Source organism: Bradysia coprophila, assembly GCF_014529535.1.
Source record: "Bradysia coprophila strain Holo2 chromosome X unlocalized genomic scaffold, BU_Bcop_v1 contig_128, whole genome shotgun sequence".
NCBI classification, from domain to species: Eukaryota; Metazoa; Arthropoda; class Insecta; order Diptera; family Sciaridae; genus Bradysia; species Bradysia coprophila.
In genome coordinates, this window is record NW_023503295.1 from 2,107,516 (window position 1) to 2,251,694 (window position 144,179).

A 144,179-nucleotide genomic window follows, 5' to 3' on the forward strand; every position below is an offset into this window, starting at 1 on the left:
AAACGTTTATACAGAGGATTCTAAGACGACTCGAGCTCTGGCTTTGGAGTTTCTCTAGCGAACTCACGCTAGACATATCAAAACCACTGGACAACTATGCACTATCACACAAGCTGAAATCTGTGCAATCACTGAAGCATGCAAGAATATGACCTCTCTTGATGTCAAAGATAAAGATCATTAACATATGTTCAGACAGTCAAGCTTCACTCAAAGCTTTAAACTCCACTGCTTTAAATCAAAACTTATATAGAATGCATGCAGTCACTGCAATGCCTTTCCAACAATAACAAAGTCAACCTTCACTGGGTCCCGGGCACAGTAACATTGAGGGTAATGAAAGAGCGATAGTTTAGCACGTCTAGGCAGCGAAACCACTTTTGTGGCCCATCACCACTTAGGACTGACTACATGACGCAAAGAGCACTATCAGAAAGTTCTACAAGAAAAACATAAAGAACAATGGGAAAACCTCACAACTCGTTAAACATAGCAGAACCATAATCGATGGACCAAACTTAAAAATACAAATTTCTTGCTAAATAAATCACGAGAAGACCTAAGGCTTAATCATCGCGTGCAATACCGGTCATTGTAAAAGAACAAACATCTGCACATAATGGGACTCACAGAATCGGAATTTTGCAGAGAGATGTGGCGAAGAGAAGAAAACTCCATTACATGTCATTATGGATTGTCCAGCTACACGAACACAAGGATTGCAGAAGAAGAATCCACGGGTGTACCACTTTACCATAAAAATTGTCGTAAAATACCATCGATTTTAGGCAATTGCCGAAGACAATTAAAAGCTACTATACAGAATTGAAAGACGAATCCAACGAGCTAATCATCATTAAAAATCGGAGACCGCTTGTTCCCCAATCACTGAGATTTGGCGATAACACTCTTAAACTGGTGTGGAAATATTGGACATTTCAATCTAGTTATCGATATGGAAGTCCGTCGTATTTCAATTCTCCGTGGCACAAAAAAAAATGGGTAAAAAATAATATGGAAACCGCTCCGACCTCCAAAAGACTGTTACATAGTCGACTTTTCTTTTATTAAACAAATAAAGGCTTAGCGAAACAAAAATAATTTAAAGTCTTTATTAAAATTTTGTTGTGCTCTCTACTTCCTCCGAACTGGCTCGTCGACATCATATCGGTAGCCGATGCACCGAATAAATATAATTATCACGGCCCAGAATGCCAGTGCCCTCAGCGTCACCTGAACAATTTAAAAAAAAAATCCAAATTTTGTAACAATGCGCAAACAGAGACTGTATCGGCATGTCTTACCCAACCACGGATATTGATTCGGACAGTCTTTGCACGTTTCCATAATACCTCGTGTCGTAACGTTTGAGGTTTGAGTTTTGAAAGGGCAATGCGCATTTATTCAGAAGGTTACACGGTTTGCTGTACGTTGTTTGGCTTCTTTTCACAGTCCCATGCATCATATTTGGCATTGATAACTTCAGGGCTTTGGGTCGGTAATCCCATGTCAGTCTTGAGTTGTGGTGATCATCCATACGTCCGGTCTGTTGTTATAATTTAATGAAAGAGAAACGAGGAATGAGAAAATATTTCACAAAAATTTCCCGCAGACAATTAATGCCAGACGGTGTGGTCGTTCTCTAATTCTGCTTGTAATCCGGTATCGAAAGCCAATGAACAATAATTCGATTCAAAAACTGTTCAACATAACCCATCTACAACTCATCATCTTAAATCCTTAATATTAATTCCGAAAGTGCTTCAGTCTGACCGCAAAAGCAATCATATCGAATCGTGATAACAATAATTGCAAATGCACTTCAATATCTCTCTCTTTTAAATTTATAGATTTTCAAATTTCAGCCGACACGTGTTTCAGTGTTTTCAACAAAAATCTACCATTTGGGAACTATGAACGTTTTAAGTGCGAGCTATGTCAGCCGTAACTCGGTTCGTTTAAAAGACAAAGTTATAGAGTTTTAGATTATGGTCGACTTGTTGACGAAAATTTTTAGACCCGTACGAAGTACTGGGGTCTTATAGGTTTACGCATACGTTTGTAACACGTCGAATTGGACTCCCTGAGTAAGGGGAAACCTATTGTGGTTGTCTAGAGATGCCAAATCCGCGAAAAAAAAGTCCGTCTGTACGTCTGTCCGTCTGTCTGTCTGTCTGTCTGTCCGTCTGTCCGTCTGTCCGTCTGTCTGTCTGTCTGTCTGTCTGTCTGTCCGTCTGTCCGTCTGTCTGTCTGCACGATAACTTGAGTAAAACGCATCCGATTTTGAAAATTCTTTTTTTTCCCGTTTGGTAATGTCAAAAGACAGGCTAAGTTCGAAGATGAGTGATTTTGGATCGACCCCTCCCGAGCTGTGGCCCAATAAGTGCTTTACGGTTTTTCGAAGATATCTCCGGACATTTAAACGTTAAACTTGTAAGTGATACGTCAAATAAAAGGTATTTACAATACCGATCGACAAAAAAAAAGTTTATGGAAATCGGATGACCGACTCGTGAGTTAGACCCCTTGGTGTGAAACAGGCACAGGGCGGCAAGCAGTTTTTGCTTGTAGGTCGGCCACATTTGAACATATTTCGTCTGTTTTAGCTTTATTAGATAGGTATTGACCGTACCAATCAGGGAAAAAAAATTTATGAAATTATGTTCTCCGGAGCGTGAGCTAGGTCTCTTGGAGTGAGCTCTTATCTGGCTACTCGGAAGTACAGTGAACGTGGAGTATTTTGACAATATGTCGAGTAAATTTTGACCGAATTTCATGAATTTTTTTTTGTTTGAAAGGTATTCGCGAATGTAAAGCGTCGGTAAAATTTCCGGTCTCTTAACAAAATGGCTGCCGGTGGCCATATTGGATTTTATTAAAAGTGATATAAAGTGGGAAAAATGATGCTTAGAGAGTTTCTGTTAACATGGAAATAATTTGTTATGTGTGTGGGGTGCTTCAGGCATTCCATATATGGACATCTATATATACCTATATACAGCTATATTGAGCTATATACAGGCATATAGAGCTAAATAATAGGATATTTATCTGTGAAATGTTTATTTATAGTGAAATATAGTTAAATATAGCGGTATATAGCTGTTTAAATAGGAATTTATGAAATTTGTCTTCGTACGGGGCTGTCTATATTGCCTCCGGCAATTTAGTTGTATATGATAACAAGGCAAAGAGTGGATAATGTAAGTGATTTAAAAGGAAGAATAGTTTTTCAGCAGAGACGAAAATGAAGTAAGAGAAATGAAGAGTTTCACATTAAAGGCTTTTGATACGAATAGGTGTTTCGTACGGGTCGGCGTTAGCTATGTTTTTGTTATAATTTTCTTTCTAAAATTTTTCTGGTAAGATTTTTGTTGATAAAACTTTCGCGTGTTTTCCTCATCAGCTGCCATTTGTGACGCATATCTTTTTGCGTGTCGAATCTGTAAGCGTCACCTACACCGATATCAGTTCTTTTGTAAGTGGATAACAGGACTTGCGTCACACCTCCACTGTAAGTGGTTTTGGGCGATATCAAATAAGCTAAACATAATAATCCCATGACTTTCGTGACAAAACTATTCTTTAGGCTCTAAGGATTAATTAGAACGTTAATTTGCGTACTTTAACTTGTAATTATTTTCCAAAACTCCTAAAATATGTAACCGGTCAGTTACACGGTCAGCTACTAGATCATTTACCTTACTTAAAGTATTTGAGTAAAATACCTTATTTGTCAGTGAAACAAATGATCGAAATAACTTAACATAACCAGAGAGATGCTAATATGACGGCTGGGACGCCGTTTCGACGGATAGAGGGAATTTGTCTATCATTTCGGAAAAAAATTGGACCGTATGCGACCAGTTGTCAAATTGAAAAGACATAACCACAGATTTTTTTTAATACTTCCAGCATCACCAATTTTAATGAAATAAATTGCTAACATGATCCTTGTGGGATCAGAATGAATGTAAGTCCATTTATTTATAAATCAGATTCAGTATTCGTACACAATTTCCGAATTGAAAAAAGCAATTTTGGAGACCAATTTTTGAACGCGTATATCTCAGATAATATGAAAGTACCTTGCAAATAAAACCCTTTACGTTAATTTTGACACCGATGCAAACGTATTTCCATATTCTGCTTCTCGAATCATTGTGGTCAAAAATTAATTATTTTGTAAACAACCGACCAATTTTGGAAAAAGTCAGCCATTTTTGACATTTCATCCGTTATATGAAAAAGGCTGACAAATTCCCTTTATCCGTCGAAACGGCGTCCCAGCCGTTATCTTAGCATCACTCTGAACATAACATAACGAGCCGAAGACAAAAAATCCAAAAAAATAAAATAGTTATTTATCTACCACGGTAGGTATGAAGGTATTTTTTCGCACTAGATGTCGATGTTTTTCGCAATTTCGGGCCATAATCACCTTTCCAATGCAAAACATGTCCTACATTTTGTTCCAAAATTCTTGTGTATACAGAAATTCATTTGAACGATCAAGAAGATTATTATACACATTGATATGTGATGTAAAGAGACGCGTTGAATGAAATCGAGTAGTCAATGCTTAGTATATACGCTTCAACAATACGTTAGGTATAATTGTGTGACTCTATAGCCGAATGGCTATAGTCGCTGCTTTGTGTTCAAAAACCTTTTGGTGTCGGGGGTTCGATTTCTGGTCAATGCAAGATTTTGATTTATAAAAATTTAGCCTTCGTTGAAGGTAATAGGTTCTTTAGCGTGCGAAAAAAAGTTGATATCGCACTGCGTGCGAAAAAAAGTTAATATCGCACTGTGTCCAGAAATACAGTGAAATAAATACCTTCAAAACGACATTAAATGGATGCATGGAAAGGTGATGGTTATGGACCGGAATTGCGAAAAATAACTTAGAAGTGCACTTTACCGTGCATAAGCATGAAAAACGTGACAAAATTGGGCAATAACCTGAATTAGAACTTGTTTCCTAATAATTGCCTTCCGTCTGCAAGTTTATTTAATTGTAAATGTTAGTAATAAGCATCGATAACGGGAACAATGAATTTAAACAATAATTCGGCAAACAGGCAATATTATATTTCCACATGCGTTGCCAGTGCAATACCTATTTAATGCATATGTATCATGTATCGCCCAAAACCACTTACAGTGGAGGTGTGACGCAAGTCCTGTTATCCACTTACAAAAGAACTGATATCGGTGTAGGTGACGCTTACAGGTTCGACACGCAAAAAGGTATGCGTCACAAATGGCAGCTGATGAGGAAAGTACGCGAAAGTTTTATCAACAAAAATTTACCAGAAAAATTTTAGGAAGAAAATTATAACAAAAAAAATTGCGTCAAAAAGTGGCAGAGCATACCCTGAAAATTTCAGCCAAATCCACCGGTAAATTAAAAAGTTTCGCCGTAACAAAGTAACAAAGTAACAAAGGTTGGTAACGAACGAAAGAAATTACTAAAAAAAATATCGAAATACATTGAACTCTGTACCACGAGTCGAGCAGTAACCCGTCAGTCCGCAAGTCTACAAATGCATGCTAAGATAGTCGAGACAAGCTTTTCCAAATCCCGCAGCCGAGTTAATTCTCCTCACACTGACAGGCAACGAATTGTAATCAGAAACTGTTCTGACGAAAAACGATCGATTATATTGTACAGTGAGGTGCCTTGGTACCAAAAAAACATTACTACGTGACGAGCTTCCGCGAGTCAGCTTATCAAATAAATACGGCGGATTTTCTGATTTGACAATGCTATGTAATGCAGAGCAGCGCCGGTGTCTGATGTAAGTCATCAGAGAGCAACCAAAAATCTAATTTACATAATCTCGAGTACTGTCATAGCGTCTTAACCCATACACAAAGCGAACACAGGCAGAGAAAGCTCTTTCGAGTGACTTAACGTCAGTAGCGCTAAGGTTGGTAGAGTAAACACACTCGCCATACGTGAAAGCCGGCACGATGAGGGTCTTGACCAACATCAGGCGCATTTTCGTTGAGAAAAGGTGACCATTAGGCCAAAGGCTACGAAGCCTCGAGAACACGTTAGCGCATACCACTTTCACCTGACTCTTGAAAGAAAGTTTCTTATCCATGAGGAGGCCGAGATTCAAGACTTCATCCATATACGGTATTACGATACCATCAAGAAGGATACGCGGAAACAATTGGGTCTTCAGTACCGCATCACTCAACTCAGAAAAAACAATTGCCTGAGACTTCTTCGCGTTCAACGAAAGGCGATTCACACGTGCCCAGCGACTCACTGCATGCAGATCTTGGTTCAGCCTGAAAACAGACTCATTCAGACGACTCCTTTCAAACGAATAGAACAATTGAACGTCATCAGCAAACACGTGGTGTGCAACCGCGCTCAAGCACGCTGGAAGATCATTGATATATAGCGAAAAAAGAAGTGGGCCCAGGACCGAGCCCTGCGGTATACCAGACCTGTTATGCAACGGCTCTGACACGAAACCACCAATGCTGACACACTGGTGTCGATCAGCGAGGTAGCTTCTAATGAGACTTACAGCTGAAGTCTCAAAGCCGAACCCAGCAGACAACTTAGAAAGGAGCCTAGAGTGATCAAGAGAGTCAAAAGCTTTGGAGAAATCGAGCAGCACCATAATCGTGAGACGTTTCCTCTCAAATGATTTTCTGATCTCGTCGGAGACATGAAGTAACGCAGTACTCGTACTATGTTTCTCCCTGAAGCCAGACTGATATTTGTCAAGTAAATCATTTGAGTTGAGGTACGCAACCACCTGCTCCTTCGCTAGAATCTCAAACACTTTCGATAGGCAAGGGAGAACACAAATCGGCCTAAAGTCATTTAATCCCCGAGATCTGCTCTTCTTATGAACCGGTAGCACCTTTGATAGCTTCCAGACACGAGGTACAGCAGATGACGTGAAAACGTAGTTAACGATGTGCGTCAGCGGAGGCAAGACAAATGGCAAGATCATTTTAACAAACATCAAAGGGACTCCGTCAAGTCCAACCGAATTCGACTTAATTGAGTTAGCAATTTCCAAGTTTTGAAATTTAATATCTTGGCCAAATCTTAACCTTATGAGGCGTGTGATAGCTCGTTGAACTCGTATGGACGCACAGATTATGAATAAAATACTTTGGGGGTAGTAGGAGCAAAGGGGGAAAAGTCAAAAAGTTCGTGTATATATGTTCCTCAGTCCTGCGGAAAAAAAATTTTGTCAAATTTTTCAGTGTGAACGGACTTGCGTCACGGCCCTTCACTAACGTAGAGCCATGATGATAACAGTTAAGATTGGTAACCAGTAACGTAATATCGCATGTGGATGAATAGATCGTGCGGTCATTTACTCCTGTTATTACTGTATTTTCCACGAAAAAATTGCACTTTCGTATCTAAGCTGGATCCCTATTTTCAATCATGTGAGATGAATATCCCTGGAAAATGAGGTAATTTTGTTCGAAATTTCCTCTCTAGGTATAATTACTCTTTGGGTAGATTCGTCACCTTTGAAAATGAATCAATGTCACCACTTGCGAAATGACGAGCAATATCATGATTCCAGTTGGTGCAAAGTAGCTCAATCGATAACATGAATTGGATTTAAATTATCGGCTATTATAATTCCACTGCTGTAATAATTTTTCGACGCCCCATAAATTCATTTTAGTGTGATATTTGTATTGAAATAATTACGTTAGCGAAAATATGGAAAATATTTTTTAATTGAATAAAATGCCGACCATATTCTCGCGCGATTTAATCAGTCAATTGAATGATGTTGATTTTAAATTTTTTTCAAAGGGTATAGGGGATTTGTAGTGTCGGGTACATGTTTAATTGCATTCAATTTAGCACAGGTAAATTTTTTGTTTGTGTAAATATTAACGCGTGCGAGCGTTGCAGTCTTGCAGAACTTTGGACAACTTGTTCGACAGCTATGGAGAAAGTATATCGTTTAGGAAGGTGGACCAAGAAAAAATCATTCAACTGACGGAAAAAACTCTTCGGGCAAACGTTGCCGTTGCAGTCGAAGCGTGATGTACGAGACCAGTTGAAAGAGACTTTGCTGGCAACACTTTGGAACATTTAATTAAGTTTATCTCAGTGCTGCCAGCCAGTTGCCTTTCAAATGACTCGTCTTTATCTCTCCTTTGAAATTCGAGCTAAGTTACAAGATTGTTTCTTTTCGCAATTCCGGTCCATAATCATCACCTTTCCATGCATCCATTTAATGTCGTTTTGAAGGTATTTATTTCACTGTATTTTTGGACACAGTGCGATATTAACCTGGTAGATAAATAACGATTAAACGCCTGTATTTTGTATACAAATTTTCGATAATGCATTATGAACGATAAGACCGGTGTATCACTTTCAGTAAGTTGTAGAAATGTCCATTTAAATGAACTTATTTCCTTCATTTCTTACACCAACGTCATGTTAGGGGTTAAATTGTAACATAACAAATCACATTGATAACACTACATATATGTAGTATTGAACTGTACACATGCATGTAACATGCATGTATAAATGTTCGTGCGAATAATGTGTAATTCTATGCTCAACGTAAATGCTACATTATTGCACTGTGTGCATACATTACTCGAATATAATATTTTGGTATGTAGTGTAATATCGTAGCATAGCCAATACGTTACTGAAGTGAAGACATTGACGAAATCCTGAATAATTGTTCTCGCTTTTGTGAAAATTTTGTAAACCATAAACTTTTGTAAATCGTTCAACACCACTCCCATTTCTAGGCAATTTGTCTCGTTCTCGTACTGAAAACAGTGAGTTGCATTTTATTTATGGCACTCGTCGTTTTTAACCCCGTACGAAGTACGAAGGGGCTTATAGGATTACGATGCCGTGTGTAATTGATGGAATTCGAAGCAGACGGTAAGGGCAAAGTGTTTGCCTATGTTCATAGATGACGTTTTTGGGCCGTCAAAAAAACAAAAATTGGGTCCTCGGACTAAGGCCGCTACTAGGGCTCTATGCGTATTTTACATACAACTCGAGTAAATTTCATCCGTTTTTCGTAATTTTTGTTTCATTTGAAAGATAATCGAACACCGAATAGAATGTTGTTGAAAAAAAAAATTGGGTCCTTGGACTAAGGCCGCTACTAGGGCCCTATGTGTATTTTACATAGAACTCGAGTAAATTTCATTCGTTTTTCGTTATTTTTGTTTCATTTGGAAGGTAATCAAAGGCCGAATAGAATGTTGTTGCAAAAAAAATTAAATTTGGGTCCTTGGACTAAGGCCACTACTAGGGCCCTATGTGTAATTTACATAGAACTCGAGTAAATTTCATTCGTTTTTCGTTATTTTTGTTTCATTTGGAAGGTAATCAAAGGCCGAATAGAATGTTGTTGAAAAAAAAAAAATTAAATTTGGGTCCTTGGACTAAGGCCACTACTAGGGCCCTATGTGTATTTTACATAGAACTCGAGTAAATTTCATTCGTTTTTCGTTATTTTTGTTTCATTTGGAAGGTAATCAAAGGCCGAATAGAATGTTGTTGAAAAAAAAAAAAAATTGGGTCCTTGGACTAAGGCCACTACTAGGGCCCTATGTGTATTTTACATAGAACTCGAGTAAATTTCATTCGTTTTTCGTTATTTTTGTTTCATTTGGAAGGTAATCAAAGGCCGAATAGAATGTTGTTGAAAAAAAAAATTAAATTTGGGTCCTTGGACTAAGGCCACTACTAGGGCCCTATGTGTATTTTACATATAACTCGAGTAAATTTCATCCGTTTTTCGTAATTTTTGTTTGATTTGGAAGGTAATCAAAGGCCGAATAGAATGTAGTTGAAAAAAAAAATTAAATTTGGATCCTTGGACTGAGGCCGATACTAGGCCCTATGTGTATTTATACTCAATAAATTAAAATTTTAGGGCTATTTGAAATTTTTGTTTTATTTGAAAGGAACGTCGTACGGGGCTTCGTAATTGCGCTATGCGCAATTTCTAAGATGTACACATTCCATAATAATTTTACTTTAACTACTTTAACCGGCGCATAGGCTTACGGTCAAAGTAGGGTGACAGACGCACTAGGGTCACGTACGCAATAGATATACGGGTCTTTGTACGGGGCTCAGTCGCAGCAAACGCTCCGACTGTTCTGATGGCTCGTTTTTTTCGGAGTAACTAGTTTCATTTAGTTGAGTTTTGAAACTGATCGTCACTATAAGACAATCCATATTATATATACCGTAAATCAACTTGGCAGCACCGTATAAAGCCCACACACACACACACACACCTTATTATCTCTCTAATTACAGTTTTCAGCAATAAATTTTGATGAAGTTGCCACGTTTGAAGTCATAATAAGCTAATTTCGAAAAGTTTTCTACAGAAATAGTTTCGAGGTTGGATGGATGGATATGGTTTGAGTGTGTAGCTACAACACTGTAACATTTCCCTAGGCATTTATTTATTTTGATACTTCAGCTTTAATCCACAAACTACATCAATTGTCGGAAAGTGTGCGGCATTCATTATACATAAATATTTTAATAATAGGCAAATTTCCAGTGTAGCTGTCCAAGCAAGCGTTTCGTTCACAAAATATCGTTCACTCAAAATTAAGCTTGGTATGGTAATTCGTGCGGTTTTTATAAATCATACAATGTAGTCCGTAAATAATTTAATTCTTTAGCTATAATATTATACTGGTGGCATACGTGGCAGATGATAGGGAAATTATTTTTTTTTTATTCTCGCCGCAACGGTTGTGGCGGCGCTGATTCTGATTTTACGGGATGCTTCAACCGAACGATTAAAATGCAATAGAACTTTTTTTTTATGTGTGTGTGTGTGTGTGTGGTGCGATAATTCGTTGTTCTTTTTGCTCCACTCAAATGTGCTGAGAAAATACAACCGATTATGGAAGACATTCAATTTGAATTGAATTTTTGGCACCTGGACGATTGTACGGTTGCAGATATTTTCACATCATTACTGGGAAACTGGGCCTGAACATCAATTCAGATAGGTGTGAGCTTTTCTTCGTTTCTGGTTTTAATAGTATTTTATTGCTACGTGTACATGTTGTATATAACAAGTGAGCGAAGCGAACGCGTGTGTATATTTCAGACACATCATGAACAGATTAAGGTTGCAATAACTCCCCAAGTGTCTAAATAAACATGTGGACAGAGGTGAATAATCTACTATTAACAAATCGAAGAAGAAGGTTCGTCTGGCATTCGAATAACAGAGAAACATGAATTGAAAAACTTTGGCCGTTTTGTATCATTTATCCTTGCACTTCGAAAACAAATTCTGGGCTTCAACTTATTCTCGTTACGGAATTCAATTCTATGCCTCTAGCAATATATCGGAATTTAATCCAGCTCAATCTCCACTATTTAAATTATACGTTTCGTCACATTCCACATTCCACACCACAAAAATCATTCTTATGCCGCTCCCCAAAATTTAAAAAGCGGATCCATGTCTCTACAGCACCTCCGTCGAAAATCAAACGAAAATCAAAGAGTCAGGTTTTTAGTTAGCGGGTCTAGCCTTTGAAACAATAGGTATATGCTGCAAGGAAACCAAATCATTCATAGACATCTTATGCAACAGACTATCTTTAGCCCTGCCCCAACAAGCAAATGCTGGTACACTATAGTTCCTATAGAAACTCATCCAATGAACGAAAAAAATTGCGTAAATGTACAGTTATCAAAAAATCACATGAAAAATAAGTTATGTTGGGAAACGGTCAAAGTGTCATACGACTCTTTAATGACATATTAGAGAACTGACAGTGCAGGGGACAATATAAACATTTTGTGACCTGACCTGTCAATTCGTTTTCTATTGATTAGTTTAAAAATATTTATTTGTTTACGGATCTTCGTAGGATCAAGCACAGTTTCCATTATATACCGAAACGTACGTGAATGGTCGTAGGATCGTCGTAGGATCAAGCACAGTTTCCATTATATACAGAAACGTACGTGAATGGTCGTAGGATCGTCGTAGGATCAAGTACAGTTTCCATTATATACCGAAACGTACGTGAATGGTCGTAGGATCGTCGTAGGATCAAGCACAGTTTCCATTATATACAGAAACGTATGTGAATGGTCGTAGGATATTCGTAGGATCAAGTACAGTTTCCATTATAGACCGAAACGTACGTGAATGGTCGTAGGATCTTCGTAGGATCAAGCATAGATTCCATTATATACCGAAACGTATGTGAATGGTCGTAGGATCTTCGTAGGATCAAGCACAGTTTCCATTATAGACCGAAACGTACGTGAATGGTCGTAGGATCTTCGTAGGATCAAGCATAGTTTCCATTATATACCCAAACGTACGTGAATGGTCGTAGGATCTTCGTAAGATCAAGCACAGTTTCCATTATAGACCGAAACGTGCGATCAGATCGTTACTGTCGGGATATACCCTTAAATGGACTAAATGGATTAAATGGAATCTTATTTTGTATCTCGTTCGCTCACTTGGATTTTTCTTGGCCGTACATTTTTCGAACAGGCTTCTGATGAAAAGATATCATTAAAAATGAAATACGAGACACCAAAATGTAGGCTACAGTTTTAGCTAAGCATCAATGCCTCTTAAAGTTTTAGTTTTTTTTGCTATTATTTTCAAAATTGTAAAGGAGAGTGAAACCTTCATATCGGAATTAATAATTTTGAGCAAAAATTTTGTTTGTTTTTCATGAGAAAGGCATTAAGTCAATAATTATCCCCAAAGTTTTCCGACACACTCTTAAAACTCAACAGAACTAGCTAACTTTAAGAGAAATTTCCGACAAAATTTTAAACTATTCGTTTACATTATAATATGCTTAACATGTTGTTAACCCATCATAATATGGAAGAGCAAACGAAGTGTAAACTTCCATTCATCGATGATTCCGAAGAAATCATTTTTACGGTGAAGAAGAGTGAAGAAAATTTCGTAATAAAGTTTTATAATTCATTGAGAATGCAAGCCCCAAGACCAGTTACTAACATGGGACCTTTCAGCAGGAGTGTTTGCCCTAAATTTATATTCATATCAAGGCACAAGAACATTTTTTCAATTTGTAAAGAATTTTCTATCTTGAAACGGGGAAAAAATATTCTTTCTTTCACTTAGATACTTTTCTCATGTTTGTTTGCATACCAAACAGAATAATTCAATTTTTGTAAATGCACCTGCCAGCGCCATAAAATAACCAAAGGAATTTTCATAATCCCCGTCCAAAATGTAAATGAAAAAAAAAAACTTTTATCATTTTGCGCCCGTGAATGAACATATACTCGGATCCATAATTAGCATATAAAACGAACTCGTATTACATTACATTATAGGTATTGGCGAGGGCTAACATAAAACACAATCACCAAAAACATATTGTCTGTTAGTGGGTTTCGGGTAAACATTGGAACTACACTTTGCACAGCGTAGTTTTATGTAATACAACCGTATATGTAGTTTGTAAAGCTTCACATTACCATAGGTACCGTACCATAGGTTCGTCTCTGACTAGATATGTAAATTTATACTTTACATCTGGCAATAAATGAATATTTGATATGCTTTTGCTTTTACCGAATATATCACATGAATGTTTCCGTAATAAAAGATTCAATTCCCAACACCTGTAAACTATAATTAAACTCAGTTTACAATTATGTGGTGGAATAAAACAAGACACAACCACCAACATAGCAAGACATCTTCTCTAAGAAAGTGGGAAGAAGCATCCGCACTTTGGTTGGAAAATTCAAAATATTCTTACGACTTAGACACGTTTTCACAGTGTGATACGATTAAATTTTGTTGAGACAATAAAAACCGAAACCCGTTTAAGATAGTAACAATTTTTGAGTTGACAATTTTTGTGCTGGCACAAATTATTTGGGCTACAGTGAACGACATCTCAAATGTCTCACTGTCATTTTTTTCAGAGAATGTCATTGTGAATTTCCAATGACACAATAAAATTCTCAGAAAAATTTGACAGTGAGACATTTGAAATGTCGTTCACTGTATCACAAAATTTTTAGACCCGTACGAAGTACTGGGGTCTTATGCGTTTACGCATACGTCCGTAACACGTCGAATTGGACTCCCTGAGTAAGGGGAAACCTATTGTGGTTGTCTAGAGATGCCAAATCAGTGAAAAAAATGTCCGTCTGTCCGTCTGCACGATAACTTGAGTAAAACGCATCTGATTTTGAAAATTCTTTTTTTTTCCCGTTTGGTAATGTGAAAAGACAGGCTAAGTTCGAAGATGAGTGATTTTGGATCGACCCTTCCCGAGCTGTGGCCCAATAAGTGCTTTACGGTTTTTCGAAGATATCTCCGGACATTCAAACGTTACACTTGTAAGTGATACGTCAAATGAAAGGTATTTACAATACCGATCGACAAAAAAAAAGTTTATGGAAATTGGATGACCGACTCGTGAGTTAGACCCCTTGGTGTGAAGCGGGCACAGGGCGGCAAGCAGTTTTTGCTTGTAGGTCGGCCACATTTGAACATATTTCGTCATATTTAGCTTTATTAGATAGGTATTGACCGTACCAATCAGGAGTTTTTGAAATTATGTTCTCCGGAGCGTGAGCTAGGTCTCTTGGAGTGAGCTCTTATCTGGCTACTCGGCCGTACAGTGAACGTGGTGTATTTTGTCAATATCTCTAATAAATTTTGACCGAATTTCATGAATTTTTTTTTGTTTGAAAGGTATTAACGAATGTAAAGCGTCGGTAAAATTTGCGGTCTCCTAACAAAATGGCTGCCGGTGGCCATATTGGATTTTAATAAAAGTGATATATATTGGGAAAAATGGTACTTAGAGTGTTTCATATTAGCATATTCATCTGTGAAATGTTTATTTATAGGAAAATATAGGTAAATATAGCGGTATATAGCTGTTTAAATGGGAATTTATGAAAGTTGACTTCGTACGGGGCTGTCTATATTGCCTCCGGCAATTTATTTGTATATGCTAACAAGGCAAAGAGTGGATAATGTAAGTGATTTTAAAGGGCGAATAGCTTTTCAGTAGAGAATGAAGTAAAAGAAATGAAGAGTTTCACAGTAAAGGCTTTTGATACGAATAGGTGTTTCGTACGGGTCGGCGTTAGCTATGTTTTAAATTTTGTTTAGTTTTTCATTGTAACACAAATATTTGTGCCAATACGAATATTTAGGCTGACACAATTTTTTTAGTTCTGTTCAGTTTCATCCAAGATCTCAACTGAATTTAAATTTACAGGACCAAATTATAGACGGCAACTGAATTCGCCCTTCAATAAATTGTACTAGGAAGGTGTTTGGTTTGCCTTAGAAAGATAAAAAATGGATGCTGGAATGCTGGATACATGAAACAAATAAACGAGCCATCAGAACAGTCGGAGCGCTTGCTGCGACTGAGCCCCGTACAAACCCGTATATCTATTGCGTACGTGACCCTAGTGCGTCTGTCACCCTACTTTGACCGTAAGCCTATTGCGCCGGTTAATGTAGTTAAAGTAAAATTATTATGTAATATGTACATCTTACAAATTGCGCATAGCGCAATTACGAAGCCCCGTACGACGTTCCTTTCAAATGAAACAAAAATTTCAAATCGCCCTAAAATTTTATTTTTTTGAAGGGCCTAGTATCGGCCTCAGTCCGAGGACCCAAATTTAATTTTTTTTTCAACTACATTCTATTTGGCCTTTGATTACCTCCCAAATGAAACAAAAATTACGAAAAACGGATGAAATTTGCTCGAGTTGTATGTAAAATACACATAGGGCCCTAGTAGTGGCCTTAGTCCAAGGACCCACATTTAATTTTTTTACAACAACATTCTATTCGGCCTTTGATTACCTTCCAAATGAAACAAAAATTACGAAAAACGAATGAAATTTGCTCGAGTTATATGTAAAATACACATAGGGCCCTAGTATCGGCCTCAGTCCGAGGACCCAAATTTAATTTTTTTTTCAACTACATTCTATTCGGCCTTTGATTACCTCCCAAATGAAACAAAAATTGCGAAAAACGGATGAAATTTGCTCGAGTTATATGTAAAATACACATAGGGCCCTAGTAGTGGCCTAAGTCCAAGGACCCAAATTTATTTTTTTTTCAACAACATTCTATTCGGCCTTTGATTACCTTCCAAATGAAACAAAAATTACGAAAAACGGATGAAATTTACTCGAGTTATATGTGAAATACACATAGGGCCCTAGTAGCGACCTTAGGCCAAGGACCCAAATTTAATTTTTTTTCAACAACATTCTATTCGGCATTCGATTACCTTCCAAATCAAACAAAAATTACGAAAAACGAATGAAATTTGCTCGAGTTATATGTAAAATACACATAAGGCCCTAGTATCGGCCTCAGTCCGAGGACCCAAATTTAATTTTTTTTTCAACTACATTCTATTCGGCCTTTGATTACCTCCCAAATGAAACAAAAATTACGAAAAACGGATGAAATTTGCTCGAGTTGTATGTAAAATACACATAGGGCCCTAGTAGTGGCCTTAGTCCAAGGACCCACATTTAATTTTTTTACAACAACATTCTATTCGGCCTTTGATTACCTTCCAAATGAAACAAAAATTACGAAAAACGAATGAAATTTGCTCGAGTTATATGTAAAATACACATAGGGCCCTAGTATCGGCCTCAGTCCGAGGACCCAAATTTAATTTTTTTTTCAACTACATTCTATTCGGCCTTTGATTACCTCCCAAATGAAACAAAAATTGCGAAAAACGGATGAAATTTGCTCGAGTTATATGTAAAATACACATAGGGCCCTAGTAGTGGCCTAAGTCCAAGGACCCAAATTTATTTTTTTTTCAACAACATTCTATTCGGCCTTTGATTACCTTCCAAATGAAACAAAAATTACGAAAAACGGATGAAATTTACTCGAGTTATATGTGAAATACACATAGGGCCCTAGTAGCGACCTTAGGCCAAGGACCCAAATTTAATTTTTTTTCAACAACATTCTATTCGGCATTCGATTACCTTCCAAATCAAACAAAAATTACGAAAAACGAATGAAATTTACTCGAGTTCTATGTAAAATACACATAGGGCCCTAGTAGCATTTCACTTCTAAGGCCCTAACTCACGGTCCACTCACCCGATTTAAAAAAAAAAAATCCTGGATTGGTATTGACAATACCTATCATTTGCCGTGTCATTTACATTTCCATCGTTTATTTTGCCATAAATATTACCAAAAGACCTTAAATCACTTAGGTGGCCCTAACTCACGAAGGGCCGACCCGAATATGCCCATCTTCGAACTTAGCCTCACTATTTCGACTATCTTTCAGGGAAAAAAAAATTTTTGAAATCGGATTTGATTTACTCAAGATATCGACGTGACAGACGGACAGACGGACAGACGGACAGACAAAATTTTTATTGCAGATTCGTCATCTATGAACATAGGCAAACACTTTGCCCTTACCGTCTGCTTCGAATTCCATCAATTACACACGGCATCGTAATCCTATAAGCCCCTTTGTACTTCGTACGGGGCTAAAAAGTTGAGAAAATAATTTCAGAAAAGGAGATAACATCAGAGATTATCATGATTATTTATGGTTCTAGTTCAGACTTAGCTGCTTCAGGCGACTTTCCTGTAAGTGACATTAAAGTCGTCGTATTATTCACAAATCAACTTTCAAATTGACTGAACACAGATTTTTCCGAACCCCCAGAAATAAGAACGTTACAGAACTCGAAATACATGCACAACTAGAATATTTTGTAAGAAAATGTTAGTCATGCTTGGATCGGAAGTCACGTTAAGCCGGTGGTTCAGACTGTACTTTTTATTGGCCGTAAAATGCTGTGAGTGAGGTCTCTAAACAAACAAATCAAATCATTAAAACAGACATATTTCATGAAACGATTCCTTTTTACTGTCTGCTCAAAAATACGATTTTCCTCAGCTACTTTACATTTCTAGAAACAACCTGTCAAATGCTAATCAACAGCAGAAAGTCCTATATTCGCATGATGTAGTCAGTGTACTCAAATTTACCGAATTTTATTGGAATCAGTTTTGTGTTAAACGAAATTATTGTTGAATAATTTTGATTGGCAATTCACAAAGGCATACAATGGTGCGTGGGAGTGACGATGTGTGGAATAACAAAAGATGCGTGTAGAAAAGGCTCGACTCGTTTCAGTCCCATCTCCATCGATAAATAAATGAAAATTTTAATTTGTACAGACGAAGCCAAGCCTTTTAAATTTTGTAATTAAGTTGTCACGGATTTCTTAGCATAAAATACAGAATTTAATGTTAATGATACGCGCAATGAAATTATAATTAAAAGCAAAATAACAGTTTTTCCAGCTCGTTCATTCATATTGATCCTTTCACATTTACGGCAATTCATTTCGCCAATCAAATAATCGAATATTTTACGCTCTTTGATCTAAGTGATGTTAACAGACTGATACGAAATCTCTTACTTCATACGATGGTGGTGGTATTAGAATTTATTGATAATTTTGTCTCATTTTAACGTGCATGGAAATAAAGGCATTCGCTGTGCAAATTCCTTTCATCGCAGCCAGTGTACGTGTTCCATTCTTAATACTTTAATATTTAAAATTAAATTAAATTTAAACTAGCGTGAAACTTACCGACGCATTTTTTTATCAAGAAGGCAAGAAGTTTTAAACTGCAGCGTCAGAATTTAACACTCTTTTGTCAAAGGTGAATTATGAAAGAAACTTGTCTGGTATAATAGTCGTCTTTTCAACTTCTTGGATAAAAGTAACACACAAAAAAAAAGAATTTGGGTTCTCTAGGTTCTCTAACTTCAGCCGCAGATTCTGTTGTCTTGTGCATATGCTGTAGTCGAAATTGTTGTATCATACAAACGTACTGAAATCATCGAAAATTGAATATACTTTCAACTAACGACTATTTCGTTGCAGTAAAAGATTATATGCAACTGAATGTGCGTGTTTTTCACTGTCTTTACCCCCATTAACATGAAGCAACTCGTTAAATCATGTATGAATTATTGAGGTTAGATCAAAGGTGCTGAAAAGCTTTGTGTAACCGGGAAAATAAATATTTGTTTACGTAACTAAGTATGGAATATTTGTTTGCATGCAACTGGGACGAAAATGAGGTTTTTTCGGACTTTCGTCTCTTTACCTGTAAAGTTTTATAAGTATCTCTGTGCACGGTTACGACCGGAGAATGTATCTAATGTGTAAAAGATGGTGGCGGGACATTTCGACACCGTCAATATCGTCAGGAACGATATTATCGTTTTTTTGGACGATACTATCATCTAAAAAACGATACTATCGTCTAAAAAACGATAATATCGTTTTTAGACGATAGTATCGTCCAAAAAAACGATAATATCGTTTTTTGGACGATAGTATCGTCTAAAAAACGATATTATCGTTTTTTAGACGATACTATCGTCCAAAAAAACGATATTATCGTCCAAAAATTTTTCCTCCAGGACGATAATATCGTCTAAATTGGAAAATTCTAAAATATTGTCTGGACGATAGTATCGTTTTCTGGACGATATTATCGTTCAGAAAACGATACTATCGTTTTCTGGACGATATTACCGTTCTAGAAAATCTAATGGATATTTTCGTTTTCTGTACGATAATATCGTCCAAAACGATAATATCGTCCTGGGCGATATTATCGTTTTCTTAAATGATAATATCGTCCAGCACGATACTATCGTTTAAAAAAACGATAATATCGCCCAGGACGATATTATCGTTTAGTTTTGGGTGGTAATATTGTCCAGGACTTAATTTTACTCAGAGGTGCAGCAAGAACCAAATTCTCTTCCAAAATATCAAAAAACAATTGTCAGAGGAAATCACCTACACATAAGTGTTTAAAAAAGGCGTTTAGTTCGTCCCGAAATAATTCATCTTTTTACGAAATGAATACCAACTTAGATTGTACATAAAAAGCGTTTTAACACGCCGAGCGATCCGGCCCATTGCCCCGGAGCGAAGCGGAGGGCCGCAATGCGAGCCGGGCGCCGGAACGGTGTCGGAACTTAGGAGTTAATTTTTTTTTCTCGCATCGTCTCATAATTAGTCTGTGTACTTTTTCTATTATAAAATTTAAATTTACGGAACCAAATGAACCAATTTTTAATATATATTTGCCGTCTATAAAAAGGTGTTTATCTACAAGATTTTGTGTTTCGTCTTCAACAACCATCCAGAACGATAATATCGCCCAGGACGAGAATTTATCGTCTAGAATTTTTATTTTAAATAAATTAAAAACGATATTATCGTCCTGGACGATATTATCGTCTCAAATTTAAAAAAATTAATAAATTAAAAACGATATTATCGTCCCAAAAATTATCGACCAGGACGATAATATCGTCCAAAATAACGATAAATCTGTTCAGAAAAAGAAAATAACGATAATATCGTCCAGCGGATATTTTCATCCAGGACGATATTATCGTCAAAAAACGATATTATCGTTTTTTAGACGATAGTATCATCAAAAAAACGATAGTATCGTCCAAAAAAACGATATTATCGTTTAAAAACGATATTATCGTTTTTTTAAACGATAATATCGTCAAGAATACGATAATATCGTCCTGAAAATATTTTAAAATTTATAATTTTAGACGATATTATCGTCCTGGATGAAATTTTTTTAGACGATATTATCGTTTTTTAGACGATACTATCGTTTTTTAGACGATACTATCGTTTTTTAGACGATACTATCGTTTTTTAGACGATACTATCGTCTAAAAAACGATAATATCGTTCCTGACGATATTGACCGTGTAGTTATGTCGCCTCACCGTAAAAGATACGTAAATGTAACTGTTAGGCGAGTGGCGAGGCAAATATTTTCTTGTTAGTTTTTTACGGATGGCAATGCAAATGCAAAGGAATCGTAATTTGTTACATGAGGTAACAATTTATTGATATAAGCAAACTCCCAAAAGTGTGTTTTCGAGCAACAAGCAAGTTGCTCAAAAATACTACCCCGTCGTGCAAAAGTTGACTGGTAATGGATAATTTTCGCAGGGGGCAAATTGCTATGTAATGGTCAACTTTCGCATGGGGCAGGTTCAGCAGCAGTGTTGATTAGTTTACGATACTTGTTTATAGATTATTGACTCAACATCACTTATCATTGGCGGAAAACGGAAAATTATTTGAAACAGTTATTAACCTCTGGGTTCCGGAAGGGAATGGAGTGAAAACCAGCCTGATGCCCAGTTGGTGCAGTTATTAGGTAAAGCATATCTACGCCAAATAGAGTCATACTTACTAAGCTTTCACTTGTAAGATCGGAGAAAATGATTTCATTGGTCGACACGTGAACACAATAGTTTTTTGTTCAACGAGGAAGAAAAGTTGGAAATTTCAAGTTAAGCACTACGTTTTTCGCAACAAAGGCTTCCGAAGCTTCAGCGGAATGGAGAAAATGACTATTTTCCCGCCTGTGTTGTGAAAAAGTATGTTATTTTCTGACGTGAAAGCCGCTCAGAAAAAATGCAATGGTCACGTACACAATAAAAACACATTTTCGAACACGTGTAATCAGCATCCCAACAAAAATCTCTTCGAGAAAAGTGTGACGCAGTCTTTGAAATGCAATTTCTAAAATGAATGATATCGCTAGTGTTGACGCTTTCAGCTTCGTTACGCAAAAATTAAATTTTACACCCAATTAGTTCAAACAAGCTGGCTTAGGTTTTCTCATCATCTGCCAAATAATTTTTACAAAAAAAAATTTTGACTGGAAACAACCAAAATTTTACCAAAAAAATCTGCGTCGCATGTGGCAGATAAATTTCCTTGCTGGTCTGTTACTGAACATCTGTCACATGCGACGCAGATTTTTTTGGTAAAATTTTGGTTGTTTCCAGTCAAAATTTTTTTTTGTAAAAATTATTTGGCAGATGATGAGAAAACCTAAGCCAGCTTGTTTGAACTAATTGGGTGTAAAATTTAATTTTTGCGTAACGAAGCTGAAAGCGTCAACACTAGCGATATCATTCATTTTAGAAATTGCATTTCAAAGACTGCGTCACACTTTTCTCGAAGAGATTTTTGTTGGGATATCAGTCGTTTTAGAAGTGTACTCAACACTGCTTTTTATAACAGTTTACAGTTTTAATTCAAAAATTTTACGAAAATCGAAAATTTGACGAAATTCTAAAATTTGACGAAATTTGACGAAGTTCGAAAATTCGACGAAATTTGAAAATTTGACGAAATTCGAAAATTTGACGAAATTCGAAAATTTGACGAAATTCGAAAATTTGACGAAATTGGGAAATTTAACGAAATTCGAAAATTTGACGAAAATCGAAAATTTGACGAAATTTGACGAAATTCGAAAATTTGACGAAATTCGAAAATTTGACGAAATTTGACGAAATTCGAAATTTGAAAATTTGACGAAGAGAGTAATTCTCTATCTGCCACCATTCAAGAAATATCTCTAAAACCCCAATTGACCCACCCATTTCCAACTTTCGACATTTTTCGCAAATGCCCTTCTGTTCTACTCGTAAAACTCTGAGACTTTGCCGAAGAAAGTAACTCTCTATCTGTCACCATTCAAGAAATACCTCTAAAAACATAATTGACCCACCCATTTCCAACTTTCGACATTTTTCACATATGCCCCTCTGTTCTACTCGTAAAACTCTGAGACTTTGCCGAAGAAAGTAATTCTCTATCTCTCATAACCCAAAAAATATTAGTCCTTTCATCCTACGCTCGAGTAGCTCAAAATTTGGTCACTCTAATCACTCTAGCTGAAACGAATCTGCCCCGATTTTTTAAATTATTTTTTTGTTCGAATCGTGTTACGAATACCTTTCATTTGATGGGTCGCACGCCTCTGTAGGTTTCAATACAGCTAAGTTACAGCCGAAAACGCGTTCCCGACCCTCGAAAACCACACTCAGAAACCACTTCGAGGCCAATAAAACAAAATTCTGGTTTTTCCTGGGGTAATGGCGTATCACATTTTCATTTTTATGCCCACCCTGAGGTTCCTGCAAAATTTCATGGAGATTGGCTGACTAGTTTCCGAGATCGACCGTCGATAGATAGACAGATAGACAGATTGATAGAAACATACAGAGTAAGTTGAAAGATTTTGATTGTTTGGAAAACGTTAATTTGGTGCATTTTCTATCAAAATGACCAACTTCAAAACGATGTATCTCCGGCAATTTTAAAGTTACATAGTCGAGTGATAGCTCGTTTTGCTCGTATTTGAAGCGTATTTTAATAAGATAGAATAGGATTTGTGGTGATACAGGCCAAAGGAAAGAAACTTAAATTCTCGCCTATATAATAGTTGCCGCGTCTCAAACAAATTTCTTCGTTCTTTTTTTGGAAGTTAGACTGCGTCAAGTCCTCCGCTATCGCTCCGGACATGATTAGCCAACTCTTCTCAGTTCCGTATAGTGCTTACAATGTCAATAGGACAATTTAATTTAGTGATTAATACACAGCACAAGGTTCAATTAACCAACATTTGTAGTAAACGAAACATCATTGCTCTTTTGGCGTGTCCTTCCCTCCAAGAACTGCTTTTTAATTTATTTGGAACAAGCGGCAATTTGTTCAAAAAAAAAGCCCAGGCGTCACAAACGAATAAATTATCACTCTTCAGGTGGATATACAGTTGGATAATTTCAAGTGATAGTTTGTGAATTAATTATAAAAGTTTGTCTTCTCGTGCTGGATGGAACTGTGATGGCGGAGCTCAAATTTTTCAATTGGTAGATATTTAAATATTAATTGACAAATCATAAGGCGAACAAAGCACTTAAAATTAGTAATTTACGATATATTCATGATCGTTTTATTACTCACGTTATTCAATTGTACATGTGTAACGTTATAGAGGACATCGTAATTGATTTGACGAGCGTACACACTTTAATGCTCGTGTCGCATATCGAAAATTCATCTAATGAAAGGTATCACAGCAGAAAGCCATTTCTGCGTGTTCTAAAACCAATTTTTGCGTTATATACTAGGGTGTAGCGTTTTGGCAAAAGAATTTTGTTTTTAAGGCTTGAGGGTAGAGTGGACCTGCTTAGGCAAAAAATCGTGCATCTTAGAAAATCGTTATAACGGCAGCTCAATGGTTCTGTGGTGAGCGGCCGTTATGTCACTTTTTTTCAATGATTTTTCATTCGTAAGCGAGAAGAGATATCAATCCACTTCCAAAGGATAAGTTATAGAGAAAAGTCCAATTTTTTTTGTGGAATTTATTTTTTGACTTTTGAATCCAAAATGGCGGAAAAATTTGGTCAAAGTCGATAAAAATATTTTTTTCTCAAAGGAAAATCTCTGAAACCGATAGAAAGACTGTAAATTCGCAAAAAATTTCTTCGTGAGGTTTATAGAGAATTAAAGAGCTACGTTTTCGTTTTTTATTTATTCAAATTGGGCAGCTCGGCCACAGAGACCGTAGCTTCAATTTGCTATACTTTAAAATAAAAAAAAAAATCGACTAACCGATGAAAATTGCAAAAAGTGCTCCCGACCATGACTTTTTTTTTAGAAATTTTTTGAAAAATAGAAATAAAAAAAGGGTTTTTCTCGTATAATTCCCTTGACTGAAAGTCATGGGTCTTACGGATGATAAACACCCTAAAATGTTTGTCACACAATGATCACTACTATGATTGAAAATGCATGAATGTATTGACCAAAAACCTTAAATACAGAAAATGTTTGTCAAACTTTGATGATTCGTTGATAACACGATAACTTGAGTAATTTTCAACGGATTTCCAAAAACTTTTTTTTTTAATCGACGGGGAATTGAATTAATGAGGTTAAGTTCGAAGATGGGCTATTACGGTCGGGTGTTCTTAGAGATATTCCCAAAAAAAAATTTTGTCTCGTCCCTTGATAACACGATAACTCGAGTAGTTTTCGACAGATTTCCAAAAACGTTTTTTTATTTGACGGGGAATTAAATTCCTCAGGTTAAGTTCGAAGATGGACTATAACAGACGGGTGATCTTAGAAATTTTCTCAAAAGAATTTTTGTCTGGTTTGTCTGGATTTGCGTATCTCGTGCTGCCTTTTTGATGGTATCTTTTCATCAGAATCCTTTTTTCAAAACACACGACATTTTATGTTGAAAGCTAACACATTCGTGGTCGTTATTGCGGTCGTACATACTTGAAAAATGAATCTGGTGGAAATATATCACCAAAAGACAGTCTTTAAAAATCACCCAAATGTATACTTTTCAGCAAATCTTCGGTGGCGGGACATTTCGACACCGTCAATATCGTCAGGAACGATATTATCGTTTTTTTGGACGATACTATCATCTAAAAAACGATACTATCGTCTAAAAAACGATAATATCGTTTTTTTGGACGATAGTATCGTCTAAAAAACGATAATATCGTTTTTTGGACGATAGTATCGTCTAAAAAACGATATTATCGTTTTTTAGACGATACTATCGTCCAAAAAAACGATATTATCGTCCAAAAAATTTTCATCCAGGACGATAATATCGTCTAAATTGGAAAATTCTAAAATATTGTCTGGACGATAGTATCGTTTTCTGGACGATATTATCGTTCAGAAAACGATACTATCGTTTTCTGGACGATATTACCGTTCTAGAAAATCTAATGGATATTTTCGTTTTCTGTACGATAATATCGTCCAAGACGATAATATCGTCCTGGGCGATATTATCGTTTTCTTAAATGATAATATCGTCCAGCACGATACTATCGTTTAAAAAAACGATAATATCGCCCAGGACGATATTATCGTTTAGTTTTGGGTGGTAATATTGTCCAGGACTTAATTTTACTCAGAGGTGCAGCAAGAACCGAATTCTCTTCCAAAATATCAAAAAACAATTGTCAGAGGAAATCACCTACACATCAGTGTTTAAGAAAGGCGTTTAGTTCGTCCCTAAATAATTCATCTTTTTACGTAATGAATACCAACTTTAATTGTACATAAAAAGCGTTTTAACACGCCGAGCGATCCGGCCCATTGCCCCGGAGCGAAGCGGAGGGCCGCAATGCGAGCCGGGCGCCGGAACGGTGTCGGAACTTAGGAGTTAATTTTTTTTTTCTCGCATCGTCTCATAATTAGTCTGTGTAATTTTTCTATTATAAAATTTAAATTTACGGAACCAAATGAACCAATTTTTAATATATATTTGCCGTCTATAAAAAGGTGTTTATCTACAAGATTTTGTGTTTCGTCTTCAACAACCATCCAGAACGATAATATCGCCCAGGACGATATTATCGTCTAGAATTTTTATTTTAAATAAATTAAAGACGATATTATCGTCCTGGACGATATTATCGTCTCAAATTTAAAAAAAATAATAAATTAAAAACGATATTATCGTTCTGGACGATACTATCGTCCAGAACGATATTATCGTCCCAAAAATTATCGCCCAGGACGATAATATCGTCCAAAATAACGATAAATTTGTTCAGAAAAAGAAAATAACGATAATATCGTCCAGCGGATATTTTCATCCAGGACGACGATATTATCGTCAAAAAAACCATATTATCGTTTTTTGAACGATAATATCGTTTTTTAGACGATAGTATCATCAAAAAAACGATAGTATCGTCCAAAAAAACGATAGTATCGTCCAAAAAAACGATATTATCGTTTAAAAACGATATTATCGTTTTTTTAAACGATAATATCGTCAAGAAAACGATAATATCGTCCTGAAAATATTTTAAAATTTATAATTTTAGACGATATTATCGTCCTGGATGAAATTTTTTTAGACGATATTATCGTTTTTTAGACGATAGTATCGTCTAAAAAACGATACTATCGTCCAAAAAACGATACTATCGTCTAAAAAACGATAATATCGTTCCTGACGATATTGACCGTGTAGTTATGTCGCCTCACCCAAATCTTCGATGCCTCTTAAGTACTGAAAATACGTATGAGCCAGTATATGGTCAAGTGCTGGAATTTCTCATATACGTGTTTTGTATCGAAAGTAGGGTACGCATACCCTGGTATACTTTTATGTACTTTTAGAGTGATTTTTTTTGCTCGGATTACAAAAATCTTCTAGTTTTCGCCACACTAGAAGGTCAGTGAATCTGCAACCCAGTGAAACACGTCGAGTCTGTATTGTAAATTGTCGATTGTAAATTCAATCGTCCAAAACAGATACACAAATAACTATTGCCAGAACGCTACACCCTAGTATATACCTACCTACCTATCTGTCGACGAATCGTTCATCATTAAATTTACAACCGTGTCATCAAATAACCATCATCCTCGAACATCATCCGCACATCATCCCGTTATATATGCAGCTGAATATTAATATTATGCATCCTAAATCGAAATAAAACCGAACGCGTAATATTAAATGTACTTTTGCATTCGTCTCCCAATATAATAATCAAAAATTTGTGTCATCTGAAAACTAACGTCTGCATATCTTTTCCATTCTCATGTGCTTCCCCAAAAATTATATTATACTCATTCGATACAAAACGCAAGCGCACACCGGCTCCTAAACATATCCACTGTGGAATGTTTTGATTTCTCGCGTTGGCTGGTCCATGGATGCAATTTTCTCAACACAGAATTTTAGAGAAATCCCAAATGTCTTCAGTTTACTTCGGACAAACGTGGTATTCGCATGTCTATTCACAGTCAGTCCTGGTGAAGTCCTTGACGAGAATAATACAAACCGTTCGTTTTGTGTACATTTGCGTTTTATGGGTGAAATGTTCGTAAATATAGTGTGAAACGTTCCAAGCGGTGTGTGGTTTATATTGTTAGCATTTTGACAAACAAAATACTCGAAACTTTGTTTTATTTTATTTTGTTTTTTTTTGTGTGTGTGCCGTTTGAAATTATATTTTATGTTTTAATTTGAGATGAACGTGATAAGAGGTGAAAAGTGTATTAAAGAATGTGAAACTGTAAATAAATAAGCAAGACTAATGCGTTCTAATGTGTGATTGTTATTCCGCGGACGTACTGACTTTGCTAGAGAGTATAAAAGGAGTATAATAAAACTTGGCGCGTGTATTTATAACGATTGAATCTAATACGATTTCCTCTTGTCGAGAGTGTTTCATACTAATTCTATTTTTTCCTATATAAAATGAAATAAGAAAAATTAGCAAACGGGTTCCGTGGATGTTATACATTATTATACCAACAGAGTGAAGATAAATTTTAAAGTTTAAGACAAACCGTTACTGTTTGTTTCCGCCACACTTAAGATGATAAAGTTGTTAAGAATTTGATAATAACGTAAATAACATCATTAAGCGGAAGTGGTAATTAATCAAATGTGCGATATTACGTTTTCATCATGATTTTATGAGACTTTATGGGATTATGGTGAATGCCGAAAAAAGATTGGTAATTATACTGAAATGTTGTTATAGCATACATCTTTCTCTCTTTCTCTATGTGGTTTCTTTTCTATACAAACAAAAATTTATGCTTTCGCTTATTATGTGGAACGTAAATTGGGTAATTTTCGGCCGAAATGAAAAGTATTTGCTTGGAGAACACTAATTTTGAACAACCACACTCCCCCGCCGTCCACTTCCACATCCGTTGGAACATTTTTTCAGTTTTTCGTATTGGATCGTATGGGGGAGTACCGGATTTTTCCAATTTTAAACGTTTAACGTGTAGCAGGAGTCATTACCAACCGAATGGTACCAAATTCGCCGAGTGCTGGTCCATAGTAGGGTAGGTCGTATTTTTTTTTTTTTTTAATTTTAAAAGGCCTGGCCCAGGCTGTACTCAGAACTGACCAAGGCAGGGCCTATTATTTGGGAATTAATTCCCAAAATTCCCAAATATTCTCAAATATTCTCAAATATTCCCAAATATTCCCAAATATTCCCAAATATTCACAAATATTCCCAAATATTCACAAATATTCCCAAATATTCCCAAATATTCCCAAAATTCCCAAATATTCCCAAATATTCCCAAATATTCACAAAAATTTAAGACCAGGTAGACGTAGACTTAATAAAATTTAAACGATTCAGTGGATATCATGCTTATAAAATTTGTGATACATAATAAAGTGTTTTAAGCCAGCGGCGTTGGAGGTACCCCAAAAAATGTATGTGTTACGGCACAGCCCTGCTACTAGCATGAACACTGAATTGACAAGTGTCAAATTTGGAGGCTTTAGTGATACGAGCTACCGCTTAGGATTATGTTTTAACTCATACAACAAAAACAAGTCATCTATCTGTATAACAGAAACGCAGTGCCTACTGTGATTTCATCGGCCTCATGGTTTGGGAATCAATATTGTTAATATTTTTGAATATTTGGGGATATTTGTGAATATTGGTGAATTTTGGGAATATTTGGGAATATTTGTGAATTTTGGGAATATTTGGGAATATTTGGGAATATTTGGGAATATTTGTGAATTTTGGGAATATTTGGGAATATTTGGGAATATTTGGGAATATTTGTGAATATTTGTGAATATTTGGGAATATTTGTGAATTTTGGGAATATTTGGGAATATTTGTGAATTTTGGGAATATTTGGGAATATTTGTGAATTTTGGGAATATTTGGGAATATTTGGGAATATTTGGGAATATTTGGGAATATTTGGGAATATTTGGGAATATTTGGGAATATTTGTGAATATTTGGGAATATTTGGGAACATTTGTGAATATTTTTGGAATATTTGTGAATTTTGGGAATATTTGGGAAGTAGACGAGGTGTAAAAGTTGTAACGATAGAAAATACCTGCTGTATTGCCACTGGTTTATTTCTAAGTCATTTGTGAACATCGAAAATAAACTTCTGATGGATGAAATTAAATGTCACTGGTATTTAAACACGATTTATAAAGCTTTATTGATAACAATACAAAATAGAAACCAAACATTTTGGGATAATATATTCAAAAGGAGTAATTATTTGGGAATTAATCCCCAAATATTCACAAAAATTCTCAAATATTCCCAAAATTCCCAAATATTCACAAATATTCCCAAATATTCCCAAAATTCCCAAATATTCCCAAATATTCCCAAAATTCACAAATATTCCCAAATATTCCCAAATATTCCCAAAATCGATTCCCAAATAATAGGCCCTGGACCAAGGAATCCGAAACAGCAAAAAAAATCATTTTTCCCTTGCCTCTAGGCTGATTTTTGATATTTGGGGTAGTAGCATGAAATTGCACACAATGTTGACAGATATCTCGGGCATTTGGGAACAGAAGACATTGCTGCTAACTGTAGTGAATAGCTGAGGAGTGCAGCTATGAAATACCATAAGAACGTTGTTTATCTTCGCCTTCACTCGGGCAGGGTAACTCTGTCAGTGTTCCCGACTAAGACTTTTTGACAAAAAATTTCAACTTTATTTGCAAATACAATTGACAAATCATGACATAATACAACGTGTGAGGTATGTGTGAACAGGTAATCTCATAGAGAATCCACTGCAGAGAAGTTTTTTGATAACAAGTTCAAAAAACTCACAGGAGCTTTGTTTTTGAAGCCCAAAGTTGGCAATTTTTTGTTAGAATTTAGAATGAAAAAGTAAAATAAACAAAAATCGACGAATTTATGTTTATTTGTTCAGAAAAGTGTTATTTAGGGTGAATAGGTATAAAACTATCAATTTCACCAGGTTAGAACCTTTTAATTTGCATTTTTTATCCATTTGACTTTAGAAGGTGAAGGCTCGCCTGAAAGTCTTATTCCAGAAAATGCGGGAAAATGTGGGTAACAAACGAAGTTCGCTATATGGGTTGGGTAATTCCAGCTAATTTGTGACTGTTCGAAATATTTTCACCAATTGAAATGAGATTTCAGCCAACTTTTTTTTCCTTGAAAGATGTTGACCAGACGCGTCGTTTAAGCCCCATATTAGGTCGGTGGCCAAAAATCTCGGGGAGATACCACCATAAAAATGTATGCTTGTTTTCAGCAAATTTTTGAAAATTCTAGTTTATTTCACGAAACCTGAGCCGATTTCACTAAACTTTTTTTTGCTGTAAGCTATTGACAAGACGCATAGTTTGACATCGATATCGAAATCAGTTTTTATTTGATGAAAATATTTGTATCTCCTGTAATGTCATAATATTCACAATTTGAGTGTCACTTTTAGAATCAAAATGGGCTAGATTTAAACACGTCATTCACAGAACGTACGTTTATTAACTGAAAATTTCGATAATTTCTCATTTGCGCACGGCTAACTTCGATAATTTCACATTTATTCACGGAAAACTTCGATAATTTCTCATTTATTCACTGAAAATTGACAAATTCTTGACAGTATACTAGATGTGTGTTTTATTTGTGGGGAATATGAATGAGTGAATGAGTCATGGCGTGTTTATGTTTCAGTTTGATTTTTGAAATTGGTTTTTATGGTGATTATGACATTACAGGAGATAAAGCATTGTTCCTAACACGGTAGTAAATGGGGGTTTTGCGCACACGATGTGTTGCCGAACTCGCTTCGCTCGTATCGGCAATCTCACATCTAGTGCGCAAAACAATCCCATTTACTACCTTATTATGAAAATAGCTATGAAAAGTCACAAACGTGTAACGCAACTAACCGCCGACTTTTGCGATCACACAAGTCACACTTCGCAGGCTAAAAATTCCAATTCTTGTTGGCATGAAAGCACTGTGTCTCCTGAGTATTAGAAAATTTATTGACTGATTTGTTACAGCAAAACATAGCCAACACAATTAACTTTATGACTCACAGACAACGAAATTTGTAACGCTACTAACCATGGAATTACCAATATAATCTTTGAAAATGTAGCCAATGGTATGAAAAACGTTAAATGTGGTAATCGTGTTCTCAACCAATTTGGATGGATATGTTTCTCATTCCCGAGGCTAAGTTCGAAGATGGGCTATAAGGGACCAAGGATCTGGAAGCTATCCCAGAAAATTTTACTAGAAAAACAGGATTTTACACCGTTAGGTATAGCCTTCATCGAAAAAGATTTCTTTTATTTTATTGGGTAGTGTGGATAAATCAAATAAGTATGATTTCGATAATGTGCATGAAACAAGTTGGAAGAATAGTTCCATCAGTCGATGCCCAGATTTTAACCGGTAAAATCTCTTGTTAATGTTCTTCTAATAACTTGTTAGTTGACTAACAATTTGACAGTTTACTATCAAATTTGACAGTTTACTATCGAATTTGACAGTCTGTTTTTTCACTATGATTGATAGAAAATGTATGAAATTTTATGAAAAACGGTAAATGTATCCATTATTCTTTGTAGGCAATAATATTGGTCGAGTAATTCTATATAGAATATTTTACAACTCGCACGAATGTGACGTTTGCGGATAGAGCGAAGCGAGGGCCGTAATTCATACGAGTTTCGATAATTTAATCACTATTTAAGGCTTTGTAAACGTAGTACATAACAGACAAACTGGTTCTTCCGTCTATTTTGTTTACCAAAGTGATCGTTTTACATTCGCATAAACTGGGCGACTGGGCGAAAAAAACTGTTATGATTCTGTATATACAGCTAATTGTTATTATCTGTTATCGATAACGACTGCAGGAACGAACGATAAGCTGTAAATAATGCTATCTTATGTAGAAGAAAAACATGTTCAAAAATTTGACGTACAAGATTTGAAATATCAAATTTAAGAAGAAAAAAAACTTAGATCTAATGAAGTAATAGATCCATAGCCTATTTTTGGAATTAAATTCTTTAAAATTCCATAAAATTCGTAAAAAATTGAAATTTTAAGGAATGTCGGCTATGAATAGATCCGACAGTGAAACTGCTGATATTCCACTGCCGTTTGTGAAACGTTGAAGAAAATTCAAATCAAGAACACGATTGATATTATTGTGCTGATTGCAGTCATTTGTACCATATATTATACACTTAATTACAGCACTACATTATATATGCAATTTAGAACACTGTAGATACGACAGGAATTTAAATTGGGCCAGCGGGTGTTATATTGAGGCATGCCAACAATATCGAGTCTAAAATCATGCGGTGTTGAACCTCGAAATATAATTTGACAGTGGAAGGAGTTAGGCTACCTATAGGTTTTATTAAGCATACGTAGTTAAATGAACGCGCAAGCACCGATTTTACCCGGCAGACTTGCAAGTATTTTAATCCACAAAAAGTCATTATTGATTTCGACCCACATTGAGCCACATTAAATGTGGTTACACAGTTGGAATGCGGGTTTATAAAGGTCCGAAAATAGCCTTAAAATGACTTGTCAGTTGAATCCAATTTGCTTCGAAGGTAATAATTGAAGTGGCCGGTGAATTATTGTGGATGTAGGTGTTTAGTTCGCTCGTTTATTTGAAGATTCGGTTTTAGTTTGATGGACGATTATTCAATTCTTATTAATTCCGAGAAAAAAGGAACGAAAACCAAAAGTTTAGATGTAATAAGACACAATCTCAAGAAAAACCATGAATCGGGAAAATAAAATTGTTCGACTTGATGATCTAGTAACATACTTAAGCGGAGAGTTGCAGGAAATAATCCATATATGTATAGCAGCTCAAACAGTGACACATTACAAAAACATGTCAGATAGGTCGATTCGTGAGAGATTATAGTTTGTATGAGAAAACGTCTCTAAGGCCTCTACATTCGACATAATTTTTGTGCTGTGTCGACGCTAGAGAGCTGTTGCGGTATGCGGCATATTTCCAAAATGTTATTAACGTTTCAAACTTCAGGATATTCTCTGAATCAGATCAAAAATTCCTTTAATTTGCTCAGTTCTATGTATGTCTGCAGGTATTTATATCACTTGACACGGTCACATTCAGAATATTTCACAGATATCTTCATCAGCAAACTTCCTCAAATAATTTTATTGTTGCAAAGCTCTTGACAAGACTTCTCCATATCCATTCATCCCCCAAACGAACCTATTTGTACTAATGGGGTCACTTTTAGGTGAGGTTTGAGAAAATGTTTCTCCATTTTCGGTGCTGCAAGAAAGAAATCCAATTTCTTTCATAAAATTTGCACAAAATAAGTAATGATTTTGATTGTTTTTGAATGCATGTCCCTGCAGTTAGCTTAGCATAACTTTTTAGACCCGTACGAAGTACTTGGGTCTTATAGGTTTACGCATACGTTTGTAACACGTCGAATTGGACTCCTTGAGTAAGGGCAAATTTTGACCGAATTTCATGATTTTTTTTTGTTTGAAAGGTTGTAACGAATGTAAAGCGTCGGTACTGATGAGGCGACTTAACTACACGGTCAATATCGTCAGGAACGATATTATCGTCCAAAAAAATTTCATCCAGGACGATAATATCGTCTAAAATTATAAATTTTAAAATATTTTCAGGACGATAATATCGTTTTTTTGGACGATACTATCGTTTTTTTGATGATACTATCGTCTAAAAAACGATATTATCGTTCAAAAGACGATTATATCGTTTTTTTGACGATAATATCGTCCGGATGAAAATATCCGCTGGACGATATTATCGTTATTTTCTTTTTCTGAACAAATTTATCGTTATTTTGGGCGATATTATCGTCCTGGTCGATAATTTTTGGGACGATAATATCGTTTTTAATTTATTAATTTTTTTAAATTTGAGACGATAATATCGTCCAGGACGACAATATCGTTTTTAATTTATTTAAAATAAAAATTCTAGACGATAATATCGTCCTGGGCGATATTATCGTTCTGGATGGTTGTTGAAGACGAAACACAAAATCTTGTAGATAAACACCTTTTTATAGACGTCAAATATATATTAAAAAGTTGGTATTCATTTCGTAAAAAGATGAATTATTTAGGGACGAACTAAACGCCTTTTTTAAACACTGATGTGTAGGTGATTTCCTCTGACAATTGTATTTCGATATTTTGGAAGAGAATTCGGTTCTTGCTGCACCTCTGAGTAAAATTGAGTTTTGGACAATATTACCACCCAAAACTAAACGATAATATCGTTCTGGGCGATATTATCGTTTTTTTAAACGATAGTATCGTCCTGGACGATATTATCGTTTAAGAAAACGATAATATCGCCCAGGACGATATTATCGTACCGAAAACGAAAATATCCATTAGATTTTCTAGAACGGTAATATCGTCCAGAAAACGATAATATCGTTTTTTGAACGATAATATCGACAAGAAAACGATACTATCGTCCAGACAATATTTTAGAATTTTTCAATTTAGACGATTTAGACGATTAGAAAAACGATACTATCGTCTAAAAAACGTTTTTTAGACGATAGTATCTTTTTTTAGACGATAGTATCGTTTTTTAGACGATAGTATCATCCAAAAAAACGATAATATCGTTCCTGACGATATTGACGGTGTGTAAATGTCCCGCCACCGTCGGTACTATTTCCGGTCTCCTAACAAAATGGCTGCCGGCGGCCATATTGGATTTTATTAAAAGTGATATATCTTGTTTCTGTTAACAGATAAGTAATTGGTTATGTGTGTGGGGTGTTTCAGGCATTACATATATAGACATCTATATATATCTATATTCACCTATATTGAGCTATATACATATATATATAGCTATATAATAGCATATATTATGTGTAATGTTTATTTATAGGAAAATATAGGTAAAAATAGCTGTTTCAATAGGAATTTATGAAAGTTGACTTTGTACGGGGCTGTCTATATTTTTTACATTTATTTTGGTACAACAACGTATATAGTTGTCACGAGTATATGTAAATAAATGGAAGAGCCCGTACGTAGCTTATTATGTTCCTCTTGTTTAATGTTTATTTTATGAAAGTTTTGGTAAAAATTTATGGCATATCAACAAATGATGTCGTATTTTATCCTGTTTTCAAGATAGAGACGAGATCTTGACAACGAAACAAAAAGTTTGTGTTATGTTGACCACTTGAAGCGGACACATGAGGAAACGAAAAATGTTTCACGAAGTTATGGAGGAAATTATTTCCTATTTATCTCCCTACCTATCTACGTGAAATATTTTCCACTTCCTCACATCGCAGCGTAGTCAATACAACACAAACTTTTTTTTTGTGACATAAATATATATATTGGACGGTTAATTGTAGGCATAGTCGCATGGCCAGCACATAATTTTACTTGCAACACGAAAACACATTTTTTTTTACATTTCCAACATATACGTCTCTAGAGTAGCACACCTTTACTCGCATGCACCCCACGGAAATGATTCATTACCTGATAAAATTTGCAGTAATTGTCATTTCCGCGGAGATTCGTGAGTGAAATTACCAAGGTAATAAGTTTAAAAAAAGTCCCCGCAGTGTCGTTATGTCAGTTATCCGTTTTTTTTACCTTTTTTTACCAACAATTCAGGTTCTCTCTTCTTTATTTTCTTTGTCTTTTTTTAGTGATTTGCTCATCTTCCAGTATTCTTCGATGAACTGAATCTTCGGTAAGTATCATCAACGACTTTAACTAGACTTACAGACAGGGCTGGATTAGCATTTACAGCGCCTTGCAAATTAATGATTTTTTTATGTTTTCAATAAAATGAAATGTTCTCGACATTTCCTAAGTACATTTTTCACTTGTTTAAAAAAAAGGACGAGCGAACCGAGCCAAAATTTTTAATTTTTCGTGCTTAGCAGAAAAAATCTAACAAGAATTTGTGTGAATGGACAGATCTTGAAGGAAGCTACAAAATTCCGGGTTAGAGCTTCCTGCTACTAACGTTCCCAGCCGCCCGGAGCCCTTAAAACATTTCGGTTCTTTTTTTTAGGATTTTCACTTGTTGCGGCGGCTGGGTGGGCCGAACATCGGCGTTTGTTGGTCAATAATATTCAGCTCATTGACCTTCATAAACGTGCACAATTTGATATTATTCACATTTCGCATGTAGGAGTAATTGATAAAAAACGATTTTCGCGACCAATTCGGAGAAAAATTTTCTAAGTGCCATGACAGCCCAACAAAAATTTTCGGGAAAAAAGTTGTTGCACGATATTGTCAGAATTGAACGACTATTCATTTGAGCCATAGCTCGATTGGATCGCAATCGGCTTGAATCCCGATTCCATATAAGCTGTTAGAAGTTTTGGCGAATTGACTCTTAAATCCAAACAGGCAAATATTTTAAGTGTCCATTCCACTCAACAAAAAGTACTCCGTGAGAGAGCCGTGAGAGAGCGCGCTGTCAAATAAACAAAGGAAAAATTGAAAAAATGCAATTTTGTCTCTCACACGGAGTACTTTTTTGGTAAGAGGAAACTAAGCATTGGTCGAAAATATCAGTTTAAATTAATAAATTTGCAGCTCAAAAATGTAATCAGTCATCATTACGCATATTGAATGGAAAATGATAACATTGTCAATGTATAGTACCCGCCAGTCATTTTTTTTTTCATTTTCTCAACGCCCATGCTTTAATCCGACCCTGCTCACAAAAATACTCACCACGTTTACAATATACTTCCGTCTTAACGTCAACCAGTTCATCGGCTTCCAAGGTTATCATATCAATTTTGAAACATTCGAAAGGTCACGACCATTTCGGGTGGAAAAGTTAACATTAAATTAACCCGTCGAATTTATTAAGCGAATCCGAGAGCAAATCTCCATTAAAATTTCATTCGAACGCGCTGTCACTGGTTAATAAATATTAAGCCCGACCAAGCTCACGTTTATACGGTGTATGATAATGATCCAACTTTGGTGGTGTATACGCATTTTGTTTCGCATATATAGAATTGCTAACCCTTTTTCCGTAATAATATTTCATAAATAAATGAGTTTAAGCCGGCCGAATAAGACACAACATTGTAACAACAATACTTGGGTGTATTTGAAGTTAGAAGTACGGAGTGCAGACATTTCAATGTGAAAAGAAATGAAAGGGAGAAAGAAAAAACCAACAACCAAAAATACTGTTAAAGCTCGGGTGATGATGCCGAAAAAAGAAAAACTTTTTTTTTTCTTCTTCTCTTGAACCTTGCAAATCTTCAAATAAAGTTATTAGCTACTCCCCACGTGTAAATAAAACATAGGTGTTTCTAAAATATTCCATTTTATTTTTCTACCTTTCATCGGATTTAAATTTTTCTTTCTTATTTATCAGAGTCGTTTTGTATAATAAAACATATAAGAGAAAAGAAAGTAAAAAGAAGAAAAAAAAAGCGAGCCATCAGACCAGTCGGAGCGTTTGCTGCGACTGAGCCCCGTACAAACCCGTATATCTATTGCGTACGTGACCCTAGTGCGTCTGTCACCCTACTTTGACCGTAAGCCTATTGCGCCGGTTAATGTAGTTAAAGTAAAATTATTATGAAATGTGTACATCTTAGAAATTGCGCATAGCGCAATTACAAAACCCCGTACGACGTTCCTTTCAAATGGAACAAAAATTTCAAATCGCCGTAAAAAATTTTTTTTTTTTTAGTATAAATACACAAAGGGCCCGACAAAGGGCCTAGTATCGGCCTCAGTCCGAGGACCCAAATTTAAAATTTTTTTCAACAACATTCTATTCGGCCTTTGATTACCTTCCAAATGAAACAAAAATTTCGAAAAACGAATGAAATTTACTCGAGTTCTATGTAAAATACACATAGGGCCCTAGTAGTGGCCTTAGTCCGAGGACCCAAATTTAATTTTTTTTTCAACAACATTCTATTCGGCTTTTGATTACCTTCCAAATGACACAAAAATTACGAAAAACGAATGAAATTTACTTGAGTTCTATGTAAAATACACATAGGGCCCTAGTAGCTTTTCACTTCTAAGGCCCTAACTCACGGTCCACTCACCCGATTTTAAAAAACTTTTTTTTCCTGGATTGGCATTGACAATCATTTGCCGTGTCATTTACATTTCCATCGTTTATTTTGCCATAAATATCACCAAAAGACCTTAAATCACTTAGGTGGCCCTAACTCACGAAGGGCCGACCCGAATATGCCCATCTTCGAACTTAGCCTCACTATTTCGACTATCTTTCAGGGAAAAAAAATTTTGAAATCGGATTTGATTTACTCAAGATATCGACGTGACGGACAGACGGACAGACGGACAGACAAAATTTTTATTGCAGATTCGTCATCTATGAACATAGGCAAACACTTTGCCCTTACCGTCTGCTTCGAATTCCATCAATTACACACGGCATCGTAATCCTATAAGCCCCTTTGTACTTCGTACGGGGCTAAAAACCGAAGAAACGGGGAACATTCTCTGGAAAAACGAGTATGAGAAGAAAACACAAGAAGAAAAAAGAAAAATTCTAAAGATTTTCTTTAAAAAAGGAACGCACACACAAAAAAAAATCTTGCTCACTTCTCAATGCTTTAATATGTATTATCCCATTTAAATCACCCCAACTCTGAAATAGATATCGTTTTTATGCGTGAAAAGTTCTTTGTATATTCCCCTGTTGACTACCCTTATATATGTGGAGAAAAGCAAAACCATAAAAATCGTTTATTATAGTTTGTATTTCTTTTGAATTTGCTATTCCTCATCTTCTTGTAAATTATCAAGGATGATTAATTCATCTTTTTCTTATTTTTTCATATCAGTCTTCATCATCTACTTCCCAGACATGCACAATATATCCATTCATACATTATATGTGTGTACGGGCATTGCCGCTCGTTCCATACAATGTTGTATGTTGTATCAATGTAACTCCAGCCATCCATATTATATTTTATATAGATATACAGTCGCTATAAATGTGTGGATAAAAGCTAATGTGTGTCTTGATGTTGTTTTTGAATATACACGTAACAATATTTGCCGTATATATTAGGTGTTTGTGTACGATGTGTACGATGTTCTGATAAACATGGATATAATAGATTTCATCGACTTTCAGCGACTAGACTGAAAATAAACAGATTTTCGTTTGGTTGTTTTTGAGAAATTCGTGCATTTAATATCTGGAATAAGTAGACAATACATATAGATATAAACTACGTGCCATGCCCATATAATCTCTATCTCTCTATAAATATATTTACACAAATAGCATATCAGTACAACAATCGCGAAAGACATTGTGTATGTCGTCGCGTGTAATATACTTTAACAAACTGCTTTTTGTTTACCATGATGAAAGTTTGGTGCAGTTGTAAATTGTCTGCGAAATCAAACAATTATCAGCTATTTAAAGTCCCATTTACTAATTGAACAATCAAGACTATTAACTGTAAATTGATGTTTTCCATAAAATTTTCGGCGATCTGCTTTTTTTGGCTAGCTAACAAGTCGTTCTTCATCCATATGGAAAAAGTTTAACTTTCTACTTATTGCATGAAATTCGGTAAACACCAACGCTGCTGGTTCCTATATATATAATAGTGGAAAAGTACTGCATTACAGTTTTGTGTACAGTAATTTATCTATTGGCTGCCGCCACTGCAATGCTAAAGGCGACTGACAAAACTGCATCGTAAAATCAACATTACATCGAAACGTTTCGTTTTTCTGTATCTGATTCCACACCGGAATTATAAATTCTATTAAACAAATTGAACGTTCCATAAATCATGCCGTCTCAAAACACTCAAACGGTCATTCATCACTTCGGTCGATCGTCATCTTTTTAACCGGCCAAACGGAAGAAACCGTGCTGTGTCTAACTCCAAATTTGCTGATCCGATAAAAATGTGTGTATGCAGCGCAGCATACAAAGTGAACCGAAAATATAATAAATTTTGAATGATTGAAATCGTAAGCATCAATTCAAACACATAATTGTACTTATGCCTAAGAAATTATCCACTTGAACATACTATACACGCATCAATTCATGCATAATTCAGTTTGCTATTCGGTTAATGTGAATAATGTCCCCACTTCATATTTAAACCGAACTTCAATTTAAACTGAGTGCCATTAATAACATGTAGTCCAGACATTGTTTTGTCACATCATGTTGTGTTCGCATGCGATATAATAAATAGTACGTGGGCAAAGAAAGTGATGCTTTAGAAAAAATTGAATTCATTGCAAATTTTAAAAGAAAACGTCGTCCCCCAAGTAGCATTTCAGAAAAAATAACTTATTCGTTAGAATAACGTTGTAGCAACGTTGTCACAACGGTTTTGCAACCGTTGTTGCCCGGTTATAGTTTAACCTAGGTCAATTAACCGTTGGATAACAGTTAAACAACGAAAAAGTTAAAAATTTAAGGTAGAGCAACTATAATTTTCAACTTTTTCGTTGTTTAACGGTTATCCAACGGTTAATTGACGTAGGTTAAACTATAACCGGGCAACAACGGTTGCACAACCGTTGTGGCAACGTTGCTACAACGTTATTTTAACGAATAAGTTATTTTTTCTGAAATGCTACTTGGGCCCGTGGCGCCAGAATATTTGTGGAGCAAAAGTTGCCTCTGGCGTCGAAATAGTTATTTTTGCAACAAGTGACGAAAAGTAGGACTTTCCGTTGCCTTTATTGCGAAAACCGTTCGATGATAAATGCTTTTTTAGCCACACAATGTGTATTGTTACACTCGGGCTGCGGACGACGTCATGCAGTTGCCCAAATTCTGTCGGCACTAAATACACCGTAGACACGCTCAAGAGTTTAAATCTTATAGAGGGATTCTTCTAAAAAACAGAAGACCGAAATTGGACGCATTTTCTAATGAAATTTTCTATATCTGCCCAGCAAGGTATTCGACCCCAGAGCCCAAAACCACTTTAAAAAAAATTCTTCGGAGCTTGTGTGGCTAGTGTGAGATGATCAAAAACCGAAAGCTTGCACTTTTCTTACAACAATTTCTCCAGTTACACGAACCGTACATGGTCGTAAAAGGTGTCATTACATAGGTAATTGCATGTACTTCTGGGGCAAATAGGCTTTATTGGGTTTAGAATTCATCCACGATGAGATATGTGCAGTTGAAGTTTTCAACCGAAGAAAGACTGAAAACTTCCACTTTTCTTGCAAAGAAATTTGCCGAGGTACACGAAACGTACATGGTCGAGTGGGGTGTCATTAGAAAGGTAATCGCATATACTTTCAGGGCAAATTGGGTCTTATTGGGGTTTTAAGCATCTACGACGAATTATGAGAAGTTGAAATGTTTGAGTGCTTTTATTGAATCGCAGATGCAACCAAACTTCCGTAAGCTCTACTTTCCCTGAAAATATATGGAATTACCTTTCTAATGACACCCCACGTGACTATGTAAAAGTGGAAGTTTTGAGTCGTTTTTCGGTTGAAAATTTCAACTGTAAATATCTCAGTGTGGATGAATTGCCAACCTAATAAGACTTATTTGCCCCGGATGTACATGCAATTTCCTTTCTAATGACACCCCACACGACCCTGTTCGGCTCGTGTAACTGGAGAAATTTTTGTAAGAAAAGTGCAGGTTTCCGGTTTTTGATGACCTCTTACCAGCCCCAAAAGCTTCGAAGAATTGTTTGAAAGTAGTTTTGGCTTCTGGGGTCCGAATGCGTCCGATTTCGGTCTTCTGTTTTTGAGAAAAATCCCTCATAAGGACTGGTGGTAGTTATTGCAGATTCATACCTTCTTACGATTCGTAAGTTGCAGCCCATTTGCTGCCATGTCTGTTATCATTCATACATTATATGTCACACGTGACGACTACTTGATCTCTCGCATCACTTTCGCTCGTGTAACACACTATATACGAACGCTCCCATACTTGCAACACACGTTCTTGAAATTACAGTCACTGTAATACAGTGGCTTACACAATGATCGATGATATCTTGTGAAATTTGAATAACACCAGTCCCATATTTCTGCATCATCTGCAGCTGCATCATTTGATTATTTTATTTTTAAAGCAGAATTGAATTGTTGAAGACGTTGGCTTTTAATCATTGTTTCATTCTATCACGAGGGTCTAACGTATACGTATATACATCAAACGATACTCGTTTCAACACGAAATCACGAAGCATGGACACTTTCTAAAAGCATTTCAATTCCAAACAGTTTCTCTTTAAATTTTTAACTCACACGAACGGTTGATATAAAATTTAAAAAGAAAAAAAAAACTTGTCCGCTATGTCGACAAACCAAAAAATTCTGTAAATTCACTTAAGAGTTCACCGTTTTACCCTCACAGCGTCGTTGTTTTTTTCCTTCTTCTTCTTTCTCCTCTACTTCTTCTTCGCAATATTTGCCAAAATATTTGTTTTTATATTTCATTGAAAACTTTTCCATTTCCAATTTCCATCAAATTCAACCATTTCAAACAAACTCAAAGCTTAAAGACCGAAACCGTATGTAAACTTTCTAGACAAGCAAGCAATAACAGAACTTGCAACAATTATTTGAAATTCAGTCAAGCATTAAATAACTGAACAAAACAATTGAAAGAAAAATGATTAAAGGATTGAATCTATTTGAATTGTAACGTTACGACAATACTACAAGTGGATGGGTCGTGAAAAAGGAAAAAAAAAAAAATATTAATGAATCTATCCATAGCGTCTTGTAGGAATCCTAAGTTCGACTCTGACAAAATTATAGCACATACAGTTAATGTCAACCGAATTTGTGCCTAACTTTGCATCAGCTGTCCTACCAGCTTGTCTACTCACTCAATCAAATTGTTTATGTGTCTTACGATTTACGGTCTTACTACTTCGTTTCTCTTCGCGTGTATTGTTTGCATGAGCATATTGTAATCGCCTCCAGGATCGTGAAAATGTCAAATGCTGCCAAAATATCCAAAGGCAGAAAGAAACTAGTTAAAGATACTCTGAAAGTGAAAAAGAGACAGCTGACAATCAACCATCAGTACTCAAGGCCTTTCGACATCAGTGAAGTCCAGACCTGCATCGAGTCGTTAAAATTGGGAAAAGCTGCTGGAGCTGACAAAATTTACCCGGAATTCATAAAAAATCTTGGTAATCGTGCAAAGAAGTGGCTCATGGCGTTCATGAACGACGTCCTATCAACAAGGAATATACCGAAGGAATTCCGCAAAAGCAAAGTGGTTGTGATTCTCAAGCCGAATAAGCCTGAAGACGACCCAGCAAGCTACCGGCCAATCTCTTTGCTGAGCGTGTGCTATAAGATGCTCGAACGTCTTATCTACAACCGAATTTATGATGCCACCGATGCCAGGCTTCCGGACGAATATGCTTGTTTTAGAAGAGGACGCAGCTGCGCCGACCAAATCCTGGCGTTGACAACATTCATAGAGTCAGGCTTCGAACGTAAGCAAAAAACTGGTGTCGCTTTCGTGGACCTGTCATCAGCATACGACACTGTTTGGATAGACGGACTTCTTCTAAAATTCATCGACGTCATCCCATGTGCTGGCTTGGCGGAACTATTGAAAAACATGCTGTCGAACAGACAAATTGTGGTAATCATGAACGGTGATTTCAGCAAGAAAAAAATCCTGATGAATGGATTGCCTCAAGGCTCAGTTTTGGCCGCGCTTCTTTTCAATCTTAACATCAGCGATATGCCAGAAACTCAATCTCGCAAATTCGGATACGCCGACAATAACGCACAAGGGAGCCAACACAAAAACCTAAAGTACACACCCTAACGAACGACCTGGCCATCTTAGAAAAATTTTACCGTGACTGGTGACTGTGCCCGAATCCCGACAAAACAGAGGTAAGCTACTTTCACTTAAACAACCGAGAGGCAAGTAGCGAACTAAAAGTAACTTTCTGCGGAAAACCGGTGAATTTCAACCCAAATCCGAAATATCTCGGATATACGATGGACCGTACAGTAACGCACAAGACGCATTTGGAAAAAGTAGGCCAAAAGCTTAAAACACGCAACAACATCATACAGAAACTGGCCGGATCCTCGTGGGGCTGTAACGGCAATACGCTTCGAACAGCAGCTATGGGACTCGTCTACTCTACAGCAGAATACTGCTGTCCTGTCTGGTTACGTAGCGCACACGTCAGTATGGTCGATGTACAACTCAACTCCACTCTACGATTAGTCACTGGTACACTGAAGTCAACACCATTGCCCTGGCTGCCAGTACTCGCAAACATCGCTCCATCAAATATTCGCCGTGAAGCGGCTCTGGCCCGTGAATGGTCAAAAATTTCCGAACACACCTCACTACCGATCCACGAAGACTTATCAATGGTTCATTCCTCAAGACTGAGATCCAGACACCCAATATGGAAAGAACCTTTCGTCAACTCTGAAAACTACACTTTCGATGTTCTGGACAAGTGGAGAGAGTCCTGGCACCGGGAGAATGTACGAAATAATTACCTAATCAACGATCCTACGGAATGGACGAAAGCCGGAATACATGGTGCCAGATCAACCGTTTTAGAACTGGGCACGATCGTAGCGCCGATATGCTCCACAATTGGGACGTGTCCAACTCTCCATATTGCGACTGCGATCGAAACATCATTCAAACCACTGATCACATCATAAACGAATGCGTCACTAGAAAATTTGACGGTGGAATTTCCGAACTACACAAAGTCACACCCGAAGCGATTAAGGCTCGGAACGGGTTCGGGTTGACCTGATCAGTTCAGATTATGACCCGAACCGGTCTTAGACCTGAACCGGAACTAAGACTTCGGGTTCAACCCGAACTTGACCCGAACCTAAATTTTCGATTTCGGGTTCCAACCGAACCCGACCCGAACCCGAAGTTATTCAACCCGTACTTGACCCGAACCCGAATTTCCATTTCGGATTTGACCCGAACCTGACCTGAACCCGAAATTTTCAAATAGATCAGGTCTGGTTCGGGTGACCCGAAAATTTTACGCTAAAAAATGCCAAAAATTTCGGGTTAACCCGAACCGGACCTGATTTATTTGAATATCTCGGGTTCAGGTCAGGTTCGGTTCAAACCCGAAATGGAAATTCGGGTTCGGGTCAAGTACGGGTTGAATAACTTCGGGTTCGGGTCGGGTTCGGTTTGAACCCGAAATCGAAAATTCTGGTTCGGGTCAAGTTCGGGTTGAACCCGAAGTCTTGGTTCCGGTTCGGGTCAAGATCAGGCTCGGGTTCCGGTCTGACCGAACCCGACCCGTTCCGAGCCTTAGAAGCGATACAGTGGATACGACTTTTAGACATGAAACTGTGATTACTGTTTTATTTTTTTATTTTTTATTTTTCAATGTCATTCTTGGTATCCTCTCTTTCCTCTAATTGACTTTCACGTTTCAACGACTTAGAGAATTCTATTCTTGCTGTTCTTTTTTCTATAAAGAGGAAAATTGTGTTCATGTAATCTGTACCATACGAAATAATAATAATGAGCATATTTTGACACAAATTCGGTTGACATTAACTGTATTTTCATTCTGTCCATAAACTTTAATCAGACTCTCCCGGAGAGTGCCGTGTACGATTTTCTATTTTTATTATGCCTTAAGTACACAAAGTATGGAATTCATTCAATTCGCCTCATGTTTGATTAAAACAAACAGTAACAAAGAATATGCTTGAGTTTTAGGATTTACCAACACCATCTCTCATGGTACATATTTGTTTCTGCTCAGTTGTTCCCAGCGCACATTTTATTTAATTAGATAAATTAAAAATGGCCAATCGTATAATTTCAATATTTAAATTAAATTAAAATTCTGTTTTATGCGAGCTCCTAAATGATTTTTATGATGAACTCTATCATTATCTCTCTGCTATAAATTTTAAAATAATAATTAACATTTGCCATAGACAGCATTATTTATTCATCATTTCAATAGGTAGATTGGCATGAATGGAAATTTAAGTTTTTATGGACAAAAATTCGACCGCACTTTTTGATTGTTGTGGTGCCATGGAGATGATTAAATTAAAAACAAAATCGACGAAATGTTTTATTGCATTTCATGATTTCATATACGCAAATCCATTTTTCCCATCCATAAAAATGACATAAATAGTACGGCCTCAGGTGAAGAGGAAAATATAATCAGCCGGAATCGATGTGAATATTCAAATGTTGTAGATCTGTTACAGCTCGACATGACCAGCTGAAGGGCACATAGTGGTTTCATTTTATGGATGGACAACTTTGACATATTTTTGATTTTTCAAAGTTTGAAATGGCTGATTATAACAATAGTATATTACGTTATTGTTTCCGGAAAAACGTGGATATAACTATTTTATTGAAAATAAATATTGAATAGCCACAAAAAAAGTCCAAAAATGCTTCTTCTTCTTCTTCTTCTTCTTCTTCTTCTTCTTCTTCTTCTTCTTCTTCTTCTTCTTCTTCTTCTTCTTCTTCTTCTTCTTTAGCCTGTTTGTATCCACTGCTGGATGTAGGCCTCCCCTAAATTTGTCCATGTTGTACGATCCATTGCCACTTGTTGCCAGTTCGTGTGTCCATATGTACCTTTGATGTATTTCTTTATTCCGTTTGTCCATCTCTCTGGTGGTCTTCCGACAGGTCTTGTTGTGGGGGGTCTCCAGTCCATGATGGCTTTGGTCCAACGGTCATCTGTCCTTCTTGCAATATGTCCTGCCCAACTCCACTTTAGAGACGCAATTCTTTCCATGACATCAACGACTTTTGTTTGTTGGCGAATCCATTGGTTTGTCATTTTGTCTCTGAGTGTAATTCCAAGCATACTTCGTTCCATGGCTCTTTGTGCCACTCTCAACTTATTTTCAGATGCTTTGGTTAATGTTAACGTTTCTGCTCCATATGTCAACACTGGAAGGACACACCTATCGAAAACTTTCCGTTTTAGACTATTATTCATTTTGCTTTTGAAAATCAGGCTGAGTTTCCCGAAAGCTGCCCATCCAAGACCAATTCTACGCTTGATTTCTGCAGTTTGGTTGTCTAGACCTAATTTCAGTTTGTGAACAAGGTATACATAGCTGTCGACTCTTTCAATAACTGTATCTCCAATTTTTATTTGTCTGTCGTCGTCAATGTTTGTCATGATTTTCGTTTTAGATAAGTTCATCTTGAGACCAACTTTGTTAGCCCCTTCATTTAACTCTTCTAACATGACTTGTGCTTGGTATAGATGTAGTGCGACTAGGACAATGTCATCTGCGAAACGGAGATGACTAAGGAATTCTCCTTTTATGTCAATTCCCTTTTTGCTCCAGTCTAATTTCTTGAAAACACTCTCCAGGACTGATGTGAACAGTTTCGGTGAGATGGTGTCACCCTGTCTTACACCTCGACCTAGCCTGAATTTCGTCGTGTTCTCATGAAGTTTAATACATGACGTAGCATTTTCGTACACATATTGGAGCACCTTGGAGTACCTTGAGTCCACTCTACATTCGTCCAATGAGTCCCATATCGACCATGTTTCAACTGAATCAAAAGCTTTTTCGAAGTCAATGAATATCAAGACTATGCTAATCTTGTATTCGTTGCATTTTTCAATCAACGTTCTCATCACTTGTAAATGATCGTTCGTGCTGAAACCTGATCTAAATCGACCTTGTTCGACAGGTTGGTAGAAGTCGAACTTTGTCGTGTTCCTTTTTGTGATGATTTTCATGAATAGCTTGTGCAGTGTTGATAAAAGATTTATGGGCCGGTAATTTTCTAGCTTTGTTATGTCCCCTTTTTTGTGCAGTAATGTGATCTCTGCATTTTCCCATGCTTCCGGGATTTTTTCCCATTGGAGGCACTGATTGAACAAAGCCGTTATTGCACTTAATAGGGAGTCTCCACCTAGTTTAATGGCTTCGATGGGAACACCATCTTCACCAGGTGACTTTTTGTTTTTCATTTCGTTGACTGCAGCCTTTACTTCTTCAACAAGTATGTCAGGCAGATCTTCTGATCCTACGTTCCTAACGACTGATCTGTCTTCTTCTGTCGTAGAATTCGGGTTGGGACGTTTCGATGAAAACAAATCTTCGTAATATTCTTTGGCGATATCTAATATCGTATTTCGGTCCGATTGAATCGTTCCTGTTTTGTCTCGTAATTTGAAGATTTCATATCCCACTTTTATATAGAAAATAGTCCAAATAGATCGAAATTTGGGTTCCAAGAGTATAAGAACAACGTGAATTCATCGAAAAATTCTTTATTTTAGTTGATCTCACTCTTATCGGCAATAAATAATGAAAAGCCGCACAAAAAACCTCAAAAAAAGAGAAAAGAGAAAGTTGCTCCAACCCTTTACAGTGAAACTTATCCAAGGATGTTTGTGCATATTATAGTACTACAGAAGCTAGGCTCTCTCACCATACATACCATGTCTCGGACTCGTGTCACTGCAGCCGCTCAGGTACTTCGGAAAATCACCTATTTTTTCATCTAAAGTCATTAATATCACCATCAGGTGAACATGGACCTGGTGGTAAGTATACTCAAATTTTGCGTCTCTTCAAACGTAGCTAAAAACGTTTTTTCCCGAAATTGTTTCACTCGAGTAATTGCAAAAAAACGATTTTGGGCCCCTTTGGGCAGACCCTTACTTCACTACCTCGATCGTCGACAACAAAATATATGACACCAAACGTAGTACCACGTTTTACTCGCATCAGTTCAATGAATCGAATGAGCTATAACTCAATAAAATTCGTGACACCTTGTCCCAAAATGTCTGATTTTGTTCGATATTTTGGCGATATCACTCTTATGCTGGCGTAAAAAAATTCACCAAGAGATGTAACATTAGACATTATAATGTTAAGTGTTTACATACTGCGATAAAATACCTCACCGTGCACCGTAGTTTACACTCGACATGCATTATAATACTCGTGCAAGAGCTCGTATACGTACGCGTTTCGTAAAGACTACGGAGCATGTAATGCGTTATTGTATACCAATTTTTACTTATTTGTTAGTGGAACTTGTTACAAATGAAAATGTTCAGACAAGAACTCAATCCACTATTCCAACATGAATAGTCAAGACATTTGCTTCTCAATGTTGCACTCCCACTTCGACCAGCAGATGGGGAAGTTAATTGGAAGGTCAGAAAAGTAGAATTTCATGAAAAGAATAATCAAGTTCAGCTAAAAACGATCATAGAATATCAGTTGGATCCGGAATAATAGCCGCAATAATTCGGCAACAGAAAATCCTATTCTTCTTCCACTAGATACTACATTTTAATATGTAAAGTCCGCAGGAAGGACACTTAAAGATTCTTAAGGGTTTTCAGCCTAATAAAAATCTACTACCAATTGGCCGAGAATAAATGCAAAAAGAATCCCTTTCGACTTATACGTTTATGAGAATGTGGAAACGTTCGTTAAGTTAAAATTTTTATTCCGGGAAAATATGGAAATGGATCTTGTAGAATTCGAATGGCACATTTCAAAAACAATCAGTGCTTAAGGTGTCGTCGACACGACAAATTTCTGTATCATATCTCTAACCGTTGTGAAACAGATGCGCTTTTTACACGAGGCTTTGGTCACGCTTCCAATGTTCCAAAAGTCCTTTTTATTTTTCACATTAAAATCATCTGGGAAAAAAAAATATATTTAAACCTCCACCATACGTTTATACATACGTGAAAAGCCATAAATTTTTATTTGTTTATTCATGGGTCATGCTAATACACCGACACCAGCAATTAAGCAATCTTTAAATGGTATACTCAACTCATGCATATGTATAACATGTAGTAACATGAACTTCAGCGTCTTTATTACTCTGATTCCAGTGATATTCTGCACGCTACATTCACGGCTCAGCTCTGACCCGACTACATAAACGTAAACTCTATGAAAAATACGGATAGGAGTTAAGAGAATGTTTTATTGAAGTGGTTTTTTTCCTGTGGTTTTTTCTATTTGGTTGTACTGTTCTAATTTCATTTTTATTTGTGCTTTTATTTTTGGCTTTCACGGTAAAGCTCCATTTTCGTTGTGAATCTTTTTTTTTTTTGTTAAATGAAGTGCAGAAAATAGGTTTTTATTTTTATTTCGCTTTGTTGTGTTGGGTTATTTCGGTATTGTTGTGAATTGGAATTTCGTAAATGGAGAGATTTTTTGTCGGTAATTTAAAAAAAAATATTTTTATGAAAAAGAATAGATGAATGACTGCTCGTTGTCAAGGATTTTATTAGCACTTGAGAGAACGTAAAGTTTAATGATGCGCTCGGTTGAAATTTTGCACCTTAAGATACGCAATTTTATCTAAAGTTTTTTTTTTTTTTAAACAATTTTCCCAACAACGCTTGTATCCGCGGTTGAAAACGGAACGCACGTTATACACCGACTTTTGAGAACACATAAAGACCGGAAGTATTTATGAGTTTTCTCTTAAAGCGGTACTGTGAGAACGCATAAAAAATCTTACATAAATCATCACGATTCGTGGAAGCTCATGACTGCTCGCGCATAATTGCAAAATTGGGGTATATCTCCTCGAACAATTTTTCGATTGAGAAATTGAAAAACACGGACGGACGGAAGCGCAATTCGATGCGAATCGTGCTATCAAAAGATCAGTCAAACTTGTGACGCAAATTTCTTTTTGTAAAATTTTCTTTCACAAATTTTTTGAGTCAATTTTTTGTTGATAAAACTTTTGTGTACAACGCACAATGCGTCACCCTCAGCGATATCAGTTATTTTGTAAGTGAAATAAAGGACTTGCGTCACATTTACCCCTTAAGGGTTTTTTGACTGATCTTTTGATAGCACGATACCTAAACCTAATGAGAAATTTCATCTAAAACGAGCCATCAGAACAGTCGGAGCGTTTGCTGCGACTGAGCCCCGTACAAATCCGTATATCTATTGCGTACGTGACCCTAGTGCGTCTGTCACCCTACTTTGACCGTAAGCCTATTGCGCCGGTTAATGTAGTTAAAGTAAAATTATTATGTAATGTGTACATCTTACAAATTGCGCATAGCGCAATTACGAAGCCCCGTACGACGTTCCTTTCAAATGGAACAAAAATTTCAAATCGCCGTAAAAATTTTATTTTTTTTGAGTATAAATACACAAAGGGCCTAGTATCGGCCTCAGTCCGAGGACCCAAATTTAAAATTTTTTTTCAACTACATTCTATTCGGCCTTTGATTACCTTCCAAATGAAACAAAAATTACGAAAAACGGATGAAATTTGCTCGAGTTATATGTGAAATACACATAGGGCCCTAGTAGCGGCTTAGTCCAAGGACCCAAATTTAATGTTTTTTCAAACAACATTCTATTCAGCCTTCGATTACCTTCTAAATCAAACAAAAATTACGAAAGACGGATGAAATTTACTCGAATTCAATGTAAAATACACATAGGGCCCTAGTAGTGGCCTTAGTCCGAGGACCCAAATTAAAAAAAAATTTCAACAACATTCTATTCGGCCTTCGATTACCTTCTAAATGAAACAAAAATTACGAAAAACGGATGAAATTTGCTCGAGTTATATGTAAAATACACATAGGGCCCTAGTAGCGGCCTTAGTCCAAGGACCCAAATTTATTTTTTTTTTCAACAACATTCTATTCGGTGTTCGATTATCTTTCAAATGAAACAAAAATTACGAAAAACGGATGAAATTTACTCGAGTTCTATGTAAAATACACATAGGGCCCTAGTAGCGGCCTTAGGCCAAGGACCCAAATTTTTTTTTCAACAACATTCTATTGGGCCTTCGATTACCTTCTAAATCAAACAGAAATTACGAAAAACGAATGAAATTTACTCGAGTTCTTTGTAAAATACACATAGGGCCCTAGTAGTGGCCTTAGTCCAAGGACCAAAATTTTTTTTTTTTCAACAACATTCTATTCGGCCTTTAATTACCTTCCAAATGAAACAAAAATTACGAAAAACGGATGAAATTTACTCGAGTTCTATGTAAAATACACATAGGGCCCTAGTAGCGGCCTTAGGCCAAGGACCCAATTTTTTTTTTCAACAACATTCTATTGGGCCTTCGATTACCTTCCAAATGAAACAAAAATTACGAAAAACGGATGAAATTTACTCGAGTTCTATGTAAAATACACATAGGGCCCTAGTAGTGGCCTTAGTCCAAGGATCCAAATTTAATTTTTTTTCAACAACATTCTATTCGGCCTTCGATTACCTTCCAAATGAAACAAAAATTACGAAAAACGGATGAAATTTACTCGAGTTCTATGTAAAATACACATAGGGCCCTAGTAGTGGCCTTAGGCCAAGGATCCAAATTTAATTTTTTTTCAACAACATTCTATTCGGCCTTCGATTACCTTCCAAATGAAACAGAAATTACGAAAAACGAATGAAATTTACTCGAGTTCTATGTAAAATACACATAGGGTCCTAGTAGTGGCCTTAGGCCAAGGATCCAAATTTAATTTTTTTTCAACAACATTCTATTGGGCCTTCGATTACCTTCTAAATCAAACAGAAATTACGAAAAACGAATGAAATTTACTCGAGTTCTATGTAAAATACACATAGGGCCCTAGTAGCATTTCACTTCTAAGGCCCTAACTCACGGTCCACTCACCCGATTTTAAAAAACTTTTTTTTCCTGGATTGGTATTGACAATACCTATCATTTGCCTTACATTTCCATCGTTTATTTTGCCATAAATATCACCAAAAGACCTTAAATCACTTAGGTGGCCCTAACTCACGAAGGGCCGACCCGAATATGCCCATTTTCGAACTTAGCCTCACTATTTCGACTATCTTTCAAGGGATTTTTTTTTTTTTAAATTGGATTTGATTTACTCAAGATATCGACGTGACGGACAGACGGACAGACAAAATTTTTATTGCAGATTCGTCATCTATGAACATAGGCAAACACTTTGCCCTTACCGTCTGCTTCGAATTCCATCAATTACACACGGCATCGTAATCCTATAAGCCCCTTTGTACTTCGTACGGGGCTAAAAACAAACGAAATTTTAGTTGAAATTATCGCCGCTGTTTAGTGTTTAAGGCAGCAGCAACCGTAATGCGCGACGCGAACGATACCTAATACAGACATGTTTTATTTGTTCCCACAAATAATGAGAAGGACTCCAATTAGGTCTCGTTCGCATCGCTATGTGTAGCTACAGTAAGATATTCTATTACGCTTAAGTTTTTAAGTTTAAGCCTCACATAGTCCGATAAATCGAAGTATGCACAAAATGCGCATACAATTTGCATAATATAAAACCATGCAGCATTTCGATGCTACCAGTAAAGCTGACAAAATATATATGGGATCCCTTGTGTCGGTCGAATACAGTCTGTTGTGGTGTTCGTAAGAGGTTTATAATAGCCATAGTGTGCTCCGAACTAAATCACAGCATATATCCCATAGTTGAACCAACTCCATCAAATGTTTTCAATATACCACAATCTTGAATCCACCACAATGTTTTTATGTCGGCATTCCGAGCAGTGCTTAACCGAAATAATTTCCTAATGCTATTCGCAAACTTCTTAAATAAAATCTCCTATTAAACAACAATGTGATAGTAAGTATATGTAGCCACAATGGTCCATTGAGGGGGTAATGGAATTCGTCACTGTTATGCTTTGCCACATAGATGTGTGCATGTGTATATCACAATCACATACACCTACACATTTTGCTATACTTTATCATAAGCAGTACATTACATCCCTCGTCTTTAATGAACATAACAGAACAATTAGTAGAGTTTGCATATTTAGGATACTAACTCAAAATGAGTTTTGCATGTTATTGCAGGTGCATTTTGCAATTTTCTGTCATTTCTGGTGTGTGTATGTGTGGACGTATACATTGCAAATGAAAACATAACTCACATAATTAGATAGTTAATTAGATTTACTAATTTTCGTGTTACTGGCAACTGTTTGATGTTGTTTGTTATACTCTAAAAAAAATTTAATTGACTCATGCACGGAATTTCGAAAGCCAACACATTTTCTGTTCATTGTGTGTTGACAAAACTTTGGTATTGAAGTAAATTTGTGTCAAAATTTGTTTTACATGCAACATGCGTCGAAAATCGTAATTTTCATGTTTCAAAACACTACTTTCGACGCTCTCAGCATGTAACATTACATAACTCGGCATAAAAATTAAATGTCTCATTTTCGTGTGTTTATTAACCTCGGCTTCGCCTCGGATCAACAAAATTCACACGAAAGCTCTACTTTTCATCTTTTTATTTCTAGTCATGTAATATATATTACACACTTGTCACGAAGAAGTCGAGGCTTGCCGAGACTGATAGTGACAAGTGTGTACTCTATTTTATCACATAAGCGAAAACGAGACAACAACATAGACCTGAAGTGTAATTCTTGAATTAAACTTCTAGTTAAGTAATTTTGACATCCGAACACCGCGTGTATGTTATAAAATACTATAAGATACCGGTATATGCTGAAAATATGCAAATACTTGATTTGTAGTTTGGGAAATAGCCATACAGTCATCGAAATCGTGAGACTATGCGATTTCTGGTTATGGGAATTATAAATGGTTTATGCCATTTAAAGTCTTCATAAGAGAGCAGGGCCAATTTGGCCGGTTGACAAACAAACCCCAATTACCTATTACAGCTTGCGAAGTCAAATATATGGGTTTTTGGTTTGTTTTTAGTGTTAGAACGTCCAAACATCTCCAGGAAATAAGAGACAATTACAAAATAATGATCTTTATTGAGCTGCTGATTCTCAACGAATGAAGAGTTCTAGCCCAACAAAATAGAACTTGGTTACTCGATTAAATACAAATTTATGAAATTGCTGAGTTACTTCCAACATTTAGCCCCCAAAGGAAGTACAACGGGGCTCATAGGATTACGATGCCGTGTGTAATTGATGGAATTCGAAGCACCTATGTCCAGAATGATGAATAAAAATTTTGCATATAACACGAGTAAATTTAATCCGTTTTTCGTAATTTTGATTTCATTTGGAAGCAGAGCCTAATATTTGGGAATCGTTTTTGAGAATTTTAGGGAATTTTTGGGAATTTAGGGAACTTTTGGGAATTTAGGGAATTTTTGGGAATTTAGGGAATTTTTGGGAATTTTGGGAATTAATTCCCAAAAATTCCCTAAAATTCCCAAAAAATTTCTTTTCTTTGCATTTTTATAATTAGATGCACGTAAAAGATCAGGAAAAGTTCAAAAACCTTTAAAAACTATGAACAAGCAAAAAAAAAGGATTTTTTTTGAAATTTTAGTGAACTTTTGAGAATTGGTTCCCAATTGGTTGCTCTGAAGGATATAATTCTTGTCGATGTACTCGCACCAGGCAGGGCGTATACTCTACTTGTAGGTCTCTCCAAAGCCGACATTAGTACAACACTTTAATAATTTAAGAGCAATCTACACTCCGACCCCCTATGAAATACATTTTTGATGATAACTTTTTATTCGAATTATTTTTGAAAAAAGTGGCCTCATCGTTTGGTGCCAGAACATATAAGGTTTCGATAGCCACTGGAATTGTCCAGATTGATGTAGTGTACTGAGAAAAAGCTCAAAACTCCTAAAATTTGTGTTTTTTGTGATATTTTTTGGACTTTTAAGTTTTCTCGGCGTAGACTGCATCAATTTTGACAATAAACCGCTAGCGTTAGTCCATATTATTTTACTTCAATGAACACACTGAAAATGTATATTGATATTGGAAAAGTGGAATTTGAAATTCTTAGTTTCAGTTTAAAATGCCGCTCCAATTTTCAAAAAATCTCGCGCTTGAAAAAAAAGAACAATTTCGTGACTTAACAAATTGGGATGTTTTATTTGTTGACAGTTTGTTTTAATTGTGATCACCGAGATAACCAAAAAACCAACACTAACAAACAAAATATTCCTATAAGCTGACAGATACCTAATATCCCATTTCGATTCTTTAGAGTTTCCGTACGTGAGTTCATCATGGCAGTGATTTTTTTAATTAATTTCTATGAAAAAATATAAAAAGTGTTTATAACAAAACTAAACTTTTATTAAAAAAGGCTCGCGGTTTATTCTGGTGGCTATCGAAACTTTATATGTTCTGGCACCAAACGATGAAACCACTTTTTTCAAAAAATATTCTAATAAGAAGTTATCATCGAAAATGTTTTTGATAGAAAGTCGGAGTGTAGACTGCTCTTAAAATAATTATTTTTGAGTTATAGCCGCAAAAAGGTTTTCGGTACCCTCTGACATGCTTTCACCTTTGAACACTTTAACCGAAAATTTAAAAAAATGTTCGAAAAAAAAATGAAAGATACGATTCTCTAGAATTGAGGACGAATCTATCACTCCTTAAAATCGGAGACCACTTGTTCCCCTATCACCATCACCTCCAGTTTTGGCGATATGCCGCTTAAGCTCAATTTACTGAATATATTATATTCAATATGTTCTGAAATATTTGTTGTGTTTTTTGGGAATTTTTGGGAATTTAGGGAATTTTTGAGAATTTTAGGGAATTTTGGGAATTTAGAGAATTAATTCCCAAATACTAGGCTCTGTTTGGAAGGTAATCGAAGGCCGAATAGAATGTTTTTGAAAAATATTTAAATTTGGGTCCTTGGACTAAGGCCGCTACTAGGGCCCTTTGTGTATATTGCATAAAACTCAAAGCGAATCAGGCTTTAGGAAAGAAAAATATTTGTTTTCATTTTTCTTATAATTCGCTAGTTCATTGTGAAAATACATTTGGGTTATATGGATCATTATTTAACTAATTCAACTGACTTTAGTGCTCGATATCGATTTTACAACTTCCAAAAACAGTTGTGACTTGAGGAAATTCTGAAAAGGACTTGCGTTTACATCGTGTAGAAGAGAAAATCCGGGACACGCAGATCATCTACGTCTCGCTTAGCCTAAATTCAGTATTTTGAGATTTAAAATTTTTATTTTATGGGACTGTCAGATCAAATTATCAGTCTCTCCAATCTCATTTTCATCAGTGTGTGTGTGTTAATTCAATCGGACTTAGATGAAGTTTGTGTTTACTTTAATCATATCGCAATGTGAATAAAAAAAATTAATTCGAAATTGAATAATCGGTCCATATTATTATTGCACTGCCGAGCGTTCGCTGCGAAATTGTACAGTCCGTTTACAAAAATTTCCACTAAATCGGAACAAATTTAAAAATCATTTTAATCTGTTTTCATTTTGCAAGATTGAATTTTATAGCTTACAAAAACTGAACGAATAAATTGAATTTTATTTCTGCATTCATTTCATATCCTACAACACGAATCTAATTTTGCATAAATTGAAAATTTCAATGCATAGCGCATAATTAACTGCAATTCAAACATTGTTAACATAATAAATTGTGCGACACAATTATGGATTATGCTTCGACGAAAAATCAAATTTAAAATCTTCCTTGCATTATTTCTGTGTTTCGGTGGAGGTGGGGCTATGTATAACCATTACTTTCGGGATTCCGTATTTGTTCTACAATTTTATTGAACGAACATTGATTTCACAATTAATACCATTTTCGAGCTATAACTGTTGAATCCACCGGTCGATTGCATTAAAAACAGGGACTAAACGGGCCTCAATCATAAGTTTTTAATTTTTGTGGGTTTTGTTTGTTTATTTCATTTTATTTGTTCCACACGTATTCCACCCTTGATTCCACCACACAGAAATAGCGCCTGTCTTTACGTTTCTTAAATTCCACACGTTACGTTACTCTCTTTACGCTTCTTATGTTGACAACATGTGGTTCAATGTCGAACAATTAAAACTTTAGAATGCTAACCAAGTAAAAACTTATGATGAAGTCTGTTTGTTTTTGGGAAAATATGGGAAATGGTATCTGAAAAATAGTCCCTGATTAAAATACATACGACGCGAGAGCTTCTGTCAAGGGTGACTGTAAGCTCTACTTCTCTACAGGCTCTATTTTTCTGGGAAATAAAAGGCTAACATTGGTCTGTCAATGATTTTAATGTAAAAAACAGAACGCCTTGTAAAATCCCAAGTAAAAGTTATCTTGTGCTCTGATATACTTGCTTGTAAAATTATGTATGTTGCAAAAATTATGATTGAAGGGTGAAAAGGGCTGAGCTCAGTTCACACATAAAAGAATGCGCCGTTGATGATTTGAATAAACTTTAGATTTTCAGCGATTAGTGACTAATCATAAGGAAGTTGTAAAAATTGGCTCTGCAGTAATCTATACCCAAAAAATTTGAGAAAGAAAATTTTAGAAAAAATTGCGTCACAAGTGGCAGATGTTGAGGAAACTAATGTTAGGAAAATAGTTAAAACAGGGACATGTGACGCAATTGTTTTTTAAATTTTCTTTCTTACATTTTTTGGGTCAATTTTTTGTTGATAAAACTTTCGCCTCAGAGAGCGTCACCCTCAGCGATATCAGTTATCTTGTAAGTAGAAACAGCGACTTGCGTCACACTTTCACCCTTAAGGGTTTTTTGGCGGAAGTTCAGTTCTTTAGGAAGTTTATGGGTAAGAGTCACTAGTTTTGTAAGCATCTCATGTCGACAACAGCTCAAGTCCATCGAAAAATCCGATGGAAGTTGGGAAGTGCCAGAGGAATCATCTTTCATTCCAAAATTTAGGAACCAACCTTGGAACACATCACTCATGACGAAACTAACCCAAATCCATCAAAACACTTTTTCCAACATTTACCAATCCTAATTCATAATTACTAGCTGAAAAAAAAATTCTTCTGACACACAAACACACACACACACACACACACACAAAACACGCTGTTATATGGCATTGTATGGAAACTTCCGGGAGTCCTAGCTCCCAAAAACGCTTGCATACCCCCCTTTTTTTAAATCTTATTTTAATCTAGGGCCCGAGATTGACCTATAACCAAAATTTCAGGAAAATCGTAAGAAACGTTTAGTAGTTACGAAATCGTCCTTTTTCATAGGAACTAACTAACTAACGTAGCCAATTTGAGTTAACTAAAAATACGAAATTTTGCTTATTTTCATACAAACATCAATATTTCGATATTTTGAAGCTGCAGTAACGTATGATAGCTCGTTGAACTCGTATGGATTCCTAGATTCCTAGATATGTTTGGGGGCCATTGGGACCAAGTGGGAGCAGCCAAAAAGATGCTGTTAATATGCTCCGCCGTCCTCAAAAATTTTTTTGTAAAACATTTTTGGAAATATACTTGCGTCACGCCCGCTTACTAATGTGCGGGCATGATTAAGCAATAAAACATAGCAAACGCCGACCCGTACGAAACACCTATTCGTATCAAAAGCCTTTAATGTGAAACTCTTCATTTCTCTTACTTCATTTTCTTCTCTGCTGAAAAACTATTCTCCCTTTAAAATCACTTACATTATCCACTCTTTGCCTTGTTATCATATACAACTAAATTGCCGGAGGCAATATAGACAGCCCCGTACGAAGACAAATTTCATAAATTCCTATTTAAACAGCTATATTTACCTATATTTCACTATAAATAAACATTTCACAGATGAATATGCTATTATATAGCTCTATATGCCTGTATATAGCTCAATATAGCTGTATATAGGTATATATAGATGTCCATATATGGAATGCCTGAAACACCCCACCCCACATACATAACAAATTATTTCCATGTTAACAGAAACACTCTAAGTACCATTTTTCCCAATATATATCACTTTTATTAAAATCCAATATGGCCACCGGCAGCCATTTTGTTAAGAGACCGGAAATTTTACCGACGCTTTACATTCGTTAATACCTTTCAAACAAAAAAAATTCATGAAATTCGGTCAAAATTTACTCGAGATATTGACAAAATACTCCACGTTCACTGTACTTCCGAGTAGCCAGATAAGAGCTCACTCCAAGAGACCTAGCTCACGCTCCGGAGAACATAATTTCATAAATTTTTTTTCCCTGATTGGTACGGTCAATACCTATCTAATAAAGCTAAAACAGACGAAATATGTTCAAATGTGGCCGACCTACAAGCAAAAACTGCTTGCCGCCCTGTGCCTGTTCCACACCAAGGGGTCTAACTCACGAGTCGGTCATCCGATTTCCATAAACTTTTTTTTTGTCAATCGGTATTGTAAATACCTTTTATTTGACGTATCACTTACAAGTTTAACGTTTAAATGTCCGGAGATATCTTCGAAAAACCGTAAAACACTTATTGGGCCACAGCTCGGGAGGGGTCGAACCAAAATCACTCATCTTCGAACTTAGCCTGTCTTTTGACATTACCAAACGGGAAAAAAAAGAATTTTCAAAATCGGATGCGTTTTACTCAAGTTATCGTGCAGACAGACAGACGGACAGACGGACAGACGGACAGACGGACATTTTTTTTTTCGCGGATTTGGCATCTCTAGACAACCACAATAGGTTTCCCCTTACTCAGGGAGTCCAATTCGACGTGTTACAAACGTATGCGTAAACCTATAAGACCCCAGTACTTCGTACGGGTCTAAAAAGCTTAAAATAAATGCAGCAATTACAGTACATCCAAAAGCTTTAACTCCCAGATATTCGGTTGCATTATAGCTGAATGCAAATGGATGAACTACCTCGAATGAAAGCTTTTAGAACCATGAATTGTTACAAACATTCAATCATTTTAACTCTTTATAATTAAAAAAAAAGTGAAACGAAGACCATTTTACGAAAACCGAAAATTTGTTTTTCAAAGTATTTGACTCCGAAAGTAATTAAAAACTTTTGCTGCTATAATCTTTTCGGACTCTGTTCTGTGTGGCGGTAACATGAAAACAACAAATTCATTTACAATATTTCAGAAAATCTCACACAATACAAAACCACACAACATTTACTACATGACTATAATTGTGCTATAAATGTTGTGCAAGAGAGCATGGAGTGGTGTATTTATATATAATATGTTAGGGACACTGTGGGGACACTTATGCTGTGAAAAGTTCTTTGCCAGGATGTATGTGACACAAAACTTAGTAATAAAATTTGATAAAATTCAACGATTACAAGTCAGTGATAAATGTGCTTTTATTTTCCCAACTAAATTAAAAACAGATTTAACTTTGCGATATTTTCAAAACTGCATAATCTTGTTTATGTTACTGTTACATATAAATTCACCCATTCCTGGTGTAGCGATAATAATCGGACACTTTTTTTGTATCCTGTTCATGAAAAACTTATAAATCAGTGAAATATTCCCACAATAACACGTAGAACTTCCAACAATAGAGCGAATATAGATCCGTCCAATTGTTTCCGTTCTTTATGCGTAATTTACTTTTTGCTGGAAACTCAAACTTTGGGCGGAGATTTGTTTGGCATATTGTTTGAGAAAACATGAAACATTGGAAACAGATAAATGCTAACGCTTCTCGACCAGTGAGATGAGAGGTGCTTATCATTTCTGTGATTACTAAAGTTGGGCGACTAATGTCGGACATTTCACGAGAAGTCCATTTCGTTGCTAGAACTTTTTGCATCGAAGAGATTCTTTCAATTTTTCATTCATTTTTATCACATTGCTTCCAATATTTACTGCATTTCTCTCCCATTGCATATGAACAAAAAATGTCATTCGACCGATTCGACAAACGCATTCGACCCCAGCTGAGAGGCGCCGCTTTTCATTACACTGTGAACGAGTGTGGGTGAATAAATGAACCGAAAAACAAATTTCCCATGTTATATGAGAATGGGTACGATTTAACGCTGCGTTACACTTTCCATTTTGAATTCCTTAGTGTACTTACGGAGTAAATTGTTGGATTCAACTTTTCTCTCTGAATTTATTTCAAAAAATAGTTTCTTCAAAGAAATGTACACATTTCCAATAACAATTTCAATTCAGTTTATAATTATTTATTATTGATAAATAATCCCACTGATTGTTAAAACGGTTGTTTTGCACGTAAAGTTTCTTCCAAAGTCGTCCGAAGCGTAGATTATTTGCCATGAAGTCTTTGCGTAAATTGTTTTTTATTACTTGCTCCTTGTTCGTTTCTATTCGCATCTTGTTTGCTTCTTTCATTGAGTTTTATTTACGTCAATTTTATGATAAAATTCTTATTTGCATTTGCATTTGAGTGTTGGTTTTTAATTGAGAAATATGAAAATGTAAATAAGGTTGACTGTGAGCTGTGACATTATCAAATTTTTCAACTTTCTACGATATTTTCCTGGAAAATATTTTGATAACATCGACTATAGTGATCAACCTTATTTGCAATAATTGATGATTGATCATTTGCCTTCGAAACAAATCAAAAAATAATAAATTTCAAATGAGCTATTGCACTTACAATACGCTTTCAGTGCATCGGAAGTTGCGGTAAGATCGCGAATCACGATAACATTTTTGATACGTAAATTGACCAGAAAAATGATCAGCGGCGCCTCTCGACATAAAACATTTTTGACACATGGCTAAACGTATTTCTCTCCCATTGGTATTGAAAATGTCTCTCAATTTTTCTGAAATAGGTTGTGATGAAAGTTCATGGTTTGACCGTCGAAACTGATCGCCAGCGCCAATGTCAACATTTTCTTTTTGATTTTTCACTTCAATGATCTATTGAAATAGAATTGGTTTATTGTGTACCAATTTATTCAACGTATACTACATGCCTGAAAGATAAATAGTTTCACAAATTGTGTAATTACTGAGCGTCATAGACCTGAAACGTCATTCTTCTTCTTCTTAAAATGGCGAAAATCACATCCCATTGACATAGCAGGACTTTTCCATCCTATACAGTGTCACCCATTGAGCTTAGTTAAATTAACTGGTTTTTCCCACTGTTTTTTCGCTCTTTTAACACTTTATACACAGTGAGAAAAATAACTAGTTGCTTAACTGATCTGATACTGGTCTGATGCTTCAAGATTTGTATTTAAAAGTACAGTTAACGAGGAACAAACCAGTTAATTTGGTGGCGGGACATTTCGACACCGTCAATATCGTCAGGAACGATATTATCGTTTTTTTGAACGATACTATCATCTAAAAAACGATACTATCGTCTAAAAAACGATAATATCGTTTTTAGACGATAGTATCGTCCAAAAAAACGATAATATCGTTTTTTGGACGATAGTATCGTCTAAAAAACGATATTATCGTTTTTTAGACGATACTATCGTCCAAAAAAACGATATTATCGTCCAAAAAATTTTCATCCAGGACGATAATATCGTCTAAATTGGAAAATTCTAAAATATTGTCTGGATGATAGTATCGTTTTCTGGACGATATTATCGTTCAGAAAACGATACTATCGTTTTCTGGACGATATTACCGTTCTAGAAAATCTAATGGATATTTTCGTTTTCTGTACGATAATATCGTCCAAAACGATAATATCGTCCTGGGCGATATTATCGTTTTCTTAAATGATAATATCGTCCAGCACGATACTATCGTTTAAATAAACGATAATATCGCCCAGGACGATATTATCGTTTAGTTTTGGGTGGTAATATTGTCCAGGACTTAATTTTACTCAGAGGTGCAGCAAGAACCGAATTCTCTTCCAAAATATCAAAAAACAATTGTCAGAGGAAATCATCATCAGTGTTTAAAAAAGGCGTTTAGTTCGTCCCTAAATAATTCATCTTTTTACGAAATGAAAACCAACTTTGATTGTACATAAAAAGCGTTTTAACACGCCGAGCGATCCGGCCCATTGCCCCGGAGCGAAGCGGAGGGCCGCAATGCGAGCCGGGCGCCGGAACGGTGTCGGAACTTAGGAGTTAATTTTTTTTTCTCGCATCGTCTCATAATTAGTCTGTGTAATTTTTCTATTATATAAAATTTAAATTTACGGAACCAAATGAACCAATTTTTAATATATATTTGCCGTCTAAAAAAAGGTGTTTATCTACAAGATTTTGTGTTTCGTCTTCAACAACCATCCAGAACGATAATATCGCCCAGGACGATATTATCGTCTAGAATTTTTATTTTAAATAAATTAAAAACGATATTATCGTCCTGGACGATATTATCGTCTCAAATTTAAAAAAATTAATAAATTAAAAACGATATTATCGTCCCAAAAATTATCGACCAGGACGATAATATCGTCCAAAATAACGATAAATTTGTTCAGAAAAAGAAAATAACGATAATATCGTCCAGCGGATATTTTCATCCAGGACGACGATATTATCGTCAAAAAAACCATATTATCGTTTTTTGAACGATAATATCGTTTTTTAGACGATAGTATCATCAAAAAAACGATATTATCGTTTAAAAACGATATTATCGTTTTTTTAAACGATAATATCGTCAAGAAAACGATAATATCGTCCTGAAAATATTTTAAAATTTATAATTTTAGACGATATTATCGTCCTGGATGAAATTTTTTTAGACGATATTATCGTTTTTTAGACGATAGTATCGTCTAAAAAACGATAATATCGTTCCTGACGATATTGACCGTGTAGTTTTGTCGCCTCACCGTTAATTTAACTGAGCTCGATGGGGATGGGTGAACACTCTTTTCACATTCTCTTTTGACACTCTTATAGAGCGAAAACCACGAAAATTTAACTGATATCAGAGTGAATGAAATGAATGTGACCCCGAGATCAGTTTTGAAGTAAACTAGTCAGAAACCGTATACGATTATTGTATACGTGTGAATGTAGCATTAAAGTCAGGTCATATTGCACCCAGAGATTGCATACGGTTTTACGGTATTTAACATTATTTGTATGGACATTCGACAAATTAACATCAATAGTAGTGTACAACTGCACTGACTCGTAATGCAATTAACCGTACACACTTTCACATTAGATTTTCGATAGATATGCATACTATGGGCTTATAAAATAGAATGTGTAAACTTGACGAGAATTTTCTCCAGTACACAGGCATCGTTCAGATGCACAACATTCTCAACACGATGCTGCATTAGAATATCTGTGAGATTTCCTACCTACTAGTATCAACATTGACTGCGTACATTAAACAAAGGAAGGAAATATAACTTGGCCGTAGATGGAATTTTCCTTTCCTTTCTCTTGATTTATTGGACCATTGAAGAAAGAAAAGTTTCATTTTAAGATAGTTTTGATGCTCCCCCCTGACAAGCAACCATTCCTGTTATTCCAACAAATTCGGGACACCGACTGTAAATAAGTATTTAGTCGATGTAACAATCGATGCCAAGAATGTTACATATAAATTCACCCATTCCTGGTGTAGCGATAATAATCGGACACTTTTTTTGTATCCTGTTCATGAAAAACTTATAAATCAGTGAAATATTCCCACAATAACACGTAGAACTTCCAACAATAGAGCGAATATAGATCCGTCCAATTGTTTCCGTTCTTTATGCGTAATTTACTTTTTGCTGGAAACTCAAACTTTGGGCGGAGATTTGTTTGGCATATTGTTTGAGAAAACATGAAACATTGGAAACAGATAAATGCTAACGCTTCTCGACCAGTGAGATGAGAGGTGCTTATCATTTCTGTGATTACTAAAGTTGGGCGACTAATGTCGGACATTTCACGAGAAGTCCATTTCGTTGCTAGAACTTTTTGCATCGAAGAGATTCTTTCAATTTTTCATTCATTTTTATCACATTGCTTCCAATATTTACTGCATTTCTCTCCCATTGCATATGAACAAAAAATGTCATTCGACCGATTCGACAAACGCATTCGACCCCAGCTGAGAGGCGCCGCTTTTCATTACACTGTGAACGAGTGTGGGTGAATAAATGAACCGAAAAACAAATTTCCCATGTTATATGAGAATGGGTACGATTTAACGCTGCGTTACACTTTCCATTTTGAATTCCTTAGTGTACTTACGGAGTAAATTGTTGGATTCAACTTTTCTCTCTGAATTTATTTCAAAAAATAGTTTCTTCAAAGAAATGTACACATTTCCAATAACAATTTCAATTCAGTTTATAATTATTTATTATTGATAAATAATCCCACTGATTGTTAAAACGGTTGTTTTGCACGTAAAGTTTCTTCCAAAGTCGTCCGAAGCGTAGATTATTTGCCATGAAGTCTTTGCGTAAATTGTTTTTTATTACTTGCTCCTTGTTCGTTTCTATTCGCATCTTGTTTGCTTCTTTCATTGAGTTTTATTTACGTCAATTTTATGATAAAATTCTTATTTGCATTTGCATTTGAGTGTTGGTTTTTAATTGAGAAATATGAAAATGTAAATAAGGTTGACTGTGAGCTGTGACATTATCAAATTTTTCAACTTTCTACGATATTTTCCTGGAAAATATTTTGATAACATCGACTATAGTGATCAACCTTATTTGCAATAATTGATGATTGATCATTTGCCTTCGAAACAAATCAAAAAATAATAAATTTCAAATGAGCTATTGCACTTACAATACGCTTTCAGTGCATCGGAAGTTGCGGTAAGATCGCGAATCACGATAACATTTTTGATACGTAAATTGACCAGAAAAATGATCAGCGGCGCCTCTCGACATAAAACATTTTTGACACATGGCTAAACGTATTTCTCTCCCATTGGTATTGAAAATGTCTCTCAATTTTTCTGAAATAGGTTGTGATGAAAGTTCATGGTTTGACCGTCGAAACTGATCGCCAGCGCCAATGTCAACATTTTCTTTTTGATTTTTCACTTCAATGATCTATTGAAATAGAATTGGTTTATTGTGTACCAATTTATTCAACGTATACTACATGCCTGAAAGATAAATAGTTTCACAAATTGTGTAATTACTGAGCGTCATAGACCTGAAACGTCATTCTTCTTCTTCTTAAAATGGCGAAAATCACATCCCATTGACATAGCAGGACTTTTCCATCCTATACAGTGTCACCCATTGAGCTTAGTTAAATTAACTGGTTTTTCCCACTGTTTTTTCGCTCTTTTAACACTTTATACACAGTGAGAAAAATAACTAGTTGCTTAACTGATCTGATACTGGTCTGATGCTTCAAGATTTGTATTTAAAAGTACAGTTAACGAGGAACAAACCAGTTAATTTGGTGGCGGGACATTTCGACACCGTCAATATCGTCAGGAACGATATTATCGTTTTTTTGAACGATACTATCATCTAAAAAACGATACTATCGTCTAAAAAACGATAATATCGTTTTTAGACGATAGTATCGTCCAAAAAAACGATAATATCGTTTTTTGGACGATAGTATCGTCTAAAAAACGATATTATCGTTTTTTAGACGATACTATCGTCCAAAAAAACGATATTATCGTCCAAAAAATTTTCATCCAGGACGATAATATCGTCTAAATTGGAAAATTCTAAAATATTGTCTGGATGATAGTATCGTTTTCTGGACGATATTATCGTTCAGAAAACGATACTATCGTTTTCTGGACGATATTACCGTTCTAGAAAATCTAATGGATATTTTCGTTTTCTGTACGATAATATCGTCCAAAACGATAATATCGTCCTGGGCGATATTATCGTTTTCTTAAATGATAATATCGTCCAGCACGATACTATCGTTTAAATAAACGATAATATCGCCCAGGACGATATTATCGTTTAGTTTTGGGTGGTAATATTGTCCAGGACTTAATTTTACTCAGAGGTGCAGCAAGAACCGAATTCTCTTCCAAAATATCAAAAAACAATTGTCAGAGGAAATCATCATCAGTGTTTAAAAAAGGCGTTTAGTTCGTCCCTAAATAATTCATCTTTTTACGAAATGAAAACCAACTTTGATTGTACATAAAAAGCGTTTTAACACGCCGAGCGATCCGGCCCATTGCCCCGGAGCGAAGCGGAGGGCCGCAATGCGAGCCGGGCGCCGGAACGGTGTCGGAACTTAGGAGTTAATTTTTTTTTCTCGCATCGTCTCATAATTAGTCTGTGTAATTTTTCTATTATATAAAATTTAAATTTACGGAACCAAATGAACCAATTTTTAATATATATTTGCCGTCTAAAAAAAGGTGTTTATCTACAAGATTTTGTGTTTCGTCTTCAACAACCATCCAGAACGATAATATCGCCCAGGACGATATTATCGTCTAGAATTTTTATTTTAAATAAATTAAAAACGATATTATCGTCCTGGACGATATTATCGTCTCAAATTTAAAAAAATTAATAAATTAAAAACGATATTATCGTCCCAAAAATTATCGACCAGGACGATAATATCGTCCAAAATAACGATAAATTTGTTCAGAAAAAGAAAATAACGATAATATCGTCCAGCGGATATTTTCATCCAGGACGACGATATTATCGTCAAAAAAACCATATTATCGTTTTTTGAACGATAATATCGTTTTTTAGACGATAGTATCATCAAAAAAACGATATTATCGTTTAAAAACGATATTATCGTTTTTTTAAACGATAATATCGTCAAGAAAACGATAATATCGTCCTGAAAATATTTTAAAATTTATAATTTTAGACGATATTATCGTCCTGGATGAAATTTTTTTAGACGATATTATCGTTTTTTAGACGATAGTATCGTCTAAAAAACGATAATATCGTTCCTGACGATATTGACCGTGTAGTTTTGTCGCCTCACCGTTAATTTAACTGAGCTCGATGGGGATGGGTGAACACTCTTTTCACATTCTCTTTTGACACTCTTATAGAGCGAAAACCACGAAAATTTAACTGATATCAGAGTGAATGAAATGAATGTGACCCCGAGATCAGTTTTGAAGTAAACTAGTCAGAAACCGTATACGATTATTGTATACGTGTGAATGTAGCATTAAAGTCAGGTCATATTGCACCCAGAGATTGCATACGGTTTTACGGTATTTAACATTATTTGTATGGACATTCGACAAATTAACATCAATAGTAGTGTACAACTGCACTGACTCGTAATGCAATTAACCGTACACACTTTCACATTAGATTTTCGATAGATATGCATACTATGGGCTTATAAAATAGAATGTGTAAACTTGACGAGAATTTTCTCCAGTACACAGGCATCGTTCAGATGCACAACATTCTCAACACGATGCTGCATTAGAATATCTGTGAGATTTCCTACCTACTAGTATCAACATTGACTGCGTACATTAAACAAAGGAAGGAAATATAACTTGGCCGTAGATGGAATTTTCCTTTCCTTTCTCTTGATTTATTGGACCATTGAAGAAAGAAAAGTTTCATTTTAAGATAGTTTTGATGCTCCCCCCTGACAAGCAACCATTCCTGTTATTCCAACAAATTCGGGACACCGACTGTAAATAAGTATTTAGTCGATGTAACAATCGATGCCAAGAAAATTTTCCTCGGCGCGAATATGGGAATTGGGTCACTGACTTCGTGCATGAAAAATGAGTTTCTATGTCAAAGTTGTATCAAAATAGCCGAAAATAATCAAACATTTAAGATATGCAGCACTGGTGCAGCGGAAAAACATTCTGTTAAATCGACTAAAAGTGGGCTAACCTACACCAGCCCAACAATGTGTCTGTTGCCACTTTTATTACTTTGGGCAATGGCCAGTAGTTTTATGTAATCAGACAAGGAAGGAAACGAAGTTCTCGGTCCAAGAAAAGGATGAGAAAGGAATAGAAATTCTCCACAATGTTCGGGACTAATTAAAGGTCGTTTCCGTCGTTTCAAGATACGCACAATAAAACACCTAAACTTTAATATAATAATGACGATGCATTGACGAATAATATTTCACGAAACTAATCATTCCGGAAAATTCGAACTAATCAAACCTTTGTCACAAATTGATCGATCAAGCAAGGTCCTTTCGTATACGGTAATACGGCTACATTGTTGCTATTATAGTTTCAGAATGTATGTTTGTTGTATATAGCACATGTAAATCTTCGACAAGCGATATATTAAATTGCCATTATAATGTCTCCATGGCAGACTAATTAATCCGTAAATTAATTGAACCATTATAAATAACTCATTGATAGCTTCAGTACATCGTATTGTTCGGCAAAATACAACTTCTCTATAATAATTAATCAATGATGTTGAATCAACTTAACTGGAGGAACGTGTATACTGTAATTTATTGTGATCCCTTCAATATTACCACCAGGCATCATAATTACACCACATAAATGGATACATTATTAAAATAAATGAACTTTCATACGATATCCCATCAATCACATCAACGGTCATTGTCAAATCATTTAGTTGACCGATTAAAAGTAAAAAGAAAATTTAAGAGAAATTTAAAAAAAAAAAAAAAAACGGAAAACTGAACAATGTTTGAGCGTATGGTCACATCGGAGATCGGATGGCTCTCAAAAAATTTATTTGCATGATACAGTGATGTTTGCGTATCAAACATGTTTCCATTATTGATCGAAGTTTGTCGAAAATACTATTAGCAGTCACTGGCAAGTGTTTTCACTTTACTAAAATCACAAATCAAAGTGTCCTTTTCAATTGAATAAGATCAAGTAGACATCGAAAAGGCCTATAAATACGGCGAATTTATATGAAAAAGATTCAGAATAAACACAACTACTGAACGGGCAACATGCCCTAAGTAACGAGTTTCATTCTCAAAGTAGATGTACTGGCACATGCGTGTGGGGGAGAATATCCCTCCAGTACAAGTGGAACCATCGATGCAGCGGCCGACCGACGAATTAAGAAGAATGTAAAATTCTTAACATGGCGCCCAACGTGTGTGGAAGGTTCGTGACATTGGTGGTCCCGTAGCAGCAGCAGCAGCAGCAGCAGCAAGAGCTAGTCAAGGCATAACATTGGTCGTAATGTTACAAGGCTGGTTGGTCGAGTCAATTTGGTTGGCAGATTGAATTGATGGTCGTCGTAACGTCCAGCAAAAAGAAGTTATTCCCACGCAGCAGTAGCAACGAGAAGAAGAAGAAGAAGGCTGGTTGGTCGAATCAATTTGGTGGAAGAATCGAATTGATGGTCGTCGTAACGCCCAGCAAAAGAAGTCTTTAACAGCAGCAGCAAGTAGAAGATGGTCAGCAGAAGAGAAAGACTGGTTGGTCGAGTCATTCGGTGGTCAAAATCGAATTGATGGTCGTCGTAACGTCCAGCAAACTAGAGAGTCATTGTCAGGTGTCATTGGCACCAGGAAAAAAGAAATCAGACGCTGGTTGGTCGAATCAATGCAGAAGTTGATGGTCGTCGTAATGTCCTGCGAAGAAGGTCAATTGGCATTCGTCATTGGCAGCAAGAAGAAGAAAGTTGTAGAAGGGAGAAATGAGCAAGACTGGTTGGTCGAATCAATTTGGAGATTGATGGTCGTCGTAACGCCCAGCAGAAGAAAATAGAGAAGAAGTCATTGTCACGCGTTGTTGACAGTAGCAGCAGCTAGAAGAAGAAGAAGGTCAGCGGAAGAACAAGATTGGTTGGTCGAGTCGATTTAAAAACAGTCGAATTGAAAGGACGTAGAGGTTGCATATTTTTGGTTGGAGTTTCCTCGTTACCTACGGAAACTGGTGGGAGTGTCGAAAATACTATTAGCAGTCACTGGCAAGTGTTTTCACTTTACTAAAATCACAGATCAAAGTGTCCTTTTCAATTGAATAAGATCAAGTAGACATCGAAGAGGCCTATTAATACGGCGAATTTATATGAAAAAGATTCAGAATAAACACAACTACTGAACGGGCAACATGCCCTAAGTAACGAGTTTCATGCTCAAAGTAGATGTACTGGCACATGCGTGTTGGGGAGAATATCCCTCCAGTACAAGTGGAACCATCGATGCAGCGGCCGACCGACGAATTAAGAAGAATGTAAAATTCTTAACAAAGTTCGTTAATTAAAATGGTTGATATATTGATAGATTATGTCGTCCCACGTAAATTCATAGAAAAGTCTGACTTCGATAGTTCAATGCAGGTTATACAACATTGTACAATATGTAATCAGGCGCCTTAAAAACCACAGTCTGTTGTCGGATTTAACTCTCTTGCTTCGCTCGTTTGATAGTGACGAAAACAACCTCTTTTCGCCACTTGTTGCATAAATACCAACTACTGCAGCTCGTTTAGAATATTCAATTATTTGCACCAAAAGGATCTCATCACATTAGATCCCGCAACATCAAACAAAAATATTCTTTTGTTATAAAGAACAGTACAGACGTCTTTCACGACAGTTATCACTTTCTTCACGACCAAAATACATCGTGAAGAAAAGCGCTACAAAGTTAAATTAACTGAACAACTATGTGAAATAATTTTCATTTCTGCACGAGCTCCAGAAACACACTCAGCTTTTGATATAAAACAATTACTTCATTAAAATCTCATGTTTTCCACGTAAAGATGTGTGTAGCTAACTCGGTACCTAATAAAATTTAATTATTATCGAAAGCTGAGTTAACAACAATGTTTCTGAACGATAGGAGTGTGAAAACAGCGCAGATAATTTTACTCTGCTCAAGTTTACTTTCTCCATTACCAAAATACATTGTGAAGAAAAGCGCTATATTAAGTTAAATTAACTGAACAACTCTAGTGAGAGAATGTTCGTTTCTGAGAAGAAAAGTGAAGGAAATCCTCAGCGGATCACATAAATTACTAGTGAAATCGAGTGTAGCGCAATATTCTTTTGAGTGTAGCACATACGACTCAATAAAATTGTTGAGTTGACAATATTAAGAGAAATCTGTTGGAAACCGTAAGTGATGCGTAAGGCTGCTTGGTTGCGTTTGTTTTTGAGGATTTTTATTAATGTTCAGTTGTTTATATATGTTCACCAACACAGCTGGGTAGAAGGGATGTAACAGATATAGTTACCGTTCTTATAATTCGCTAATATGACATGTCTTCTTTCGGTACCGTTATTCATGTGTACTTACTCCAACCGAATGAGAACCTGAAAAAAACCCTAACAAACGGCATGAACCATGCTAAATAATTTATTGCAGATGCTGCACACCTGTAGAGTTAAAACTTAGTTACATTATTGCCTGCATATCTGAGCTATAACACCACATTTCGTATACCATTCATAAATTAACCTTTAAAAAATCAATCACCACTGTCGCATTAAATACTTCAAAGAGTTCTTTGAATTTTTTTTTTTTATAATTTATTCGAAATGTTACAACTGAAGGGACGGCCGGTAGGTATATAGAAAACGAATATTTTTGTTAATGTTTTCCTGTTATTTTTCATCTGAAAGAAAATTCATTCATTCGTTATATTGAACAAATTATTGGTTTCGTAAGATCTTGTGGACTTTTTTTATATTGTCAAACAAGAGTGGGTTTAAAGCTATTCCGACACAAACGTTGGACTTACTTCCACTAAATGAATCTCTATACATTTGTATTTTATTCTCCAGTTAGCCGTACAAACACACGCACACACAATCGAATGGAATTACCATATAACAAAAAAAAAACGGAGAAATTCGACCTTTTTAATACGGCTGGGATAAAAAGTTACATTTTTTATATATTTAGCATCAATTCAGAATTACTTGCTCGGACCAGCGATTGTGAAGCTGCATTAAGGTCGACTGATTTTTAAACGGTGTGATGCCGACTCAAAATAGGTCGCTCGAAATAAGGCATCATTGATGTAAGTTAAAGTGTCCAATGTCACAGTCACTCTGTCCATAACAGTTATTTATCGGCCCTTGGTATGAAAGTATTTTATCGCATTAGATGTCGATTGTCGACCCGAGGCGAAGCGATCACAGTTTGTTGACTGGTTGGTTCGCTCACACAGATATGAATGTATCAATAAACGGCTGAATGAGGTAGCGTGCGAAATTTTTTAAATTTTAGAATTTTTTCCGCTCTTGGGTGAATTAAACGAGCCTCATACAACATATTGGAAACAGGCAAGACGGTCATCGAACAAAAGCTATCGGTACCGTGATTGAGTGAATGCGAAGTGCATTTTAATGATGGAACTGGTTTGATTGTTGTCTGTGACTGCTTTATGAGTTATCGCTGAAAAATAACCTCTCGTTTTGAGATAAGGTATTACTTCCAGACATTAGTAAACACGGCTCATTTTTGGGCCAGTACTACTCTCATTTAACAGTTGATTGTCGAACAAGAGGAAATCTAATTTGACTACCACCAAGATCAAGCATGCAATTTGTTTTGATAAATATTTTGAACGGTATCTCAGCCCTGCGTTTCTTTATATTTCATCTACCCGCCGGCCGTCCGATTCTACACAAATTTGCGTCACATGTCCATTGGTTACGTACAATTGAAAATCTATTTTTCGTGTACCATGGTCCCGTTTTCTATCGAGAAAAAAAACCAATTCAAAATTTAGTCAAACGGAAACACTCAATGCCTACCCCGCCACAATACAATTTGATTTTGAACGTTTGACAAAAGTGTATTGAATGTAATACGATTTGTGCCACTTAAATTCATTGAAAATCGTTTCCATTACAACATTTGCGTACTCCTGCCCCTGATTATGTTATGGACGGTCGAGCTGATATTTAATTGGTTTTGTATCAGTACATGGTATACATATTCATATAACTCGCGATACAATTTTTATTACTCGAAATTAGTCAGAAATTTGTGAATAGTGGTTTTGATCCTATTTTACGAAATAATAATAAAAAAAAACTTGAGCCGGTCATCAAGTTTGTGCATGTCGGAATTTTAAGCAATTAATAATCAGGCAAAAAACCCTTAAAGGATAAATGTGACGCAAGTCCTTTATCTTACAAAATAAGTGATATCGCCAACCTTGGAACACCTCACTCATGTCAAAAATAGCCCAAATCCATCGAAAAATCCGATGGAAGTTAGGAAGTGCCAGAGGAATCATCTGTCATCCCAAAATTTAGGAACCAACCTTGGAACATCTCACTCATGTCGAGTATAACACAAATTTATCAAAAAATCCGATGGAAGTTAGGAAGTGCCAGAGGAATCATCTGTCATCCCAAAATTTAGGAACCAACCTTGGAACACCTCACTGATGTGAAAATAACCCAAATCCATCAAAAAAACCGATTAAAGTTAAGAAGTGCCAGAGGAATTATCTCTCATCCCAAATTTTAGGAACCACCTAGTGGAAGTTCATACTTATTGATCCACACAATTTCCAACAAGAAACACATCCCAGAACATTATACACCATTCACCACATTACCATCCATAGCATGCAACAAAATATACAACTCACACACACATACGAATTGGCTTTTATATGGCATTTGTATGAAAACTTTGGGGAGCTCTAGCTCCCAAGGGTTTTTTCCAACTTTTGAAAATTCCATTCTTATTTTTGGGCCATTATTAGCCTATAACCAAAATTTCAGGAAAATCTATAGAAACGTTTACGAGTTGCTGGATCCTATTTTCCATAGGAACTAACTAAGTAATTAAGTAACTAACGTAGGCGATTTCAGTTATCTGAAAACGAAATTTTCATACAAACATCAATATTTCGAAGTTCAATATTTCGGTCAATTTTGAAGCTGCAGTAACGTGTGATAGCTCGTTGAACTCGTATGGATTCCCAGATTTCATAGAGTTCGTAGATTTCCAGATATCATAGGGCCATTGGAGTCAAGGGGGAGAAGTCAAAAAGTTGCTGTAAATATGCTCCGCCGTCCTCAAAATTTTTTTTAAAAACATTTTTGGTAGTGGACTTGCGTCACGTCCGCTTACTAACGTGTGGGCATGATTTCACGTTCAAATTCCTAGTTCGATGGTAGAGGAATATTTGCAGGGACTATTTTTGGAAAAACATTTTCCCATTTTTCCTACACTTTTCCATATTTTCCCGAATTTTCCTACATTTTTCAAATTTTGAAAAATCTAGAAAAGTTCAAGAAAATACGTGAAAATAGTCCCTGAATATGTGCGATGTATGAAAAGCGAGCACTTTGTGCGTGAAAATGTGTCGACATCGATACCATTCCGAGAAACTCAAAACGGAATTCATTTTTGTAATCCAACAAAATAAATTGTTTGGCCATAACGACAATCGGAAACACCAACAATGTGGTGTGGTCCAACACAAAGTTGTGTAACCAGAAACGCCCCAATCAAATTTCTAATTTTCCAGCCAAGCTCATGTGTCTCATTAAAAAGAAGTTTACCAAACGCTTCTGAACCACATTTCATTCCCCATACACAGCCACAAAAAAAAACAATGAAATTTTACTAACGATCAAACCGTATAGTTCCGTTACGAATGAAACCATTCCAAATACGAAATACACACAAGTCTTTTTCTGGCAGTGTAATCGACAGACGAAGAAGAAGACTAAAAAAAAAGACGAAAGACACAAATTACCAATAAATTGACACTACTGACAAATCACATCTTTCTTTTGCATAAATAAAACAAACCTCCGACACCTGTGTCACCAACAGAGAGAACAAAACAGAATTGACAACACAGAAAAAAAGAAGCGAAAAAAAGTGTATAGAACTTGACATCATTAAAGCACATATCAATTTATTTCGACATGACTTTATTTACCCCAGCTAAAAAGTCCTCTGTCAGCACTCCCTCAGCCGAAATTTAAGAATGGTAAAAGTTACAAAACAAAAGCAAAAAGAATATGGATGGCTGAAAAGCTATACTATAAATAAAACATATAAAGAAGCCCCAACAGACAGAAAACTTAAGTAATATAAACATAACATTGATATATTATTTACTTAATCTAATTTATTGGAAAAAAATCAATGTTTGGGACAAAGATGTACGTAAAAACATATCAATACATATATAGATGTGAATGGACGTGGAATGATTTCCAAATACGGACATTATATTCCACCGATACTGTAACCAACAGCCGAAGCAAAATAGAGTTTTATTTCCAGACACACAGTGGAAAAGTTTTCCAAAAAATTATTTCCAAAGAAATTGGATTAAGAGAAATTATTGTGTCGGTTGTTGTTTGTGATTGTTTTAAAGCATTTTTAACTTTATGCCCGTGCCGTATACTTTTACTCGTTATGTCAATAAAATACAAATTTAAACATCGTAAATATAAATTACGCCAAATCGGAAGAAATTGCATACGCCTGCAGCAGAGACATCATTTTGATTTTAAATTGGACTGCATTTCTAAAGTGTTTCGATCCATTAAAAGAATTCCGAATTTTTTCGAAGGGTGGCGGCAACAGTCTCCAGATCTGTGTCAGTAGTCGGACACCTATTGTTCTCCCATTAATAAACCAAATTTTTTCAATGAAAGAACTGGTGTACATGTCCGGAGAATGGTGCATCCACAATATTTTATGTGAAGAGCAACTCGACTTCGTCTCGAAACGTTTACTCCATGTCGAACCGAGACACAGTTTTGCAGTTTTAGTAGCATAAATATCTATTTCAATTGAAAGTTGAACAGGTCCTTCAATTTTGAGGTGACCGTTTAATAGCAGTTAGACCCTGGCATGAATATGCGATGAGCACGCACTGATACATGTTCATTTGTATGCAGGTTGAAGAAAAAACATACGATGGGTTATGTCATTGATGTTTCCAGTCAATAAATGGTTTAAATGGTCTAAGGTATTTTGGCATATTTTGGCGCAAAATTTGAAAGTCCTTTAACGAATATAAATTTGCCAAAATATTGTATGCTGGGAAACTTTATTTACTGGTAACGTCGATGACTTTTAAAACTCTGATAAATCTAAAAGAGGGATTCTTTTAAAAAACAGCCTACCGAAATCAGACGCATTTTCTTTTGGATTTTTTTATATATACCTAGAAAGGATTTCGACCCTAGAAGCCAAATCCATATTCAAGAAAATTCTTCGAAGCTTGTGTGGCTTGTGTGGAAAACACATATTTCAGTGTCAATGAATTTTAAACCCAATAAGTCCCTATTCGGCTCAATAGTACATGTGATTACCTTTCTAATGACACCCCACACGACCCTGTACGGCTCGTGTAACTGGAGAAATTTATGTAAGAAAATTGAAATTTTTCGGGTTTTGCTCACCTTTCACCAGCCACACAAGCTTCGAAGAATTTTTTTGAAAGTGGTTTTGGCTTCTAGGGTCGAATACCTTTCTAGGCACATTGCGCTACAGTGAAAAAATTTTGACAAGAGAATTCCCGAAGCCGTATTTTGACATGCAATCGACGGTGAGTCTATCTTGTTTTTGAATACCTGCACAGCAAAAAAGTTTTAAAATAATAGTACATTACTGTCTTGCTGGGACATTTTTATTGAGACGTGTGAGGAATACATTGTAGAATACTACAAATTAGCTATACTCATATATGATAGTAAGGGTATCATAACGGGGCAAGCCAATCTATAAATATTCTTTTGATTCTAATCTCATCCAAAAGTTTACAATAAAACAAGTGTACTTCAACAGTGGTCGGAATTAGAATGATTTATTTTAGCCAAATATTCTGGTTTTATACATTTTTAACAAGGAAAAGCTAATACGATCATAAACAATTCAAATGAATCCTTAGATTATAATAATTTTAGCGAGTGAATGAAATTGACGAGTGATTGAAAGTTTTAAATGATTACTTTCGTGATCTTATGCTTAAGTTATAAAATTTGACACGCTACAGCATCCCACACACCTAAAAAAAAAATCCCAGCAAGACAGGACGGTACGGTACCAAATGCAAAAAACCGGTTTTGAGCGAGACTGTAATAACACATTTCCTGGCCGCAAGACAATAAAAGATTTTCCGAAGCCGTATATTGACATTTCATGCAAAGCTGGTCGTACCTTTTTTGCGAAAGTTAAACTCACATGTCAAGTTTCTAAACAAACAATTATCACTCGGTAGTATAAATCAGTCAAAAACTCTCAAAAGAGTAAAAGTGACGCAAGTCCCTGTGCATACTTCCAAAACAACTGATATCGCTGGATGTGACGCATTCTGCGCTTGTACGCAAAAACTGTAACATTAAAAATTTGACCAAAGAAAATTTTAACAAAAAAGTTTTGCGTCACAAAGTGGCAGATGATTCGGACGTATTAGGACGTATTCTTGCCTATTTTAAAAAATTTCTTAAAAGTACTTTCCTCAACATCTGTCACTTGTGACGCAAAATTTTTTTGGTAAAATTTTGTTTCTAGAATTTCTTTGGTCAAATTTTTCCTGTTACAGTTTTTGCGTACAAGCGCAGAATGCGTCACATCCAGCGATATCAGTTGTTTTGGAAGTATGCGCAGGGACTTGCGTCACTTTTACTCTTTTGAGAGTTTTTGACTGATATCAGTTCTTTTGGAAGAATTAGTAGATAGAAAAATTTGAAAATTTTAAAAAATTTGAAAAATTTAAAAAAATTTATAAAAAATTTGAAAAATTTAAAAAATTTTGAAAAATTTAAAAAATTTTGAAAAATTTAAAAAAATTTGGAAAATTTGAAAAATTTGAAAAATTTGAAAAATTTGAAAAATTTTGAAAAATTTTAAAAATTTAGAAAAATTAAAAAAAAAATTAAAAAATTAAAAAAATTTTGAAAAATTTTGAAAAATTTTAAAAATTTTGAAAAATTTTAAAAATTTAGAAAAATTTAAAAAAAATTGAAAAAATTAAAAAAATTTGAAAAATTTAAAAAATTTGAAAAATTTAAAAAAATTTGAAAAATTTAAAAAATTCTAAATTTAGGGCTATGCTAACGCGCGCCCATGATAACTATTTCTGGTCAATACATAGCAAATGAAGTAAAAAAACTCGCTTACTAATGCAATACTGTTCTTTATACGAAAGTAGTAAAGGATTTATCAGTTACTTATATTGTGACGATATTTTATCATGTGGCTACATTTTCAGTCTGTTACAAGAGAACTTTATACCAGACGAAATGGCAATACTTATAATCCTCTGTCACACTTTCGAGAAAATATTTCCTGAACCACCTCAAGAAGCAAAAAACTTAAGGAACTTCAAAAACATATTTCCCGGATAACTAACTGCTAAACTTTTAGTCCTCCGTTCTCTGTACTCACATACTTTTCTATACCTTCTTAATAAAACCGTACAATAAAAAGAGAAAACTAAAATATCTAAGAAAAAGATATCACTTTTTACACACAAGAGAAACATCACCTTTCTGATCCCAGCGAAAAACCACACCATACAATATCATACTAACCATATATTGTGGATAAGCTAAATAGACATACTTTAACAAACTCGCCGCCTTTTTTCTCACCCACCCATCACTCTCTAATGACACGGAATTTTAAATATCCAAATATAATGTGAACTGGAAGCTCAGCGAACAGGTTTTCGGTTTCATCATCTTTTTGATAACAATCCCGACCACATGCAAGCAACATTCATATTTGGTTTGTTGACCGTGTGTTAAAGTTTCGTATAAAAAAAATGAAATTTGTTTTAAATGGGGATGAGGCCATAGCTATTTATCTACCAAGGTAGGTGCGAAGGTATTTTTCCGCACTAGTCGATTTTTGACTCAAGGCGAAGAAGAAGTCGAAAGAGCAGAGGTCGTTGTGGAAAAAATACCGGCATACCTACCGTGGAAGTTTTTCGCAGTTTCGGGACATAATCACCTTTCCAAAATTCACGTGTATTCAGAAAATTTGAACGATCAGGAATGCTGTATTATAATACACATTGCAATGTGATGTAAAGAGACGAATTGAATGAAATCAAGTAGTCAATGCTTGGTATATACTTTTCAACAATGCGTTCGATATAACTGTGTGCCGAGTCGCAGCTTTGTGTTCAAAAACGTTTTGGTGTCGGGGGTTCGAATTCTGGTCAATGCAAGATTTTTATTTATAAAAATTCAGTCTTCGTTGAAGGTAATATGTTCTGTAGCGTGCGAAAAAAAAAGTTCTTTCACTGTTCAAGGGTCTTTTCGATTGTATAACTAACAACTGTGTCCGGTAATACAGTGAAATAAATACCTTCAAAACGAGACATTAAATGGATGCATGGAAAGGTGATGATTATGGCTCCGAATTGCGAAAAAGTACATAACAATAAAAGAGGATAAAAATTGCCGCACTGTTTATTTATTTTATGATTTATACCAACAACAATACCCCGAGAATGGTGAAAATAAAGGAGATGGAAAAACAGAAATTTTATTTTGTTGAACAGTAGTGTCGACTTTATGGTTAAATCATGGAAAATTGCCAATGTTGTAACGATTTCCTATGAAAATACACATATTTTCAGATGAGATATATGACGTAAATATTATGGTGCTAGAGGTATGTATGTTCGTCGTTGTAGATAACAAATGAAATTTCAACAATGACAAAATGAATGTTTAATATAATATCCCGTGTAACCAACTTTGAGTGTTTACGTCTCTTTTTCATCTTTTAACCAAACAATCCCTTGTAGACTGCTTTTTCCATTTGAACGATAAGTTTTTTTGTAATTTTTTTTTTTTTTTTCAAAACTTATATCAACTTTTAAAGAAATCTCCATAGTTGATCTTAAGATGCATTCATGCTTTTACTTTGCATTCGTTTTGCGTTTTTCTCTTTCGATACGAGAAATGTTTTCGGTGTTGTCTTTTTTTATCATCTTCGTTTACCGTCATTGATCTCATTCCAATAATTTATTCATGAATTCACAGCCCGAAGAGTTTTTCTTCGATCCAACAATGCTGAATGGCATTTCTCATATTTTGTATTATACTAGAGTCGACTTTGATAATAAAATGTGTTCTTTCTTTAAACCATTCAGATATTAAGATTACGTTACGTTGGAAATTAATATTGGTAAGTCCTTTCTATCAAAGTCAGTCCCTGAAGGAATCTGAGATTAGTTTTTTTTTTGTATCACGCTTGAAACCTGTATGAATTCTGAATTTATCATTTAATTGCGATAATAATGGTGGTGGATAGAATTTCTTATAAACTTGCTTCGTGTTTGTACATCGAAAACCCGTCTTTGTACGTGAAGGCTTGTCTGTGTTTGTAAAAAGCTCGTCGTTTACTTAGACTGTCATTAAGGAAAGCTCGACTGTCGTCAAAGAAAGCTCGACTGTCGTCAAAGAAAGCTCGACTGTCTTCAAAGAAAGCTCGACTGTCTTCAAAAAAAGCTTGACTCTCGACTTTTACTTAGAAAGCTCGACTGTCTTCAAAGGAGCTCATTTGTCTTTAAAGAAAACTCGATTGTCTTTAAGGAAAGCTCGATTGTCTTTTAGGAAAGCTCGATTGTCTTTTAGGAAAGCTCGATTGTCTTTTGGGAAAGCTCGATTGTCTTTTAGGAAAGCTCGACTGTCTTTAAGGAAAGCTCGACTGTCTTTAAGGAAAGCTCGACTGTCTTTGAGGAAAGCTCGCCAGTCTTTAAGGAAAGCTCGGCTGTCTTTAAGGAAAGCTCGGCTGTCTTTTAGGAAAACTCGATTGTCTTTAAGGAAAGCTCGATTGTCTTTTAGGAAAGCTCGATTGTCTTTTAGGAAAGCTCGATTGTCTTTTGGGAAAGCTCGATTGTCTTTTAGGAAAGCTCGATTGTCTTTTGGGAAAGCTCGATTGTCTTTTAGGAAAGCTCGACTGTCTTTAAGGAAAGCTCGACTGTCTTTAAGGAAAGCTCGGCTGTCTTTAAGAAAAGCTCGGCTGTCTTTTAGGAAAACTCGATTGTCTTTAAGGAAAACTCGATTGTCTTTAAGGAAAGCTCGATTGTCTTTTAGGAAAGCTCGACTGTCTTTAAGGAAAGCTCGACTGTCTTTAAGGAAAGCTCGACTGTCTTTGAGGAAAGCTCGCCTGTCTTTAAGGAAAGCTCGGCTGTCTTTAAGAAAAGCTCGGCTGTCTTTTAGGAAAACTCGATTGTCTTTAAGGAAAGCTCGATTGTCTTTTAGGAAAGGTCGACTGTCTTTAAGGAAAGCTCGACTGTCTTTAAGGAAAGCTCGGCTGTCTTTAAGGAAAGCTCGGCTGTCTTTAAGGAAAGCTCAGCTGTCTTTTAGGAAAACTCGATTGTCTTTAAGGAAAGCTCGGCTGTCTTTAAGGAAAGCTCGGCTGTCTTTAAGGAAAGCTCGGCTGTCTTTAAGGAAAGCTCGGCTCTCTTCAAGGACGGCTCGATTCTTATCAAGGAACCCTCACCTTCCGTCTATTCAAATATTCGTTTTATTCACCGAAACTGCACAAAAACCTAATCTAATTTTCCATAATCGAACTGATCGTATCAACTAAGTCAACTTTCAAACCTCTGTTACCGACAGTACCGATCCAACCGAGCCACTGTAATGATGTGTACAGCATCGATTTCATTTGTACTCGCAAAATCAAATCAAAAGCTTTTTGGACACCAATCCCATTTGTCTTCACTCTTTGTGCTCGAAATTGGATCTACAAAAGGAAATTAGTCGTACGGTTCTAATAGACTCCGGAATAATGGCATTTTGGTATTAATTAATCAACTACAAAGTGCATCAATTTACATTAATAAACATAGCAAACAATCTCCAGACCCATGCTTGTTGCACGGGACGAAGAAAATCGTCGTAGATGTTACACGTTTTTCTTAAAAGAAAAATTCAAATCGCTAAAATTAAGCATTTCATAAAACATGAGGATCTAAAACATAGCGCGCACTGTTGAACATTTTCATTAATAAATCAAGAAAAGCTGTCCATAGTCTGTGTTCAACAATATAACAAACGGTATTTATCTTTGAAATATAGATGGGTTTCGGGGTGGAAAATCTATAGGTGTACACGACTATGGGTGTGTGTATACATAGTTTGTAAAATGGAATATGAATATCGGAGAAGAGCTTTAAGTACCTGTGTTTAAGCTTTCGGTTCAACCAGAGTGTGCTACAATGTCTTAAATGGTAGATCTTAGGTTATTGATTTCTCGTCTTTTTTTTGTGATAGAAAACATATGTGTACGGTACCTCGGTTTTCTGTTGTTCAACTACCTTATTGGCAATTTTATAGAAACATTTTCGTAAAGAAGTTTGTAATATTCTGTGTGTATACAAAGCATACCGAAAACACTTTTGAAATACTCTTATTTCAGGGTACAGTAAAACTAACGCTCTCTGGCTTCATATTATATAAGACATTCCTGCAGAACGATGTTGTATCCGACAAAATCTCATATAAAAATGTGTGGTCAATCGGAAACGAAAATTGAAAGAAATATGAAATTTATTGATGCGGTGTGTATAAATATAGACTGACTGTAGCAATGACTGAGAAGTGTGTGTGTGTGTGTGCTTTGATACAATGTTCTTCTGATAGCAGTTTGTTTTGTAGTACTTTTATTGTAAATGTAATATCACTGGGATTGATCTGATAAAACTTCACCAAATAACTGACATTACTTTCACTCAAGTTGTGCCATTATCAGATATAAAATGTAATTTCGTTCCAACTTTTGCTTATCATCGATACAATATTTATTTATCGAAAAATGTTTTTGAAGTTAATGATAAAGGTTTTATCCTTTAACGTGTGTGGCTGCTGTAAAAGTAGACAAGTTTTCGCTCTGGAGATTCTTTTTATTTGCGACAAATTTTAGATTTTTCTACTATTTTTCTAAGGGGTTTGATCAGGTGCACCAAACCCTTTCCACTCTTTTTGGTCAGAAAGAGCTTATATTCCATATTGCATTTTTCTAGCTAATAAATACGCATTAGTAACATCCCAAAGATCACTCAAGCTTAATGGTTTGGGTAGTTGTGGAGTGTTCAGAGGCTGCAACGACGTCTACCGTTCAAAAGTATTCGATCATTGAGTGTTTTCAGTGCAAATTGACAAACTTTGAGAGGGCGCCAAACAGAGCTCCTGTGAGTTTTTTCAACTCGTTTTCAACAAACGTCTCTGCTATGGATCCTCTATGAGATTACCTGTTCAGACATACCTCACACGACGTATTATGTCATGATTTGTCAATTTTATTTGCAAATAAAGTTGAAATTTTTTGTCAAAAAGTCTTAGTCGGGAACACTGACAGAGTTACTCTGCCCGAGTGAAGGCGAAGGTCAACAACGTTCTTATGGTATTTCATAGCTGGACTCCTCAGCTATTAACTACAGTTAGCAGTAATGCGTTCTGTTCCCAAATGCCCGAGATATCAGTTAACAATGTGTGCAATTTCATGCTACTACCCCGAAAATCAAAATCAGGCTAGAGGCAGGGAAAAAATAATTTTAATTTTTTTTAGCTCTTTCGGATTCCTTGGTCAATTGTAAGTATAGCCTTGAACCATGCCTTTTAAAATAAAAACGAAATGAAAATACGACCCACCCTAATCAATGATTGATCAATTATACCACAGAAAATAACTTAAAAATGGAACTATAAATCTTCGGATTATTGTCGATGTTCCCTTGATTACAATCACTGTACATGCACATGAATAGACTTCGGGCTTCAAATCTCGTATCCAACTCAGCCCGAGAGAAAGGATCTCCTGCCAAATCACTCGCTTAATTCACATCAACTCGACTGTATAATTACGCGATGATAAGTGCTTGTGTTGTAAATGTGAGTGTACCCAGTCTCACATTTTTTATTCTCGCTGCCTTGAAGTCTTATTTTTAATCTACGGTTCTCTGAAACGAAATATTGAAATATTTTTGCATTTATATTTTGTGAATCAAAATTCAAATAAAAATCCAGCTTTCTATAGAAAACGCGATATATTCTCATGTATATATGTAACGCCATATCACTCGTGCAGATTTATCCTTTTATTATATACAAAAATCTCTTTTTATACAAAAAAAAAATAATAATTCATATTCGACTGCATGTTGTTCACGAGGTAGTTCATCTAAAAAAAACGAGCCATCAGAACAGTCGGAGCGTTTGCTGCCCCGTACAAACCCGTATATCTATTGCGTACGTGACCCTAGTGCGTCTGTCACCCTACTTTGACCGTAAGCCTATGCGCCGGTTAAAGTATAAATACACAAAGGGCCTAGTATCGGCCTCAGTCCGAGGACCCAAATTTTTTTTTTTCAACTACATTCTATTCGGCCTTTGATTACCTTCCAAATGAAACAAAAAATACGAAAAATGGATGAAATTTGCTCGAGTTATATGTAAAATACACATAGGGCCCTAGTAGCGGCCTTAGTCCGAGGACCCAAATTTAATTTTTTTTCAACAACATTCTATTCGGCCTTTGAATACCTTCCAAATGAAACAAAAATTACGAAAAACGGATGAAATTTGCTCGAGTTATATGTAAAATACACATAGGGCCCTAGTATCGGCCTCAGTCCGAGGACCCAAATTTAATTTTTTTTTCAACTACATTCTATTCGGCCTTTGATTACCTTCCAAATGAAACAAAAATTACGAAAAACGGATGAAATTTGCTCGAGTTATATGTAAAATACACATAGGGCCCTAGTAGCGGCCTTAGTCCGAGGACCCAAATTTAATTTTTTTTCAACAACATTCTATTCGGCCTTTGATTACCTTCCAAATGAAACAAAAAATACGAAAAATGGATGAAATTTGCTCGAGTTATATGTAAAATACACATAGGGCCCTAGTAGCGGCCTTAGTCCGAGGACCCAAATTTAATTTTTTTTCAACAACATTCTATTCGGCCTTTGAATACCTTCCAAATGAAACAAAAATTACGAAAAACGGATGAAATTTGCTCGAGTTATATGTAAAATACACATAGGGCCCTAGTAGCGGCCTTAGTCCGAGGACCCGAATTTAATTTTTTTTCAACAACATTCTATTCGGCCTTTGATTACCTTCCAAATGAAACAAAAAATACGAAAAACGGATGAAATTTGCTCGAGTTCTATGTAAAATACACATAGGGCCCTAGTAGCGGCCTTAGTCCGAGGACCCAAATTTAATTTTTTTTTCAACAACATTATATTCGGCCTTTGATTACCTTCCAAATGACACAAAAATTACGAAAAACGGATGAAATTTACTCGAGTTCAATGTAAAATACACATAGGGCCCTAGTAGTGGCCTTAGTCCAAGGACCCAAATTTAATTTTTTTTCAACAACCTTCTATTTTGCGTTCGATTACCTTCCAAATGAAACAAAAATTACGAAAAACGGATTAAATTTACTCGAGTTCTATGTAAAATACACATAGGGCCCTAGTAGCATTTCACTTCTAAGGCCCTAACTCACGGTCCACTCACCCGATTTAAAAAAACTTTTTTTTCCTGGATTGGTATTGACAATACCTATCATTTGCCGTGTCATTTCCATCGTTTATTTTGCCATAAATATCATTAAAAGACCTTAAATCACTTAGGTGGCCCTAACTCACGAAGGGCCGACCCGAATATGCCCATCTTCGAACTTAGCCTCACTATTTCGACTATCTTTGAAGGGAAAAAAAATTTTTTAAATCGGATTTGATTTACTCAAGATATCGACGTGACGGACAGACGGACAGATGGACAGACGGACAGACAAAATTTTTATTGCAGATTCGTCATCTATGAACATAGGCAAACACTTTGCCCTTACCGTCTACTTCGAATTCCATCAATTACACACGGCATCGTAATCCTATAAGCCCCTTTGTACTTCGTACGGGGCTAAAAATATTAAATTTCCAGTCTTTCATTCTGAATTATTTTCCTCATATTTTCCGAATATGTTTATTTGGAAGGGTTGCATTATACCAAATCATTTCATTTCTGAATGGTAAACTGAGAGTGTTTTTAATTTGAATTGGATGTTCGATGAAGATTTTTTTTATTATTTGAAGGAGCACCTGTCTTAAGATATCTACCATTCGAGTGATTCCGGGCACCGACCATATTTCGCATGAAAGAATCAGTTCAAATATTGAGCGTCTTAAATGAAGTACCTACCTGAAACCACTTAACTTTGCTTTAGCCTTCATTAAACATTTTTCAGCCAAATCCACCGTACACACTCCATAATGTAGATACATCAAAGAAAATATTTCAATTATTTTTTTTTATATTCCGTTCCCTACTTCGTCGTTGTCGAGATACACACTCCCCTTAAAGTACACTTGAACAATGTTTGACTTCGATTTGTCGAAAATGTGAAAATTATTTTTAAACTTAACTCCAATATGGCCTTTCAAATCGAATACTCAACATTCACACACTCCCCAACTGCCAATATGTAATCATCATGACATAACCGCCTTATGAAGCAAAGAAAATTTTAAAGCAATTCACAAAGTTTATTGAAGTTTCTGGACCGTGCAGAACTTCATTATATACACTCTGTGTCACCATAGAAAATTGAAGGATATATTTCCTTTTTATTATGGATTTTTTTCGCTTAAAAGGAAAATACAGACATTTATTATAGAATCATGGGATTTACTTTCATATAATGTATCTGTTCTGTAAAAGTGTACTGTCTTGGATTTTTCGTCGTCTTCCCTTTACTCCGTTTAGTTTAGATATGGAAGAGATATCTCTCGCTCTATACGTATATGGACTCAACGTTGGATAATATACGTTGAATGGGAAATACAAATATGGCGAAATAAGAAAAATACGTAACACAAAAGCAGCCAAAGTAAAAGCGATGTGTGGCAGCCACACTCTCCAAACTATAAATCGAACATCGTAAATTAATCGATAACCATTTAACACAATAATTCTTTGCGGTTTCGGTTATTTATTTGATTTAACTATTTCTTTTTGCCCGTTATCGAAGTGTATATTCTGAATTATATGAAATTATGCTTCGACGTGGTCAAATGGAATCGAATATCTTTATCGTCATATTTATATCTTTCCATATCGGCACGTTTATAAGGGAGAAATCCCATGAAAACGCAATCACTATACTGACAGAGAATGTCTCTCGTAACCATAATAGCTCTTGAAATATTGTGGCTACACTGATTCGGTAGATAATGAAATTCGATCCGTGTTCGGAGTTATTACAAAATAATGGATGCTTAGCGGTTTCAGTGTGATGGGTTAGTCAAAATAGATATGCCATGCGGGAAGATTTTAGTCAATGAATGTAGCGATGGCAGTTTTAAAAATTCCCATGCAAAACACCTAAGCAACGCGAATTTACATATCTGTTTCCAGCGATTGGTTTTAGGCAATTTTGTTTGTCCATTAGGGCGTATCGAATTTTGAGAATTTTAAGGGTCGCGATAGCCTGTGTGCGGAAAACGTAGATCATTGAAAACTAAGTCCAGGCATATGGTTGATGGATCCGAAGGTGCCCGGGAAGAAGTCCCCCCGGACGACTTTAACTTTCAAATGGTCATAACTCGGAAAGTTAAGAGTATTTTTGAAAACAATGTTCTAGCAGGATGTAGAGCGGTAAAGGTTTTAGGTAGAGGTTTTCCAACATCGAAAGTTCGACATTTTGGTTTTTGACTTTTATTTCCTGAGAGACAAATTATTAAGTTTAGCTTTTGGCATGAGGTTGTAGAGGAGGTCAAGTACTACCAGTACACTAGGCATTGTCCCGGTCGGCGATCCATCCGAAACCACTTTTTCAACATTTTTGAATGGACTTTTTAAGTGTACCCACGTCGCCCACGAAGCCATTGCAGACAATGTAACCGGTGTTGCTGAATCGAGGTAACCTTGGCCAGTAAGTGCACATAATATTCCATAACAGTAGCTGAACTCTTTTACAAAATATTTGGGATCTCGATGTAGCACATTTTGTACTACAAAATCTGAGAAAGTGAAATTTGTGAGAAAAACAACAAATAATCGTTTTAATTAGTTATTTGACCCACGAACAGTAGTAAGAAGTCGATTTCGTTGCAAATACACATTTTTCGATATTTTTACAAAAGGTTGAACTTCGTGGTATACCGTGTCAATATAATGTGCTACATCGAGATCCCAAATATTTTGTAAAAGAGTTCAGCTCCTGTTATGGAATATTATGTGCACTTACTGGCCAAGGTTACCTCGACTCAGCAACACCGGTTACAGTGTCTGCACTGGCTTCGTGGGCGACGTGGGTACACTTAAAAAGTTCATTCATTAATGTTGAAAAAGTGGTTTCGGATGGATCGCCGACCGGGACAATGCCTAGTGTACTGGTAGTGCTCGACCTCCTCTACAACCTCATGCCAAAAGCTAAACTTAATAATTTGTCTCTCAGGAAATGAAAGTCAAAAACGAAAATGTCGAACTTTCGATGTTAGAAAACCTCGACAGACACACCTTTTGGACCATCGGTTTCTTTGGCAGTTTTGTAGAGTTTTTAACGCTCTACATCCTGCTAGAACATTGTTTTCAGAAATACTCTCAACTTTCCGAGTTATGACCATTTGAAAGTTAAAGTCGTCCGGGGGGACTTCTTCCCGGGCACCTTCGGACCCATCAACTATATGCCTGGAATTAGTTTTCAATGATCTACGTTTTCCGCACACAGGCTATCGCGGCCCTTAAAATTCTAAAAATTCGATACGCCCTATTGTCCATCCCAACTTTGCATGCAAATGGACCAAAATTTCACTTTTTTCCGCTTCTGATAAGGCATGGTGAAAATGTCATTGGACCTGTAGATACACAAAGCAACGCGAGTTTGACAAGTCTTTTGTTTTCAAGCAATACCCTCTCCATTCTCCAACCAAACTGCAGAAATAAAACGTAGAATTGGTCTAGCATGGGCAGCGTTCAGAAGCAAAATGAACAATAGTCTGAAACGTAAAGTGTTCGATACGTGTGTCCTTCCTGTGCTCACATATGGAGCGGAAACGTTAACGTTAACAAAAGCTTCCGAAAATAAATTAAGAGTGGCACAAAGAGCCATGGAACGGAGTATGCTTGGAATTGCGCTCAGAGATAGAATGACAAATCAATGGATTCGACAACAAACAAAAGTCGTTGATGTCATGGAGGGAATAGCATCTTTAAAGTGGAGCTGGGCGGGACATATTGCAAGAAGGACGGACGAATGTTGGACCAAAAAGATCATGAACTGGAGACCACGTAAAACACGACCTAGAGGTAGACCACCAGAGAGATGGAATAATGGTATAAAGAGAATTGAAGGCGAAAATTGGCAACAAGTGGCAACTAATTGTTCGGAATAGAAGAGAATTGGGGAGGCCTACGTCCAGCAGTGGACAGAAACAGGCTGAAAAAGAAGAAGAAGAAAAAGAAGAATACTCTCTCTAGCAAACAAACTTCGTTTTGATTCTGCCAAAATTCCACTGAATTCATACACTGTTGACTGATTTCTAATTTTCCATGTAAAATGCAACGGCTACGTTGCATTTTTACCACCCTAATGAATTTAGTTAGGTTGCAACAAATGGAATTGTTTCAAGCCTTTTCAAAACAATTGGAAAAGGACAAAAAAGAATTTTATATCAAACTCGCGTTGCTATGTCAGTTGCTGTAGCAAATCCAACCGGTAAAAAATTTGTATGAAATCTACCGGTAAATTTCACACAAATTTTTTATCGGCTGAATTCGCTAGTTCTAAGTTGCGATTTTAGATGGTAGAACAATCACTGCTCCTTAAAGTATGTTGTTTTCGGAAAGGAAAGGAAATAATTGAAGAAAGGCAAATGCCTTCTATCACGTCAGAGTAAAATAAACCAGGCAGGAGCGGTTCATTTTCGGAACATCAAATAAGGGACATAATGCTTGAAAATGAACTGAAATGAACATAGATTGAATTATAATTTCATTCGCAAAAAGTAGGGCTAGTCAAATGAAGCGCTACTGCCTGGTTTACCTTACTCTGCCGTGCTTCTATTCCATCTTGTAGACTGGAAATTATAAGAATTCGCTCCATTTAAAATTTGTGACAGGACCTATAGTTTTTAACTGATAACTCGACCAATAACCTCCAGGCTGGCTACCAAGAGACGGTTAGGACATTGAGGGGTAGAAAGGCAAGATTTAGTCGAAAGAGGCGTAAGATTTAATCGAAAGAGGCCCTGATATAGGACTTTTAATTAAAAAACGAAGGCACAATCGGCCTTGTCAATTCAGTCCGGACCCTGGTGAAAATTGAAAGTTTCAAATAAGCGGAAAACTTTGTCTCAAATCTATCTGTCTTTTGCGACATAAGACTACGGTTTTCAAGCTTTGATCACTTTTCTTTTCACGAGGTAGATTTAAATGTTTTTTAATAGGATTTAATGTGGAAGCAGTTGATAAGTCAAACATTCATAAGATAAGGTCGTTTTCCGATTTCTTCTTCTTCTTTTCTTTTTTCTGCCTTATGGGGAATATAAAATTCATGTGAGCCACAGGTCGACAACATTTTTTAGATATGAATGAAATTGATGCACCGTTTCGTGGTTGAATTTACCCAAATTTCGTTTACTTTGATTGTTATGACTTTGACAATTAGCACATCTCAATGGATGTAACTGGATGGTCATTTTAGTTTGGTAAACTTGGTTGAAAGTTTGCTCGAAACATTAATCGGCGAACTGTCTCTTTATCAAAATATGATTTCTACGAATTGTTTGCACTGCGTTCGTGAGGGAGAAAAAGTGGTTATCCAAAGTGAATACAAAATTAGAGCTGGTAAATACAATTTTAAAATGATGTTCTTGAAATTTCACGGAACGCCAGACACCGCAAGGATTGTTGAATTGAATTGTAGTGTGTAACTTGAAGCAAAATTATAAATTTCCTCTTTTTTTTCTGTAAAAAAAATTATTTAAAAAATAAAATAAAACATCAAACGCGGGCGAATACAGTTTGCCATATTTTCGTGTACACATTTCTTGATCTGGCAGTGGAACAAATAATATATAGAAAGTAAGTAAGTATCTCGTATATAAATAATCTCCCGAAAAGCTACCATTTCATTTCGGAAAACTAAAATATCTTTAAAACATTCACAACATTTTTGAATTAAACTTTCAAGTTTTAATAAGTTAAATTATGTTTGGAATAATTAATTTAAACGCAAACTTGTTTGAAATTCATGGCATGTATTTAATATTTATATACAAATGTAAGAACACGAACAAAATGTTAGAAATGCGAAAATTTATCTGTATGGATTATGTATATAGAACAGTTTATAAGTATAGGAAAATATTAAATATATTTCGTCTACTTTTCGAAACACACATTCGAAATTCGAGATATAAACCGAAAATACATAAAGATACACACACAATGAGGTTGTGAAGTATAAATTAGATTTTCCTTCAAACATTAGAACCATAATATAATATCTCTATATATAGTGTGTGGTATGAAGATAGAATCCTTTCTTTCGGTTAATGCTTTGTGAGTGTTGAGACGAAATTCATTTTAAAAGAATAGTACGCTTTTTCGTGCCATTTGTTCTTAAATCATTCAACAGAAGATCTTAGCGCATATCGAAAACGTATACACAAAAGAAAGCAACAAAAAAAACGAGCCATCAGAACAGTCGGAGCGTTTGCTGCGACTGAGCCCCGTACAAACCCGTATATCTATTGCGTACGTGACCCTAGTTTTTTGGTAAAATTTACCAAAAATTTATTTGGTAAATTTTGGCAAATTTGGTAAATTTAGAAAAGCTTTGGTAAACTTTTCCAAAAAATTGGTAAATTTTGGTAAAGTTTTCCAAAAAAAATTACCAAAAATAGGCCCTGGATTAAACTGACCTTACACACTTCTCACGAAGAAGTCGAGGCTTGCTGAGACTGATAGTGACAAGTGTGTACTCAATTTTATGACATAAGCGAAAACTAGACAACAACATAGAACTGAAGTGTAATTTTTGAATTAAACTTCTAGTTAAGTAATTTTGACATCCGAACACCGCGCGTATGTGATTATCGAATTTTATCGAGTACAAAGAAATTGCGGGAGGCAGTACCGACAGCACCGTGCTAAGTCAAATGTAATAAATTCCTATTGAAACAGCCACATACCGCTATATTAACCTATATTTAACTATTAATTACTGATGAATATGCTAGTATATAGCTCAAAATAGCTGTATATACCGTTATATAGCTCAATATAGCTCTATATATTTATGCATATAGGATGCTTAAAACACCCCACACACAAAACAAATCACTTTCCACTTTATACACCCAAAAAAGTTCTACGTTTCAATCGCCCAAAAAAACGATAAGACCAATGGTTTACTTATCCGTAAACTATGTACATTTAAAACGTACAGTAAATGTCAGACATACAATGACGTTTAAATGTTTATTTAAGAATAAATGCAACTTAATTAATGATTCGTAATGCTTAGTTTCCTCTTACCAAAAAAGTACTCCGTGTGAGAGACAAAATTGAATTTTTTCAATTTTTCCTTTGTTTGTTTGACAGCTTGCTCTCTCACGGCTCTCTTACGGAGTACTTTTTGTTGAGTGGAATGGGCACTTAATGATACAATCATATCGCATCATCTGCTTTTATGGTTTTTGACGAGAAAACAAGCAAAAATAAAAATAAATAAAAACTTTGCATTGGATTTGAAACCGGCACCTCTTACTTGCCAGCTGAACTAGCTGAACTAACGGGCTGTTGAGAAGAGTGAATGTAATTTCGAACAGCTTATAATGTACGGATGAAAAACAAAGTGAACCATTGATTGGGCCAGTAACATGGTTGTGCTTTTTAAGTTTCAGTTTCTAATTATCAAAATGTTTGTCGATTTTTTTAAAATTTTATTAAAGTTTTATTCGACAATTGAATTTTTCCCAACTAATCAAACATATAATTATCGATCGAGGTCGGCCAAAACTATAAAAAGAAACGTTTATATTGATAACTGACACGACACTAAGAATCGTTTAACTTAACAAATCTAAGCATTGGCTAACCACATCAAAATTAACTGAGGATATACAGTGTCGTAGGCGTCTCACGTGTCAAATATAGAAATCACAACTGTCACCTGATAAGTACGGATTAATCGTACAGCCGTGTACGGTCGAAGTGTACATCGATGTACGGATAAAACTCCCAAAAACACGATAAGACCAATTGTTTACTCATCCGTAAATTGTACATTTAAAACATACTTCCTACGAGTTACTCGTTAAAATTGGACGATTTTAATGTACATCCAAAATCTCATTTTTCTGGGTGTAGGAACTTTCTATGTATCAATTAAGCCAAGTTACATCATTTTTACTAAAATCCAAGATGGCGGCCGGCGGCCATTTTGTTAGGAGTTGGAAAGTACACCGGCCACTTTACAGTCGTCAATACCTTTCAATAAAAAAATTCATGCTATTCGGTCAAAATTTACTCGAGATATTGACAAAATACTCCACGTTCACTGTACGGCCGAGTAGCCACATATAAGCTCACTCCAAGAGACCTAGCTCACGCTCCAGTGAACCGAATTTCATAACCTTTTTTTCCCCTGATTGGTACGGTCAATACCTATCTCATAAAGCAAAAAATAAAGTTTGAGATCTGTTCAAATTTGGCCAACCTACAAGCAAAAACGGCTGTACCTAGTTCACATCAAGGGGTCTTACTCACGAGTCGATCATCCGATTTTCATAAACTTTTTTTTGTCGATCGGTATTGTGAATACCTTTCATTTGACGTATCACTCATCAGACTAGCTTGACCTATGAAATGGCCTATGAACATAGACAAACACTTTGTCCTTACCGTCTGCTTCGAATTCCATCAATTACACACGGCATCGTAATCCTATAAGCCCCTTTGTACTTCGTACGGGGCTAAAAAGAGAACTACTGGCTGGTAATTTTTTGTTCTTCTTTTTTTTGTTTGCTTTTTCCTCTTCGGGTTTTTTTTAAAGAAAAATATAATCTAATAAATGTTCCATAACAGCTTATTTTTATGATAACATAAAATAATATTTTTATGTAGGTATATCTCACTGTAGGTATTCCCGCATATAAGACACTGAACATCAGAATTTGAACATATTTTCTTTTATGGTAAAATCAATGAAAGGCCATCCTAAATCAAATAGGCTTCTTTATTATATTCTTCTTCATCTTTTTTTTTTTTGTCTTCTCTTCTTCTACTCGGTCGACCTGTACAAGTTTAATATAATCTTCGAATAAATATATATAGATTTTTGCTTCATCGGCATATATGCGTTAGGTGTGTGTTCAATTTTACTCTAGATCCGAATGGATACAAACGTAAAGTGTTGTAACTCCGTACAGCGAAAACTTTCTGGACGGATACACCATTTGAACGCGAGAGCTTAACAAATTTTTTATATTTGTAGATAGACACGATGATCATAGAACAGTGCTGTACAATGTGGGATGAGGCTTTCATCGTAGTTTGGTCATGTTGAAATCATCTAACAAAAATTGTAAAACTAGCAAATCCAAGAAATTTTCTTTTTCCGATAGTTGTGACCCAGTGATTACCCAGTGTTTGAAATGGCAAAGTGCAGTTTAAGTTGCCACATGCGCTCGCCTATTAGGAAAACCAGTAAATAAAAAAAAACTAAAATTTGAAACTTTAAACATTGGGAACTTTAAAAACATTGAAAAAATCAAGGTAGATATGTGGGCGGAGATAATACCATACCATATATAACCGAATCAGATGTGCAGTGGCACGAAAGTTCGCTATAAATGCCATCTCTACCTTTCTTTAAAATCACAAAATTGCTTTTGTGATAGGCACAACATTTTGTGTAACACAAGTAAATCATAGTCAGCCATTTTAAAAGAAGGTGTCATTAGCATCGAACTACTGTACTAGCCCGCGCTTCTGATGACATTACCTCCTCCTTGGAAAAAGTGAAACTCGATACAGTTGCTGGTCTTGGAATGTTCGTCACTGTAACCTTCAAAAGTAATATCCGACGAGACCTCTTTCCATTCTAAAGTTTTTAACTGCATTTTGACGCATGACCTGCTACTAATTTTAAAAAGTTATCCAGTTTTCGAATTTTAAAAATAATTTTGTACTTAAAAGGTAATATCCTGACAGTTCTCCAGGGAAATGAGTCATTACTTTATTGACAATGAGCGTCAAAACTCATTTCCCGGTGACCTAAAATAACTTACGAAATTGTTTGATTTTTTACATTTGTCTTTTGTGATCCTCACACAAATAAAGAGTTCCAAACAAGGACGTAATCTACTAACTTCTTTAAGTCATTCTCGATGGATGCCCAAAAAGTCCTTTATTCTCAATATCAAAAATTAACGGTCGCCATATAAACTACTATACCTGTTCGACATTGATTATCATGTAGAATCCTTTTATTAAACATTACGAAAGATTGTTTGAAGGTAAAGACGATAATCGAACGATGTCTCACTTCTTTTTAGCCCCGTACGAAGTACGAAGGGGCTTATAGGATTACGATGCCGTGTGTAATTGATGGAATTCGAAGCAGACGGTAAGGGCAAAGTGTTTGCCTATGTTCATAGATAACGAATCCGCAATAAAAATTTTGTCCGTCCGTCCGTCTGTCACGTCGATATCTTGAGTAAATCAAATCCGATTTCAAAAATTTTTTTTTTCCCTGAAAGACAGTCAAAATAGTGAGGTTAAGTTCGAAGATGGGCGATTTTGGGTCGACCCTTCCGGAGCTGGGGCCCAATAAGTGCCTAACTGTTTTTCGACGATATCTCCAGACATTTAAGCACTACACATGTAAGTGATACGTCAAATAAAAGGTATTTACAATACCGATCGACAAAAAAAAAGTTTATGGAAATCGGATGACCGACTCGTGAGTTAGACCCCTTGGTGTGAACTAGGTACAGGGCGGCAAGCCGTTTTTGCTTGTAGGTTGGCCAAATTTGAACGTATTTAGATGGATTTTGCTTTATTAGATAGGTATTGACCGTACCAATCAGGGAAAAAAAAGTTTATGAAATTCGATTCACCGGAGCGTGAGCTAGGTCTCTTGGAGTGAGCTTATATGTGGCTACTCGGCCGTACAGTGAAGGTTGTGTTTTTTGTTAATATCTCGAGTAAACTTTGACCGAATTTCAATTTTTTTTTTGTTTGAAAGGTACTAACGAATGTAAAGCAGCCGTACTACTTTCCACCTCCTAACAAAATGGCCGTCGGCCGCCATTTTGGATTTTTGTAAAATCAATATAAATCGGTGAAAATGATACTTACTTAATTTTAGGTCAATTCGAAAGTTGTGTTACATTTGAAAGGAACGTCGCGCAATTTTTAAGACGTACACATTTCATAAGAATTTTACTTTACCGACGTTTACGGGCGCAGTAGGCTTACGGTAAGAGTAGGGCGACGGACGAACTAGGGTCACGTACGCAATAGATGTACGGGTTTGTACGGGGCTCAGTCGCAGCAAACGCTCCGACTGTTCTGACGGCTCGTTTCTTTTGAAAAACAGCTTACCGAAATCGGACGAACTTTCCAGTGGACTTTTTTATATGTGCCTAGAAAGGTATTCGACCCTAGAAGCCAAAACCACTTTCAAAAAAATTAATCGAAGTTTGTGTGGCTGGTGAAAGGTGATCAAAAAACCGAAAACTTGCACTTTTCTTACAAAAATTTCTCCAGTTATACGAGCCATACAGGGTCGTGTGGGGTGTCATTAGAAAGGTAATCTCACGTACTATTGAGCCTGTAGGGACTTATTGGGTTTAAAATTCATCGACACAGAAATATGTGCAGTTAAAGTTCACAACCGAAGACTAACACTGTTCTTACTCAAATTTCTCGAGGTACACAAAACGTACATGGTCGTGTGGGGTATCATTTGAAAGGTAATTTAATGTGAGATAATATCAAAGGTCTAATTTTGGCAAATTAATTCTCAAATGTTAAAGACGAACTTCGACTTGCATGTTTTTATGAAATCTAACTGGGAAAGAAACAATTCCTCTCAGAAACATTTGCCCATCTAAAACTAAAACGTCCATCTCGAGTCTTGACCTAAAAATCCCAAAAAAATTCGATGTGTTCGTAAAGCATATCCATTGCAAAAGTTGTGTTTTGGGCAAGGTTCATTTTCCCATCTCCTGTTTCAAGTTTAAACTCGATGTAAAATTGATATTTTAATTTCATACATCCCAATAAAGCACTTTCCGTAAATTAATTCGAGACAATTTAAGTCTCTAGTAACTGTTAGCTATAGAGGACGAGTACCCTGTGCACAATAAAAAATAAATTGCATCAAAAAAGAAAAAGAATGTAGAAAGAACAGTTCGATCGTTCTACGGTCTGACAAAAAAAAAATAAAAATAAACCAGAAAACTGGTTGATCACGTACTTATAGTAGATTGTGTTAAGTAATCCCATTTCTTTCTCAATTTAAAAGATTTTCAATATTGTGTGGATTACAACTTGAATCTACCATACATATACGTACAGACGTTGCTACTGTTTCAATAAAAGTAGGATTTGTTGTGCAGATGGACTGACTGGTCGTGCATGTGCATTTCTTTCTACTGTTTTTTTTTCCTTTTCGTTTCTTATTTCAAGTAAATAAACGAAATTTTTGTTAATCAATTTTTGGAAAACGCTGATTAAGCTGACCGCATAAGACTTGCCATTCCATTGACCCCAATTAAAATTATCGACAAAAAATGGAGCAAAAGAATATATCTGAAGATACATCTTGCGTTGAATGGGAAGTTCTTGTCCCTTTTATAAAACCTTCGTCCCTCACGTCTGCATTTCTGTTGTGGCCAGCTGCAACAATAATACGTCGAGGTTGCATGGGTCTCTCTCGAGCCATAATTGCGAATTGTTGACCGTTATTAGAAATGAAATACCAAGCTACGCGACAACGACGGGCCTTTGCTGTATCAAGTATTGATGTTACATTTTTGTACAAATATCCAGGACATTCTTAACATTTCTCCAATGTTGCTGCATTCATCAACTATTATACATTGTGTATTCCTTCCTATACCACACCCGGTATATGGACAGGCTATATAATTGTTATACACTCCGTCTTTTCTGTTCAAATTATCTCCAAGTGCCTTCTTCATTTTAATACTGTTCGCTCACAATGAAGGTAGTAGTTTTTTTCTGCACTGTAGTTAAATAAGTGAAAAGGTAAGCCAAAATTGTGATAATATATACCGTAATACACTTGTTTGATGGCGGCACCTGCTTCCTATCAACTTTTTTTTTTTAATTGCATTACTTTTGCAGAAGTAAAACTTTACACGTTCGTAATGGGAAATCGAGAATTAATGAGTCTACATTCGGGTAGATTTGAGGCGATTTAAAGCATAAATTTAGTTTGAAAGTTTTGGTCTTAAAATGTTACATAGAACAAGGGTTGATCTACTAAAAAATACTAATTTGAATCTGTCGACGCAGATCGGTGCACACAGTGCCATGGCTGGCCATACTGTGAATTCAGACGTGTCCGAAAAGCCACATTTTTATATGATACATTTGATGGGCTTTTCGTAGATTTCCTTGGCCTTTCCCCGATGGACCTTCCGGCAGCCAGTGCAGCATCGGGTGCACAGTCCGAAAAGTGAGGAATTGTACAAATGGACGGAACTAAGACCGAAGGTAAAACCTTCGAACGAAACCAAAGCCCTAGCGCCAGTGCTGGACTGGTCATATGGGCGTTCGGGCGATTCCCGAAGGGCCTTTTGATTTTTGTATGAATAAAGGGCAACGAAGGGCCTTTTGAAAAATTTCTTCATACAACGCCCGAAGGGCTTTTTTGAGCCAGTCCGGCACTGCCTAGCGCATAATCGATTCCGTCGCTAATCATTTTTATATTCCCAATGTGGGTATATGGCAAGATGATGATGAATATCGGTCTGACTTCAAGTGTAACGATCTGCTCAACGTAGATCGTCGATCAGGCGGAAACTACCCTATCCTTACTACCCTTGTACTACTTACAACAGTTCATCTTCAACGATTCAGTGTGCACTGCATGTATCATATTTTGTAAAAGTTGACATAAACATAATAAGTACACGACAAAGGATATAACATTTTTGGTATGGAAACCGTTTTCTGGGCTATAAAACCATTTATACATCTTATACGACATTTGCTATACAAAAGGCAAAACGATAAGTCGAGATGAGGATAAAGTACGTTGCCTTTTTGGATGAGTGGCTTTGTAGGGGACTATATTATCTATGCGTAAAGAGTAAAGACATCACTATCTTAAATCTAAAAGTATACACGCAAAAGACATGTAGATATGGGTGTAATGTATATATATATATATATATATATATATATGTTAGGCTCTTCCTTAGACAAGAAAAGTTAAATTATTTCATTTTCGCACGTCAAAGAGAAGCATTTGTGTAAAATTCAAAAGAACAAGTTTTATTATGTTGGTTAAGTGTTCGGTGTGGCGGTGATTTTTTCGTTTTTCTTCTTTCACTCAAAGCACATACACACATCGTGTCATGTCTTTTAAGTAAGCAAAGCAATGTTACAAATTTTAACTAAGATGATGGAAGTCTCATAATTTTATGGAAAGAATTATATGAAATAACAACAACTTTTCCACACAGAATATAAAGTCTGCAACGTACGGGGTAATATGTTTGTAATTTTATGACTGTTAGATCGGTGTATATGTGGTTAATGTATATAAACTTGGCTTGTGCTCTCAATAAAGGGGTTAATTTGAGGGTGAACATAAATTTTGAGCATATTTAATCCCTTGTGTGCGGCGTGTAAGATATTAGTTAGAGGGTTTAAATGAAGGTAAAAACAGAGAGAGCAAAAAAAAAAAATTACCGCGAAAAGATTAATGTTGAGTTTTTCGAATGTTATATGCATGATAGGTTACTCCGGTATAATACGTTAAAACGAATGGGATTTATTTACAGAGAGGCGTTTCAACTCTCGGTTTTTTTTTTACTTGGCTAGAGAAGGTTTTTTTTTCGGTTTAGCTAAAAGAAATATTGTAAAATTGAGTTATGGGACATACACTCGACATAATGTTCGAGATTTATATATTTTTGTGGATAATTCAGCCTTTCATTGGGGGTATTTTCTGACAATATGAAAACCACCTTGCGGTAATATTATTCTATGGCTTCGCTTTAATGCATTATTGCAAAACCATAATTTTGTTCTTGGTCCAAGAGATTTAGTTTATTGGTCAGATGTTGAATGATTGTTAGATAAATGGAGCGTAAAGCTTTTATGGACCATATATTTCTTAAGCTCCAGAATATAGGTAAAGCAAAAACCAATATTACGTACGTTGGTTGGCTTTCGGACTGGATACCTGAATAAAACTACAATTGATTGCAGTATATCGTACTGTACAATAAAAATGTCAGGATTTCTATCATCAGACATATTTTTGACGGCCACCCAACGGCATTTTCATCAAATGAACTGAAATTTTACAATGAAAATTACTGTTACAGAGATCCTCCATACGAATAGTCAACTTCAGAAACGGGACACTTTAGTGAACGATAAGAAAAATGAAATTTCAATGACTTGGTTGCGTTTCATTGGCTGACGATGGCAAGTGTTTTTAGGGTCAATCAAACTTCAGCCTGAGTTTACTTTAGCTGGTTTTATGCTGTTTAGCTCATACAAACAAAACTGGTTATGTTGTAGTGGTGGAACCGTATATAAACATGAATAGCTGAAGCTCGGCTCAAATTTGATTGCCCATTCCTGTAATTGAATGAAATTTCATTTTTCTTATAATTCACTAATGTTACTTGTTCCGTTTCTGCATTCGACCATTCACATATAAAAATTGGACAGCCGGTCATTGAGATTTTTTTTTACATACATACACGGCTAACTGATAAAGTATGAAAAACAATTGTTTCCAATTATCCAGATATTGTAGCGGCGCTGCTACAGTGTAGGTCGTATCGAATTTTGAGAATTTTAAGGGTCGCGATAGCCTGTGTGCGGAAAACGTAGATCATTGAAAACTAAGTCCAGGCATATGGTTGATGGATCCGAAGGTGCCCGGGAAGAAGTCCCCCCGGACGACTTTAACTTTCAAATGGTCATAACTCGGAAAGTTAAGAGTATTTTTGAAAACAATGTTCTAGCAGGATGTAGAGCGTTAAAAACTCTACAAAACTGCTAAAGAAACCGATGGTCCAAGAGGTGTGTCTGTCGAGGTTTTCTAACATCTTCGACATTTTGGTTTTTGACTTTTATTTCCTGAGAGACAAATTATTAACTTTAGCTTTTGGCATGAGGTTGTAGAGGAGGTCGAGTACTACTAAGTACACTAGGCATTGTCCCGGTCGGCGATCCATCCGAAACCACTTTTTCAACATTTTTGAATGGAATTTTTAAGTGTACCCACGTCGCCCACGAAGCCAGTGCAGACAATGTAACCGGTGTTGCTGAGTCGAGGTAACCTTGGCCAGTAAGTGCACATATTTAAGAATTCGGTGTAGCACATTTTGTACTACAAAATCTGAGAAAGTGAAATTTGTGAGAAAAACAACAAATAATCGTTTTAATTAGTTATTTGACCCACGAACAGTAGTAAGAAGTCGATTTCGTTGCAAATACACATTTTTCGATATTTTTACAAAAGGTTGAACTTCGTGGTACACCGTGTCAATATAATGTGCTACATCGAGATCCCAAATATTTTGTAAAAGAGTTCAGCTACTGTTATGGAATATTATGTGCACTTACTGACCAAGGTTACCTCGATTCAGCAACACCGGTTACAGTGTCTGCACTGGCTTCGTGGGCGACGTGGGCACACTTAAAAAGTTCATTCATTAATGTTGAAAAAGTGGTTTCGGATGGATCGCCGACCGGGACAATGCCTAGTGTACTGGTAGTACTCGACCTCCTCTACAACCTCATGCCAAAAGCTAAACTTAATAATTTGTCTCTCAGGAACTTTCGATGTTAGAAAACCTCGACAGACACACCTTTTGGACCATCGGTTTCTTTGGCAGTTTTGTAGAGTTTTTAACGCTCTACATCCTGCTAGAACATTGTTTTCAGAAATACTCTCAACTTTCCGAGTTATGACCATTTGAAAGTTAAAGTCGTCCGGGGGGACTTCTTCCCGGGCACCTTCGGATCCATCAACCATATGCCTGGAATTAGTTTTCAATGATCTACGTTTTCCGCACACAGGCTATCGCGGCCCTTAAAATTCTAAAAATTCGATACGCCCTATGCTACACACATAATATGTTATAATGAGCAAACAATTTCACTGGAAAAAGTATTACACTTCCTGAAACATTCAACTTAGTGTTGAACAGCAAACGAATAGCAGGATTTCCGTCAGTGATTCTCATCAGTGCTGATAAACACTCTGAAAATTCATTTCAATGATAATGTTATTCAAATTCGATCTTCTAGCAAATCTAAGTCTACTGTCAAATACGGCTAGATGTCAAATTTATTGACGAATTCAATTTATCAGCAAATAAATGCTGACGGGAACCGAGCTAGTTTCTATTTGGATGTATAGTTGAAAATATTTTGGGATTTAGTTACACGTTCGTTTAAACAAAAATAAAACTATTTTGCACTCATGGCTCATAATGGATGTCAATTAATTTAAAATTGGAAGCCAAAAATGTATTTAATTAAAAAGAATGGAACGAAATTTCATCCATCGTATATCAGCGCACAATACATTTATATTTATGTTTAGACCCATTTGAAGTACTTGTCTGATTAGTTTACTGCACTTTTTGAACCAATGAGAATTTGGAATCCTCGAATAGGACAGCAAGCATAACCTTTCTTTTTGGAAATTTCTTGTTTTTTTGTATCCGTCAGGATGTGGGGCTTTGGCTGCTTTGGCACATTTTGTATATAAATGTCACTTTGGGGGTTATTGTGAATGATGCGGCGCGAAATTCCTCAACACCTCGCAAAATATAATCTTTTGAGAGAAGCAAGAAACTGGAATGAGGTCTGGATAAGACACGGTTGCTTATTATGGTCCTCCAGTACCGAGTTCATGGCCAGACAAATTGGCTTTTCGTAGAATATATAGCGGGGCTATCGACTCTGTCTCGTATTTTATGTCCGAACTATGGTAATGAGTATACATAAGATATGCATAATTACATGTGCGGGTCTCCGTACATGAACTCATCCTGTGTACCCTGTAGCTTGTTACGATTGTTTTTTTTTTGATAGTTTGAAGAGAAACGCTCACTACACCATTTCATTGAAGTCTATATATTAAAAAAAATGTTGGCAAACAGCATGCTGAAATGTGTGAGCATCAATTGAAGTTTATTTCGGAAATATATTTCACCAGTAAAGCGAAAAAATAAAAAGAAAACTTTACTTTTTTCCCGAATTTAATGGATATTTTTACACCAAGGCTTTGAATTGAGATTTTCTATCGACGTTTCGTATTTTAACCATGATCTTGTTTATCGATTTCAATTTTAAATATATTTTGTGTGCTTCAATACGTATAAGTATAAAACGTACGTATGTACACTCAGATTCCTCCATATAATAGTCCAAATATTGTATCGAATGTTCGGTATCATGGCGTCACGTTAGTTAGGCGCCGTGATGCAGGTCCTCACACACTAAAGCATTTGAAGAAAAGAAAAATCCGTTGGACTAAATGGAACATGTATATCCGACGATCTTTTTGACTGTATTTCATTTCTAATTTCGGCATCCGTACGAGTTCAACGAGCTATCACAAGTCAAAATCAGCTAAGAGAAATTGATGAATTTTACCAACCCTTATTACAGTCAACGACTTTGAAATAAGTGGCGTATTTGTTTCAGGTGATTCACTCATACAAATAAATGTAACAGTTGGTATCAACAGTCGGTCTATTACATCCGTCAAAGTGACGTTTAAAACGTCAAACCAAATTTATTATGTCAAATGTTCAGAAAATCGGTAATTTTTCCTTAAGGCCTTGTGAAGGCTGTTTATTTACCTTGCGATAGTAAACACCTTCACCCGGCCTTAATTCTATTTCACTAATTGTTTTTAGGAAAAATAAACGATTTTGTGACCATTTCACACAAAAATTTTGGTTTGACGTTTTAAACGTCACATTGACAGATGGAATAGACCGACTTTTGATCTCAACTGTCACAAATATGTGTTTACGTGCTTAAATGGATTAACCACTACCTGTATTAACAAGTATAAGCACATTTTTCTTCTGAAAAACAGCTGAAACAAAATGAGTCACTTATTTCAAAGTCGCCGACTGTACTCTGTTACTTTTGAACTACTCGGTGGATTTGGTTGACATTTTCAGGGAAGGTCAAAGGCTGAGTTTAAGATATGAATACAATCGTTCCGGTAATTAATTGAAAAGATGGCAAAATACTAACAAAGGAACTGATTTCGCCGAAAAACCATTTTCGGTGGAAGTGTGATGTAAGTCATTTTATCCACTAATTCTGTCAGCTAAACAAATTGCTATTTGTTCAGAGTCGCCATCTCAAATTAGGAGCGTTAATTTCTAGGTGGCTGCGTCGTGAAACTTTAGATTTTTTGAATCAATTTTGAGTTTGTATATTTCAACAAAAATCAGTGGAAGCAGTTATTGTGAATAGATATGAAGCTGATATCATCTGTCATTTGTTTATTTTGTAAGTAGATAAAGGAACTTGCGTCACACTTCCACTGTAAATGATTTTTGAGCGGCTGTATACTTACATATATAACACATCCTATACACAAGTGTTTATCGAATAAAACCAACTTTTCGAAAATTTCATCGAACATATATGCACAATTTTTTTAGATTTCCAACATTCCATCGCTTTGGCTTTTTGTATGCTTCCATCAGTGTTGTATATGTATTGGCGAGGCATTTGTATACTATGTAGCTGTATCCTTACAGTTAAATGTTTTAATGTATACAAAGGAATTGCTTCAGCTGCAGCAGTGCTTCGAAAGCATTTATGATAACATTTTATTGAAATGCTTCATAGAAACTATTTTTTCTCCTTCCTATATTGCTCTGTCCGTGATGGGGGCTTTCTATTGGCGATATGCCCATAACACAGATAAATATCACAGCTACTTTACTTTTGTATACACAGATTGTGTGTATAAATATAATATGGACGAGGACGGGAGAACATAAACGTGAGAAGAATTCTGACCCCATAAGCATAAAGCACATTGTATGGTTTATACACACGGTTGTCATTATAACAGGGCTAATAGATAAATTCATTTATGTGTTCCCTTCCCTATTATTTTTTTTGCATTGTGTACCGAGTGGATTAAGCGGTCTAGACTCTGAAGAGCTGCAAGGCTTAAGCACGGATTCACTGATTAGTTAACTTGTGACTTTACATTGTGTCAGTTACAGAAATTTAGAAGACTTATGGATTAACATTTCTCTGAAAGCTTTGGCGTTCTTGTCCGCGTATATTGGTCATATCTCAAACACATTTTAGGCGAAAGGATTATCTTCTTTGCGAGGGAGACAGGCATGAGCGCCGACGGAGAAACCTCGGCGGCGGCTAGCCGAAAAAAATTTCTCGACGTCGGCGAAAAAATCGGCTTGAGCCGGCTTAAAACGGCTCGGCTGGAGGTTCCTTTTAACTTTTTTTCAAAATAAAAGCGTTGAGATAAATTCATGGAAAATGAACTAGTAAGCATGAAAATGAAATTGTACGGAAAGCGAAAATGTAGGTAGATTAGGTTGTTCAAAGTGCAAGTGGAACTGGTCTTGTTACAAGCAAGTCTCTAAGTCTAAGGTTCACTAACACGTCAAGTTTTATTGCCTCAAAACTTGAACTAAATGGAAAATCATGCTCCGGTACACTCATTTAACTCATTAAGAAAATGGTTTTCGATAAGAAATCGAAAGCTCACGAAAATCAAGTAAAAATTGAAAATAAAAAAAAAATCGAGAAAATTCGCAAAGATCGATAAAGTTTTCTCAAATTTGTGAATTAACTGATTGTGCGCCTTCGGCTCGTTCCGCAAAGGTCATACTTGCCAAAACAACAAACTTAGAAGCGAGGACGTAATATACCATTCTGGAAAATTCATGAAAATTCAAGAAAATTTTCAAAATTTTCTTAATTTTGAAAAAAAAAATTCAAAAAGTACTTGAGCTGCTTAGGATCAACAGGAATCTCGGTTTTCAAAATTATTTCACCCATTCACCTTTCGAAATCTTTATTTCATTTTCCAGCCGTTTCAAGCCGGCTTGAGCCGTGTTTTTGGCACCGGCTCGGCTGCGGCGCGGCTTGCTCAAAAATGGCCGGCGGCGGCTTGATCGGCGGCTTATTTTCGGCGGCGCTCATGCCTGTCTATATGCATAATATTTTGCTGAAATGATTCCATATATCTCCGTCTCATGTCGAATAGATGCGAAACAATCTGAGGAAAAAGAAGTACTTAACGAGGAGTCATCGCATTTAGTTTATAAAATATAATCATGGAAAATGAGTTCCCAAGTGCCCTGGTAGCCATAAATTTTCAAATATGAAAACAGTTGAAAATGTTCGCAATAGGTTTGGTTGGATGCCAGTAACTTAACGGCTTATGAGTAAAATTTAGAATCAGGGGAGGGGATGTTTTTCACGAACTGTGAAAGTTTCTCATTTTTCTCGAAACGCTTTACGAAATAAATTGGAGCTTATTTGCGTTAAGTAAAGGCAACAAAAAATGAATTTGATTTACGCTGCGAAGTACAAGATTTTCATGTTTTATTTATTGAACGCCTAGTAGGTGGAGCAATTTAGTAAAACCCAAATGTGGTAATGGGGCTATGGCCTAGAAATATGAATGATTAGCAAACCACAAGTGTCATACGTTTATAAAGATAAATAAGAAGTGAAATATATTATTGAGTAAACAATATATTATTTACTAAACATGCAACGTTAATGTAGGAAATGTATTGCAACGTTACACTTTCATATGGATGACTTATTATATAAGCGAAATATGTGAATCTAGTTTTTAGTTCTTAATCAGACTGAATAAAGATAACATCAAATACAGTTTGTATTTTTAACTCAACACAGGGACTAGGTTTATTCTAGTTCCCACATGGGGGCTCAACCGGGATCAACAAATAAAACTTCACTAATTTTCAAGAAGAAGATCATTTCGAATCTTTTTATGTCTTTCATTACCACACAAATGAAAAATTAGTTTGGTAGTTCCTTCTAAAAGTATATCAAACCAGACACCAAGCGGTCATTGTCGGCACCAAATGTTTTCGAATTTCTATACAAATTTGAGGGGCGTCTAGATCATTTTTTTCCATATCACATCCTTCAATTAAGTATATTACTGAGTAAGTAGATTCTTGATTCGTTTATTGTATTCAGAATCCTTTTAGGAGCGACTAGCACCTCCTTAAATAGAAAAATGTTAAAACCAATGAAGTAAAAGATTTTGTGTGAAACATCGCGTTAACAAGAGATTTAACAGTATTTCATAAAATATTGACCATTACACTAATGCTTATCGTTCTATCAGCCGACTCTAATTAACATACGGTCCGTTACGTTAAACTAGCAGTGGTTTCATTCGCCAGATGATAGTGACACACTCAATTAAATAAGCATTTATTGTGCAGATTACGCTCCTCCTGGGCGACCGATTTAACTAAATCGCTTTACCGTTCCTATAATAATAATAATTATTATGCCAAATTCATATAAAATGTGCATTTATACAGTCGAACAAGCAAAATATTAAATTACGTATTTCGAAACAACGACAAACATTGTCGATACATTTTTGGGATTTAATTTATGTTTATTACGTTGACGTATGGCTTAGAACTAAGTGTTGCTATGTGTATCTATTCCTATTGTTCACGTTTGCTGAAAATTAGATTAATTTTTTTTTTGTTAATAATAATTGATATTTTAATGAATTTGAAATTTGAGTGAAAAAAAAACGACCAACACACTACACACACGACGATCAGGAATAGTTCACAAACGACAGGCGTATATGTCGATATAATCACTAAATCTTTTTCAAGTATCGATAAGCGATAGATTACTGTATACGGGAAGTAATTTGATTTGTCGTATCGAGTTGAGTAAAAGTATCCTAAGCTTTGGTATGATATTTTACATGCTACATGCGTCGAAAACCGTACTTCTCATGCACTACTTTCGAAGCCCTCAGCATGTAAAATCCATTACATAACTCGGTATAAAAATGAAAAGTCTCGTTTACGTGTGTTTATTGACCTCGGCTTCGCCTCGGATCAACAAAATTCACACGAAAACTCTACTGGTCTACTCTACTAGTCTAGACTATCCCTAGTCATGTAAAATACTATTATTCAAAAACTAGAGGTAAAGTTAACTTTACTGCACGGATCCAAAACTTTACCTCAAGTTTTTAAATAAAATACCTTAATACCTCGACTACGCCTCGATCGGCACACAAGAAGTACTATTTGCCCCATTGGTAAGTAATGTACTGTACATGCTAGCGTGTGGTAAAATTAACTTTTCATCACCGTTTGGGTCTGTGAAAATGCATTTGCTTGTATCTTTGCTGTTTTGGCGAGTGTGAGCTTTGCGGAACGAGCCGAAGGCGAGTGGAATAGTCACATACATCACAAACAATCATTTACAAGCAATGATCAACTGATAGCTAGTAAATTTGAAAATTTTTAACGGTAAAATCCTTCTCACCTTTTGTGTACTTTAAAATAACCTGCAACGTAACTTTAGCGAAACTATATCAAATTACTCGCTATATTCTTACTAATACAATAAAATAGGACATTTTCAAGAGATATCCAGACTAGTAGTGTATTGAAAATGGGTACTGTTAGTATACCGTTGTCAACAACATTAAACTTTTTTTTTTAATTCATTAGTCGAAATTAATTGAAAGGTCGATGTCGATAAGGCCTCTTTCAAATAACTTTTTTGGTGCTCATGGACGCACATATTACGGATATTGCGATTTCAAATTACAGCGGATTTGTTGTTTCCACTATTAACGGATGCAACGGATTGTATTAATTGCGCGAACTCTTTCTGGGAAAACGTTTTCCCATATTTTCCTAAGTTTTTCCAAAAAAATTTTTTTTTAGAAAATCCGGAAAATTTGGAAAATGTGAGTAAATTATGAAATTTTTTTTTTTCCAAAAATAGAACCGAGTAAAAGTACTAGGTCCCACCTTTTGGGCGGGTCAGGTCCCTTGACTGACACTTTTCTAAATGGATTTTTGACGTACTCATGAAAACTTGTCACATTTAATACATAATATATTTACTATATTAATGACTCCTTTTCAATTTTCAAGATTTTCAATCAACCTCAAATCATAAATAAAATATGACTCATGTAGATTACGACCCTCGCTTCGCTCTGGCCGTAAACTTCTCACTCGTATGATAGATGTTCTTCTCTTACACTTTTGCGTAAAAAAAGGAAGTTCCCCGGTACTTAATATACTTTCACATGGTGACATGGTAATAAATGAACTTAATTAGTTTTTGGTTCATCGTTAAAAATAACTCAGTTTACCAATATTTTCGGTAAATTGGTACCACTCTATAATGGTAAAGGGATTAAAAATATTTGTGAAGGGAGAAATTTATTGGTAGACCGAGAAAAAATAATCCCTCGATGTCCCATTCACAAAACCTTCAATCGTGAATTAAATTGTCACGACTCGTGTGAATTACGGCCCTCGCTTCGCTCTGGCCGCAAACTTCACACTCGTACAATTTTTACAATATTCTCTTTGATTCATTTAATTCCATGAATTTAAAAAAAAATCTTCAGAAATTAGTTGAGATAATTCATCTTATATTGCATGCAAAAATTTAACTTTTTTATTAAAATTTCTTACACTTTTTAATCAAAGTGTGCTAATTTGATAACATGCATTTTGCTGGCGTAAGATGTGGTTGTAAAGGGAGCAAAAAACAACCTACTTGATAGATGACAAACAAATTTGATAGTCAACTATCAAGTTGTTAGTCAACTATCAAATTTGATAGTCAACTATCAAATTTGATAATCAACTATCAAATTTGATAATTAACTATCAAATTTGATAGTTGACTATCAAATTTGATAGTTGACTAACAACTTGATAATTGACTATCAAATTTGATAGTTGATTATCAAATTTGATAGTTGATTATCAAATTTGATAGTCAACTATCAAGTTGTTAGTCAACTATCAAATTTGATAGTCAACTATCAAATTTGATAATCAACTATCAAATTTGATAATCAACTATCAAATTTGATAGTCAATTATCAAGTTGTTAGTCAACTATCAAATTAAACATTTTAGATAGGTAATCCATGACTTTTCACGTACATCTAACCCTATTTGTATTCCTCATTTATAAACTTTTTTCAAAATATTTTCCTTCGGCTTTAGAGGCATCGATGCTTTGCTGAAAAGCAAACATTTGGGCGTTTTTTAAATAATGGATTTTAGTTTACTTTTGATATCTTTCCATCAGAATCCTTTTCAAAAATATAGGACCACGGGTGTGTTAGCTTTCAACAGAAAATAGATTTGGTTATTGGCATTCTGACCAGCTGCAGCTCTGAGAAAAATGAGCAATTTATAAAACTGCTTCGTTAAACTGCTGACTTTTGTCAGAGCTGGTTAAACATATAGAACCAAATCTATTTTCTGTTGAAAGCTAACACATTCGTGGTCGTTGCGGTTGTCTACTTTTCAAAAAGGATTCTCATGAAAAGGTATCATCAGAAATGAAATACGAGACACGCAGATGTAGGCGAAAATTTTAGTTAAGCCTCTTAAGAGCGCTCACCCCTTGCCAATTTTCTAGCCTACATTTGTGCGCAAAAATATTCGTTTTTTGATGATTTCTCTGAACCAAAATCTTTTTTTGAAAAAGTAAAACCATTAAAGCATACAAAAAGGTGTTACTTTTAAGGGAAAAATTGGTTTTTGGTCGATAACTTATTGCACTTGGAAGAACCTTTGCAAATGTGTAAATTTATGTATTTTGCAAAGGTTTTTTCAAGTGGGTTAAGTTATCGACCACAAACCAATTTTTCCCTTAAGGCCCGTCATTGGGAAGTGACAGGACAGTTTCCCGAAAATGTATGGAAAATTTTATCACAAAAATTCACCGAAAAAGTTCAAAGAAACTCACCTCTTATGCTTTCCATTGTATTTGGGCATAGTCTCTTTAGGTCGCCAAGGCATATTTGAACACTAAACACTTTTTACTCGATGCAAAAACAAAAAGTTTTTTTTTGTTTTGTCGCGACAAAAACACAGAAAATATTTCGACACAACTGTGACACTCCGCTACTATAAGTACTAGAATCAATGTTTGCTGTGTTCACTTCGGTGATAAAATATTTTCATTCAAAAAAGTGTCGGACATATTATAAAAATCATGAAACAGTTGACAAAGGGTAGTGTATACATTTAATAATGCTCATCGACCATTTTTTAAAGCTTTACGAGAGCTCAGCGGACATTCTCTCAACGATGGGAGAGCATTTATTAAAAATTGAGCCTCTCGTAAGACTGCGCTGAGCATAAAAAAATGTTCGTTCCTCTTTAGTAAGCTAAGAAGGCTTCGCGAAGTCTAATTATGCCACCTCTTTGAATAAAAATATCGGCTGAGTTCTAATAATTCTTCGCTGAGCTTTAACAAACCTCCGCTGAGCTCTAATAATTCTCCGCTAGGCTTCAGGAAGTGTCCGTTAGGCCTAAGCAAGTTGCAGGAAGGCTTAATGGAGTGAATCGGACACTCAGCGGAGATCTGCCAAAGCTAAGTGGAGTCTTATTAAATCATAGCAACAATTATTAGGTATCCGCTGATGCTTATTGAGTGTTCGCGTAGCTTCATTGCCTTACTACAACTTATGCTAAGGTCTGACGGACTCTTACTGAAGCCTAGCGGAGAATTGTTAGAACTCATTAGAGGTTTGTCAAAGCTCAGCGGAGGTTTGTTAAAGCTCAGCGGAGAATTATTCGACCTCAGTCGATATTTTTGTTCGAAGAGGTGGCATAATTAGACTCAGCGAAGTCTTGTTAGCTTACTAAAGAAGTGGGAGAGGTTACAATTTTAATAAATGTCTACCATCGTTGAAGTGTCGGACACTTTTTTGAATGAAAATAGTTTACCGCCGAAGTGAACACAGCAAACATTCATTCTAGTCCTTAAAATAGCGGAGTGTCACAATTGTGTCGAAATATTTTCTGAATTTTTGTCGCGACAAGACAAAAAATTTTTTTTTGTTTTTGCATCGAGTATAAAGTGTTTTAGTGTTTAAATATGCCTTGGGGACATAAAGAGACGATGCACGAATACAATGGAAAGCATAAGAGGTGAGTTTCTTTGAATCTTTTCGGTGAATTTTTGTGATAAAATTTTCTATACATTTTCGGGAAACTGTCCTGTCATTTCCCAATCACATTTTTGCATGCTGTAATGGTTTTACTTTCTCAAAAAAAGATTTTGCTTCAGAGAAATCATCAAAAAACTAATTTTTTTGCGCACAAATGTAGACTAGAAAATTGCCAAGGGGTGAAGGCTCTTAAAAGAACTATGTTTTGACTTCCCTTATATAAGAAATGGTAGGCCTATCGAATTCAGCTGTAGTGTCCCAGGAATTTTACAATCTACATTTTGAATTTTATGATAAATGAAAAGATCACAAGATCATTGAACACTGCAGCCAAAGTTTCTATGGTGGACCTATCAAATTCAACTGTAGTGTCCAATAAATGTCTGTACCGAAGCCGATTCTTTCGTTGGTGATTTATTTATTTAAAAAAAAGTAATTTGACTAAAATCAGATTATTACATTAATTTTTGATAAAAAATTCCGGTTGTAAACAGCAAGAAAAGAGAAGGTGGATGGAAATCCGTTATAACAAATAAAGTTACCTACATTTTCCCTATTATATTTACTCTGTATGTATAAAGCTACTAAACTAAGCCACTTTAAATGCATGAATCATCCATTAAAATCATCTTCATAATTCATAAGATCAACAAACAACTTCGTTGTAAGATGACGACGAACAAACATTAATTGCTTAAATGTTTCCCAATTTGTGTTTTCTCTAACGTTCGGTTACGCCAAGCAGATTAATAAAACCCCTTTTATAATTGAATTTTATGTAGATAAATTGCTTTTTCATTCTTGGACATTATAATAGCTGAAAATAAAACTTTTTTTTTCCTTTGCTCATCGTCAAGAAAAGTTTTGAAAAAATAATTTCCGTATTCTTGTTGAATCCATCCACCGAGTACGGTCCTTTTTTCTTTCGGTAGAAGTGGAAGACGACGAAAAAAAAAGGGATCATGGCATAACACATAAAAGCAAAATTATATGTACGAACCAGTTTAAACTTATCTCAATTTACAAAACTTTATACGTTTATATTGTTCTAACATCAAATTGGCTATGTATACATTACTTTACCATTTATATCATTATGTAGGTACCATACATGGAAATGTAATGTCGTTAAGACATCCGTTCGACATAGGGTTGACTGTTATTTAGTTACGAAATGTTGCGCAAAACTCTCATATAAATAATGTTATTTTCAACCATATCGTCGTCGTTTTCGTTTCAATTTATAATAAAATGCCATGAAGAAGTTTAAAAACGACTAACTTCGCTTGCATATCGGTGTGTATCTGTGCTGTCTATGTTTACTTCAAACTACCCATTCCGCACACTGACACACACACACACACTCCGCTCACACACAACATCGAGCCCGCCAATCATGGCTTTAAATATTCGAAATTTTCTGTATGAGTATGGCTTATTGTATAATGTGACGAGATACATATCTAACCGTGTACATTTATGTATTTATATCCCAGAGATGAAAGGAGACAATTTTCAATTAAAAACTTTATTGTTTACTGTTTTATGCAAATAGAAATATCTTTTCTTCATGTTTGCAAAGTGAAAATTTTGTTTATTCATTATTGATACGTTTATGAGGAGAATCTAGTAGTGTTTTTATGGGAAACGAACATTTTCCAAAGTTTCCATTTTATTTTACTTTTTTTTTATTTTGTATCTCGTCGTTCCGTTAATTAATATGCAAAGTGTAAGTTTCACAATTTTAATGGCAACTTTATATGTTTTATTGATTTTGTTTCCGATAAGTTATGCACAAAAGTCCATTAAATCGGAGCATTTGCGAAAAATTTTCTTTTGTCGCTGCTATATTAACATGTCTCATGTTAACCACCATTCCATATGGTGCAATAACTATGCGATTAGTTTAATTGCTTCTTGATGAATAAAAATCCTTATTGAACGAAAGAAGTGGACAACTGAAGATTTTAGAGATTTTCAAAGGGTTGGCAAATGAGTCATTTTTCGTTTCGCTACCACTTAGGGATTTTATTTACAAAACCTCGAATTTTGTAACGAAACGAGTGATGACCATTGTGACTTGACCATGAATTGCATCAACGCACTTCAAGCAAAAGTATTTTGAGTGACAGCTGCCAAATAGAGTACTGTTTTCACTATCAAAGTATTTTTCTTGTTACGTGATTTTGCCTGGCTAACAAAAGCGAATAAACAGAACAAATGTTGGTAAATTTTATCGTAAAACTAATATCAACAAAAAATTGACCCACAAAATTTTAGAAAAAATTGCGTCACAAGTGGCAGATGTTAACGAAACTAATGTTAGGAAAATAGTGACGCAATTTTTTCTAAAATTTTCTTTCTTAAATTTTTTGGGTCAATTTTTTGTTGATAAAACTTTCGCCTCAGAAAGCGTCACCCTCAGCGATATTAGTTATTTTGTAAGTAGAAACCGAGACTTTCACCTTTTAGGGTTTGGCGAATGTCAGTTCTTTTGGAAGTTTATGGGTAAGGGTCACTAGTTTTGTAATCATCTCATGTCGACAACAGCTCAAATCCATCGAAAAATCCGATGGAAGTTAGGAAGTGCCAGAGGAATCATCTCTCATCCCAAAATTTAGGAACCAACGTCGGAAAACCTCACTTATATCGAAAACAACCCAGATCCATCGAAAAATCCGATAGAAGTTGGTAGTGCCAGAGGAATCATCTCTCATCCCAAAATTTAGGAACCAACCTCGGAACACCTGACCTATATCGAAAAAAACCCAGATACATCGAAAAATCCGATGGAAGTTAGAAAGTGCCAGAGGAATCATCTCTCATCTCAAAATTTAGGAACCAACCTCGGAACACCTCTTCGAAATCTACCCAAATCCATCGAAAAATCAGATGGAAGTTAGGAAGTGCCAGAGAAATCATCTGTCATCCCAAAATTTAGGAACCAACCTCGGAACACCTCACTTCTATCTAAAATAACTTTAATCCATCGAAAAAACTGATGGAAGTAAGGAAGTGCCAGAGGAATCATCTCTCATCCCAAAATTTAGGAACCAACCTCGGAACACCTGTTTAATATCGAAATCTACCCAAATCCATCGAAAAATCAGATGGAAGTTAGGAAGTGCCAGAGAAATCATCTGTCATCCCAAAATTTAGGAACCAACCTCGGAACACCTCACTTCTATCTAAAATACCTTTAATCCATCGAAAAAACTGATGGAAGTAAGGAAGTGCCAGAGGAATCATCTCTCATCTCAAAATTTAGGAACCAACCTCGGAACACCTGTTTAATATCGAAATCTACCCAAATCCATCGAAAAATCAGATGGAAGTTGGTAGTGCCAGAGGAATCATCTCTCATCCCAAAATTTAGGAACCAACCTCCGAACACCTCACTTCTATCTAAAATAACTCTAATCCATCGAAAAAACTGATGGAAGTAAGGAATTGCCAGAGGAATCATCTCTCATCCCAAAATTTAGGCATCAACCTTGGAACACATCACTCATGACGAAACTAACCCAAATCCATCAAAACACTTTTTCCAACATTTACCAATACTAATTCATAATTACTAGCTGAAAAAAAAATCTTCTGACACACACACACACACACACAAAACACGCTGTTATATGGTATTGTATGGAAATTTCCGGGAGTCCTAGCTCCCAAAAACGCTTGCATACCCCCATTTTTTAAAATCTTATTTTAATCTAGGGCCCGAGATTGACTTTTAACCAAAATTTCAGGAAAATCGTAAGAAACGTTTAGGAGTTACGAAATCGTCCTTTTTCATAGGAACTAACTAACTAACGTAGCCAATTTGAGTTATCTAAAAATACGAAATTTTGCTTATTTTCATACAAACATCAATATTTCGAAGTTCAATATCTCGGCCAATTTTGAAGCTGCAGTAACGTGTGACAGCTCGTTGAACTCGTTGCTGTAAATATGCTCCACCGTCCTCAAAAAATTTTTTGTAAGCGTCACGCCCGCTTACTAACGTGCGGGCATGATATATGAGACTCTTTTTTGGCAAAGACATTTATGAGGACGATTTTTCCGTAGTGGAAAAGCTTTGACCAAATAGAGAAAAATGTGGACATTTTTCTCTATTTGGCAAATTTTGACCATCATGACATCACCGTGAAGAATCGATTTAAAAAATGTCCTGACCAAAAATATGTTACTGCAAAGGTGCTTTGGTTACTCAGTTTTACTCTGCAATTGTCCACCTCATGCTTTCATTTCTCATTTTGACACAATTTTAGATTTATCAGGTTATGACGTTGGGCGGTAAATTTGAAAATGTGTTACCGCATTCAAGTTTTACGCCAAAAAATACTCTAGAAATCACTTAATTGACTGGGAACACCGATTACGTTAAAAACACAATGAATTTCAAGTGTGAGAAATTCGGCGTAAATTGGATTTTCCTAACCAACCTGTTCAATTCTTGTTGCTTGCCGATTTTACTACTAATATAAATTGTCATTTATTAACATTCGATTTTTACTGGTCCTGTCTGAGAAACTGTTTGAGGTGCTATGCTGTCATAAGTACAAAAATAAATTGGATTTTTAGTTTTACCTATCGTCTGATGTCACATGCTATTTTCACGCCAATTATAAATACAAATTGCGTTGCGTAGACAAAGTGTATAAAGTTATTTTTTAAATGCGACTTGCTGGAACGTTGGTATAGAACAACTCATAATACGTAAGGAAACAGTTTTCATTATAAAAGATTAAGGACACTCGTTACAAAATATCATATTTTATCTCGAGTTACAATGTATCATGACGGCAAAATGTTTCTGACAAATCTATGTAATTAATTTAAAACGACGAAAGTAAAATGCATCCTGAACTATGCTTCAAGTTATAATAAAATGTTAGAAATGCTTCTTATTATTCTTGTTTAAGTCAATGTATTTTCTTAGCTCGACTATGTCCGTGTCATTCTACTCTAACAGAACTATCTTTTTTTAACGTTCGCCATTTTTATGATTGTTCGATCTTTTTAAGTTTGTGGAAAACGCCGGAAATAATACTTTTCCTTCTTTTCGTTCACAACAGACACAATGGCATTTCTTGTTAGACGCTATGACAACACGTTATGAAAGAAGAAAATCTAGTACTTCAAATTATAAAATATTATCTCGTTACACAGCTTGCGTTCAGATCCTTGATTGGCGGTTTGCTGTGAAACCACCTTGTGGATGTTAAAATTAAAATTGGAAAACAAAATTTCTGCGGTCACAATTATCTTTCCGAAGAGATTTTATTTAAAATTCTCTTGACATAAATAATAATTCATTCAAATATATTCCGCCCGTTAATTATGAACTTCAAATCGAATATAATTTCCCACACACTGGTTTCAATTAATGAAATATTGCAGCATGCACTTCTAAAAACCATTATCATTCCAGTGGTACATAATACATGCTCGTTCGCATTATATAAACAAATTAATGAAGGCATTACAGGCAAATATTTACGCTTGCTTTTTACATAATGTATGTCCTATAAAATTGTGTCCTTCAACCTGTGGTGTCATCCTAATGATCGTCGAGCCAAAAACTAACAATGTTTTTCATTAATTTGCGTCCATTGCAGGTTTTTTATGTTGCGATACAGCTTCTGTTCGGCCACACACACACACACCGTTTTAGGGTGTCCATTGGCTAGTTCAAATATTTTAATTTGAAATTTATTGTCATTAATAGGATTTATGTCAATTAATTATTTCGATGAGAAAACTGAATATTCAATGACGCTTTTCCATTTTTAACCGTTTATGGAAACCTCAAAAACCAACATTTTCCGCGATTGTCCCAGAGCCAGAACAGATGCTTTTCTGTTTTAAACGTTCTGTTTCCCAATTTTTGTCAAACATATACCCGATTTAATTAGGACCACATAATGATTAATGAATGAATTGGCATGAGAAGGACCAAGAAAAATTATTTTTCGTGACCATAAACTTTTAAAGTGCTAAAAGAGCGTAAAAGAGAAAAGAATCACCAGTTACGTAACTGGTCTCGAAGGGTGTATGTAAGAGTCCAGTTAACTAGGAACAAACCAGTTAATTTACCTGAACTCGCTGGATAAACACTCTTTTTGACATTCTCTTTTGACACTCTATACAGATACACTGTATTTACGTAGCCAGAACGCTAAATCCAAAATAAATGTAAAACGTTTATACGTAACGTGTATAACTAACGTTGCAACGGACCCATTCAAGTCAATATATTAGACTGTTAACGGAGACCGGACGACCAGTTAAATTTAACTGGTCTTGTCAAAAAATTATGAATGAAAATAAATCGAAATTTATAAATCGAAATGGCCTAAGGGCCAGTTACGTCTAACTGAGCCGAAATAACTCTTCGTTGACACTCGATACATACAGAGTGTTCAAGGCGCGGAAAAACCAGTGACATTTAACTGATCGATTATTATCTATCAAAAATGCATAAATGAATAAAAAAAAACTGAGAGTAAGCCCAGCTTAAATTTGAATGTGATTCCTCTGACCCATGGATTAGTTAAAATTAACTGGCAAGAAATCGCTCTCCGTGGACATCTACACTCATCTCGTTCGTATTTTCTATGGTCCGTATTAGCCAGGCGCGCCGACTTCTAGGTAGCGTTGGGTGCCGAAGCACCCAACACCAGAATTTGTTGGGTGCGTAGCACCCAACGAAATGTCAGACTTTATCCAGAACTGATATTCTATTTCTCACTATTCATTTTTTCTTTGAAATGACTTCTTCTACTCTATCAAAACCGACAAATAAAACCAAGAGCACAGACTACAATTAGAATTTCTGTAGAAAATAGAAAGCAATAACAAGAATTTGTCGACACAACCTTAACAATTTGAACTCCTAGAATATTTCAATTATTTATGAGCTGATCAATGAGTATTCATATTGTACTGAGCTATTCCGACAATCTGAATATCCTAGAATATTGTTTCATTGCAGAGGCTAGTGCTGAATGGTCAAGTTAGTTGAGTTACAAGTTTCGTACATATTGAAGCATTTGGTGAATTATCTTGTCTATGTTTTGCGGTAACAATCAGTTTATTGTTTTTCTTCATATTTTCATGCCAACGTGAATTTGAATATGTAGACTACAGGCTATCATAGACTGGGAATTGAATGGGAACATCGATGCCTTTTAAAACTCTAAAAAAATCTAAAAAATGCTTTTTAAAGATGAACACATTGCATAACTCATAATAACTTTAGGTCATTTCTGGAAAAAATAAAACAATTTCATCCTTTGTGATCTTGTGTTAGCTCGAGATTGTAAAAAGTCTTGGTTGTGCTAACTTCAGCCCCATTTTTCTCTTCATTATTTTTTCTATAATAGATTAAGGATCGGAAGGAAAACAAACATAAAATCGAGTGATGGGTGTTCAATTTAAGAATTGGGGAAAGTATACTCAGACTTGCAGATTTTCGAATTTTACTTTTTCGCTGGTTGGTCCATTTAATGCTCGTAGTTTATATCGTGACGAGCTAGTAAATGGAAAAGTGATTATTTGCTACACGGTATGGTATATGTTAGCAAAATCCCTTCAAGAGCTCTAGAAGAAAATCTAAGATTTTGTTAATCTTTATCTAAGATTTTGTCATCCTAACAATTTGTCCTACAAAGAACGGATATAAAACCGCTAGCTCAAATAAATTGGAATAGGTCTGGTGACATCTTAAGAGTGATATCGCCAAAACTTCAGGTGATTTTTGTAACTTTGGGAACAAGCGGTCTCCGATTTTAATGAGTAATAGCTCGTTGGATTCGCCTTTTAATTCTAGGAAACACGTATCTTTCACTTTTTCGAAAAAAAATTTACTTTCTGTGAAAAGTGTTCAAAAGTGAACACATGTCAGAGGGTACCGAAAACAGTTTTTCGACAATAACTCAAAAAAAAATTATTTTAAATTATTGTAATGTTGTACGAATGTCGGCCTTGGAAAGACCTACAGGTAGAGTATACGCACGGCTTGGTGCGAGTAGATCCGCGAGATTTATCATTAAAAATATAGTGAATGATCAGAGAGTCCGCCTTCTCTGCAGCTTTGATGGTCCGCGGAACTGAGTACGGGGGTTGTAGCTGGCCTCACCCACTATCGTCCCACATATAAATGAACCCAGTACTTTTGTGCTGCAAACCTACCGAAGTCTTGTAAAAAAAGTTGGTGCCAAAATGCAGATTTTTTCCTTCTTTCTGTGGGCCCAACTGCTGGAACAGCGTCTGGATCGCTTCTACGGGAATAATTTCATATAGTCTACCATTCTGTTTCCTTATACGCTTCGCTATGTCGCGAACATAGATCGTTACAACATATCCAGTGTTAGTAATTCGAGTGAAAAATTATTACATTTTTCTAAGCGGATTTTAGTCAAATAAAGTGTTAGCGTATAGCGCATGATCTTAGGACTCCGGAACAGTAATTAGTTTTTCAACCGGACCAATATTTGCTACGGGATGGAAGTTTTGAAAAATGATATGATCAACTGAGCGCAAATGGTTTTCCGAACTCCCATCCCGTAGCAAATATTGTTCCACATAAAAAACTAATTATTGTTCCGGAGTCATGAGATCATGCCCTACACGCTAACACTTTATTTGAGTAAAATCCGCCGAGAAAAATTTAATAATTTTTCTCTTGATATTACTAACACTGGATATGTTGTAACGATATATGTTCGCGACATAGCGAAGCGTATAAGGTAACAGAATAGTAGATGATATGAAATTACTCCCGTAGAAGCGTTCCAGACGCTGTTCCAGCAGTTGGGCCCACAGAAAGAAGGAGAAAATCTGCATTTTGGCACCAACTTTTTTTTTCCAACACTTCTGTGGGCTTGCAGCACAAAAGTACTGGTTTCATTTATATGTGGGACGATAGTGGGTGAGGCCAGCTACAACACCCCATACTCAGTTCCGCGGAACATAGAAGCTGCAGAGAAGGCGGACTCTCCGAACATTCACTATATTATTAGTAATAACTCTCGCGGATGTACTCGCACCAAGCTGTGCGTATACTCTACCTGTAGGTCTTTCCAAGGCCGACATTCGTACATCATTACAATAATTTAAAATAATTGTTTCTTGAGTTATTGCCAAAAAATTGTTTTCGTTACCCTCTGACATGTCGTCACTTTTGAACCTTTTTCACAGAAAGAAATTTTTTTTTCAAAAAAATGGCAGATACGTGTTCGCTAGAATTAAACGACGAATCGAATGAGCTATCACTCATTAAAATCGGAGACCGCTTGTTCCCCAATCACCTGAAATCTTGGCGATATCACTCCTAATGTCATCATTGTATGAAATTTAAATTTTTGTCACCGTTCTCCGTGTAGGAAAAGTTCTAAATTTCCATTGTAAAAAATTCGCCTGCGCCGCTACAGTATTCAATTTTATGTCACTCATTTATCGGTTTTTGATATTCAGAATACTCAGTGCTATAATACGGTATGCCGTAACAGGAACATCTGTGTCTGTTGAAATTTTAACTGACAATCGTTCTGCGCTTTCTAAGAGGCTTTGCAATGAAAATTTTTCTGGGAGCATTAGCACCCAACACCCAAAACAAAAGTCGGCGCGCCTGTATTAGCCCATATGGTTGTAATCAGTAATCTAGAACTGTTGAATAGGTGACGTGTACACTTAGTGTTTAAAACACGTCTACTACACACTATGGAAAGGGAATCACCTCAGTTTTAATAGAAATTCCAACAAACTTCTTCAATTAGATGATTTACAGTTTGCACTCGTTTCTATCGACTAAATTAATTTTAATAAACGATTCCTGGTCGCTCGAAAAATCTTACATGGTCGCTCATATCTGATTCAAAACTTTGCTACAAATTCACACAGCTGGCTAAGATTGCTAATAATAATTCAATTTGTCCGTCGAAAACAGGCTGTACCTGTTTGCACAGGCTAATTTCGTTCGTTTTCTTTTGATATATCACCATCGGAATGGCAATTACTTCTGCATTAACCGGTATAATTGTCAAGTATATTAATTGAGCTGTATACCAAACCAGTAAGATGAAGTTCGTCTAATCTTCTTCTTTGATATGTCTAAGATATGTTTTAATTGTTTGATTGAAGCCCCAAAAACTGTTTGCATGTAAATGATGTAATAATTAAGGAAAATTGATATAATAACATGTTATACACGCATACAAGCACCCAACCACATACACACGTATGGGTAACATGATAATTACAATTATATTTACCATCACCGTAAGTTTAAATTTTGCATTTCTGTTTCAGAGCAAACGTATACCTGCCGCACCGTTTTAACCACAAAAGCAAATTATTTAGGTATGTAAGTTTCCAAAGTATATTTAAATATTCTCCATCGTATACCGATATATTTCTTTATAACGTTTTTGAAAATCACTTCAGTTCCTTTATACTATATGTGCATAATGCCGAGTTTGTCCTTTGTTTGTCTCACAAATATGTACTTTAAATTACTAGCATCTACAATGTGGAAGAGTTCATCAAAATATTTGTTTACAGTAAAATGTTTTCCATGAACTTTAAATTAAACTTAAATGTTTTTCTTATCGTACCTCAAGTGCCTAGCATAAACTTTTAATTAAGTTTTCGTACGAGAAAATTCTGCGAATTAAATGTAGTCGTATAACGGCTCAAGAACTCATTCATTGTGTAAGTAAAGTGTTGTTTTCGGGACAAATTTCCGAAATACGGGGGGTTTCACTCTAATTTGAATGAAAAAGCTCTTGGCATTCAAAAAAAAAATGTTTTCAATTCATCAAAAGATTTGACCGAAGTGCTGACACATAAATTAAAAAATTTGGGTTTTTAAATTTCAGCAATTTTTGCATTAGACCGCGCTCGAATTAGCTTCGAAACAAGTTTCAAGTATAACTTATAATTTAATTAAATTAGGGTAAATTGATTTTATGAGAAGAAAATCCTCGAATTTGTTAAAAAATCATCCAAACAAATCCCCCAAAATCTCTAAAAACCATATAAAAATGCATGAAAATCCTTTGAAATTGACAAAAAATTCCTTTCGAATCCTTGAAAGCCCGTTGAGGATTTTCTAACAGAAAGTTATTTTGCACTCAAAAGACAAGATCCCGGCAAAAACTCTGGACACAGTCTATATATGTGATAACTTCTAAAACAAGTGATATCGCTAGAGGTGAGGCTGTCATCGTCGTTACGCAAAATTGAATTTCACAGCCAATTAATTGAAATTAGCTGGCCTAGTTTTCCAAACCATTCGACAATCAATTTTTTCAGAAAAAATTTGAACCAACAGAATTGTGACTGAAAAATTTTCAACAAAAAAATTCTGCGTCGCATGTAGCAGATTAAAGTTCTTGTTTGTTTGTCCGTGAGCATCTGCCACTTTGCAACGCAGAATTTTTTTGGTAAATTTTTTGTCGAAAATTTTTCAGTATCAGTAATATACTAACAATATATAGAACCATATAGCTATATAGTAGCTGTATATATGTCCATATAGCTACTATAGCTATATACGTCAATTGAAGAATGTGGATTTGAATTGTTCACGATCAAGAAAAAATCGAGATATATGTCAATATAGCTATATATTAGCTATACATAGGTATATGTACTAACTATACAAATGGCCGTTATATCAACTCCAAAAGTGAACAAATTTTGACGGCTGCCCAACCTATACCCTGAAAGTGAACAAATTTTGAGGGCTGCCCAACCTACGACGAAAATGACCAAATTTTCCAGCTACCCAACATACCTCGAAAGTGACCAAATTTTTCCAGCTGCCCAACATACACCGAAAATGACCAAATTATTCTAGCTGCCCAACATACCCCGAAAGTAGCCAAATTTTAAACAATAAAATTCAAAAAGTTTAAATTTTGCTACCAAATTACAACCAACTTCACAACAATAATCACAACACATCATCACAACATTTCCATCACAAAATGGCTGTACATTTTTATATGAGAGAAATTGTTCTGAAAATTAATTAATTAATTACACAAAATTCTGATTTTTCCTGGGATAATGATGAATGAAACTTTAGTTCTAATGGCCTGACTAAGGTTCCTGCAAAGTTTCATAGAGATTGGCTGACTGCTGTCCGATCAGGAAGACTGAAAATTTTCACACAGTTACTACCTGAAACCTGACCAGATAACTTGAATGGACTTGAACTCCAAAATCGAATTTCAGGTCAATTTAGGTCAGATCAAAATTCAGGACATCAGGCTCAGGTCAAAACAGGTTCAGGTTCAGGAACCCGTCCGTTTCGAGCTTTACATCATTCTCTTTTTGTACTTCGAGACAAAGAAAAATCAAGAAAAAACTAAGACTCCGAATTCTTACCGAAAAACTTATCAATAGTTTTCTCTGTTTTATATTAAAAAGATAAGAATAGATAAGGTAGACATGAGAAATGTTAATATGTACAACAAAATCCATTATATAATTCGAGACAAAAAAAAGCCTCGTTTTTGTGTTTTTATTGACCTCGGCTACGCCTCGGATCAACAAAATTCACACGAAAACTCTACTTTTCCTTTTTTTTCGCTTGTTATGCATTTGACGATTAACGATTGTTTTCGACACTCATCTTTGTCATTCCAGTTTCTCTTTCTATCGAACGGTTAGGTACATGTCGCTGGCACCGCCACCATTTAGGGCTGTGTCGAGTTATGGCTCATTTTAAAGGGCTCGTTTAGGGCTGACGAATAAAACCGGTCCCGAGTTTAGGGCTGTCGATTTACGTGAGTTATACCGTTTTGAAGTTTTCAAGCATGTCACTTAAGTGTTTTGTCATAAACTGAATAGGTTTTTGACTTTCCACTCAATCTATGATTTGGGGCTAGTTTAGGGCTGACGATTGAAACCGGTCCCGAGTTTAGGGCTGCTCAAATACTATAGTTATTCAATTTTTTCTCGAAAAAACATGTCATATTGGCAGTTTTGGATGTTATTCATAGTGTTCCTAGTTGAAAGTATATATTAACGTTTGGGGCTAGTTTAGGGCTGACAATTGAAGCCAATCCTGAGTTTAGGGCTGCTATCCCGCCAATGATATTCAGCTTTCTCTAAACACAAACATGTCATATTAGCTCTTTCAACGATATTCAAAAAGCGTCTGACTAAAATTATAGTCTATCGCTTAGGGCTCATTTAGGGCTAATGATTGAAACCGGTCCAGAGTTTGGAGCCGCTCAGTGACCAAAGTTATCCGATGATTAAGAAAAAAAGCATGTCATAATGGGCGTTTTGTTGATTTACAATGTGTTTTTAATTAAATCATAGCTTCACGTTTAGGGCTCATTTAGGGCTGACAATTGAATCCGACCTCAAGTCTAGGGATCTTGAACGAGCAAAGTTATTCGAGTTATCACCCATCAACTGTTCCATTGGAAATTTTCAAGATATCTGATGATCAGATTTCAAGTCTATGACGTGAATCCATCGTTGTCTCTGAGGTATTTTTCAACATTATTTCAAGAGCAACTACGATATTTATTTTATTTAAAACTTTGACATAAACTAAGTTATGATTGTTCTAGTATTTCTGGAACTACAGAACGAATTTGTGTCGCTTAGCGGATGAAGTTATTCCATATCTAATAAGTTACGACTTGGTAGTATTGTGTTCTAATCTAGCCGTAGAGATAAAGGATAGAGGGACTGTGAGAGCTCTAGCATATCTGAAGAATATTTTTTATTTTCAACTGATCAACAATTTTGAGCTAGTTTATTCCTAAAATTTGGAACCAGTCATGTATTTAGGTTAGCAATCCATCAAAAACTAAGAGAGGTGGTTTACTCTGAAAGTAATACTCTCATATTAAAAGATCCATAAAAATGTTGCATTAAGCGATAGGGGTAGAGGCTTGTTTAGCGCTACAAATCAGATAAAGTTATTGAATCTCTTATTGAGTATGATTGTTCTAACAATGCTAAAATGCACTTAAGACTAGAGAATAGCACTGCCTTTGGTCTTAGTTTTCGAGAGGAGAAACTGTTCAAATAAAATAAATATCGTAGTTGCTCTTGAAATAATGTTGAAAAATACCTCAGAGACAACGATGGATTCACGTCATAGACTTGAAATCTGATCATCAGATATCTTGAAAATTTCCAATGGAACAGTTGATGGGTGATAACTCGAATAACTTTGCTCGTTCAAGATCCCTAGACTTGAGGTCGGATTCAATTGTCAGCCCTAAATGAGCCCTAAACGTGAAGCTATGATTTAATTAAAAACACATTGTATATCAACAAAACGCCCATTATGACATGCTTTTTTTCTTAATCATCGGATAACTTTGGTCACTGAGCGGCTCCAAACTCTGGACCGGTTTCAATCATCAGCCCTAAATGAGCCCTAAGCGATAGACTATAATTTTAGTCAGACGCTTTTTGAATATCGTTGAAAGAGCTAATATGACATGTTTGTGTTTAGAGAAAGCTGAATATCATTGGCGGGATAGCAGCCCTAAACTCAGGATTGGCTTCAATTGTCAGCCCTAAACTAGCCCCAAACGTTAATATATACTTTCAACTAGGAACACTATGAATAACATCCAAAACTGCCAATATGACATGTTTTTTCGAGAAAAAATTGAATAACTATGGTATTTGAGCAGCCCTAAACTCGGGACCGGTTTCAATCGTCAGCCCTAAACTAGCCCCAAATCATAGATTGAGTGGAAAGTCAAAAACCTATTCAGTTTATGACAAAACACTTAAGCGACATGCTTGAAAACTTCAAAACGGTATAACTCACGTAAATCGACAGCCCTAAACTCGGGACCGGTTTTATTCGTCAGCCCTAAACGAGCCCTTTAAAATGAGCCATAACTCGACACAGCCCTAAATGGTGGCGGTGCCAGCGACATGTACCTCGAACGGTTTGAGATGTATGCGAGAAAGAGAAAGAAAAAGAAAATGGTAAGAATGAGTTTTGAAAGCAACCGTCACTTTTACTTGAAATGTTGCAATAGCAATAATATCAGCAATCTCCATTGACTGCATGTTTCTTCGAATTTTTCAACACTTCTTTTTAGGTTAAATTCTGTTGAAAACCATATTGTATTTCATTTTGTCCTGCGGCACAATGTAGGGGAGTAATCATAAAGTAAATCGCACTGAATCCAAGCTTTACTGGGAGATCCAGCTCGGATAAATAGACATGTAGCAGGTATATTCGGTTGTTAAGTATCCCATAAAAAGCGGAAGTCATTTTTCTATAAGCAACTGGAAGAAGCATTCAACGATCACAAAATCCACTTCCAACATTATCGTTTTCAAATTAATATACATGTCACAACATCTTTATGTACCCTCGTCAATTTTAATGCGATTCAAGTTTGTAATATACACAAAACAGTTTAATACTTACTTTGACTCGTTTTCGTCTCTCCAAAAATCGTATTTTAAGAAAATTGCCATTCTTAGTGGGTGTGTGAGTGTCTGCAACATTGATGGTCGATTTAAAATTTATAATTCAGTAAACCGAATCGAAATTGTTTACAGTGAATATATAAAACGTACAACAATATCGATCGAATTAGGATAAGTACAATATGATAACCGCGATATCCACATATTTAAACTAACCGCACATTTGTACTATCAAATTTAAAACATTCACAACATATCCAACGTTATGTGTGTATAAATGCATTTGGCATGTGCGGCATGTGTAAATTTAATTTTAATAAATGTAGTGTACAACGCGACATTTTACGTGCCAAATTGGGATGGTGGCCGCGATATTCACGAAATATTTAGTTCTCGGACATCAATCTTCATGATAAATACGAACAGATAGAGAGATTTTGTACTGCTGAGGAATGTGCACGAATTTTGTTGTCCGAAAATATCCGTTCATCAAACAATCAGTGTCTGAGGGTATTTACTGTGGTCAGTAAGGGATTGTAGTAGTAGCATGATCGAAGTAGAATTCCACGACATCGTAAGTCCTGTGGAGCACGTTGAGAGTTCTTAGACCGAGGTGAGGGAATTCTTCAGGTTTCCCAGATGTACATACTTCGTCCACTAATTCTAATCTAGGGGTCATTCATAAAGTGTGTCACGCCATATCTTGCATCTAATACGCACGCGTGACATACTTTAAGACTGGTCGCTGAGCTTTCCAATGACACTTTTCTCAAACAACCAGTCTTTCGTAAAAAGACGACTTCCCTAAGATCGAACAAACTACCTTTACGTTACATCTCGTAAAACGATGAATTTCTCAGGATCGAACAACCCACCTTTACGTTACATTTCGTAAAAAGATGTTTTACCTAGGATTGTGTACAAAACAAGTTTAATTTTCAAAATGTCCAGATTTTTTATTCAAATTTTAATTTTTCCCGGTGCCAATAGTCTCTTTATTATACAGTGGCTAATGGCACCGGATGCCCATTAGTCTCTTTATAATACTGTGGCTAATGGCACCGGGTGCGATTAGCATTAGTATAATCATTAGCAGTATAATAAAGAGACTATTGGCACCCGTTGCCATTAGCTACAGTATTGTAAGAAGACTATTGGCACCCGGTGCCAATAGCATATTCGTAAGTAAACATAGCTAACGCCGACCCGTACGAAACACCTGTTCGTATAAAAGCCTTTACTGTGAAACTCTTCATTTCTTTTACTTCATTCTCTACTGAAAAGCTATTCGCCCTTTAAAATCACTTACATTATCTTTCTTTGCCTTGTTAGCATATACAAACAAATTGCCGGAGGCAATATAGACAGCCCCGTACGAAGTCAACTTTCATAAATTCCTATTGAAACAGCTATATTTACCTATATTTTCCTATAAATAAACATTTCACAGATGAATATGCTATTATATAGCTCTATATGCCTGTATATAGCTCAATATAGGTGAATATAGATATATATAGATGTCCATATATGGAATGCCTGAAACACCCCACACACATAACAAATTATTTCCATGTTAACAGAAACACTCTAAGTAGCATTTTTCCCAATATATATCACTTTTATGAAAATCCAATATGGCCACCGGCAGCCATTTTGTTAGGAGACCGGAAATTTTACCGACGCTTTACATTCGTTAATACCTTTCAAACAAAAAAAAAATTCATGAAATTCGGTCAAAATTTACTCGAGATATTGACAAAATACTCCACGTTCACTGTACGGCCGAGTAGCCAGATAAGAGCTCACTCCAAGAGACCTAGCTCACGCTCCGGAGAACATAATTTCAAAAACTTTTTTTCCCTGATTGGTACGGTCAATACCTATCTAATAAAGCTAAAACGAACGAAATATGTTCAAATTTGGCCGACCTACAAGCAAAAACTGCTTGCCGCCCTGTGCCTGTTTCACACCAAGGGGTCTAACTCACAAGTCGGTCATCCGATTTCCATAAACTTTTTTTTTGTCGATCGGTATTGTAAATATCTTTCATTCGATGTATCATTTACGAGTATAGCGTTTAAATGTCCGGAGATATCTTCGAAAAACCGTAAAGCACTTATTGGGCCCCAGCTCAGGAGGGGTCGATCCAAAATCACTCATCTTCGAACTTAGCCTGTCTTTTGACATTACCAAACGGGGAAAAAAGAATTTTCAAAATCGGATGCGTTTTACTCAAGTTATCGTGCAGACAGACAGACGGACGGACGGACGGACAGACGGACATTTTTTTTCTTGCTGATTTGGCATCTCTGGACAACCACAATAGGTTTCCCCTTACTCAGGGAGTCCAATTCGACGTGTTACAAACGTATGCGTAAACCTATAAGACCCCAGTACTTCGTACGGGTCTAAAAATGATTTTCGATTATTTAAAAAAAATATCAAATGGGAATATGAGTGTTTAGTGATACGTAAGGGGTGAACCCTGTTTTCCACTTTACACTTTCCAATATTCGACCAAACATGTGAAGTAAATCGGTTGGAACTTTTGTGTCGAATTGATTTTCAGAAATCATAATATTTGACAGAGGAACTATTTTTGTAAAATTTGTTTTCCTAAATTTTCCGTTTTTTCCTAATTTTCCAATTTTTATTTTTGTAAAAATTTGGGAAAAAGGTTAGAAAATTTGGGAATCCTAAAAATAGTCCCTGATTACTACTGTCATGTTGTTATTAGCTGAGCAAAAGATCATAGAAAATGGTTATATCTATTACCAAAAATGTTCTCCTTATCTTAGAATTTTAGTGCTCGTTGGTCGCCCAATTTCGCAACGACATATGTATACCTACAACTTCGGAATTCGAGAAATCTGCATAAATAAGTCTTTCACAAGCAACAACAAGTTGTCTTTGTTAAATCATCAACAAGTAGCTTTGGTATACTTTGATGTATGTACGTACGTACATTAAAAGTGTACACAAACCACTGCTGGTGGACAAAGTTGTTCGATAATATTGTGTGTATTGTGGAATTCAATTAATTTTCTAATTCCAACTTGCATATTACGAAAAATAGAAACTTGAAAAGCTCTGCTGACGCACAGAGTGGAGAGCCGAGAAATAAACGCCGGCGGCGTCTAGCCGTCCAAAAAAGGTGTGGCGGCGGCGGCTAAGTACGGCTTAGCCGTTAAAAAAAGTTCAGGCGGCGACTGGGCCTAGCCGCCGATCAAAAAGGCCGGCTGGAGGCGGCTGGATGACAAATTTTTGTAATTTTCACGAATTTCTGCGATTTTTTACGAATTTTCACGCTTTTCACGAATTTTCGCTCTGTTCACAAGTTTTCGCGCTTTTAACGAATTTTTGCGCTTTTCATGAAATTTCAAATCTTTTACGAATCGAATTTTCGCAATTTTTACTAATATTTACGATTTTCATAAAATTTGGGATTTTCACAAACAATGTCCATCGACAATATTTTCTACAAATTCTTGGAAATTTTCTTAAATTTCTCAATTTTTCTTGGAATGTTGTTTTGAAGAAAAAATAAAAAAACTTACGAAAATCAAAGTAGAAAATATCTTAAAGATAGACATCGCAAGGGACATTAAAAGTAGGAGTACATTCTCAAGTGACGGTCCAAAAAATGAATTTAATGTTGTTGGTTTGTGTCGTCTTTTTGTCTTTTTCGGCGGCTGAAATTTGGCGGCTCTCCAGTCTGCTGACGCAGGGAAATTTGGCATACCAATCCGTTTTTTTATTCCAATTATTATGTAGAATCGTTTCACGCATCAGGTTAAAATTAACCCGGTAAGTCTATAAAGCCGCGTAGCACAAGTAAACTTTCTACAGTGTGTATGAATTAACATTTAATTACCAGCTCAATTCTATCTGCTTGTATATGTGTGTTATTTGAAGAGGTTTCAAAGCAACAACAAAAAAGTACCAACAATGGGTCTACGTTCCTTACATTTCTGTGAATAACTCATTATGAATCGTAATGTGTTTGAATCATCTGTATACAATTTGCTGTACAATTATTCTGAAAATATAAATTTAAATACAACCGTTGCACGTGAGCCTAATTGACCCACTTTCATTTTCCATTCTTTTCCACATATTCCATTTTAATCTTATGAGATTGTGCCTACGACTCTTCTGCTCGATGTGTACCCACCTAACCCGACGCATTCATGAAGTACATTTTACTTTCCTCATATCTCATTAGACAATAACCATGTTGTTTCGTATGTTGGAAAATTTGCGGATCTTTCATGGATGTGCGGTATACGATGTTATATAAACTGGAGGTAGTGCTGCATCATATTCACACACACATATATATATATATATATATACGTACATTTATCCCACATCCCACAGCCATATTATATAGTGTACATATGGAAATAATATTAAATTGAAAAAATAAATGGGGGCAAACCTCTTTCATTTTATTCATTGAAACACCAAGTCCTCTTACATAAATGTGAAAAGTTTATTTTCCTGCATTTTTTGTTGTTATTTAAACAATTGTTCCATCCATAACATTACAATGGTAACAAAAGTAAATACTAAACATTGTATCGCTTCTTCTTGTTTCACATGGAAAATCGTTGAAGTATACGGAATATGTGAACGAAATCAAGTCAACAACACTATTTATGTGTGTTGTAGTCGGTGTGTAGCTCTTCGTCATGTAACCTGGAATGAATAGTACAAAAATCCTTTAAAAGAACGTACACTACTTTCGAAGTTGATTGTGACATAGATTTTTTCCTGTTTTGTTTAAAGTACTGCTGTTTCGTTAGTCCGTATACCGCTGTGATACTTTTCAGATTACACCACCGGTCGGGCGGACGTTATCACAAGAAACTAATTGATTTACGATATTAATAGTTTGTCATAGTCTCGGCCTAACATTTTTCATTTACTCCGAATTTTATGATACAGAGAACGTGCGTGAAATTTAGACATGAATTTGCTTCAACTGTTTTTCAGGTATTCTAGTCGAACAAAAAAAAATGCTTATCAGTCTCTAACGATTTTACCACTAACACCCGCGTGCATGTAACTATTTCACTTGTACAAACAAGTATACGCACCTTTGTTTGTGTGAGTGGGCCAGCTGTAAAACAGCTGAAGCAAATTCATGTCTAAATTTCACTGACATTCCATGTACTTTCGTTTTACAAACATTCAGGCAGCAATACCAACACCAGAAGCTTCAACGTAATCAGCTTCAGCTTACGAGAGTTATTAAGGAAAAACGCTTTCTAAGGGTTCGGAGTGGAATTCTTTTCACCGACTCGCGCATTCACATCGAAAGTGCCTAAAGGGAAAACTAGTACCACATTGAAATCGGGAAAGCCCTTGAATTTCATCGTCAAATGGTTGTTTGGGTTGTGTGTACCGGTTTCGATTCCTTGAGTGAAGTTGCTCATAAGCCAACATGCTCTATTCGCCAAAAAACCTTAAAGGGTGAAAGTGTGACGCAAGTCCCTGTTTCTACTTACAAAATAACTGAGATCGCTGAGGGTGACGCTTTCTGCGGCGAAAGTTGTATCAACAAAAAATTGACCCAAAAAATTTAAGAAAGAAAATTTTATAAAAAATTGCGTCACAAGTGGTAGATGTTAAGGAAACTAATGTTAGGAAAATAGTTAAAACAGGGAAAAATATGTCCTGAATCATCTGCCACATGTCACATTTTGTTGATAAAACTTTCGCCTCAGAAAGCGTCACCCTCAGCGATATCAGTGATTTTGTAAGTAGAAACAGGGACTTGCGTCACACTTTCACCCTTTAGGGTTTTTTGGCGGATATCAGTTCTTTTGGAAGTTTATGTGTAAGGGTCACTAGTTTTGTAAGCATCTCATGTCGACAACAGCTCAAATCCATCGAAAAATCCGATGAAAGTTGGGAAGTGCCAGAGGAATCATCTCTCATCCCAAAATTTAGGAACCAACCTCGGAACACCTCACTTATATCGAAAACAACCCAAATCCATTGAAAAATCCGATGGAAGTTGGGAAGTGCCAGAGGAATCATCTCTTATCCCAAAATTTAGGAACCAACCTCGGAACACCTTACTTATATCGAATAAAACCCAAATCCATTGAAAAATCCGATGGAAGTTGGGAAGTGCCAGAGGAATCATCTCTCATCCCAAAATTTAGGCACCAACCTTGGAACACATCACTCATGACGAAACTAACCCAAATCCATCAAAACACTTTTTCCAACATTTACCAATCATAATTACTAGCTGAACAAAAATCTTCTGACACACACACAAACACACACACACACACAAAACACGCTGTTATATGGCATTGTATGGAAACTTCCGGGAGTCCTAGCTCCCAAAAACGCTTGCATGCCCCCATTTTTTAAAATTTTATTTTAATCTAGGGCCCGAGATTGACTTATAACCAAAATTTCAGGAAAATCGTAAGAAACGTTTAGGAGTTAGGAAATCGTCCTTTTTCATAGGAACTAACTAACTAACGTATCCAATTTGAGTTATCTAAAAATACGAAATTTTGCTTAGTTTCATACAAACATCAATATTTCGAAGTTCAATATCTCGGCCAATTTTGAAGCTGCAGTAACGTGTGATAGCTCGTTAAACTCGTATGGATTCCTAGATTTTAGATATCTTACTTAAGAAGCTATTGGAGCCAAGGGGGGAGGAGTCAAAAAGTTGATGTAAATATGCTTCGCCGTCCTCAAAAAAAATTTTGTAAAACATTTTTGGTAGTGGACTTGCGTCACGCCCGCTTACTAACGTGCGGGCATGATTGACCTGAACAAAGTCGCACAAACAGTTAGACATTACATGCATGACCACTATGTTGACTAAAATACAAATCAGAATGTGTTGAGATTAGCGCTGTGATTAAGGATTTTTTTAAGGAAAACGTTTCTCTACAATTTCCCAAATTTTCTCAAATTTTCCCACATTTTGTGTCTTTTGCTTTAGAATACATACAAGCACAAGGCTTACATTTGACAGTGGCTCGGATTTCGGACTTCACTTGAATCAGGAACGTCCAATTATAGAATAAAGAGTAAGCACAACAGCCCGTGCCCCATCGAAAGCTTAGGTTCTAGGCTCACACCCCAGTAATTTTAATCTAATCTTAGCATTGCCAACATGGTTGTGTCAAGGTATTCCAAACTGGCTCATCCATTTTTAGCCCCGTACGAAGTACAAAGGGGCTTATAGGATTACGATTCCGTGTGTAATTGATGGAATTCGAAGCAGACGGTAAGGGCAAAGTGTTTGCCTATGTTCATAGATGACGAATCTGCAATAAAAATTTTGTCTGTCCGTCTGTCCGTCTGTCACGTCGATATCTTGAGTAAATCAAATCCGATTTCAAAAATTTTTTTTTCCCTGAAAGATAGTCGAAATAGTGAGGCTAAGTTCGAAGATGGGCATATTCGGGTCGGCCCTTCGTGAGTTAGGGCCACCTAAGTGATTTAAGGTCTTTTGGTGATATTTATGGCAAAATAAACGATGGAAATGTAAATGACACGGCAAATGATAGGTATTGTCAAATCGGGTGAGTCGACCGTGAGTTAGGGCCTTAGAAGTGAAATGCTACTAGGGCCCTATGTGTATTTTACATAGAACTCGAGTAAATTTCATTCGTTTTTCGTAATTTTTGTTTGATTTGGAAGGTAATCGAATGCCGAATAGAATGTTGTTGAAAAAAAAAAATTGGGTCCTTGGCCTAAGGCCGCTACTAGGGCCCTATGTGTATTTCACATATAACTCGAGTAAATTTCATCCGTTTTTCGTAATTTTTGTTTCATTTGGAAGGTAATCAAAGGCCGAATAGAATGTAGTTGAAAAAATTTTTAAATTTGGGTCCTCGGACTGAGGCCGATACTAGGCCCTTCAAAAAAATAAAATTTTAGGGCGATTTGAAATTTTTGTTTCATGTGAAAGGAACGTCGTACGGGGCTTCGTAATTGCGCTATGCGCAATTTCTAAGATGTACACATTACATAATAATTTTACTTTAACTACATTAACCGGCGCAATAGGCTTACGGTCAAAGTAGGGTGACAGACGCACTAGGGTCACGTACGCAATAGATATACGGGTTTGTACGGGGCTCAGTCGCAGCAAACGCTCCGACTGTTCTGATGGCTCGTTATTTATTTGAATACATATCGACCATACTGGTGCTTCAACCAATAATTTGAACCAGGTCTGTAATCCCACTAATATCTATTGAATCAACTAAAAACAAAATTACACTCAGAACTGCCACTACAAATAATCCGTTAAAAAATTCATAGAAATTGGAAATGAAACGAAGCGTACTCAATTAAAAACGATGTTGAAATGAAAAAAAAAGAGGAAAATTCGTTCATCGATCCACTGGACTATAAACAATTTTTTTTTGCTCATGCTACGGCTATATATACATTGCAATGTGTGAGTATCATTCAGTGTTTTTTCCTTCATCCGAATGACAGAAAATTGAACATCATCATATGATTGTATCCTCAACAACACACAACAAAACGTGGAACAAATTCACTTACCACTTGAACAGTATCATAATAATATCTTTGAATTGGATTAAATAAATATGTTCTTCATGCTATCAACACACAGAGAGGAGAATTTTATATTTAATGGAAGCATTTTATATTTTTCTGAATATTATCGTTCGTGGTACTTGAGCTTCAGTTTTTGGTATTATATAGCAGCATACAAAAATTTTTGTGTTGATGCATGGCATAAATGGTACGAATAATGATAAATTAGTTTCGCAGACAAATTTATGAGACATGGAGACAAGAAACAATAAGAAATAGGGGCAAGTTGTTTTCGAAGAACCGAGTTGAGTGTATGGTATTGTGTGTGTGCTCAAGAAAGTAAAAGTTTACTTGTAATGTGGCTGAGCTTTTGGGAACAAAAAATTTTTTGTCTAAACTGTGTTTGTTCTTTACATAGTGGATGGTAAGATAAACAAAGAACTAGACATACATGAACTTGACAAAAAAAAAGGAAAGGAAAAAAAACGGCAACATTTAGATTAATGTTGTTTCGGTTGCTTTCATTTTCTAAATTAATTTTTTTTTACCTCAATGCAGTGGAGTAGTGTCTCTGCAAATTATAATTAATTCGTTTCCTTTGTTAATAAATTCTTTTTATAACTGGATACAACTGTAGGGTATGCTCAGAGTCAACAATATTGTACTTTATAGATGTAGCAATTAACGTACAGTCAACCAAATTATTTGCTTATTCAATCCTGAAAACCGTCATAATATTCAACAAAAATCGCTTCGAGAAAAGTGTGACGCAGTCTTTGAAGTACAGTTTCTAAAATGAATGATATCGCTAGAGTTGACGCTTTCAGCTTCGTTACGCAAAAATTAAATTTTTTAGTTCAAACAAGCTGGCTTAGTTTTGCTCATCATCTACCAAATAATTTTTACCAAAAACAAGGCATCAGAACAGTCGGAGCGTTTGCTGCGACTTAGCCCCGTACGACCCGTAATCCTATTTCGTCCGTAACCATAATACGTCCGTAGCCGTAATACGCCCGGAACCCTAATACGTCTACAACCCTCTAATGCGTCTGTTACCAAAATGCAAGTCAAGTTGGGCATGGTCAAATTTACGAATTTCATTTTTAAAATTGCGCATAGCGCAATTACGAAAGCCCGTACGAAGTACCTTTCAAATAAAACCAACAATTTACGACATTATTTTAGAAACCCAAATTTTTTTGCCAACTTTCCATTGGGCATTCAATTATCTCTCAAATGAAACAAAAACTAGCAAAATCGGATGAGATTTACTTGATTTATGTGCAAAAAACACTTAGGGCCGAGTAGCGGCCTTAGTCCAAAGGCCCAAATTTGAAACTTTTTTCGCCACGTTCTTTTCGGTATTCAATTACCTTCCATAAAAAACTAAATCTAGCAAAATCGGATGAGATTTACTCGATTTATGTGCAAAAAACACTTAGGGCCGAGTAGCGGCCTTAGTCCAAGGACTAAAATTTAATACTTTTTTTGCCATCATTCTATTCGGCATTCAATTATCTCTCAAATGAAACAAAAACTAGCAAAATCTAATGAGATTTACTTGATTTATGTGCAAAAAACACTTAGGGCCGAGTAGCGGCCTTAGTACAAGGGACCAAATTTAAAACTTTTTTTTTGCCATCATTCTATTCGGCATTCAATTATCTCTCAAATGAAACAAAAACTAGCAAAATCTAATGAGATTTACTTGATTTATGTGCAAAAAACACTTAGGGCCGAGTAGCGGCCTTAGTCCAAGGGCCCAAATTTGGAACTTTTTTCGCCATCATTCTATTCGGCATTCAATTATCTCTCAAATGAAACAAAAACTAGCAAAATCTAATGAGATTTACTTGATTTATGTGCAAAAAACACTTAGGGCCGAGTAGCGGCCTTAGTCCAAAGGCCCAAATTTGAAACTTTTTTCGCCACGTTCTTTTCGGTATTCAATTACCTTCCATAAAAAACTAAATCTAGCAAAATCGGTTGAGATTTACTCGATTTATGTGCAAAAAACACTTAGGGCCGAGTAGCGGCCTTAGTCCAAGGACTAAAATTTAATACTTTTTTTGCCATCATTCTATTCGGCATTCAATTATCTCTCAAATGAAACAAAAACTAGCAAAATCGGATGAGATTTACTCGATTTATGTGCAAAAAACACTTAGGGCCGAGTAGCGGCCTTAGTACAAGGGACCAAATTTAAAACTTTTTTTTTGCCATCATTCTATTCGGCATTCAATTATCTCTCAAATGAAACAAAAACTAGCAAAATCTAATGAGATTTACTTGATTTATGTGCAAAAAACACTTAGGGCCGAGTAGCGGCCTTAGTACAAGGGACCAAATTTAAAACTTTTTTTTTGCCATCATTCTATTCGGCATTCAATTATCTCTCAAATGAAACAAAAACTAGCAAAATCGGATGAGATTTACTCGATTTATGTGCAAAAAACACTTAGGGCCGAGTAGCGGCCTTAGTCCAAGGGCCCAAATTTGGAACTTTTTTCGCCATCATTCTATTCGGCATTCAATTATCTCTCAAATGAAACAAAAACTAGCAAAATCTAATGAGATTTACTTGATTTATGTGCAAAAAACACTTAGGGCCGAGTAGCGGCCTTAGTCCAAAGGCCCAAATTTGAAACTTTTTTCGCCACGTTCTTTTCGGTATTCAATTACCTTCCATAAAAAACTAAATCTAGCAAAATCGGTTGAGATTTACTCGATTTATGTGCAAAAAACACTTAGGGCCGAGTAGCGGCCTTAGTCCAAGGACTAAAATTTAATACTTTTTTTGCCATCATTCTATTCGGCATTCAATTATCTCTCAAATGAAACAAAAACTAGCAAAATCGGATGAGATTTACTCGATTTATGTGCAAAAAACACTTAGGGCCGAGTAGCGGCCTTAGTACAAGGGACCAAATTTAAAACTTTTTTTTTGCCATCATTCTATTCGGCATTCAATTATCTCTCAAATGAAACAAAAACTAGCAAAATCGGATGAGATTTACTCGATTTATGTGCAAAAAACACTTAGGGCCGAGTAGCGGCCTTAGTCCAAGTGCCCAAATTTGAAACTTTTTTCGACACGTTCTTTTCGGTATTCAATTACCTTCCATAAAAAACTAAATCTAGCAAAATCGAATGAGATTTACTCGATTTATGTGCAAAAAACACTTAGGGCCGAGTAACGACCTTTGAGCCCTCCCAACAAGCCCGCGTCGCATCTTACCCAAAAACAATGTTCAGCAACTTTGTTCTACTCGTCAATACCTTTCATTTGATATATCACAAGCAGCTATTGCTTGCGTATTTCGATAGATATCGTCGAAAGACTGAAAAACACCTATAGGGCCCTAGCTCTGGAAGGGCCGACCCTACCATGCCCATTTTCGAACTTGACCTTACTTTTGTCGATACCAATCGGGGAAAAAAAGAATTTTGAAAAAAGGTTGTGATTTGCTCAAGCTAGAGGGGTCACAGACGGACGGACGGACGGACAGACATTTTTTTTATTGCGGATTCGTCATCTATTAACATAACCAAATGCTTTGCCCTTACTGTCTGCTTCCAATTCGACGTGTTACAAACGGCATATTAATCTTATAAGCCCCCATTACGGGGCTAAAAATTTGACGTGGTCCGTGTAAATTTATATGAAAGAAAAACGATAGGACAACCTCACGGTTCATAAAACCGTGAGTTGTCGTAATGACATTTGTAAATGGGACGAAGTAACGGTTCATTGAACTTGTATGAAATAGGACAACTCACGGTTCATATAGGACAACTCTCATATTACTTACAAACTTACACATTGAAGGAGCCGAGTAATACCTCCAAATAATTTTCTAAAAATTTAAAGTTTAATTTTTGAATTTTAGAAAATATTACTACCTTCCAGCGTACCTTAAGTGCCTGCTCGAGCATTAATGTAATTAATAAGTTAAAGAATAAATCTTTGCAATATCATTTGAAAGTGCTAGCTAAATCCGCATTCATCAACAGAAACAAAGTTAAAAGTTATGGCATTGGGACACTGGACACTTCACAGTTGCTTACATCGGTTTACATTTGAAAATTTTCTCATTCGGTAGGATTGTAAGCCACAATTTCTCTTAGTAAAATCATTAAATGAATTTAAAAAAATATCGCTCGCTTCGCTCGCGTTTTAAAATGCCTTGATTTCAATGAAGGTGTTCCAGTTGGTATTAGTCTTGTCAGCAGTAGCGTCGAATCAAAAAAAAAAATCTAGCTCGCTTCGCTCGCGTCACAAACAACACTTCAATCAAATGAAACGATGATCATAATGACTTCAAAAACTCGTACCCCTAAGACAGAGAAAATAGTGCCCCAATCACGCATTGGCAATACATTGAAAAATGGTAAATCGAAATATTATAGTACCCAACATCCTTGAAAATGAGCGTTTAAGATCATACACTTTCTGACAACATTCAATTTTTCAAACATATTTCATGAACTGCATACTTTCTAGAACACAGTTTCTGAGACCGTACAAAATGTATGAAAAATGTCTTAAAACATTTTATTTTGCATGGGTCAATTTAACTTAGGGCTGCAAAATTTCGACAGAAACTGTACAGTCGACGTCATTGAAATTTAGACATGAATTTGCTTCAGCTGGTCCACTCATAAAATAGTTACACACACTCGAGTGGTTGTAACAAAACCGTATAAAGACATATGAAAAGTATAACTGGACCAGCTTCGATGTCGTCAACTGTATGAGACAAATCTAAAAAATAAAATATTTCGAGTCTGATAAACGCACTTCAAGCATGATATCGTACTGAAACTTGACAGAGTGTCACATAAAAGACAATTTAATACAAAGTAGTACTCTATTTGGCAGCTGTCTACTATGACCCCTTTTGATTGAAGTGCATTGGCCTGATGTAAACCTGAAAAATGTCGACAGAAAATGTATGAACCATCTGTCAAATAAATTGCATGCTTTGCAATGTAAACGCTCATATTTTTAAAGACATTTTTTCACGCATTTTGCATGGTCTTACGAACTCTGTACTAGCCTTATATTTTAACCATAAAGCAAATTTCTAATATGATGCGTGCTAGGGACAATTTTACTCGTAGTTCAATGTATTCGAAGCGGGCTCGAAAACAAATAGCAAGAGGAAAATGTGTAATAATTGGATTTGAATCGATAGTCTCGTTTTGTGAGTTTTTATGAGCCACGTCCTAGTTGAAAATATTTGTGGACTTGTAC

General features: G+C 35.8%; 4 long non-coding RNA genes across 4 annotated transcripts; 2 read left to right on the forward strand and 2 right to left on the reverse strand.

Moving 5' to 3' along the window:
• The first annotated feature begins 1,840 nt into the window (after nucleotides 1-1,840).
• On the forward strand, nucleotides 1,841-23,384 carry LOC119067727. The gene is made up of 3 exons (XR_005086003.1): nucleotides 1,841-1,952; nucleotides 14,919-14,930; nucleotides 23,374-23,384. It is a non-coding gene; the product is annotated as an uncharacterized LOC119067727 (long non-coding RNA).
• A 396-nt stretch (nucleotides 23,385-23,780) lies between these two features.
• Nucleotides 23,781-37,177, reverse strand: LOC119067725. The gene is made up of 3 exons (XR_005086001.1): nucleotides 36,889-37,177; nucleotides 31,284-31,292; nucleotides 23,781-23,791 (listed from the first exon to the last, which is right to left on the reverse strand). It is a non-coding gene; the product is annotated as an uncharacterized LOC119067725 (long non-coding RNA).
• Nucleotides 37,178-42,186: 5,009 nt separating this feature from the next.
• Nucleotides 42,187-58,741, reverse strand: LOC119067726. The gene is made up of 3 exons (XR_005086002.1): nucleotides 58,644-58,741; nucleotides 44,648-44,654; nucleotides 42,187-42,197 (listed from the first exon to the last, which is right to left on the reverse strand). It is a non-coding gene; the product is annotated as an uncharacterized LOC119067726 (long non-coding RNA).
• Nucleotides 58,742-59,663: 922 nt separating this feature from the next.
• Nucleotides 59,664-76,292, forward strand: LOC119067724. Its single transcript, XR_005086000.1, has 3 exons — nucleotides 59,664-59,880; nucleotides 59,964-59,967; nucleotides 76,260-76,292. It is a non-coding gene; the product is annotated as an uncharacterized LOC119067724 (long non-coding RNA).
• Nucleotides 76,293-144,179: the final 67,887 nt, after the last annotated feature.